The sequence below is a fragment of the Oreochromis aureus genome, linkage group 1 (assembly GCF_013358895.1).
Source record: "Oreochromis aureus strain Israel breed Guangdong linkage group 1, ZZ_aureus, whole genome shotgun sequence".
In the NCBI taxonomy this organism is placed as follows: domain Eukaryota; kingdom Metazoa; phylum Chordata; class Actinopteri; order Cichliformes; family Cichlidae; genus Oreochromis; species Oreochromis aureus.
Window position 1 is genome coordinate 413,641 of NC_052942.1, and position 116,097 is coordinate 529,737.

Sequence of the window (116,097 nt, forward strand, 5' to 3'; positions counted from 1 at the left end):
GTAATGTATGTATGGTCAGAAGGGTAAGATGGCGCTGGCCAAGGTCGGCAGCCTTAACCCAATTTCCTTCGGGGTCAACCTTCAGGATCAATAAAGTTTTATTGAATTGAAATGAATAGCACCACTGGAGGAACAACTGTTTATAAGGTTGGAAACCTGCAGTAAGCTGAGACTGAAGAAGTCACCTGGATGAGTGACGAAACGTTTCTCCCACTGAAAACGTCCAGAGGAAGAGAATCAACTTTTGGGGATTGTGATTGCATCCCTAACGTTTGATAGGTTTTCGTATTTCATACCGGAGCTAACGAGAGACATTTAAAAACAGAAGCCTGACAGGACACAGGATTTGTGCTCTCTATAACGCTGCTCTTCTATGTGCAGTATGCTCTGTCTCAGCTGTGAGGCTGTCGTGTCTTTTTAAAAACAAAAACATATTTTACTTGTTTTAAAGAAAACCGGTGTTTAGCTGGCTAGCCACGAAGCAATTAGCTACTGTGTTCATCACTCACGTTACATAATTGCGCAAACGTTAGCTCCTAGCATGAAAACATCAGGCAAAACTCGCGCAGATCAAGTGTGTATAAAACATAAGAGTCAGCTAAACACCAAACACGCTAGACTTGGTTCTGTGTCAGTGATGCTGTGCGGGAAGCGACGGCAGCACGGACCGCATGTTTCCGGTGCTAACGTTAGCCCCCTGCTCTCACCGTTTCTAAATCAGAGCTGGAGATTTCCTTCTCCTCCGCGTAGTCTGTCACTCTCTCCAAATCAGCGGCCCCGCTGTCATGTTTCCGAGGCTTCTCTGCCGGCTTCCCGGTGCAGTTTTCCTCGGCTTCCAAGTCCAAATCGACGTCTCCTTCCGCCGCCATGTTTGCTCGAGTAAGGCCGGAACAAAGAGGAAGGTTCCTAGAACTAACGGATGGAATACGGGGTAGTACCGGAAGACTTTAAAAAATAAAATTCCAGCTCATTTAAAATAAAAAGTCATTTTAAAAAAACGTTTAAAAACTATTGAAATCTCTTATTAGTCACTCCTCTTTCTAAAACGTAGATGCCAGTATTATATTTGCTTTGCATTTCTTGCATTTATTCTATCCCTGCAGTACACTGTGGTAACTGTCTTTTTTGTACCTGTTTTTCATTTACAGCACACAGGCAAATCTGACTGGAAGAACGCTGTGTACAGTGGTTGTGTGACTGGAGGAGCTGTAACGTACTTTATTAACTAATAGTTTGCATTACGGCAAATTTATGCATTTTGTCCACGTATTTATTTTTCTGTTTTGCAGCTGGTCTGAAGGCTGGTGTTCTGGGATGTGGAGGCTTTGCTGCATTCTCTGCTGCAATTAATATTATTTGCGATGAAGCTCTATGGAGTGGCTTGATGGACAAAAACATAAATATTACACGTGGACCAGAGAAAGAAGACTCGCGTTGTGAGCTTGCTAACCCTGATGTTTCCCTGCACATCAAGGATTGGTGTTAAAGCAGAATTGAAGTGTACTGTTCAAACACAGGGATTTTAAGTGGCACCACAGTGGGCTAAAACAAACAAACAAAAAAAGACATGTCTCTGTTTTTCCTGTGACTTTCATATTGTGGACAGTATTGGGCATTTACTGCACTACCATGTACTACACATACCTGTGCAGTAGCGGTTTTTAACATGGGCGGTTGCCCAGGGCGGCATCACGGGCATCGGCAAAAAAAGTTGCTCGTACTCATGCTGCCCCGACATCATGCCAGCGCATATTGGGGATGTCATAGGCACCGATTGGTGTTCTTACGCCCATTTGCTGGGAGTAAGGGCGCCCTCCTGCAGGTGCGCCTGCTGCTTGCGGCACAGGGAGGAGAGGGCGGGGCGGCGGGGGATTCTCTGGCTGGCTGGAGCAGCAAAAATGACCAACTCGCAAAATAAAACAAAATAAAAACAAACCAACAAACACGAAAACAGCAGACATTATGACACAGACTTATTATCTACGCCGATGTTTTTTCAAAATTCTATACGCGAAAAGTGAGCGCGAGAGCTCTCGGTGCGCCTGCGCGCTGCTGAAGTCAAAGTAAACTTTGTCATCTCCGCTACAGACAGTCCAGTATAGACGAGACGACGAGGCTCCAGTTACAGCAGTGCAAGTAAACAAACAATAAATATAAGAAGAGTAAGAAAATAAATATACACTTTAGGACTGGGGGTAAAGGGATCAATAACAATTTAAAATTTATATTTTATATTTTGATGATTTAAAGTCTCACACACAACCTGTCGAAAGGGGGCCGGCTGCTTCCAAATAGAGCACATTTCATTTATAATGTTGTAAATCCAAGCCCATTATGTATTCATGATTTGAATCCTGGGTTGTGCGAAATCCCAGAAATAAACCCTAGACAAAGCGAATCCGTGTGAACTAAGGTGTAGGTCTATTAGGTTATGTTGTGGTGATCCTCGGGTTGGGGGATGGGTGTTCATACTGGAGTGCAAAATTAAAACCAATCCGGTCTTTAAGTCTGACGTCACTTGCCTTGTCTGGGCTCAAATTCCGCTGCAGGTCCATAAATCAAACGAACACTGTGGCATCACTGAGAGTTGAAAAACTGTCTAAAGTCTTTCATCTTTAATAAAATGATCAGCGTTCTGCTCTACCAGGTGTAACAACTGAGTTTAACATCCAGGCATCCATGAAAATGGAATTTATGACATTTAACATTTAGAAGTTAGCAGGAAGTTAGCTCGCTAGCTTCCATCTAAATACAATATAGCATATCCCGACTGAGGGATTTTGGAAATAATTCAAACGTACAGCTCTGCTATCACTTCCGACATAAATGAAGCCAGAAAACTAAACAGCAGTGACGTTTGTAGGGTATATAACTGGTATATAGCTGGTATATGACGATGTGCTACGTGATCACTAGCGACACAGCTATGTGAGCATAATACAAACACACTAACTTTTTTTCACTCGATAAAAGTTAACGTGAGGATTCTCGGTGGTCAGGAACAAATGTAATCACATGGCAGGATGCTGTAAACGGACCAAACTTCAGCCAGGAGAACAACTGAGATAATCCATCCACAATACGAGGTTAGTCATCCCTATACTGCTGCATGGGCTGCGCTGTAGTTCAGGGGCGATTCTAGGATCAGAGCTTTGGGGGTGCTGAGCACCAGTGTTGCCAACGCCTCAGTAAGGAAAATCGCTATTGGCTGTCCTAAAAGTCGCCAGAAGTCGCTAAATGACATCATCGCCTAATTTGCATAATTGGTCATGCTAATATAATTGTAACCTACTGGAGAGAGAAATAACATTGTGGAAGAGACATAAAGTGAGTAAAAAACGTCCTAAATGCATTTAGAATTTATTTAGAACTACAAATTAAATTTATTTTAGCAATTATTGTTTTTTTTAAAGTCAGAATTCCAACCCTGCTCCTTTATCCGGGCTTGGACCGGCAAAAAAGACCCGAAATAGGCACTCTGGTGGAGTTACTTTGTGTGTGTGTGTGTTTATAAGTAGTTTTAAACCTCGTGATCCACAAAACAGCATAACAGTAAAAGAAGAACTGACTGCGTTACAGTCAGTGCGGGAGCAGCGGCTTCGCTCATGCGCGATTCATTTGCAGTTCAGACGCATAGGTGTGAACATCGTCTGCCCTGATAGCAGCTGGGGGAGGACTATCCTCCGCCTGTGAGCGCTTTGGTACGGGCGAGGTGCCCACGGCAGCACCCGCTGCTTGTTGAGAGTAAAAGCGATGCCCATTTTCACGTCAAAAAGTCGTCATAAATAAATCTCCAATAACACCAGAAAAAGTCGCCAGATTTGTCGCTAGTCGCTTTTTAGAAAAAAAGTCGCTAAGGGGGTCTGAAAACTCGCTAAATATAGCGACAAAGTCGCTAAGTTGGCAACACTGCTGAGCACCCAGAGAGCTGCCCAGCCAGCCAAGATACACTTTACTCATCACAATGAGACTTCTTCCCTGTCTCTGTTGGTCCCTGCATCCTCTCTGTCCTCATCGTCTGTTGTCTTCGTCTCTGTTATCAGTCATCATAATTTTACCATCTCTGTGCAAGTCTGCAAATTTCTTTATTAAATCATATGATTCTTAAATTCATCAAGTCTCTCTGTGCCTGGGTCCTCGTCACAAAACATGACATCACTGTTTTGTACATTTTAACACAATTTAATCCCCACATTTGTGAAAGAAAAGCAAAACACTTTTTTGAAAAGTCTGTAACAAAACCATCAAATCTGATAACAATTATTTAAATGCTGCAAAAGAAGAATGGATTGGAATAAAAAAAATACATATCCTAACCTTAATTACTGGGGAAGAATAATGAATGATGCTCATAGTGAGTAAAAAGTAAACTGAGTGCATTTTTGGACAGAGATTCACTTTTAATGTGTATTTATAATATAATACAGATACATAAAAAATACACTCCCAAAACAGAATAAGTTATTACAAATAAATTATTACAAAATATTAAAAAAAAACTATAAAAATGGAGGCAACTTTGCCTGTGGTAGAATGTATACAATGCATGAAAAAATCTTTACTGCAGATACTAATTTTGTGTTGTAAGATTTATGAGTTTCATGCTTTCATAGTGGTACTTGGGAGAGCTTGACATCTTCTCAGGTGGTACACACTGTAAAAAGTTTGAGAAACACTGATAAGTGTATGTGTGCTTTTGGAAAACATTTAAAGCTGTAGTACAGAATCTTTGAAACAAGCTTAAAACAGTTTTAGAATATAAACAGAGCATCTGCTTCTCTTTACAGCTCCTCACTCCACCAGGGCTGTTTGGCACTTTCTGATACTGTACTGCAGCAGTCATACAGACAACTGGAAGGTCCAAAAGTTGGCCTACCTATTACTGGCTGAGGTTTTAATAGAGTTGTGGCTGAACCACATAAAAATATATCATTAATTTTAATCTCCCCAATCAATGATAATGTTATGTTGGAATGTTGTTAAAGAGGGTCAAAATGTTTCAACCCAGCTTGTTTTGCAGATTCTGTATAGCAGCTTTAATATAGGGAGGACACAACTTCCAGACCGTATGAGTAAAATCAGGTTTTTTCTCTTTGTCAGTTTAACAGTTTCTGTTGTGCCTGTCACTGTTCCCTGTCTGTTTTCTTACCTGGTTCTTCCTGACCTTCTACTTTCTCCTCATGTTCCCTCTTTCCTCTCTCCCTCTTTGGACTGACAATCATACACAAATAGATTGGATTCAATTAGATGAAAAATTACATTAATATGAAAAAAAAAGTTTGAGGGGATAGGTTAATTGGATAATTCAAATTGTCACTAGGTGTGAATGTGAGCGTGAATGGTTGTCTGTCCCTGTGTGTTGGCCCTGCGACAGACTGGTGACCTGTCCAGGGTGTACCCCGCCTCTCGCCCTATGACAGCTGGGATAGGCTCCAGCGCCCCCCGCGACCCTGGAAAGGATAAGCGGAAGCGAATGGATGGATGGATGGATGGATGAAAAAAAAAATTATTAAGATCACTAACAAAAAGTCCTCTCTCAGTGTACTTTCAACCAAAAGGCAAATAACCAAACCACATGAACATCTAATAAAAGATATAAATATTGAAACACTGATCCAACATTATCCTTTATTGATGGATCATTTGATTTTACACTTTTACCTTTTTTTGAAAAAACTTCCTTATATCCATTATGAACCTGGCTGTCTCTTTGTACACAAACACACACACACACACACACACACACACACACACACAACAAGAGTTATAAGGTTAATGGGCATTCAGTCAGTTAGCTAGTTAGTATCCATTTCAAACAGGACAGTGGTAACAACAGCAGGCTACGGACAATTTTAAGTTTAAGATTTTAAATAGGCTGTATACATTTCAATGGGAGCAACAGGACGGTCAAATGTCGCTGAATTTACTACAGAGCAGGACGGATTGTAGGGTAGCAAACATCGTCGGAAAACACGTTTTCAACACTGCAGGTTACCTGGTGTAAGGTTTTTCAGCTAAAAGGAAACATGACTCCTATCTAATTACATAAAGAGTAACTGAAGGTTAAATGCTGCTAATATGTCCTGTTTTAATCCAGGCACTCCACCTCCGCTCCGCTGCGTCTCAGCTACCATCGCTCTGGCAGCAAGGGTGCTAGAGCCGGAGCAGGGGAGAGGCAAGCTGGAACAAACCATTTTGGTAGGGGGGGGGGTTATCTGTACTTTTGTTGTTAAAGTATTACGTCTCAACCAAGTACTGTATGCTTTTTATATTTTTAGTAATGTGGCACACAAACAGCAAATATTGTCAAAAAAGTAAGAGATCTTTGGGGGTGCTTTGATTCATTTTTGGGGGATTATAATTTTTGGGGGGTGCTTCAGCACCCCCCAAAAATGGGCTAAAATCGCCCCTGCTGTAGTTACATCGTAAGGTTTTAAAAATTGAGCTTTAAAATGATTAGCGGTAATAAAAGCCGAGAGAGGCCGACAGTGATCACTGACTCATTTTAGGGGCTTTTTGAAATTAAATAGAAGAAAATACAAAACATTAAACATGTTAACAACACAAAAGCCATATTAAACACAGACTACTTTGGGCCTGGAAGCAGGATTCGTCACGTCATCACTTAAAGACCGGATGGAAGATGAACAAGAAAAGTTCAAAGCCATCAGGTGCTCAGTTTAGAAAAAAGAGAAAAGAAGAGGAGAAACGAGCAAAAGATACAGGTAAGCAGATGTGTCATTGTGGCAGGTCATCCTGAAACAATCAGAATCAGAATACTTTATTAATCCCTAAGGAAATTATGTGGGTTACAGTTGCTCCAAGAAGAAATTGTAAAAATAGTAACAGTAGCAGACTAAACTCCAAACAATACATCATGTTACAGATTTTACACATTTAAGAAATAGCACTAATATATACAGATCACTCAATTATAAATATCAAGGATTAACAGAGGTGATTATAAATAAATATCAAGAAAATTGACAAGAATATTCCAGAGTAGAAAGGCGTGTGTGTAAAAAGATGTAACTATTGCAGTGTTTACAGTGTGTTAGATGGAGGAGTTGTACAGCAGATGGCCACGGGCAGGAATGACTTCCTGTGTCGTTCAGTGGTGCTTTTTGGTAATCTCAGCCTCTCACTGAGCGTGCTCCTGTGACTAGTCAGTATGTCATGGAGTGGGTGGGAGGTATTATCCAACATTGTCCTTATCTTGGACAACATCTGCCTCTCAGACACCACCCTAACGGAGTCCAGCTCCATCCCCAACACAGTGCTGGCCTTGTGGATCAGTTTATTTAGTCTCTTGGTGTCTGTGACCCTCAAACTGCTGCCCCAGCATGCAACAGCATAGATGATAGTACTGACCACAACAGAGATACAACAAGATAACATTAATTAGTAGGGATAGTGAAAACTTCTGTTTACGTTTGTTAGCCACTTGGCTATGATAGTGTAACGATGGTTAAATATTATTTTACAGTGACAGGTTGGCTATCTCTGCGCACTGTTGTTATTTCTTGAAGATACATGTTTGGTTGTGCTGCAGGAAAAAGGGAGTTAATGTGTGCAGGAAGGGGAGGGGGGTCCTTGTTGTTGTGTGACTGTGCGGGGCTGAAGTGAGGTGTTGTACGTGAGCGCTCTCCCCTGAGTTAACAGCCCATTTGCCTGCGTTACCGAATGAACAGACAAACTGAGATCAGAACGTCCGGTTCTTGAGAAAGTTACAATAGTAAACAGTAGACACTGATGTAGCTGACTGAATCTTTTGGACTGTGTTCAGCACAATATTAATTAGTCATTGTCAATTGTTGATTTGTCCTGTTCTCATTGTCTGACGAATTATGATGGCTGTTTGTTAGCTGTTTGCATACTATGCATACTCTCTCTCTCTTCACATACAGGGAGTGCAGAATTATTAGGCAAATGAGTATTTTGTCCACATCATCCTCTTCATGCATGTTGTCTTACTCCAAGCTGTATAGGCTCGAAAGCCTACTACCAATTAAGCATATTAGGTGATGTGCATCTCTGTAATGAGAAGGGTGTGGTCTAATGACATCAACACCCTATATCAGGTGTGCATAATTATTAGGCAACTTCCTTTCCTTTGGCAAAATGGGTCAAAAGAAGGACTTGACAGGCTCAGAAAAGTCAAAAATAGTGAGATATCTTGCAGAGGGATGCAGCAGTCTTAAAATTGCAAAGCTTCTGAAGCGTGATCATCGAACAATCAAGCGTTTCATTCAAAATAGTCAACAGGTCGCAAGAAGCGTGTGGAAAAACCAAGGCGCAAAATAACTGCCCATGAACTGAGAAAAGTCAAGCGTGCAGCTGCCAAGATGCCACTTGCCACCAGTTTGGCCATATTTCAGAGCTGCAACATCACTGGAGTGCCCAAAAGCACAAGGTGTGCAATACTCAGAGACATGGCCAAGGTAAGAAAGGCTGAAAGACGACCACCACTGAACAAGACACACAAGCTGAAACGTCAAGACTGGGCCAAGAAATATCTCAAGACTGATTTTTCTAAGGTTTTTTGGACTGATGAAATGAGAGTGAGTCTTGATGGGCCAGATGGATGGGCCCGTGGCTGGATTGGTAAAGGGCAGAGAGCTCCAGTCCCACTCAGGCGCCAGCAAGGTGGAGGTGGAGTACTGGTTTGGGCTGGTATCATCAAAGATGAGCTTGTGGGGCCTTTTCGGGTTGAGGATGGAGTCAAGCTCAACTCCCAGTCCTACTGCCAGTTTCTGGAAGACACCTTCTTCAAGCAGTGGTACAGGAAGAAGTCTGCATCCTTCAAGAAAAACATGATTTTCATGCAGGACAATGCTCCATCACACGCGTCCAAGTACTCCACAGCGTGGCTGGCAAGAAAGGGTATAAAAGAAGAAAAACTAATGACATGGCCTCCTTGTTCACCTGATCTGAACCCCATTGAGAACCTGTGGTCCATCATCAAATGTGAGATTTACAAGGAGGGAAAACAGTACACCTCTCTGAACAGTGTCTGGGAGGCTGTGGTTGCTGCTGCACGCAATGTTGATGGTGAACTGTGAAAAGATTTTGTTTATTATTCAAATATGCTTTGCTTGTGATTGTGTAAACTCTGAATGACGATTCACCCTGATAAACACGAAGCCTTGCCTATGCTTATCAAATGCCTGTGAAGACAAGCTCCTGTGTAAAGAGGAACGGAAAGTTCCACTTAAGCAGATGTTTAGTCTAAGTATGAACAGAACGTTTTAGCAAGATATGAATTTGTCTGTTAAGCAATCTATATTCTGAGAACAGGCGGAGACTGCCTCCGCCCTGTTGAGTAACCTACGTGCCTATATAACCTGCAATAAAGAAGAGTACTGTGTGACTCTCGAGAGAGACGTTCACCCATGTACATGTGATTGATTATATTGTCTCACTGTGTCTCTGTTTTACTTTGGCAGCCTTCTATTTGGGAGATTTCCCCCGACATTTCTTGGTCCTTCGAAGCCGGATGAGACAGCCTATTTAAAGCAGCTCTCACAGAAGGCGCCTCACCAGGTCCCGTCGGTGCGAGAAGCCCATGTTGAAGTCTGCCGGCAGCTCACGCACTAGGTGTGTGGTAAAACCCAAGAGCGTGAATTCGGGTCTTGGTCAACGTTTTACAAGTGGTCCGCACCGTTGGGGGCTGATCAGGTGCATCTGAAGAAACCAGCGCCAAGGTAAGACAGACTACTTTGAGATAATAAAGGTTTGCGTAAAAACGAAAACGAAACTTAAAAAGAAATAGCTCGCCCAAGAAGGGCTGGAAGCAGAAGGCTCGCCCGTAGAGGGTTGGAAGCAGTAAAATAAATATTGAGCTCGTCTAAGAATGATTGGTAGCTCCCCGAAAGGGTAAAAATAGGCCTATAAGCTCGCCCAAGAGAGGCTGGAAGCACTACGCTCACTTTAAGGAAGCTGGTGGCGTGAGCAGCGTTGAAACTGTCTGTCTTTTATTGTCTATTTTGTGGTGGAATAAGTTGATTTTACAGCACAACAAGGAGGCTGAACTATTCCACTGATTTGTTTACTGTTGGTCGCTGAAGTACTGGTGAACTGAGAGGAAGGTCGTGTTTTATCACGTAAAGTCGACACCGCTTTTGAGAATAGCTCAAAAGTAGAAGGCGTGTCAGCCACCTCTCTCTGTTCTCGTGCCAGTGAAAGCGCCCGCAGGTGTGTGTGTATTACTAAGCGCTAAATAAATAAAGAAATAAATAACATAAGTAGAAATAAACATATAAAACAAATAAGAAAATGGGAAATAAAGCAACAAAACTCACTGCTGACGAGCAGTGGCTAGAGAAGAAATGTCCAGGCGCCGGACAAATTAGTGCATATAGATGGAGAAATCCAAAGAAAACCTAAATGTCCCACGTGGGAGGGAAAATGCATTAACTAAATTATAAGAAACCCTCCAAGCAGAAATAAATACTGAAAAGGAAGCTAAAAGAAATCAAAGCATACACAAGAGTTGTAATATTTTAAAGCATGGAAAGAGGAATGAAGTAGAATAAACAAAAGGTTAAATTAAGGTTAACTTAAATTAAAGCAATGAAACAAAATTGGGAAGACAACCAAGCTGAATGAATAGAATGCGTGAAACCAGATAATTCACACAAAATATATTAAATAAAAAAGAGAGATGCATAAGGCATATTAAGGCTGTGTCATTGTTCAGCCAAGGAAAATGTCTCCAACTTGGGAAGGTGTGAAGCTGCAGAGTCACACAGACCCGTGATGGATACATAATAAAATATAAACTAATATACTATTGTATATTAGTAGTAAAAGTAGTGTATTGTAATATACTGTTGCTGTTATAAAAAGGAAAAACAATACAATGATAACATTAATAATGACATACTATTAATAGGAAGAGGCACCTCAGTCAGTTATGATGTGAGGTGGATGATTGTTAAAAGTAGTCTGATTCAAGCTTAAGGTTTGCTCAAACTCAGTACAATGATATAGGAGATGAAGAAAATAAGGAAATAACTACACTAATCAGGTGCATAGAGACACTTGACCTGCTTGTAAACCTGTCATCTTAGATGAGACTTTGTTAAGATGAAGAGCAAACCTATACTAACAACTAATAAGCCAAACCCTGTATACAACAGCTAAAGCTACAGGTTTGAGAAGCTGAATAAAATGAATTAAATATGTGGACACTACCAAGCTGATGAGCAAGTTACACATAATGATTAGGCATATGATTTACTAATGCAGATGTAATAACTTTATTCTAAAATTCAAGGAGAACAAACAAGAACAACATCTTCAGTTATGTCTTGTTGTTGTTCTCTGTGCAGTGTGCTGTGCTGAGTTTTGTTTTTGTTTCTTTTGTTTTTGAAATGTTGCTTGAGTGATGAGTACTGTAACTTCTGAAGTAGCTCTCACCATGTGTCCTTGATGATGATAAGTCCAGAGCCAGCTGAGAGCTGGGTTATCTGTTTTGTTTTATGTGACAAGGCTGAGAAATTAAAACTTAGTTTCTTGTTTTGAAAAAAAAAAAAGAAAAAAAAGAGAGGCCCCTACTCTCTGAATACAATATTCTCTTCATAACTCGGCAGTATGAAATGTCATGAAACAGTGTAACTCACTCACAGTAAATCAGCAGTATAGGATAATACAAACCTATCTAATAAATCTAATGATCTTCAAATTCTTTTAACTAAGAAGTGTGATGCAAACTAAAACTACATACTGATTACACAAGAAGTATGATGTGGCCTACAGCAGTATCATGATTCACTCATTTTGATTACAGGTATAATGTAATATATGACAGCATAATAATCTCACAACTGCTACAAGCACATTTGCCTTTCTTAACACACGCGAGTGAAAGGCAACTGTTAAGAAAATGCCCTTTTGGGTGAGACAGGCCCAGAGGCCCTGCATGCAAGCGTACTAACACACATACATGCAATGAAGAGCAGCTTACACTACAGCACACACTATATGTGCGCCTCTATATCTCACATTGGTGTTAAAACAGGAAAAACTTAATAGTTTTGTTATCAACTGCTGAATTTACCCACTACTGACATTTAACTCTCCAGCTTGCAGGACAATAGGTGAAACGTTTGTGAAAACAGAGAAGGAAAAATAAAGACACAGAGAGAGTCTGGTATGACCAAGCAGTGACCAGACAATAAATTTAGTTGGTAATACAATAAATTGTGAGATGCTTTCTCCTTGATTGATGCAACACAAGTAATTTACTGTATGGAGGAAATTCTCTTTTGTGATAATCTTTTGAACGTGCATTTCTGTTGACCTGTCAATTTAGCGCATTATAAGCTGATATGCAAATTAGTTGATTGATATTAGATTTGAAAAAATAACTGTATTATAAAATAAGTGAATAAGATGTAACAACGGTTGAAATTAGTTTTTTGTTTCTAGTGTGTGGAGAAGGTTTTATCATGGCACACATCTGTTTACATGGGAGGAAACTCCTCATGTGATGCGACATTTAGCAGTTTGCAAGTGTGCAGCACATCAGAAGAATGACTATGAAATTACAAAGGGAAACAATTTTACTGACAAAGGATGAACAAAAAGCAGCTCCCACAGCTGAGCAAAAGAAATGGCTGAAATGCGGAGCGCAACTAAGAGATGACTTGATGATTTGTGAAGGAAAACCAATACTTCCAAAACCTCTACACAAAACAGCAGCCTTAGTGACACATGGAGTTACTCTCCATGCGTCAACAGGAGGGATAGGAGATATAATCTCCAAAACACTTTTACACTCTAAATTTCGAAACTTCAGCAAAATGCTTATGTAACCATTTTATTCCAACATATGGCATCCCCACTCTGATAAGATCAGATAATGGGACACACTTTGTCAGTGAGGTAATCAGCAAAGTCTCTGAAGCACTAGGGTTCAACATCAAATATCACTGTGCTTATCATCCCCAAAGTGCCGGCCTAGTAGAAAGGACAAACGGCACAATAAAACAGAGGCTGAGAAAATGTATGGAAGAAACAGGGAGACCATGGCCAGAGTGCATAGGCCTGGTAAAAATGTGGATGAGATTAACACAGGGTTCACAAAAACTTACGCCTTTTGAAATCATTCATGGCAGACCATTTCCACTGCCAATCACAAGTGAACCTTTAGATAAATCAATCAGAGAGACCACACTAGCAGAATGGATGTCAAAACTGCTGGAAAACAAAGATATTGTTTTAAACAATAAACTGCCTTCTGAATCTTCTCCAGTATCTTGCAGGTTGAAGCCAGGTGATTGGGTCCTGATTCGAGTTCTCCAGAGAAAGAATTGGAGCTCGCCCCGCTGGGAAGGCCCATACCAAGTGCTTATCGCCACACCAACTGCCTGTAAGATAGCAGAGAGACCATCTTGGATTCACCAAAGCCACTGCAAGAAAGTGAGTGACGGCCTAGACTCAGACTCCAGCACCCCTACCTTCTGGTGATCTACCTGGTGAAGGGAGGGCTGATTGGGTATATCCCGCCCTCTACTTCTCGCCAGTAGTCTACTCACCCAAGGATCTAGGTGTGTTTGGCTGTCATGAAGACACTCGCCGTCCTAGCAGCTGTCCTCCTGCTCCTAGCAGGACTCCTCGCACTTTTCGAGGACAATAAAGAACAGAACACAAGCCAAACGTGCCGCCAGCTTCGCGGGCATTGGCTATCAACATAAGAAAATCATCATTGATGAGACAAGCTCTATCATCTATTCGCTTAACCTTCTTAGTATCTTTCAGGGACCACCCCGATACGAGGTAATCACCGTCGAAAACGCTGGACTTGACAACGGGCGTGTGACCGGCTCTTCTGGATCAACTTCAACGTGACGAATCGGAACACGTCCATTCACTTCCCAGTGTTCTTGGACCAAACCCCAGGGAAGAACCACTCCATGTGTTACCGACAAGACAACGGTAGCAGACCCCTAGACAACACCACCAACTGTAACCAAACCGCTGCCAGCGGAGAGGGCGCACCTGTAAACACGTCCGCGCCCAGCAACGGCACCTACTGAGTGCAGGGAATGGCCTGGCTGTGTGGACAACGTGCCTACTTCATACTGCCACCCGGATGGACGGGCACCTGTGCCCCAATCTTCATTTCAGACCACACCTTCAGGATATCAGCTGTAAATAGCTCTCAGACTACAAGACGACGACGAGACGTCTCCGCAGTGCAACCACATGACCCCATCTATGGCAGTGATGTGCCAGAGGAATTTAAGCTTTGGACCACCAGACAAAAGGTCCTCCACTCACTGTTTCCATGGGTGGGCACCGGAAAGAACATGTTAAGAATTGAAACTTTGGACTACCGCTTTGGACTGTTCCTGAATGCCTCGTGCAAACTCAACAATCAACAAAATGAAGAGATTGATGCCCTGCGCATAACTGTGATGCAACACCGAGTCGCACTGGACATGATTCTGGCTGAGAAAGGAGGACTCTGTATACTCTTTAACAACACATGCTGTACGTACATTCCAGATAATGTTCACTCTTCCAACATGACCGACGCCTTACGCATGCCGAAACAACTCAGGGACGCTCAGCAACAGGACTATGTCACGAACACTGAAGATTGGCTTACCTGGCTGTTGAGTGGTTCCTGGAAATCTCTTTTAATAAAAGGACTGGTTTTTGTAGGAGTTCTTCTACTCCTACTCTGTTGTTTTACTTCTTGTATTTTGCAATGTGTACAATCAATGATTAATAAAGTTGTTGCAGTTCATGTGCAGGCATACCTGACACTGCCCATGGACGAAGATGATGATGATCCCCCTGACACTGAAATGCTGTGATACACCAATGTATGACGTGCTGATTAAAAATGCGCTGCAAGAAATCATGCACAGATAATAAACTAATGGTGTTTTAACTAGTGTAAAAGTTAAACAACAGGAGGGAAATGTGAAAAGATTTTGTTTATTATTCAAATATGCTTTGCTTGTGATTGTGTAAACTCTGAATGACGATTCACTCTGATAAACACGAAGCCTTGCCTATGCTTATCATATGCCTGTGAAGACAAGTTCCTGTGTAAAGAGGAACGGAAAGTTCAACTTAAGCAGATGTTTAGTCTAAGTACGGACAGAATGTTTTAGCAAGATATGCATTTGTCTGTTAAGCAATCTATATTCTGAGAACAGGCGGAGACTGCCTCCGCCCTGTTGACTAACCTACATGCCTATATAATCTGCAATAAAGAAGTGTACTGGTGTGACTCTCTCTCGAGACGTTCACCCATGTACATGTGATTGATTATATTGTCTCACTGTGTCTCTGTTTTACTTTAGCAGCCTTCTATTTGGGAGATTTCCCCCGACATGAACAGATCAAAACACTGACAGAATCCATGGATGGCAGGCTTTTGAGTGTCCTTGCAAAGAAAGGTGGCTATATTGGTCGCTGATTTGTTTTTGTTTTGTTTTTGAATGTCAGAAATGTATATTTGTGAATGTGGAGATGTTATATTGGTTTCACTGGTAAAAATAAATAATTGAAATAGGTATATATTTGTTTTTTGTTAAGTTGCCTAATAATTATGCACAGTAATTGTCACGTCCGGTGTGGCAGACGTGTGGAGAAGTAGGGAGGACCCAAGATGCGGCAGCTCTGGTGCAGGTGAGTTTATTTAACAGAAGGAAATACAAACAGCAGTGGCGAGGGTGAACTAGAAACTAAGAAAACCTAAACTGGAAAAACTAACAGAAACTAACCGTAAACAGATATGCAGGGAGGCACAGGGAAATCCACAGGAAGCCGGAGAGACGTAGGGAGACCGAGGGAAACAACACAGACGAACCAGCAACGAGGACGAGGTAACACACACTATAAATACACACGCCAGGAATCAGGGAAGGGAAACAGGAGGGAACACACCTGGAAGACATCACAACTGACGAGGCAGGGGAAAACGTAAACAGAACACACTGACATAAGACACAGACCTTCACAATAAAACAGGAACTACACATACAAGGACACACACGGGCCGAACAGAGTAAACAGTAAACAGAGGAAGAACAGAACCAAAATCACACTAAATAGAAAAACACAAAACGCTGGGTCAAACAGACCCAGGATCATGACAGTAATAGTCACCTGCACACACAGATATCCCCCTAAAATAGCTCAAACTAAAAACAAACTAAAAACTACTTCCAAAAACATTCAGCTTTGATATTAATGAGTTTTTTGGGTTCATTGAGAACATGGTTGTTGTTCAATAATAAAATTATTCCTCAAAAATACAACTTGCCTAATAATTCTGCACTCCCTGTATATGTGTGTGTGTTTGTGTGTTTATGTTTATCTGGTTAAAGTCAGTATGGTTCCGACAACAGTTTTTACAACAAAATATATTAATGTATAATCCTTAATATGTTTTATGTGTCGGTGGGGAGTTGGGGTGGAGGGGTGGCAGAGGGGATGTTCGTCCAGGGCACCAAACAGGCTAGGACCGCCACTGCCCCGTGAGCACAGTTACAGTGACAACAGCAGAGAGCATACACAACAGTTTTTGGAAGGATTCCAGCTCCAGTAAACCAACAACAGTCAGTTGATCAGACAATCAGTCTGATGCATCAGAGATGCTCGGGAAGGAAATGTCTGTTTATTTTATTTTTTCAAATTCTGGATCTAAACTAATATTTAAACCTGTGATTTTATCAACAGGTTTGAGGAAGGATAGCATGACTTACTGTCTTGTTATTTTTGAGACAAAAACAAATAACAGGATTATGTGCCGTCTGTCTCCGGATCACTAAATCTCTCTGTACTCCTCTTCGTTCTATTCCTGTCTGTTCTAAGAGGTTTACCTGTTCTTCCACCACTGCAACAGATTTCCTGTGTGTCCAGACTTTTCCAGCCCTTCTGTGTACTTGAGCTTTTCCAATCCACCCACCACTGTAATCAGATTAAAAGAAACAAAAACCTGTTGGTGCCTTCAGCCTCAAGCGGGACTGAAAAACCACCTCAGTGCTCTGTGGTTTTATCCTTCAGGAGGTGCGTGGGGTCGCGAGCAGCTGGAGGGATGCCACCGGGGCCGGAGACACATTGTTCCCGTCATACCAACCCCTTCATCCTGCTTTATGACTGATGCCTGCTTGACAGTTTGGAGATCTCATCACCCGGGGCCTCAGGAACGTGATGACAGGACGCTGGCTTCGGCCACAGGTGAGACTCTGCTGAAGGCAAACAGCCTGAGAAACACACAAGAATAGAAAACATCTAATAAAATGAAATTCCTCTGATTCCCAAAATGATTAAAATGTTGCATATAGCCTCTGCTGCCCTTAACTGTCATTCAGTCAGCACTGAAAAAACTCTATGTATTTATATATTTAACAAGAAATACCCAGAGAGTGCACACAGCCACCGAGCCAGCTCACTCTCTGGGCAGAATTTACTTTTAAGGAAATATTATTGTATTTTTAAACGTTTAGTTTTCTTTGATCTTTTTAGGGCGACCGTGGTTCAGGGGGTTGGGAAGCTTGTCTGGTAACTGGAAGGTTGCCGGTTCAATCCCCAGCTCTGTCTGCCTTGGTCGTTGTGTCCTTGGGCAAGACACTTCACCTACTGGTGTTGGCCAGAGGGGCCGATGGCGCGATATGGCAGCCTCGCTTCTGTCAGTCTGCCCCAGGGTAGCTGTGGCTACAACTGTAGCTTGCTTCCACCAGTGTGTGAATGTGAGAGTGAATGAATAGTGGAATTGTAAGCACTTTGAGCGTCTTAAAAAGCGCTATATAAATGCAATCCATTTTTAAACGTACTTTAAGAAGTTTGTATTCCAGTGAAAACAAGTGCAAAGTGGAGGCTTTTATCATTTTCCTGCTGAAACCCATTTTATTTTTTTATATTTATGTGGGTATAGTACATTAGCAATGAAGTTAGTTATTGGTTAGTTTAGTTTGTTAATAACTGGACATGAATAACTCGAGTCTGTTATGTACTGCAGTACATTTCTAGCTAACTAAGCAGCTCATTCTCTTTCTCTTAACGAAACTTTCTTTAAAGATCAAATCATTTCTGTGTGAACTTGAAAGAAAAGCAGATGTGAAATGTAAAAGTGAGGTCAGAGTTAGGAATGTGTGACCTTATTTGACCTTGAAGAAGAGGTCAGAGGTCCAAAGTAATGACATATTTAGATCCTCATACATCTTTCCCTATATACGTTTATGTTGTCAGTGCAAGCGATGGCAGTAAGAAGTACTTCTATTTAGAATTACTGTCACTTTGACCTTCAGATCAATGGGTTAAACTTGAAGGAAAGGTCAGAGGTCAGATGTGACATAACCTTTACAGCAGAGGACAAAAGGTAGCGTACTCCTTTCTATCATCAGTCGATTCCTCCACACTCCAGACATGGACAACGATATTCCCAGTTTGAGGAGACCTATTACACTCCACATTTTTAATTTTGAACTGTTCTACAGGAGTTTTGCATGATTATATACTGGACCTCGGTGCAGCCCGTCAGTTCTTTCATTGTCTGCATTAAAGATGTTTTAGCTCCTCTCTTCTGTTTGTGCCTGAGATCTCCATATTAGGGCTGGAATAAAAAGGATGGCATCAGATTTTGATGTTAGACCAATGAAAGCAGCAAAGTTAAGCTGTCAGTAGAAAAAATGCAGCGTGTAATAATCTGTCGTCTGTGTAATCCCTCAGAGTACGAACACGCCGTTCTGTCAGAGTTATGAATGGGTACATTGTGTCTCTATGGGAAAAAGCATTCCTGTTGTTTGTAAAATCTGGTAAAAATTCACAGCTTTTATTTACCTACCAGGACCAGTGCTGCTTAGAGCACTCAGGTTTGTCTGTAAGATTCCTAAACAAAAACAACGGGATCATTTTTGTCCTTTTTGTCATATATGAAAACAAGGCTTGAATTTCAGCCAACAGTCATTGCACAAGCCTATTGAAACCATAGATCGAGCACATTCACTCAAGCACGGATTTGCATCCCCTAATTTGCTTTTGTTTGTTCTCGCTGGCACTTCCTCCTCTCCCACAAGGCAGCAGTAATTATCCAAGAGTGAAAGGGGCCCCAAGGAATGCCGGACGGTCCGCAGCCGACCGGAGCGCTGAGAGCAACACGTGTTTGTCACAGTGACTAACTGGTTTACACCCACACTTGTTGGAGGGGATAATCTAAAGTGAAATTAAGGAAATGACATCAAACAATGTTTGTTCTTAAAGTTAGTGTGGATGTTTGTGGCCTGGAAAAGCGTTCCTAAGTGGGTTACTGGTTCTCTGAATAATGCCCACTCAGCTCCAAGAGAGGGTTATCAAACACATGCAAAGTTACATCATCTGTTTCATTTCTGTCATTTTCATTGGATTTTTACTAAATATATTTGGATAAAAGCACTTTGAGTTGTAACATGCATGCAGGTGAAAGGTTATGAATCCTGGGCCTCTGGGCACAGAGTGCGACTCCCCCTCCAGCACAGAGGAGCGGGACACCCACACTCAGGGAGACGGCAAACCACACAGTCGTGTCCTGAGTCCTCTACAGTTTCCTCCCCTGGTCTTTGTGTACATTCGTAGCCAGCGTGCATCACCTTTCAGTCCTTTAGTGTTTTTTTGCACTCGCTCTGCGTCTCTTTTCACTCTTTTTTTGTCATTTTGCATATTTTTGCAGCTGGTTTACATCTTTACATCGTTTTTCTTCTCTTGGTCATCTTACATTTCTTTGATCATCTTGTGTATTGTGGTGTTTTTTTGTGTGAATTCTCAGCTAAAGTGTGTCTGTTTCTGCTCATTTTGGTCTTTTTATTGTTGCTTTTGCATCTGTTTGTGTTCTTTTTTGCATATTTTTCGTCTCTTTGTTCTTGTTTTTCCTTCCGCTCTTATTGTCAGCTTTCAGTTTAGTTTTAGTGTTCTTGCTCGTCTTTGTAGTAATTTGATGTGACTGACATGAGCTCTTCTTTTTTTTTGCTTTTTTTTGTCTGAGCTTTATCATCGTTCACTCCTCGTGGACATTATGTGTCTCAGTTTTGATCTCTGTGCCACATTTCAGCAGTTTTAATTCCCTATTTGTTAGTTATGACACACTTTAATGGACAACAAGGACTTGTCTTATTCAGTATGAGACGACAGCTTATTATATACAGGACCTAGATAGACATTATCAAAGCATCTTTGGTCAGCTAGTTTTTTCAAGTACATTGTTAAAAAGTACTTTTCTGTGAAATTGCTGTGAATGAATCTGTGGCAGTGTGCTTGTTCTTGTTAATGCTGGCTGTGGTGAGCATGTTCACCATGTTCACAGTACTCCGTGTCTCCATGTTTCACACTGATAATCCTACAACTGACTTGCTGGAAGATTCTGGAAGTGTGTTCATGGACTGTCTTTGTAAATCCAAGCCTGAACCAGGTTAACCTCTGATGTTCCCTCTTACTCAACCTCTTCTTTATTACTCAATCCCATGAAGGTAAATCTGGGAGGACTGTGTCTCCTCTCCAGAGGCTACACGATCCTGGCACAAGCGTACATGCACAGAGGTTCAGTACCAAGAACAACTCATTAAAGCAGCTAAACATGACAGCACTATCACTCTCTGATTTTGCTTTGCATCAGCGTAACAGTGAACAGACAGTTTAATATATCTGCAAACAGCATATTTACTCCAACCCAAACAAAGCAGTACAAATGCAGCACTGCAGCCATTAAATTGTGACTATTTAAAAGAAAATGAAGGTTAACAAAGTGATCTTTTACAGTTGGATGTTTTTGTAATGAGCTGTACGCAGATGGCTGTTTACTGAAGCAGAGGCTCTAAATCCCACGGGTCCTGAGGACTTGGCCTTCATCAGCAGGAATTAAACTTCCACCTTTGATATTGTGCCTTTTTTTCTGGCATCCTGTTTGTTTTTTGTTGGTTTTTTTGTCTCCATACGGGAGCACAGACTGCCGTGTATTATTTCCTAAACATGCTGCACATTGGAGAATCTCTGCAACTTCAGTAGAAAGCTTCCCTCAGAGTAACAGGCTGCAATAATGCTGTGCCTGCGCGGGTGAAGGTCATCCTGGCTGAGAGGAGGGCTGGAACAGCGACGGGATTATCCCAGTGCACCACCCTGCACACTAACCCAAATCTAATCTGGCTCTCTCCTCATGCACTCAGCGCTTTTCAGCCGCTGCCGTCGTCTCGTCTCACTGCCGCTGTGCAACACAGAAGAGTGGTTTAGCACAGATCCAGCTCCAAGTAGCTTTTACACCTCAGTCCTGACCAGCTTTGTCCCTTTGAGGAATTCATGAACTGTTTTCACACACAAATGTCAGATTATAGAACAGAGCTGGCAACGAGGAGTGTAGCAGCTTTTCAAGGGGAAAGCTGAACTTGCAGCGTATGGTTTCCCATAATCGGCTTTTATCATGCAATATTTGAATTTGATATCTTTTTACACAGAAACTCATCCAATAAAACCACAAAGAAAATTACTAACGGTTAATGGAGCTGCAGAGTGCAGCAGTTTGGATTGTGGAGCTGTAAGTCCTTTAAATGATTGCTGAGCAGTCCATCCCAACATCACACACACACTGTCTGGGTAACTTAATAATACATATATTGTCTTTTATTCATTTTTGCCTAATACCTTATTGCTCTCCCATTAGAGGCCCTCCAAATCCGTTGGCCTGTTTATCATTAAGCACATGTACCAATGCCGTTGTTGACCCGTCACAGGCAGAAAGCCGTCCAGTGCGTCCTGCTTCAACATTTCTGGGTCGTAGTGCAATCACGATAACTTGTTGGGATTACGGATGTGGGCCTCTCTCTCTCAGACTTGGCCCAGGTCTCAGGGAAGACTGCGAGTCAAGCTTCGGCATCCAGAAGTCACACAGGATAATTGTTTAATTTTGCAAATCTGGATTAAACATCCCCAATCCCATTGTGCTGTGGATTTTGTGCAATGCTGGGAATAGGGAATGGAAGGGGACAGATGGGACTGGCACATGGTCCCTGTTGACCTCCTCTTCCTCCTCCTTCCCTTCCTCCCCCTCTTCCTCTTCGTCATTTCTCTCCCCCTCCCTCCTCCCCTCACACACTCTCTGCCTAATCTGACTGGGAGAGGGAGGGAGGACACCGGGCATTCGCCACCACCTCTCCCTATTTTCTGGCAGCGTCCACCTCGGCAGCAGAGCCAAAGCACGCAGGATATGGGCGAAAAAACAACTGATTCCTCTGTGAGACTGGACTGAGAGCAACACAGCTCTCATGTCTCATCTGCAGAGAGCCCAGTGGGACTAGATTTACTGCTAATCCAGCATAAGAGAGTGCGCAGAAACAAGCTGACGGACTTTGCATCTTTCCTTTTTTCTCATTTTGCTGAAAAGCCCGTTAGACGTTGCCTTCTGGCCTCTTTGAGGATGTGAGGATGCCATCTTTGTAGGCACTTGGAAAAAGAAGCTGCTTGCTCCGGACGTTCATGGCCAAATGTAGGGTGGTGGTGGCCGAGGAAAAGCAGTTCACGATGTCGGCCACTCAGGGGATGAACCGCAGCGGGGTCTACAACTACTTCCTCAACATGGTGGCCTATCAGGTGAGAGCTGGTGAGCAGCAGCACAGCTGGAGTCTGTTTGCGCTTTTTTCAGTGTCAGTTTAGTTTTTAATGCATAAAACTAAAGGAATTTACTCATCGGATGATTGTGTATACTCACTGAAGCGCTTTTATTCAATCAGTTAGATTCACTGTAGCTATTTCCAGTTAAGAGTTTTCTGTAGCTGTATTTGTTTTTACTAAAAAGTAGAAATAATCAGTTACAGGAAGCAGAAACATATTAATGCGTAAGGAGCTTTTTAATGTTGTTGCTGGTCCCAGGTCAGCATTGGACATATATTGTACAGATGCCATAGAAATGTGTAAATATTACTCTGGACAATAACTATGAGCCAGTGCTGTTAAACAATAAATGTACATGAGTAAACTACAAGCTTTTTTTTTTCAATGCAAACTGACTTTTTGCAATGCTGGCATCCTACTGCAGCACCACAGTGCACTCTGTCACTGCAGACTACATGGCTAGATGCTTGATTTTACTCACCTGTGACGATGGGACTGAATGCCTCATCGCAGTGTTGAGATGTAGCCTGAGATTGTTGTTGGTTTAGATTTGTGCATCTACACGCACACAACAGACAAACAGCAGCTCTGAGCAAATCCACAAACTACTCAGCAGTATAGAATTAAAGAACAGCTTTTTTCTTCGGGAGCAGCGACGTTGTCTTCGGTTTAGTAATGTATAACATGATACTCTGAACATTCTGCATGGTTTGCCTTTAATTTGCTCTCCATCAGTAAAAAGTGATTTACTTTTCGGATTTTGGATTTGAAGCTGTAGCTTGGCCTGCTTATCACAGAAGCACAGACCTGTTGGAAGCTGTCCTGTTTCCATACTTCCATACTTTACTTAATGTAACGTCCACACGCTCCCAGTGGGGGGCAGATCTGAGGTGCAGCCAGACCAGGTTGGAGGATGCTGGTGGGATATGTGCAGAATGAGGTTTTGGCATTATCTTACTGAAATAAGCGAGGCCTTTGCTGAGAACACATCACATTAATAGCAGCTTATGTTAGCTTATGGGGCTTTCATGAATATGCATTTATCCGTGTTATGTGGACTTGTGCACCCACATCATCACGGATGCATCAGAGTTTAAACTGTGCACTGATAGAAACCTGGAAGGTCCCGCTCCTCTTTAGCTCAGAGAACACAGCCTACTTGATTTTCCGGTCACTTTCCTCCTTTTCTCAGCTTCATAAATTACCTTTAGCCCAGGATCCAGCTGTATTTCTAGATTGTTTTTATGTAGGTTGTTTTATTTCTTGGTTTGCAAGAAACAGTTTTAACCTGGATTTGTGCAACAATGAACTGTGTTCATGACAGCGCTCCTGAACCTGTGCAGCAAGAATACTGACAGGAAAAGAGTCCATATTACTCTTATATAAGACATATTTCAGGGAGTCCCAGTAAATTCCAGTTGTCCCAGTTTGTGTTCAGGAGACAGAGACCCTCTCTGCTTTTGATAAAGCATATAGTTAGGGATGGGTCAGGTGACCCTGAACCATTCGCTAGCTTTGCTGCTGTGTATGCAGGGTTTCAGTGAGTATTTGAAAGGGGAGTTCTTCCTCCCCACTGTCACCAAGAATTTGCCCATAGGGCATTGTCTTATCATTGGGGTTCTTTCGTTTCTGTAGAATATAACGTCCTGTCAAATCCATGTTGTACAGCTGGAGCTTTATAAACAAAAGTGCATGGAGGCTTCAAACTGTGCACACGGGTTTCTCTGGATTCTATAAAACTTGAATGTTCTGCATGAATACAGTTCTTTACTTTATCACACTGAGAAATGTTCTTCTGTTGTTGAACGATTTGCCTTTTCACAAAGCAGCGAAACCCTTCCCACCACCATGTTGCTCTTCCATTAAGGTGAAGCCCTCAAACTTAATGGATGAAAATAAAATACAAAGGACATATTATAAGAAATATACATACATTAAAATACATAAAGTTGACAGAGGTCCTTTTGTGATACAAAGTGAAAGGCAGATGTGGGTCAGGATTAGCACTTAGCTTTCTGAATACTGAAGGTGCAGATGAGATCATCATCATGTAGAAGTAACACGTAGAGTGACTCCTGTGTTTCTGAAATAATATTCTTACATTTGTGACTTGACAGGACAATCTGGCTCGTTTATGCAAACATCCATGAATACTTGAATGAAGGCTCTATCTCCCATCACAAACTCCTCCACGTTTAGTCTCCACTCTGTACCTAACAGTCTGTGGTCTGACCTGAATATGCTGTGTGACCCACTCTTTTATTTGGCTGTTTTTAAATGAAAGTGATTATTCATGTTTTTGCTGGGTTTAATCTCCATGGCCCAACTTTGCTCTGTGAGCAATAATCCTGCATTATGAACCTTAAACTAGGCCACAAGGCAGACACCTGGCTGTCTGTAAGGTGGCTCAACTTATAAACCTTTTTTATAAATTATATAAAGTTTCCCTTTTGCTTATGTGTAGTTTTCTTTATTCCATCACAAACATCTGCACTTCTTTATTATGAACAGTTCTGGTTTGTTCAGAATGCAAAAAAGGAGAATTTACATTTTTTCAGCTTCATCTGATGCATTCATGGTTTCTCATGCTCTGCATGCTGAGAGATGGCTTTTAGGTGTTCAATTCACAAAGTAGTTTATTTTGTGATGATCGAGTGACTTGGAGTTATTACAGTATCTCCATGCTTCTCTTTGGGCCGTCAGACCATCAGTCAGAGTGCAGATAAAAGCACTTTTATTAACAAATCTACAACTTGACTAACAGACAAATAAACAATAAGCATGTAAATGTGTAGAGTATGAAAGAAAGTAAACAGAGAGGTGGTAAACAAAGCTGGTTGTAGTGACTGTGAATGTGGTTGTTTAGAAGGGTTAAAGAAATCTGAGCTGGCAGCAATCACCTCAGAGTGTCGGGTCAGAACACCTGCAAATGTTCAGATGTGAGAGGAACAAACAGGCAGAGTCCAGGAATAAAGTTGTCATTCTTTGTGTGCCCGCAGAGTGTGTGCGTGTGTGTGTGGTTTCTGTAGACAAAGCATAATGATACAAATCAATTAGATACCAAATGACATAATAAACATAAATATACAGCTGAGGTGTACTCAAATACAGTATACAAGTAAATAAGCTGACCTATCCCTTCAGACTGGTTACATAAACTTAAAGTCAGACATTATGCATTAACACACCGCATACAACTATGCACCGAAGGCAACTTTACACTGTTTTATCATCTGGTACACAGAGCACAGAATCAACAACACGATAACAACGAATCTCTCTGCTAGAAGCTGATTAGCGAACAAATCTGTTATGCTAGCGAACTGCCACTAATGCATAACGTCATTTAAACAGAAGCAGAAACTGCTGCTAAGTCATCAAATACACTCATGTCTGAACACCAACATAACTGAGTGAAGTCTTATGAAGGCACACACTGTCCGTTGTTCGGCTGCCGTTTGTCTCTGAACTGAAGCTGCGGACATGCACACCTATGGTGCATTCAGGGGGCATAGGAAGTCCCATACACGAACCTAACCCTTTTGTACAGTGGTTGTTGGTGCCTGATGGGCGGGTCTGTTACAGATCTACTGTATTTTCCCACACAGTCATCTCTGGGAGGTTGGTCTGAAGAAGAAAACCTGAGTGATATTTCTCTGGGTGAAAGTGTGTTGCTGGTGTCAGAGGTCAGAGGGGAATGGTCAGACTGCTTTGAGCTGACATTGAGGCAGCAGTAACCACCCGTTACAACCACGGCATGTAGAAGAACATCCCTGAATATACGATGTTAAACCTTGAAGCAGCAGCAGAAGTCCACATTGGGTGGCTCTCCTGTCAGCTTTGAACAGAAAACTGCAGCTACAGTTCACACAGAGGACTGGAAGTATGCTGCCCGCTCTGATAACCTGAATTTCTGCTGTAACATTCAGATGTTCGGGTCAGAAACAACAGGACAGCATAGATCCATGCTGTGTTGCATCACTGGCTTCAGGCTGCTGGTGGCTTAATAGTGCAGGGGATATTGTCTCGTCACCCTTTGGGTCCATTAGCAGCAGCATTGTTAACCTGAGTAATGCTGCTGACCTTCATTACCACAGTGTACCCATCCGGTCATCTACTAATCAGAAGGTTGGTGGTTCAATCCCCGGCTGCTGGAGAAGATACTCACCTAGTTGCTCTCTGATTCATCCATCACAGTGTGAAGGTTAGAAAGGACAAAGGCAAGAGAGATAAAGGTGCTTGTGTATGGGTGAATGAGGCAAGTCGTATAAAGTGCTTTGAATGCTCATAGTAGAAGAGCTCTGTATACAAACCAGTCCATTTACCATTCTGTGATGGCTGCTCAGAGCAGGACAGCACACCGGTCACAATAGTCTCATCAATGAGCTCTCTGGGCTCCACAGTTAAAACCTTTATGATGTGGTGGAACAGGAGATTCAAGTCATGGGTGTGAATCCCAAAATCTGCAGCAAAGACATACATATAAGTGTTAATATATACATATATTGTAATATAGACCAAAATCTATCTTAGAATTATAGAATTCTAATAAAGCACTTATTTCTTCTTAAAAATTTAAAGTAATCTGCAAAAATAGAAAAGGTAGCACCAACAAACAGAAACTGTTCCCCACAAAATGACCAGAGCAACATCACTGACGGACTGATTTGCAGCCATGTGAGCAGTCAGTGCATAATGGAAACCCATTCTTCAGCTGGAAGGTATGTCAGGAGATAGACGCTCCATTTAATCGTGTTTCATCAAATCATTTTTCAGCCACTGAACACGATTAAAGATCTATTTTGATCCAGTCTTCCCCTCAATGAGAAGATGTTGGATAATCTTCTCTGCATTATCTATCAGATTAAGACGTGCACGTGATGAGTGATAATACATCTGGATTTACTCCTCCAGTATTTATTCCATAAATCATATAGTGTAGTTCCAGTCCCTGCAAATATGCACACAGTTCACAAAGCAAAGCATCTACAATATGAAACTACATGCTTACTACAGACAGACTGCAGAGGCTGCTGAAGCACATAAGCAGATGAGCAGATTTTGTTCAGGATCAGTGGACACGGGCTTACATCCAGTCATGCACAGCTCTGATTTATCAGAATCAGAACCAGCCAGATGCCAGTGGACTCATTAATCTGCCATCATTGGCAGTGTGAGACTGGGACTTTTAAATGTTTTCAGGCAGCCTTGCTTTTAATACTTGGACTGTGCAGATGCAGTGTTTATGATTTTCAAACCTCCGGTCCCTGTACCAGCAGGACACATTGTCCCGTAGAGGTCTGCTGTTCACCAAAAGGTCTGCAGAGATGTGGAACAGCACCTCTGGAGTTCAAACTGAAGTTCCAGAAAGTCCTTCTCATCCATGCATCGATAGTAAACTCTGCTTAACTTAACCATACAGCACGATTCAACACTGTGGTGCCCACTACAGAAAGTCTTCAACTTTCAATGAATACTAAAGCAGTTTGAAACTACTCCAAATACCCGAAACGTAATTTAGATCTTAAGGATCAAGAGTTCTCCTGCTGTTGAAAGGCAACAAATTCATGGTAGCTCATGATTTTCATTTTTCACCGCTCTGGACTGAATATATTTTCTACTCTGCTGTCTGACCTCATGCATCACCCACGACCGTCAGATGCTCTATTGACTCAAGAGATGCTGTGGGCAGAATGAGCACATGCCAAAGATTTTATTTTTCTAACTTTATCTCCACTTGTTGCAGCATGCAGTATAGTTTCTCCTAACATATTACATGTTTACAAATCAAGTGAGATTTTGGTGAAATACTGCACAGTTCACATCTTCTCAGCTGTCCCTATGTGTGACAGGTGTAACAGCACACAGACATATGTCCGTGGCCTGTATGCTGTTTGGATGCTGAGCTGCCTCGCTCTTCTCCTCCTCAGATATGCTGCTGCTGTGGGCCGGCTCCCTGCTCGCTCTGCTGTGCCTTCTGCCCTCCGGTCAAATCCTCCACCAGCACGCGGGTCATGTACACGCTCTTTCACATAATGAGTTGTGCGGTCTCCTGCCTCATGCTGTCCCGCACGGTCTCCGAGCTCGTCAGGGAAAATGTGAGTGTTTGCTCAGTTGTTCAGTATGTTACCAGTGCGCTTTATACAGTGCAGCTATTCTGACTTCATGCACAAACTCCACAGTCATGAGTGAATTCAAACCCCAATGAACAATGTGAGAAACATTAAATAACATCATACAGAATAATAACTACTAAAGGTTATTATTCTATAGGTAGTTCTGCAAATAACTGCTGCAGGTAACAGTTTCAAGAAGAAAAGAATAAACAAAGCAAATTATTTCTCTTATAATGAAGAGCTGTGTGAATTTGATGTGTAGATTAAAATACACTGAATGGTCAGTCAGTGTGGATAAGCACCATTCTGTTTCCATCTCAGATGTCATCATCAAACACAAAAAAGAAAACATCAAAATAATGAACGATGCACACAGAGTCCAGCAGGCTGTGCGTCACACTTCTGTGCTCACCCAGTGGTGCATTAATGTGACGTGTCCCTTCAGGTGCCTTTCTTCAACATGGTGTGTGACCAGGCGCACGGCGGGGGCCACTGTGAGATGTTGGTGGGCTACTCTGCGGTCTATCGAGTCTGCTTCGGCACTTCCTCTTTCTACCTGATGATGGCGATGTTCCTCATTGACGTGAAGTCCAGTCAGGACTTCAGAGCACTCATACACAACGGGTCAGTGTGAAGTGTTACACATGAGCCTTTTTCCACATTTCAGCACCAACATGTTACAATGAGTGACAAGAAGATACACGTACAGACTGTTAGAGGTTATTAATGTAATTCACAAATCATCAATCAATCAATCAATCAATCAATCAATCAATCAATCAATCAATCAATCAATCAGTGTAATGCAGGTGTGATAAAATGTTAACAGCAGTTCAAGGGCTGCTTCTAGCTATTTGTAGGAGTCTTCCCAATCAGGGCCTACAAGTAAAATACCGTAGGTGTGTCCAAACAACCCTACACTTTACAAAAGTGTAAAATATAAATAATTATTTTCAACAATAAAAATCTAGTCTGACCTTCAGCATTTGGGTTTTCAGGGCTCAATATGCATTTTAATGGAGAGTCCTTCAGCCTGATACCCAAATATTTGTAGACTGATCGATTAATTTTACTCTGGCAAACATTTATTATCAATCTCTTAGCTTAGATCTAGGTTGGACTTCTGGGAAACCAGATGAATTTGGCAGTGTGGAGCTCCACAATAAGCAGAGCCAAAGCATGGTGTCATCTGCATAAGGGTGCGTGTTAGCTGTAAACATATTCATCTCAACATAATTAGTAAAAACTGAAAATAAAACAGGGCCTAAAATTGAACCTGACTTATGCCTGTCTGTAAAACAATAACAACATTGTTTTGTCTGCCTAAGAGCAGATCACAGCCAACAAAGTCAGATGCTTAACCAGTCTGGACTGGATTTGAACAGAACAATTGTGTTTCCTGTCAAAGGGATCAAGAATGCTGGTTTTTACTGGCAAAGCTGCTGTGATTATACTATGAGGCAGTCCAAGGCCAAAATTAGTTTATCTCAGACTCATGAGAGAACGTTTGTTTAAATCTGAAAGGTCGCTGCCATTTAATAAGTGGAGAACGTGGTTTTGTTACCAGATTTCAGGATGATATTAATCTGGAGGAACCTGACCAGTTTTTACAAACCATAAAGTTATTTCACACCTTTTTGGTTTACTACATAAAACATGTTCATTCATAGTTTTGATGCCTTCAGTGAGAATCTATGATGTAAACAGTCGTGACAATAAAGAAAAAACAGTAAATGAGAAGGTGTGTCCAAACTTTTAAATGGTAGTGTATGTGTATTTTATACATATTATTCTATCTATTTACACTAAACATAATACATACATCTCTATATACATATTAATATAAATACACACTATAGGAATGCATCCTGACTACCTACAGACAGCAGGATGTAAATGAGAAATTAAGCATCGTGTGAAGGTTATGAGCAGGGACAGAAGATGATGTGTGACCTGTGCAGGTCTTGTAAAGAAGGCAGATTGGAATCAATCATGTTTCAGTTAAAAATACTCAAGAAAATTTACATTTTTTAATGTTTTCTTATTCACATTAACAATGAAAAGCATAACGCAGCATATTATTGTAACGCTGTTATGCAAGTGCAGCAGATCCTACCTAAATGTGCACCGCCTGCTTTTATGTGATTTCCTTGAATATTTAAATTAGACTTTAGGAGTGTTTCCTCACACACGCCTTTAAATACTCCAGTCTGTTTTCAGCGTAGCTGCTGAAAGCTGCTGCTCTAATTAAAGCTCTTTGTTGTTGCACTTTCCATTGCAGTGCAGTCGATTATAGCTGTGACGTAGCTCGGATTAGGATTTGACAGAGTGGATTGCTGCTTCTGTCTGGTATAAATAAACTCACAGGAGTCTTAGTAGTAGCACAGTGAAAGGAAACCTGCAGAGCACCGAGTACCCTCGTTCTTAAAGACCAGACGCAGACACACAAACAGAGTTTGGACGGAGGAAAAACTTACTGTGCTCATCAATGTGCGCCTCCCTCTTTGGGACTTTATTATTTATGTTTCAGTTGTTTTTAGAGTCTCGTTGAATAAAGTATTTATCTGAATGTATGAGGCCACTAAAGTCAGTACAATGAATTTCATTTCTAAGGAAACATGAGCAGCATACAAGCATTTTAAAATACTGCATAGAGACATTCAGTTTGTAGCTGGAAGAAAATCCAATAACATAAAACACGTAATGTTCATGTTGGTAGCAGATGTTGTAAATCTTTACAACATCAGCTTGAGTTTATGCTGATTCTGATTATTAGTACAAAAACACACCACAGTGAATATATTTTCATTCCACATCAGATGAATAAAGTAAGTTTGCCCAAACAAGCAGATTTGGAGCTCAGAAGTCTGCAAAAGGTACGTTTTTCAGATGCTGCTGTTTCTTTTCTTAGTATCAGAAATGAGTGGGTTTGTAGGTTCAATAGAGACGTAATACAGCACTTGTAAATGAGTCAAAATTACAAAATCGTTGGAAAAAAGCTTTTATATTGAAGGTTTTAAACCCCCCCAAAAACTAACAGTTCCTTTTTTCTTTCTTTTTTCAGCTTCTGGTTCCTTAAGTTCATCACACTGCTGGGAATGTGCACTGCTGCCTTCTTCATCCCAACAGAGTCCTTCCTACATGGTGAGAAACTTTTGAATCAGGCTTTTCATTGGAAGCAAACCCATCCTGAGAGCAGATATGACCTTCCTTCTAAACCCTTCTAGGGGGCAGCAGAGATCTGCTCCTGAACGCTATCGAAACCCTGCAAGGCATTCATCACTGGGCCATAAATCTCTGCAGCTCGGTTTCACTTTGTTTGGGGACAATAAATATGCTGAAACAAGTTTCAGATCACAGCCAGTTTATTATATACAGGTTGCTCTTGTTTTTCCTTTCCTGTTAACTGCTTCCTCTGTCATCTTGAAATAAATCACTGGATGATGGCGCTTTTCTCTCTCTTTTACCTGCCTCAGCTTGGCATTATGTTGGTGTGGTGGGAGGATTCGCCTTCATCTTGATTCAGCTCATCCTCATCACAGCGTTTGCACATACCTGGAACAAGAACTGGTAAGACTAAGACTGTCCTACAGAATCACCTAATGTGTGATTTTATGCTGTGAAATGAAGAAGACGAACTGGTAGCTGTGTGGAATCACTCTTTTTACAATCATACGTCCAAAACAAGGACACACTTACTCCGTCTGTGGGGATCTTGACGTTGATAAAAATTCTATCATTAACTTTGTGTTTGCTGTGTTGCTTGTGTTTTGCTGACATCATAATGTGTCTTTGCACGATGAAACTTTATGAAAAAATGATTCATGACCTTGAGCACATCCAGCACCTTTGGGAGGCCTCGGTGCAGTGCTGGATGAGAGCGAATCCCTGCAGTCAGATTAAACATCTGGTGGAAAGACTGAATCCAGAGGAGGAGCGCCACACGGTGTTGGAATGACATGTTTTCATTGTTTCGCAGTCAACACATATTTTTGGTTTTCAGCATAACACAAGTCCTTCACAAAATACCAATGAAACTGTACACACAATCACATCTATTTATTTCTGTAATCTGCATATTTACGTGAGAAATGGAAACATTTTGGATAAAGCTTATAAATTTGGTGATGTGCAGCATATACTGCTTTATCATCCTTCTGGACACTAATGTGCATCATTTCCAAAATGAACATAGTGTTGTGTTACTTAAGACAAACCACTGCGCTTATACATTTGTATACAGTTGGACTCTTCAGACCTGTAGCATCCATGTCTTGTTATGTACGGTTTCTGGGTCCTTTGCAGCTTCTTGCAGCCTCGTGTGAAGCCAGTGCTGATGATTCATTTCTGTCCTGCAGAATAACTGCAATCAGACTGATTCAGCGCCAGCTAAGTAAAACAGAGCGCTGCTTCTTTTTTATTTGCTTTTTCTGTGGGTGAAACATGCGACAAACAGCAACCACACGTCTGTCTTCAGACGTCTGGAGTAGTTGAAACCAAAGTTTGCTGTGGTCAAGGAAAATCATCCAGACCTCAAATATTCAGGAAAAGAAGGACATGTTCATGAATTTTGAACAGTTTCCGATTGACCGGAGAACTGACGGACTAAGAAATAATAATTCTGTTGGCACTTCTATCCTCTCTGCATCCTTTCTGTCATGTCCTCATTTATCCGTCCAGACGTATCCCAGATGTTATTTACTGTATCCAGCTGTTGCGGCTGCCTTTGTCGTCAGGCTCAGCCACCTCTGAACTCTGATGAGTTGTAGCCACGACAGCTAAGAGGATTTATTCATTCAGGCCTTTTCTGAGGCCACTGCAGCCATGCAGAAAAGCCTCTTTCTCTCTTTACAATGATGTGGAGTTTTCATTCACCACTGTCTCTCCAGTCTTGGTTTGCAGGTCAGAAATATTACCAAATATTCTTTGGTTCACAGCTGCAGCACCTGCCACATTTCTCTTTGCATTATCAAGCTGACTCCAGTGTTATTCTTACTGTGTTCTCACTCCTTGGCCTCACCACTGTGAGTCCTAAATACCCGACTGACTCAGTGACTGTGTGAGATATTGGACCAGTGCCCTCACTCATTTCAAATTCCATCTTAATAACAATAACAGTCACACGTTTGATTTATAGGTGCCTGTATAAAAACCCCAAGGTCACCTTGTGTTGGTACAGCAAATTAAAAACACGTACACAAACGAGAATCAAATAAACACATAAAACTATAAAAACTAATGAAGGTAACGTCAGACTGAGACCGTGTTATAATGAAGGCTCTGAAACCTTTTCCAAAGAAAATCACATTCACTTCTAAACATAACTTTAGGTTTACTTTCAGCTACATGCTAAACATGTTCATGTCAATGCATTCAAGTATTCAAAGTAGGCTGTATACATGCATTCTGTCTTCCAGTTGTTTTCCACTTGTGTGAGTTTAAATCTCCATAACAAGAGGTTTGAACCACTAACCGCCGGGTTCTACCAGAAGCCCATGAGCATGGCAAGGAGAGCAAATATTACTGTACATTTCATTTATCCACAGATCATGTATATGATGCAGATGTGCAGACTAAGAGATTCATCTTTAATGTTTATGGACCTTAGCAGAGAAAATGTTCTTACCTATGACAGTCCAAGCTGGTGTCAAGAAACACACCAGCCTCCTTATTACTGGTTCAAAGCCCAGCTCTGCTTTGGTAAGCTTACTGTTCAGGTGTTAGGGCCAGGGTGATGTGTTCAGTAAAAATGATACAGATCTGTTGTTTTTAGTGTTAACAGGTAAAACAACAGGGCTGGAATAAACTCTCAGTTAAAAATGAAGCCTGATGTAATAATTGGATGCCACTTTCACACCAGCTTCCTTGTCTCAGCCAATTCAAACTGGAATAATCACTCGTGTAGTGGAACACCATCACACTTGCATATGAAATCAGTCAAGCTCTGACAATCGTCTGTCCTCTCAGGTTGACTGGAGCAGCAGAAAACAAGCGCTGGTACCTGGCGGTGATGTGCGCCACCCTGTTCTTCTACACCATCGCCACTATGGCCTTCACCTTCATGTACAAGTACTACACCCACCCCATTGCCTGTCACTTCAACAAAGTCCTGCTGTGGATCAACCTGGGACTCTGTGGTCTCATGTCCTTCATTGCTGTCACACCGTGTGTGAAACAGAGTGAGTCGATGAAACACGCTCACTGCAACAAATCTCCAAATAACACTTAGTCCACATCCAGCTGTGCAAACATACACCTGTTGAACAGAGAGCTGCTGTAAGCTAACATTATCTGTTTCTCCCGTTAAAGCCAGACGTGCTTTGTCTACACATGTCTGGGCTTCAGGATTAAACACAGGCCTGTACTTTCAGACAAGTACAGGTAATGGTATTGGTACTTTACTTGAGTATTTACATTTTGTGAGAGTTTATGGACTCTAGGAATACACATCAAGACTTTTAACTCCACTGCATTTATGACACAGCATGAGGTACTGTAGTGTACATTTGTACTGTGCAAATCTGTAGTCTGGTAACAGACCTGTTCATCGTGCTGGGACAACAGTACCGTTGCCAGGTTTGATGGTTCTTTCTAGTAGTTTGAAGTGCTGAGCTGAAGGTTTCTTCCTCGAGATGAAAAATAATCGTGGCCAGACTTTTCAGGACTCGCCTTTGAGAACTTTTGTACCATCCTCTGTCTTTCTCTCTGTCTACAGAACAGCCTCGGTCTGGGCTCCTTCAGGCCTCCATCATCAGCTGTTATGTCATGTACCTCACGTTCTCTGCGCTGTCCAGCCGTCCACCAGAGAAAGGTAAATAATCAAATGCAGAGCAGAAACACAGAGATCGTTCGGCTGAGACACTGACACAGAAACGTGGCCTTTCCCCTTACATGCCGATTAAAAGAGAAACATGTGCAACAAGTTCCCACACATGCACCCGGATCTCTTCATGCTTTTTTCTTCAGAGCTGTGATCGATCAATGTTGTTGGATTAAATGACACCTGTGTAACGTGATCAGGGTTATAAGGGTTGTCTTCCTGCAGCGTTTCTCTGCATAACTGTGATGGAGGGATTGAAACAATAAACAAATTTAAAAGCTGAAAGTGTAACAATCACAGAGGAAGATAACCCTAATGCAGGACAAAGACGGGAAGTACAAGATTCAGTACAAATAATCCATCTTCAAAATAAAAAAAGGAAGTAACTAAGACAGAGTAATGCACAGAGACATGGAGGCAGACGAGGGCTGACAGCTTGCCCTATACCAGGATGTAACACTAACACATACACATACTCCTCTATAATTTGCCTTTCCTTTTCCCAGTGACTCACCTGTTGGCTCCAGGTAAAACAAAGACCCTTCACATAACGGAGACATTAGAGCAGCAGCTTATCACACGACCCAAGTCTTATCCAGGCTTTACATCTAAATGTGTCTAAATCATACATGGATGCTTTGACAATACTGGCTGGCTGGTAGAGTCGTTATACTTCCAAACACAGCTGTCCTGAGGAACAGCACAGTGCAGGGCGATGTAAAACAGGCGGCAGGAACCGAGGAACCAAAGTAACAATGCATCCCTCATTAAGTGTAGCAGTTCGATGTTTTTAGTCCATTTTTGCTACTTCTGGACTCGTTTGGTTAAATACAGTGGGTTTTTAGTCAAAGGTAAAACATCAATAAAGTCAACATGGGTTCATGATTTGAATCTAAATAGCTGTTATTTTACACAAACATTGGAGAAATCTACTTTGAAATTTGGTTGTGTTGCTATTTTATGCTCTTATTCTATAAAAGCCATAAATTGTATCATAACTTCGACAGACTGCATGATGTCACCCACGGTTTAAGAACTCCAGTCTTTGAAGTCTAAATTTTAGCGTTAATGTCATCGCCACCTTGTTTTTAGGTGCCAGAAATGAGAATTTATTCAACAAGAGGGTGTAGTTCAGTCCTGACAGGTAATGCTAGCAAGCCAGTGAGGGAAGTGTTTATTGATTGTATGACCGGAGAGCAAAGTTTGTGGACATGCTGTCCCAGAAAGCCTTCAGTTAGCAGTATGATTGTCTACAGTCCAAGCCATATCAGCTGCAGTGACGCCTTGCAAACACATAGGGGCTATAGCTGCCTAGGGCTGTGAAACCAGTGAGTTATTCAAAACTTCACTCTCTGTACAATTATCACAAAGTATAAAGGCAAAGGCATGTTTTCATGTTGAGGCTCTGTTGCAGCCACCTTTGAGTCATCGTCTGAAGAACTGCCATCGTTGGCATAATCTGGCATACACTTTCAGTCCTGGACAGACTCTCGCTACTTTCTGTTGCTGTTTAAACACATTATGGGTAAATGTCAGAACTCTAATAGAATAAAACATTTGAAATAGATCTGTAAAAAGCTTTAGTGGGGATCAAGAAATCTAGTATATAAATCAAATATATTAACTGCAGTATGACTAAATACTGTGGTAACCCTAACCCTCACTGAAGGCCCAGCAGAAAAGTTCCACATCTGTTTTCTAAATGTTGTTTCCTTCTTTAAGGCCACTCAGCAGACTGTGAGCTGTGTCATGTTTGAAAATGTTCTCTTTAATCGGCTGTTATCCACACGGACACACTATAGGTGTGTTTGTGTGTGTAGGAGAGGTGTGTGAGAGCTCTGAGGCACTCGGGCAGCTCGGGACGTTGTAGCAACATGTTGAGAAAATATGCACTCTGAGTTTGTTATAAAAACAGCTTTTCAACACAGACTGGGAACCACACACACACACACACACACATCTTTACACACTGTAATAGTTAATTCCCACTTACTGTGGCTGAGTTTCCTTTAATTCATGGATTCTTCACCTGTCATGGAAACATCTCCAGAAGGGAAGTGTTTATGGGTGGGGGTGGGTGGGGGGTGGGGGTGGGGGGGTGGGGGTTCTCGTTACTCTCTTCCTCGGTCTTTGTTTGAGTTATGTGTCCCCGGAAGGCTTATTCTGCTCTATGAGCTCACTGTGACACACACAGAGTAATCCGTATGTTTCTGAGAGAAAGAATTAGTGACTGAAAAGACACAACTCAAAGAGGGAGACATGCTCTTGCTGCTTTGGCAACTCCCGATCTGAGTGTACTTGTTTGTCTGTCCTTGTGGGGCCCAGGTCTGGAGTTCACATCTCCAGCGGTGTTAAAGAGACTTAACATCAGTAAGAGTAGAAACATCTATGCATTTGACATTTTGTACAATGCCAGTGATGAGAAGCAGCTTGAAGCTTCAGCAGAGATTATATGTGGCAGCTATGACACAGTGTTTGTCCTGCATGTGGCACCTTGTCCCTGTTCTATTGTTGCATTAATAAAAACCAAGACTGCAGCAGGAAGTATGAGACATTTATTTGTTTAATTTGCTCAGCTGACAATGTTGAACAGAAGAAAAGAGAATGAATTTAGCTACAAAGCTGTTACTCACACAGACTTTGTTACCATTGTCAGTATTTCTATCTGACGATACAATTCTCTGTATTTACTAATAACACTTTACACATATTACATTAATATCAGACTGTGCCATGATGGTTTATCTATAGAGATAGTTAAAGAGTCACTTAAATGAACCTGATAGGAAGATATAAAACTCAGCTGCCAGTCAAAGAGCCAGAGTAAGACCTTTGTAAGTAGCTTTCTATTAATATTCCAAAGTTCAGTGAACGAAAGAAAATAAAATATTATTATATTGCATGTGTGTAAAAACAGTGATTTATAAAAAACACACAAATGCAACAAGAGAATAAATCTTGATTTAAATGTATAAACAGAACGTTGACAAGACCCTTACTGACACTATCAATACACCAGTAAAAATGATAATAACCGCACAACAAAACCAATAAAAAAGAGTAGAAGTAAAACTGTTAAAAACTTTAAAAAATGTTACATTTAAAGTAAAATAGTAAAAACAAACATAACAACTGACTGGCACGGATAAGTAGGAATGTCTTTGGTTTTAAATTCTGATAATGTTGATAATGTTAAAGCACCATATAATGTGATTTATTACATTGTTTCAGCAGCTTGGAGGTAAAAGCAGGTTCACCAGTATTAGAACAGCGTATCGAGGACGTACTGAACAGAGCGTGCAGAGACTTTGAAACAAGCATTAAAGTTTTTTTTAAACTAAATGGAAACTAATGCAAGAACCAACAACAGTCTGTGTGAAGCTTATTTTGGTCACAGTAACATTGTTTTCAGCTCTGCCCCGCCTGAGTGTAATCGTTCAGGTAGAAATATGGTTCAGAAATTATATGCCAGGCAACCAAAATGTCACTTTCTGAATTTTGGTCAGCATTGCTGTTAGGATTAGCGGCATCACTCCTGGGAAAGAGGGTGTCGGTACTAACGGCGTCAATTTCACTGTTATTGGGATTAGGCTCGTCATTACTGTTAGAATGAGTGGAATTGTTGCTATGGTGATTTCCTGTTTGTGTCTGCAGCTCAGCTTTTTGAATGCGATTCAAGAATCCTTCACAGAGTTTCTTTGCTTTTTCTTCTGCTATATTTTTGAGCTCCTCTTTCAAGTGGTTGCTCACCTCCTCTGAAAGAAGTTCTTCGTACACCCATCTGTAGTATGAGGGGCACCCTGAGGACTTGAAGTTCTTGTTGAACCGTCTCATAATACAAATGGGTTTCCAAAATTCGTAGATATTCCAAATAATGAAAAGCACACTCAAAACACCAAAGCCAATGTCCTAAAAGGGAAAACAGGAAAATGTTAAAACTTATTTATCTGTATGTTACATGAAATGCACAACTGCCAAAAATATCTATGAATATATATCTAAATCTATATAAATACATCTGTATGGTAGAGCTGTTAGAGAAAGGCATTTTATTTTATTTTATTTACTTACCACTGACTCATTCTTATATTGAGCTTTGGTGTGCTTTTCCTCATTTGTCAGATTCTCCTTACAAGCGATTCTTGTGTGGTTTCTACCAATGTTTGTTATCAGACAGATGTACCAGTCACCCTCAAGCAGAACAGCGCCTGCCCAAATGCCAGTCAGAAAGAGATATTTGGCCAAAAAAAAGCCAAAAAGCTGCATGTAATTACCACAACTACAATAGCGCTGATAATAAATCGTCTTTTTGTAGAAAGACTCAATTAAGGTGACTAAACAACTGAGGATTAAAGGTGGGAGAGCCATGAAGACTGCACCAGTTATATGTGAATCTGGATCGCAGGAACAAACATAGTCCATGTCCAATAAGTACTGAAGGACGAAGAAAGTGACTATGAGCAGGATAATGCTCACAGCCTTAGTTAAGGATGAAAAAAGTTTTTGAAGAAGCTCGATATGGTGAGTCATGCTTGCTGAAAAATGTAAGTCAAAAACTCTTGATGTAGTAGAAGAACAGTTCAGCTTTTAGACTTCGTTTCATCCAGCTTTGTGTACTGCTAATGTGAGAGTGTTTTTCATACGATAACAGAGGGATTTTATTGTGTCTGCTGGGTTTTTAGGTGGGTGGGTTACAACCACCACTTTTATACTTTCACTTTTGATATCTGTAGTCTATGAAAACATAATATATTCTATGTCATACACAGAATGCAGATAGTTTCATGTCATTATTTAGTAATATAATTTAAACCCAAAAATACTTTTCATCACTGCCTCTGCAAATTTGAACCATTGGGTCTGGTATGAAAGCACATGGCAGCTAGTCTATGTGTCTCTGCTGAATCCAGAGAGAGGGATTTCTATTAACTGCCTACCCTTCCTATTCATTGTTTCTAAGTTTGATAAACTTAGAGAGAGGCTGAGGATAAAAGGAGGCACAGCCATGAAGACTGCATCATTTACATGTAAACCCGGACTGCATGAGCAAAAATAATCCATGTCAAATACGTATTGCACAACGAGGAAGAGGGTTATGAGCAGGATGATGCTCACGGCTAATAAGAGTGAACTAAAATTTTGCAGAATTTCCACGTGGTGTGCCATGACAGCTGAAAAATATTACAGCAAAACTCTCAAAGCAGTTTCATCAAATTCTTTCTTGCAGCTTTGCTTTCTGCTAAAACCACAGGAAATATTCTGCATTTAGCGGGCCTGTGAGAACACTGCTGAACAGTGTTCTCAGAGGCCCGCTACTACAACGTGCCAGCCCTCTACCCCAGCAGTGGGGGTCTAGTCCTTCTTTCGTTGGTGAGCTACTCCCCCCTCTTAGAACACACAGTGCAGATTGGCAGAAGTCAGTTTTTTACAGTTTTATTTAAACCGCAGTTTAAACATCAAAGTGTGTGCACACTATAGAGAGCGAGAGCGGTAACCACAGGTTATGAAAACAAGCTGGGACAGGTGCCAACAGTTTCTGCTTCATTTCTTAGATACTCTGATTTGGATACAACAACACCTTAGACTCAAACAAAGAGAACTGTAATAACTGCAAACCGTCCTTTTTACTGTTCAACAATAACAAAACAAAACATTTACTTTATATAAATAATTCTCCTAACAGATCGAATGTCTGTCCACATAATTTGTGGAACCATTTATAACAAAATAATTTTAAATACGCAAAAGAAGGCAACGAAATGCAGTTTTCATCCATCCACAAAGTGCTTTAGCAATAATATAGATATATTACAGAATATGGATCTATTAAAGGTATGGTACAATGTACACGGCATGAAGGTATGTTATAAATATACTATAACTATAAGTATGTACAGGCTACAGCTGTAGTGAGTGTACAGGCTATGTACAGGTTATACATATAGTTAAAAATATGGAAACTACAGATTGTAGATATAGAATTGCGAGTATTAATAAACAGTTATAAACAGTTGTAGAACTATAATTATTGTATTGTACAGAATGATTGTCTATACAGCATTTACAGTAGTGCAGTTAAGATAAGTGAGATATGTGGATAATTCCTACAGAGGCTATATAAAGTGCTAGTGGTTGTGAGTGGTGGTTCAGTCCATGTTATTATTGTGTGTTTGAGGGTACAGTTGTCCATTGTGTGTGTGTGTAGGTGGTTGTGGGTGTGTGTATGTTCAGTCCATGAGTTAACGTGGGTCAGATGTCAGGAGGCAGAGTTCAGGAGTCTGACAGCTGTGGGGAAGAAGCTCTTCTGGTACCTGGTGGTCTTAGTCCGGAGGCTCCTGTAGCGCCTCCCAGAGGGCAGGAGGGTGAATGTGATGTGTGACTGGGGTCTTTGGTGATTTTCCCAGCCCTTTTCAGACACCACTTCCTGTAGTTGTCCTTTATGGCAGGGAGTGGTGCTCCGGCGATGCGCTGGGCGGTTTTCACGACCCTCTGCAACGCCTTCCGGTCCGAGGCAGAGCAGTTCCCGTACCAGACTGTTATACAGTTGGTCAGGATGCTTTTGATGGTGCAGCGGTAGAAGTTCACCAGGATGTCTGAGGACAGGTGGTTCTTCCTCAGAGTCCTCAGGAAGAAGAGGCGCTGGTGAGCCTTCTAGACCAGCTTGGAGCAGTTGGTCGTCCAGATGAGATCCTCAGAGATGTGGACACCCAGGAACTTGAAGCTGCTCACACGCTCCACGGCCGTCCCTTTAATGTAGATGGGTGGATGTGGGTCAGCATTCGTCTTGTAGTCCACGATGAGCTCCTTGGTCTTCTCGGTGTTGAGCAGCAGGTTGTTGGTGTTGCACCACTCAGCCAGACGATCCACCTCCTCCCTGAAGGCGGCCTCACCGTGGTGTTGTCTGCAAACTTAATGATGGTGTTGGAACCATTGGCAGGTCTGCAGTCATGGGTGAAGAGGGAGGGGTAAGAAAACACAGAGCGATCTGCGGACGTCTAGCACTGACATTTTACTCACTGCACCTCTAAGTACCCACTCCAGAAACTCTGGTTTTTGGCCCTTCTGTACTAACGCCATTGTTCTGCCCCAGCAGTTGTTCCTTACGCCTGTCTTGTTCCCTCGCAGACAAAGGCGAGGGAATGTGCTACATGGTACTTTTCCAAAAATGCACAAACATTTCAGCAAAGTGTGGAAGAATAAGAATATTAACAGATGGTATGAACAAATGGTTACTTTGCCTTTATTTAAAATCAGTACACAATAGATCAAGAGTCCTTTGAAAAGATGTCATATTTTAATATATGGTCAGTTACTGTGCTCACTGTGTTGGAGCAACTGTGTCCGTATCATTTCCTCAGGGATTAATAAAGTATTCTGATAATAAAGATTTAACCACATTTTTTTTTGCTAAAACAGACTGTCTTATTTATTGTTTGCATATAAATATGATATTGCCACTATAAACTTATTTAAAGTGACAGTAACAATATAAAGACAACTAACACTGACACCTGAAAACAACAACAACAACACTTGGACATAACACAAAGCCCCAGTTTCATCTTCTGAAACTGTACTGTCAGTGTTCAGCTGTTCACACATTATATAAACCAGCGTTTGAGTTTCCTGGTGTGATGCGATGGAAAAACTTAGCATGCTGTGTTATTTTTGTGTCAGTGGTGTACCAGGGCATGAACATGACCGTCTGTTACCCCAGTGTGGGACAAGATGGCATCCAGAAAGAAGGCAACGCTGTGGCCATAATTGGAGCTGCCATCATGTACTGCTGTGTGCTCTTTGCATGGTGAGTAAACACTTCATCTTTAGACAGAATGTGTATCTGCATGATATAAAGAAGTGACTGAAAATGTCCTGTAAGGATGCATTGCATTATACGCCACAGCCACATATCTCTGCTGGGGCAACAAATGTGTTGATGTCTAATTTCCCTCCAGTAATGAAGCTTCCTACCTGGCAGAGGTGTTTGGGCCGTTTTGGATGATCAAAGTTTACCGCTATGAGTTCCAGAAAGCTACATGCTGTTTCTGCTGCCCTGAAGAAGAAGAAGGTGTGTACTAAAACACTTAACCTGGTTTCATTTGGTCCTTATGCTACATTTGACCATTTAAATACTCTTCTTGCAACTAAATGAACTCCCTTAAAACTGAGGATTTAAAGGTAAGTGGTTGGTAACAACTTGTGTCAGTCTTTAACAAGAAGTGTGCAAATTTTTGATGTTACAAATGGTACAGCTGAATAATGTTTCCCCTTGTTTACTAAATGCAGATTATGGTAGGCCAGGTGGTTCTTTGCCATGTTCGAACCATGCTAACTGTGACTCAGTGCTCTGTCTTATAAATGATTGTGTGTGCAGAAGAAAAACACACCTTTGCTGTTGTGTAATCCTAACTATGCCTCACAGTTAATGCTACAGTGGACTGATGGTTCTGCAGTAACACTGCAGTATATCACTTGTAATCTTCCAGCTGAAGAAGACTTTGCGATTGATGACGAGAACAAAGGTTGTCAGAAGGTTATTCACAACGAGACGCAGAGGGTGGCTTACAGCTACTTCTTCTTTCATTTTGTCTTCTTCCTGGCCTCGCTGTACGTCATGATGACCCTCACTAACTGGTTCAGGTTAGTAAGTGACAGTTCTAGACATTGTTCTCATACATATATATTTTACATTTCTCAGATGTTTCTTTTGTAATCCGTGCCATCTTCTCCCCAGTTACGAGTCAGCAGTGCTGGAGACCACCTTCACCCACGGCAGCTGGTCTACCTTCTGGGTGAAGATGTCATCCTGCTGGGCCTGTGTGATCCTCTATCTCTGGCTCCTGCTGGGCCCTTTGTGCAGCTGTCAGAACGAATCCAGACCTCGGCGCTCGCGCATCAAACGCCGCTCAACGTCGTCCCGCCACGTCACCGTCAGTGTCTGACACTCAGGAAGTGGCCTGTCAGAAGGGAAGTCGACATCTTGCAGAGTGGACAAGAGGTCAGATGTCAGAGGGTCTCCCCGTGTTGCCCAGCAGGAGGAAACTTTCAGGCATGGAGGTCACTGGGGTCAGGGGTCAAAGACTCACTGTGTTGTGAGAGAAACCCACGGGTGGTTCCCCTGCTGACATGTGAGGAACTGGACACAGGCCTGATGTCGCAGGCTTGACACCGTAAACCACTACCAAGGACGTAACTGTGGTTTAGAAGCACATTACAATATGAATTGCCAAAGGGATCAGAAGTGAACTCTCACTCAGTATACTGGGAATCGCAGTAAGAGGGTAGGTGTAAAGAGTTAGAATTTAGAATTTTAGTATTTTTATTATTTTTGCAGTATGTAGACACCTAATATTGTAACAGAGAACAGCGTTTATGTATTTGCTAGATTATTATTTCAGAGGGGCATGTCCCTAACATTTAAAACTTTTTCATGTATATCAAATAAGGAATTTGCCCTAACGCACAGAGCCTTTTTAGCCCTCTGACAAATAATTGAGGGTTATGGAGCATGAACAAATCTTTCAAATTCTGCAAAAACACAAACAGTTTAAAAACTACCTATGAAGCAACATATTTACAGTTCAGTCTGTGCAGTAACTTTGAATCTTTTTGTACATGTGTAATCTCTCTCCTCCGCATACAACTGCAAACCTGAAAAAAAGGTCACATTACACATAACTACACGTGACCTACTTATCTTTCATCAAAAATAACGTTATAATTTAGTTTTAATGTTTTCATGCATACATACAAACAAGCATAATTCAGTCATCTCGAAAGAAAGAAAAAATGCACATCAGATTGGCTCCATAAAAAACAAAGCATTCCATACAGACCCATGTGAAAATCTTCACATTTACACCATTACTAATTAACCTTTTATGTTTTATTAGTTAACTTTATCCATTTTTTAATTAAAATTCAATTTTATTAAACCTTGACCTCTCCTAATTCAGGTCAGTGAAGTAGACCTGGCACCTCGCTAACAAAGCTTGCTAGCATTAGCTGATAACTTAGGATGTAGATATTGATGGTGGAGACACCAAACGCAAGTTTCGATACACATCATTTACGCACATAGAAGTAGACGTCCATGTCTGAGAGTAAAGACAATGCAGACGCTCCTCAAACATGCCTCGATGTCTTTAGTGGTCGGTGCAGGGCGTAACTGCTATAGCAGTAGCATAGCAGTAACCAGCTCCTTCATTGTGAGCCCAGTTACCACTTCTTGATGCGTGTATGGACGTGGTTTCCAGTCCAACAGGGATTCTCCTGTGTCACGGTTAACCAGATGGTAGCTGCAAACACACCCTAAAAAAACCCGTTCTTTTTAGCTTAACATCTTGATTAGAAATTGCTAACACATTAGCCTAGCTTTTTCCCATGCTGCCAGTTGTAAAGGTAAGCTAAAGCCAGTTAACTTCTGGCTTTAGTTTGTTTATGCACAAACACAAAAGTGTTGGTGATCTTCTCAATAAACGTGTCAAAATGAATCCATCCAGCACAGAATGTGAGCTTTATTTCATGTAGCGCTAATGAAACCAGAAAATGTACAAACAACATCAGTTTATTCTTTTAATTCATTCATAGCTTCCCACTTCTGTTTGATGCAGCAGCTCTTGATTCTTGTTTCCCACACAAACCCAAAGAAAGATTTGTTCATGTGTTAAATTAAATTCTGAAAAAGATCATGTCTGTATTGTTTCATCAGATTTTGATAATACTTAAATACTCTGAGACAAAGTTTACTAGAACAATTGAGAGGCAGCTAAGTAGAATTACATGATGTTTTTTAAAAATTAAAATGACATAATTCACCTCTGTATTTCACTGTCATTATCCAGACACGTTTATTTTTTGTTTACATTTATTTTTGCAAATTGTGACGCAATTTTAAAAGCTTAAAAACTTAAATCCAGGAGTGCTTAAAAAGTATAAAAAATGCAGAAGCCCTGCTCCATCCCACAAAAGGTCTCGTTGATGTAAGTATATGAAGCCTAGGACTGGTCAAATGAAGGGAAACTGAGCCAAGTGTCTGTGATGACTATATATGTATATATATATATATATATATATATATATGTATATATATATATATATATATATATGTATGTATATATGTATATATATATACATAAAGTTAATGAGCAGGAACCAGGCTTAGAAAACAAACAAACAAATATATATATATATATACATATATATATATATATATATATATATATATATATATATATATACATATATATATATATATATATATGATGTGTGTGTGTGTGTGTGTGTGTATAAAGTTGTATTAGCCACTGTTTAGTGCTTCCTGTGGTGTAGATGTAAAGGGTTTTTGTAAATACAGTTTTCTTACAGATGTTAATGTTTTCTCGTTTGTTATTTTACATTGGTTGGTCTTTGAATACACATGCACATTATAAAGACAAAGAGAGTCTCTTTGGCACATGTACATACAGTATATTAGTTTTAAAAGCAAATATGATATTTTAAATCCACAACACAACAAGCAGAGTTCAACCATTTAACTTATTACAATTTTTCTTAAAACACCTCCAAAAGTTGATTCTGTTCATCTGGACGTAGCGTTTTCAGTGGGAGAAACGTTTCGTCACTCTTACACTTTATAAGATTGGGGAAACCTGCAGTCAAATGAGACTGAAGAAGTCACTTGGATGAGTGACGAAACGTTTCTCCCACTGAAAACATCCAGAGGAACAGAATCAACTTTTGGAGATTTACTTACCTGGATGATTGAGCATGCATCAAGACGTTTCTTAAAACAGTTATAATCAGTTATATTGTAGTACATTTGTAGCTAATCAGCACCAAACAATAAAATACTGTATATTTATTTTCTGTAAGTATCAAAGGCCAGACCTAATTTAACATACTCTAACAAATGAATACAGCAAATAAGCAACGTTATGAAAGACATTATGATTAAAGCTTATTTTTCATATATGAACACTGTGAAACAATCTGTTATTAGATATTACCAGTCAAAGATAAAGCATCTAATTCAGTCTGTCGTGACTGCTGTTTCAGGTTTTTCCCATTGTCTGATTCAGCTGTAGTGTAAGGACAGGTCACACCACAGTTTGAGTACTGAAGTTAGTGTCTGCATTATATTCTGTTCTATTGTCTGAGAAAGAACTATGCAGTGAGAAGAACTGGAAATACTTTTACTCTGGACAGGTAGCCAGTCGGTCGATATAAACACATCTTCTTAAAGACTTACAAACCTCCATGTTGGAAAAATCAGAAATTAATTACGCTGTGGACGTTCAACACTCTGATTAACTTGTGAATCACAAACTATAACATCAAATTAATGCTGCATGAACCACATGCTTTATTAGATTGACAGTGGTTTTTGAAAGAGAGTGGCAGATGGAATAAAGATAGCTCTAGACCTGAGTCTGTGAACTGGGGAAGGCCTCAGATCTAGACCTGAGTCTGTGGACCGGGGAAGGCCTCAGATCTAGACCTGAGTCTGTGGACCGGGGAAGGCCTCAGATCTAGACCTGAGCCTGTGGACCGGGGAAGGCCTCAGATCTAGACCTGAGCCTGTGACCCGGGGAAGGCCTCAGATCTAGACCTGAGCCTGTGAACCGGGGAAGGCCTCAGATCTAGACCTGAGCCTGTGGACCGGGGAAGGCCTCAGATCTAGACCGGAGTCTCTGTGCACCGGGGAAGGCCTCAGATCTAGACCGGAGTCTCTGTGCACCGGGGAAGGCCTCAGATCTAGACCTGAGTCTGTGGACCGTTGAAGGCCTCAGATCTAGACCGGAGTCTGTGGACCGTTGAAGGCCTCAGATCTAGACCTGAGCCTGTGAACGGGAAGGCCTCAGATCTAGACCTGAGCCTGTGAACCGGGGAAGGCCTCAGATCTAGACCTGAGCCTGTGAACCGGGGAAGGCCTCAGATCTAGACCGGAGTCTGTGGACCGGGGAAGGCCTCAGATCTAGACCGGAGTCTGTGGACCGTTGAAGGCCTCAGATCTAGACCTGAGCCTGTGAACCGGGGAAGGCCTCAGATCTAGACCTGAGCCTGTGAACCGGGGAAGGCCTCAGATCTAGACCTGAGCCTGTGAACCGGGGAAGGCCTCAGATCTAGACCGGAGTCTGTGGACCGTTGAAGGCCTCAGATCTAGACCGGAGTCTGTGGACCGTTGAAGGCCTCAGATCTAGACCGGAGTCTGTGGACCGTTGAAGGCCTCAGATCTAGACCGGAGTCTGTGAACCGGGGAAGGCCTCAGATCTAGACCTGAGTCTGTGGACCGTTGAAGGCCTCAGATCTAGACCAGAGTCTGTGAACCGGGGAAGGCCTCAGATCTAGACCTGAGTCTGTGGACCGGGGAAGGCCTCAGATCTAGACCGGAGTCTCTGTGCACCGGGGAAGGCCTCAGATCTAGACCTTAGTCTGTGGACCGTTGAAGGCCTCAGATCTAGACCGGAGTCTGTGAACCGGGGAAGGCCTCAGATCTAGACCGGAGTCTGTGGACCGGGGAAGGCCTCAGATCTAGACCTGAGTCTGTGGACCGTTGAAGGCCTCAGATCTAGACCTGAGCCTGTGAACCGGGGAAGGCCTCAGATCTAGACCGGAGTCTGTGGACCGGGGAAGGCCTCAGATCTAGACCTGAGTCTGTGGACCGTTGAAGGCCTCAGATCTAGACCGGAGTCTGTGGACCATTGAAGGCCTCAGATCTAGACCTGAGTCTGTCGACCGGGGAAGGCCTCAGATCTAGACCTGAGTCTGTGGACCGGGGAAGGCCTCAGGGAGAACAGGCAGCATGTTCTGGGCCAAGCAGATCCCCAGGTACTACTGAGAGGTGAGAACTGAGAATGGTTGTGTGGGCTGGCGAGCGTGAAAAAGGAAATGTGCAAGAAAACCGTACAACTGTGGAACCAGAGGGGAAGTGTATGAGGTGTAGTCCCACTCCTGAAATTCAGATAAATGATTTCAAAAAAGAAAAACAGACAATCAAACAGCCCCATTTACCTTCAGTTGTTCAGCTGATATCAGTCCACTCATGTTCACTAATTATGGCTTGTTATTATGGTACCCCGCCTCTCAGCCCTGCGACAGACTGGTGACCTGTCCGGGTGTGCCCCGCCTCTCGCACTATGACTAGTCTAAAGCAGGTAAGCAGCAGCTGCTCCACAGAGCTGAGTTTGGCACACAGTATACCTTATTCCAGGTGAGATCGTTCCCATTACCATCCCAGGATTAGCATCTGAAGATGTAATTGTTGTAAACCCAGCTTTGCATTCTGTCCCCTTTCTCATAATGAAGTGTCTTTATTTGATCATGTAGTTGAATATTTAATGACGGCTCTATTTTTTTAAACCTCGTCACCGCTAATATCCTCGACTATCTTTAATCTAAGGCTACGTTCACACTGCAGGCGAAAGCGCATCACATCCGACTTCTTTGACCCTATGCGACCCATATCTGATCATGGTATGACAGTGTGAACGGCACAAATCCGATATTTTCAAATCCGACCTGGGTCACTTTCGTATGTGGTACTGAATCCGATACATATCTGATGTTTTAGAAAGCGACTGCTGTTTGAACGGTCATGTCGCATTAAATCCGTCTTTTATGTCACTGACACAAGACAGATGCCAATTATCAGCGCCGGAGAAGCGATCGTGAACGCTTCCTGGCCATCCAGTGTAGATGTTAGTGAAACTGTTGGGAAGACAGCGTGAACATTTTATTTGTACTGTATAATCTGCAGATTCTGACAGAAATCTGACACTATCCTTTGAAGCACCGCTCCTCTAAAACAGCAATAAGGATCATTATTAGGCCATATTTAAATAACTTTATAACTTCAAGCAAAATTGAGAAACAAAGTCTGAAACAAGTCTTTTAATTAAGGGCCATCAGTCAAACAATACTGTTTGGTCTGAGTCTAAACAGAGCGCGTTGTGTGTGACGTCTTCTTTTGCGCATCCGGGCCGCTTTGAGGGCCGTGAATGGTTCACGCTGGAACGCGTTTGCTGTCATTTTTTATTTGTAGTGTGAACAACCAGACAAAAAAAATCGGATTTGATCAAAAAATCGGAATTGATTATTAAGACCTGCAGTGTGAACGTAGCCTAAGTTGCTGTCTCGATGCTGTAATGAACCTATAAGTTGAATTTGAGTTATTGTTTTGGTGCTGTCGATCAACCCTTATGTTATTTGGCTAGGAACTTGTGATTGACATCTCACTAGCCAATAAGCTGGAGGTTTCATATCACATATGCTATTTGAAAATAGTATGACCAAGATTTACAAAAGAGATCAAAACATATATTCAGAACAACCGAAAATAGGTGACTGAGCCATTCTCTCACAGACTTTGATAGGATCAGAAATTATTTTGAAACCACAGCTATTGCCATCTGCTGCCCATCAGACAAAATTATGGATTTTAGGCATTTTTTCAGAAATACTAAAGAGAAAATTATTCAAAGTGGATTCTTCTTTTATGCAAAACAAATATAATATAAAAATATATGATGGCTGTGGGAAACAACCACAATAAAAAGGCCATTTCAGTCAATGTTCTTCTCTTTGGTGTATTTAAAGGTGGCACAAGCATCACCTAAAGTGCTCTAAATTGTACAGTAAGCTGGTCAGGCTTTTAAATAATCGTGGAGTCTCAGTATTTCTGGAATACATGCATCACAAGGAATCTGATGGTGGTTTAAAGGTCCAGAAATGATATCAGTAAAGTAAAGTTTCAGTTTGAGCTTCTCTCTCTGTAACACACAGTCTCACTGCACAGCGTGCAACAACGCTCGTCCCCTCAGTTCTGTTTGGGTCCTCTGTTGTTGCAGAGCCTTTCAAGCGGCCATAGCAGTTCATCCTCTCTGGGTCTGTATGGCACCACAAAGCTCTCCTCTTCAAGCAGAATTCGGTTTAATGTGCGCTCATAATTAATGTGACGTCGCGCCATAAAGATATACTGTTTCCCCACTTCCAGGTTAGGGCAGTCGCAGACATTAGGGACCCACAGGAACTCCCGGTGCTCCAGGCGGAACCGGTTCCGGTAGGTGTGGATGATCTGGACGTCGTAACGAGTTTCCTCACCTCGTTGCAGCTTCGAAAGAACTCTTGCCCGGAAAACTAAAATAAAATAGCAATATTAATACATCTGTATGTGGTAACAAGCCACTAAAAACAGCAAAAATAGAATATGTAGTCTTACCAAAGTCCTTCTGGCAATACTGTCTCTGGCGTTCTCGTCGACCTTTAACCCGCTGGCATTTGCCACAATGCCCTGAAGGATACGGCAACCACAAATTAGTTCAGACAAGTGCAGACATAAATAAAAATGTCTCATAGAAATACACCTCCATAGAATTAGATGAAACACATTAATTAGTCTTTAATTTATGTTTCTGCCATTTAGAAGATAGTGATCTTTTTGTGACAGCCAAAAATGGCCGTTGTAATAAACTCATCCCGGACGAACCCCCACTTGTCAAAAACTGGGCCGCAAGACAAAAAGGGAGACGCACACAAATACTTATTAATAGACTGTTTAATTTAAATAAAAGACACAAGAAGAGAAGCTAAACTAACCATCGTGTGTGGTTAGAACAATCATTCACGTAAATGGGTGAAAAAGGTGTATGCAGTTTTCTCAGGGGTAAGAAACACAACTGAGCTCTGAGGACGTTGATAGTGCACAGGCACGGGAGCCCCATGCCAACAGATGTGACCTGCCACTCAAAGCCAAAAGAAGGGAAGGATGGAGTGGGTCATCACACACAGGCTTGGATGAGAGCCACACTGAAGGTACGTCAACACTACAGGTGGTACTAGGGATGGGTATTGATAAGATTTTAACGATTCCAATTCCATTTTCGATTCTGTTTAACGATTCGATTCTTTATCGATTCTCTTATCGATTCTTGTTTTTAAAAAGGAGAACACTAAGGTTGATTAGCTTAGAACTGTTTTATATCTTCTCTTTCAACAAGATAGAAATTTAGGAGTAACATGGCCTTACAAACTGTCGGGAGTGCTGGAATGTTATGCTGCTATTATTTGCTGCTATTTTTATAATCATCATTACCATTTCATTATTAATAGTGAGGTTGCATTCAGATGCATTCAGATGTTCAAATATATTGGTATTATATAAGTCTTTATTACAGGTCCAGGAAGAACCACTTTAAACTGTTGAGTTGAATCTATAATTTTAAAGGCTTTTGAATGTTTTTATATTCTTACACTGGAGTCTTCGGTGGGTGAGAAAACTGAGCTGCAGGGACAGGAAATACTCTGTGCCAAAATGAGACAGGAAACACTTCTGCAAGGCATCTTCTGCAGAAGCGAAACTGAAACCAGAGTCTAAGTGCAAGTTAAGAGTAGGGTGTCTTTTATGCATTTATCGCTGATTAAGCTTTAAGTAGTTGTATTAGATTGAAACATTTGTTTTATACATTTTATACATTTCACATATAAGTCAAGATCAGTACACACAGGATGGCTTTAGCCTGGTTGCCTAAGTTGAGGTCAACTAAGGTTCAGAGAGCACATGCAGTGTGCACGCACAGACAGACGAGACATACACACACAGAGTTTCAGTGTGCTGGCCTTCTGTCTAGTGGAAAGGTTACAAGGTGTAGCTGATGAAGTGAAGGGTGAAACAGAGGGCAGCAGAAGCTGACATATACACACACATATTAGATAGACTCCTTTGAGTAGGGAAGAGTTTAATCATGTTTTGCTATGGCTGCAAAGTCGGGGCGTACGTGGTAGTCTGTTCCAGGAAGTACACCAGATGTCCCAGAGATAAGCGACAGCGAAGACGAGCTGGGGAAGCACCTGGCTTCGACGCCGAAGATGATGTTCTGTTTTAAACTATGTCAAAGTTAACTGAACGTTTGTGGTTTTGCATTGACGTATGCTGTATTGTGTCTGAGAGGGGGGGGGGAGCAGTATCACTCCCAACCCTATAAAACCTTTGTCTGACTATTGTAAGATAGTTCAATACTGATTGGGCTGTTGAACTCACACATGTGTATTCATTAAAATGTCGTCTAATTGCACCAGCCTGGATCTGTGGTTATTTTTGGATTTCCCCTCAATATCTGAACCTTAACATTTGGGGGCATCGTCCGGTGAGAGGGGGAATTTTGGAATTTTGGAGGTGTAGCGGAGAGATCCGGGGTCCGTGGTGATTAGGCGGGCAGATACGAGTCAGTGGTTGAAAGTGAGTGACAAGCCGGCTTATCCAAAGGTAAGGCACATACCTGTTGAATTTTCCAAAGTGTGCCAAATTGAATATGACAAATTAAAGTCTACTCACTGAAATTACTGGTGAATGTCTGTTTTGATTTTGGTGATAATGAAAGTAATAAAGTACAGTACTGAGAAAGTTAAAAGCGGTTGGAGCCGTTGAGAGAATTAAAGCAGTTGGAGCTGCTAATTTAGTGTGGTAGGGAATTTGGTCATTTTGTGGGTTGGAGCCCCATTGGTTATGCAACCCTTAAGAAGTTTCTCGGAGGTGACGCTCCCTGCTGGATAGAGAAATTTATCCTTCACCTAGCGATGACTAGGGATAGTTTCGGGCAACATCCGAGGAGAATTGGGGAATCTCCAAAACTGTTGAGGGTTGTCCTTAATCTTAATCCTGGTTCGGATGTAGATTGTTGGTTCAAATTACTCTAAATCTTTGTAGAACGACAGCAGCGTCTGTTAAGAAGCGCATTTTTCTCCTTGGTAACGCTTGCGCCTGGGCTGACCCTTGACCTACCGGCGAGTAGGGATAGTACCGTCGACAGCGGGGGAGGACTTGGGAATCTCCAAAATTGCTAGGGGTTGGAGCCTCTATTTTGCGCTTTTTTGGCTACCTGTAAATTAAGTTAGGGCTAGAAATGTGGACGGAACGGTTGGAGCTGGTCCGGTGAATTGGTCGCAAAAAAGTCAGGGACTTTATCGGTTGGAGCCGTTATGGTAAATTTATCGAAATTTGTAGGAGCTAAGAGGCCTAAATCTGTGCAGTTGTAATTAATAAGACGTCTGTAATATAAAATATGAGATCTATGTGTGAGATCAGTCTCTGTGTAAGCAGTGCACAGCCGGATGTGCACTGATGGTGTGTGTGTGAAAATGTAAATGAGCAGCGGTGACGCGCAGAGAGGGTGGTTTCAGTTTCGAGAGTATTGAGCTTTATAACTATTGTTTGCCAATATTGCTAAATGCCTGTAATTAAGAGGCTGGTTTTGCTTATTACGAGAGTATAAATAGAGTTTGAATTCATTACTGTGGATGTATAGTCATTGACTGAGTTTTGACAGACATATATAGATTGAGTGTATTGTACAGTACCTAAGACCACTATATATTTTCCTGTAGTAACCTCTCTTGAGCCATAAATGGTGGTGTGGTTTATTTTAGTTATGTGTGTGTGGTGAGCAGCTGTGAGAATGATTAGAGGTTTCAGTTTTTCTTGACTTGCTCTTTCTGATGATGAAAAGCATGGCTAAAATACTTGTATGAAAGCGTATTTTAACCGTGTGAATGCGGTCAGTATTTGATTTGAGTGACTCTGCGTGATTTGTCTGAGTGAGTGGAAAGGTGGGAGTTTGAGAGAAAAGGCAGGGTGTGTGAGATGATTCATGTCTGAAAGAGGTTAGAACATTTAAAAAGGTGTGTATGAAATAAAGGAGTGTAAAATATATTTCTTTTGTGATGTAAAATAGGATGTTTTAAAGTTTGAAAGTGCTTTTAATTCAAGAAACGCATGAGTGATGGTATGAGAGGTTGAGTTTCTTTTTCGTTCAGTTCAAAAACACATAAGTATATACACTTGGTACACCCACTCAAGAAATTATTGTGTGACTGATGCTACAAAACTGACCTAAAGAATGGTGATGTGTGTGGAGAAGTGTTAGTTGTCCTGATGTTGGAAAGAGCTCTATTTAAATGTCTGTGAGTGAAATGAAGGCGTATTGTTTTTAAATCAAGATTTAGTAGAATTGCTGATTGTTTGTAGACTGTGAAATTCAAAGGGAGACAGAGTCTGCCTGTTACCTGCAGAAGGTCTCTGCAGAGTCTGCAGAAAACAGGAAGTGTGTGTGTGTGTCTGGGACAGGAAACGCATGCCCATAAAAGGTAGCTGAGAGTGTAAAGAAAGAACACAGAGAGACAGACGAGTTAACGCTAGGCAGACGAAGCAAATGGAGGTTTTAAGATAAAAAATGAATATGATATTGATTCTATGCTTTAGTGTGCCAATACAGGTGGACTTCTCTCAACATTGGAACCTTGAGTACAGCGGCAGAACAATAGATTAACAGAATTGGGAGAAAATAAGCCAGTCTTTGGCTCGAAATTGTGCAGCTTGATCTCTCACTTTGTCCCTGACCCTGAGAAGAAACGCAAAGGACAGTCAATCCTCCTGATGAAGACCGACAGAACATCGTGGACTTGAAGAATTAACTGAAGCTAAAAGACAGTGCAAGCGAAAGCAGTAACACTGATGACGACTGATGAGTCCAGCAGTATGAAAGAAAGCACGTGATGCAACATGCATGCTGGTGAAGAACAGTGTGATGTGTCTGCTTGAAGGCACTGACTCTCATATTTGCTATGCTTGGAGCAATCTTGGAAGAGAAGACTGAAAAGATGAATGGAGAAGAAAACAGAGCAAATGAAAATAAGACTGAAGGAAGAAGAATACTGAAAGATCAACACAGAGAAGAAACAGACTGTGTTTGTTGGAGCTTTGAAGCCCGAACAGGACACTGTGAATGAAAAAGGACCAGTGAGAGATGAAGCTGGACGAGTTTGATTGCGAGAATACAGGATATGATTGGAATGAAATTGAAGCCGGAACTCATGATTGTTTAGGGATGTCCACCACATCACAACAAAGAGGTAAACAATACAAAAGGTAAAAATAATCAAAGAAAATAACTGACAACTATATTAATGAATAGAAAACACACATACACAAATTGTTACATGTGAAATTATTTTTGAAATGAATCAGAAGTGAGATAGTTTGAAGCTAAAGCTCAGTGAAAAGATGCATAAATTAAATATGAATACATAAGGATGCAATGAAGATGCAGCTTACACTTAATTAAGATGAACACCTGGCATGCGACGAAGAAAGCAGCTTACACTCAATTAACATGAAATGTAACGAGGAAGAAAATGCTTACATTCATATTCATGACATAAACATGACATAACTGGTATTTGTGACAGGAAAGAGACAGAAATGGGTCGTTTAAACACTCGTGATAATAATGAAAATGTCTTAGTTTTGTTATTTTCAGGAGTAAAGCAGACCCGGACCAGTTCTCCACGGCCACAGTCGGAAGGAAAATTGTGGGTTAACATCAATGGATAAGTTAAGGCAAGTTTCTGGTTGAATTGTTCACAGCATGATGTGTCCATGAACCTGAAAAGCAAGCCCTAACACCTGGCTGAAGACCAGGAGGGTTATCATTTAAGGTGGGAAATTAAAATTTGGGCTAGTAATTCGGGGAAAGAGAAAACTGACTGCTTAACTGGAGAATTGGGAAGTGTCTGTGAGACTGCGAAGCCATAGATGCAAAAAATAACACACACAAACAGAGAATGCATTAACCTTACAAAGACAAGCATATGCAAGGAAGATCAGCTTGCTACTTGTATGAGTGATGAAATGGTGTGAATGTTTAATAAAATAGACTTAAAGCTTGAGGTTGAAGTTGACTCAAAGGGGTTATATGACAGGGGAGTGAGTTATGGAAATTAACAGAAGAAAAGTGATTAAAGCAGTTTTAAAAGAGTGAGTTAGGAGTGCTTTTGCACCGATTGATAAAAGTAAGTGATTAGTATAGAAAGAAAATGAAAATAATTCAATAATGTGTTAAGGTTTAAACATGTATTTCTTTTGTCAAGTTGACTTGTTGAGATGAGTCACTATGCAAATTAGCTGGAGCAAAGACACTTCCTGTGTGCGTGTGTGTCGGAGGCTTTCAGTTCAAGAGACAGCGGTGGCTGTGGAGGATTATTTGGCGAAATATATAAGGGTAAAGTAACACGATAATTGATTACGGTGGTCAGGTCTGTTCAGAGGGGCAGATTTGGACAGGAAATTTATAATTTAGTGATGATACGTTGTTGAAATCGGTTTATATCTTACGCTGAATGAAAACATGGCAGAGTGAGGAAGGGAGACATTGTGCAAACGGCGCAGCTGTTGACGAGGTTTTCAGTGCAGTGAACGGGTGAACTTTGAGATTGTTTCAGATTTTTGAGGCTGTTGTTTCTATTTCAAGAGAGGGAGTTTGATTAAATATGGATATGTCTGAGAGGGGCCCGAGAAATTTTGTAGTAGTGCACTCAGAAAAAACCTGTCAGGTGATTTTGTTTTGTACTTTGATGAGCTAATAATCAGCTCTCTTTTTTTTTCATTTTTGTTCTAAGCAGGCCTGGAAGAGAGTGAACTGACGGTGCTGACAAAATTACCAAGTACGAAAATCAGGTGGGCTTTACAGATTATAATTGGCTGAGGAGGAGACCTGATTGGCGGCGAGTCTCTGTTTAAAAAAGGATTGTAGCGATTCAATCCAGTCAAAAGTATGGAGAACTATTTTCCTAAAAAGGAAAACGAAATAAAACAAATGATTGAGCTCATTTTGCTGATGTGGAGCATCTGATGACGTGCGCAGAAGGCTGCAGTATCAGCAAAAATATCATGTGTGAATGCATGTGAGTGAATGTGAGTGACTGGACCAAGGGGGGAAATAAATAAAAGGTTGGCAAACAGGAGGAGTGGAAGACTTAAATCTGGGGATGCGGGTTTTGGGTTGCTGATGTTTGCTTGGAGAACATTTCTTTTTTACTGGGGTTAGATTATGGTATTACATTATATTGTTGGGAGAATGCTAAATGCTATAGGGGAAACATTGTTTGATGAAACTCATGTTACCATTAACTGAGGTAACACATGATTAATAACTGTTCTGTTTAAGTTTATTTTTGTCATGAAACAGACTGGATCATAAAGGGGGAGTTGAGTATGATATGTAAAGTACAGGTTTTGTTTCCAGGAAATTCCAAGGATCCAGACTTTGAAGGAGCAGGAGTTCAAGAAGATTTGACATGATGATTAAATTGATCTTATTTTTCAAACCGATCCGATAAACTTGGACAGGCCGATACCGAGTTTAGATACTTCTACCACACACACAAGTTAAACTTAAAAGTTAACAAGTTAAACAACCAGTAGTAAAGAGCGACCCCAACAACTCTTTAACACAACGGACTGAGGAGAGACAAATTGTACAACACATCCCTTTTTAAACTGTTCTTAACCAAATGAAAATGAAATGACATAATTCCCTTTCAAATTATATTAAACAACCCAACTTTTTATCACCTTATTCCAAAATTTGTCCACTAAACAGCAATATTCACACATGCCCCACACAATTCACACTTTTGAGTTTTTTGCTCACATGACGATGAAAATCCTCTTCTGTCAAAAGTCTGAAAGTTCAGCTGATCGGGGTTTACCAGATTTGCGGAATGCTGTTTGTTTAATTTGAAATGGGTTTAGTATGAGTCACTTTTATGTGAATATTGGTCAGCTTTCTAGTCACACACTCTTTTGTGCTGGTTAACCTGATAATTTCACTTTGGTTCAGCTAATATGGCATCTCCCCAAAGGTCCCGTTTATGCTACCTTCACAGGGGTAGAACTCTGAAAAATATTTTAACTCCTTCAGAGTTACATACCATAAAATAATACTTTTATGATTAACGAACAGTTTGATTGCTCTAATTACCTGTATTTATGCGACATATTACAGGGCAAATTATATTCAGGGTAGAGTTACATCACATAACATCAACTGTGAACACCTTATGTTACCGTAGTTTAAGTCCATGGGAATTATAGTATCGGTTCATGGTATCGGTTAACTTTTCACGAAATGCGCACGCACATTTTACAGTATCGGCACCGATACCCGATACCAGATCCATCGGTGCATCCCTAGATTAAATTGATCCGGAGCAAAATAACGGAGAGGAGGATTGCTGAGCTGTTCTGAGAAATGAAATGACTAACCTTTTTCCTTTTAATTTTTGTGGGTGAAGTATTTTGAGCTTGGGTCATTTTGAGATTTTTTTTGCCACATGAGATGTGTCAAAAGAGAGGGGTTTAAGATTTAATTTGTTTAATTTGAAATGGGTTTTTAGTATGATTTTATAAATATTGGGGTCGGTTTGATAATTTAGATATGGTAAAACTGGGGTAGAGAGTGTTAATTTTAAAGAAAGGATTAAAATGAACTGAATTCGGTTTAGAAGATAGTGAGATCTTAAAGAAAATAATAACGGCTCTTCAATGGGGTGTCACAGGGTCCCCGGGAAAATTGTAAACGCAATAATAAATAAATATTCTTCTGTAGCAATTAAAGTATAACATAAATTATTCTGTAGCAATTACAAGAATATCAGTAATGTCCCTGCCTACAATTAAACACATTCACTTACCATCTGCTGTGGCAAATGGCTGCAAGGTTTTGACCACAAACTAGTCACTGCTCGGTGACATTCGGGCCTGAAAAGAGACGCTACCGGTAGACTGCAGCGACAACTGCCAGCGAGCGCCAGCCAGACTCTGTCTGTCTGTCTCATCATGGTCACCTAAATGCACAATGGCAGGTTTTGTAATAAAGCAGATCGCGCTAACATAATATGCACTGTTAGTTGATTATTTACCTGCCGCATTAACGGGAGAGGACGTGCAAACGTTACCGCTGCTGCTGCTGGGTTGAGATTCACGAGTCCGGAGCAGAATTAAAGACATTCATTTAAGTTCATCGCGTGTTTTGTGAGCAAATGCTTTTGCATATTCGTAGTGTTTCCTCCCTTAATGAAACATCTACTTTGCAAGTATTGCAAGTTGCCCTGTTGTCATCCGTTCTCGTAAAGTATAAACAAACTTTTAAGCGTTTGAGCCGCTTAGGTGCCGTGTTTCCTGCCAGGTACGCTCCGACGCTCCGCAACGTGGTGACGTCATTCGGGGCGACTGGAATCGATCAGGGAATCGTTTGCAAAAATGGCAAACGATTCCAAGGAATTGAAACAGTGGGAACCGGTTCTCAACAAGAACCGGTTTTCGATACCCATCCCTAGGTGGTACTATCACGTTTCTTTTTAAAGGTACTTGGCAAGTAGGTTGTTCTCAGTAACTCAGAGAACTTGCCACAGTTCCTCTGTGAATGTGGTCCCAGTGCCAAAACTAGGACTGGTCCCAATGACTGATGCCAAAAACCTGTTACGGCACAACTTTGACCCCAAAGATGGAACCATAACCAAAGACAGCTGCAGTCTACAGATTCTCTCTGCAATGATATTCTTCTCAAGACATTAGCCACACTTCTGCTGTGCAGTTATCAAGTGTTACATATACTGAAATGTCAAAGGTATCGAGGCAGAATCAAGTTCTTTCTCTTAATGTCAGACTGATTGTTGAGATCAGCGCTCTGTGGGGTCTTAGCAAAATGCACAAGACCTCTTGTTATTCTTGTGCTTCAAGCTGTTTTTTTATTACATGAATTTTTAAAAATACCAGTTTTAGCTTGTTGGGTGATGTGATGGGTTGTTTGAACATACTTTCAGGTGAGGGCTGAGGAAGGAGATTTCTACGGTTCTCGTCCCGCTCCAGACGAGGCAGGATGGGCTGGTGGGGACGCTGGTGGGGACTGTGGGGGCGTGGTGGCTTCAGTGGCTGTAAAACTAGAAGAGACAAAATCAACACACTAATATCAGCATGATTTTTCAAAACCTTGGGCGTCTTACAATTGCTTGTTTCTTTATGTATTGCAACCACGGTCACTTTGGGCTCCAAAGCAAAAACATGGAAGAGACCAAAAACTGGTCTGAGTCTAAAACTGGTCAGTGATGTCACGGAGGCTATTTTCATCTTTTATATACAGTCTATAGTCAAGGTTGATCCATTTTTTTAACCTATTTTTGATTATTACTTATATTTTATTGCTTTCATTTTTTATTTTATTAAGTTTAGGCAACAAAACCTCTGGATTTAAGAGTGGGCAGTTGTGTCTTCTGTCCATTTTATCCAGCACTAATAAAAAACTTATAGCTGTGTACTAGAAATGCAAACTCTTTCTCTGGAACTCCATTTCCATTGGCTATAAAAACATATTTTATGTTGTGTTGTGGCTTAAATGTTTGCTGTTGTTCATTTCATTTTGGATAATGATCAACAGGCAGGCAGTATATACACATGCACTGATAATACAGCATATCAGTTAATAGTGTTTTTCATTATGTAACACAACAGGAAACATTATTTGAATATATTAAATGAAATGACAGAGCAGCTTAAAAATCCACGATGTGTCTCAGTTATTCAGCTGCACATTACATATCTACAACTAAACTTGGTATTATAAAAGATAAAATATTTAAAAACCTGCATCATACAGTTTGTTTTGCTTCGGGCAAACAACAAAATCATTCTGACCTTATTATGTATCATCACGACCTGAAGAGTCCCGTTTTTATCTAATAAACAATCAAAATACTATTTCTGCCAATGATACGAGTTCTGCTTTTGGCAGAAATTCACCTGCTGGAAAGTGTTTCCATAGAGGCTACTTAGATTTATTGCAGTGTTGGATGGAGTCTGACAAGAAGGCACGGCTCCTCGGGCTCAGTGCAGAGTCCCATGTGAATATTTAAGGAGAGATTGAGCACATGTGTACTGCAGGCTCATCATGAGAGATACACCAGCTGTTTCTCAGCAGCAACCAGGCCAGCCTGCAGATAAATTATTTTAAAATCAAATGGGACCTGAACATGGATTCTTTTCAGCCCTTCATCCACTGCAAGTGTTTTTACTTATTCATCTGGATAAGAACTTCTGTAAGGGTGCTGTGTGCACACCTTTAGGTTTGCTGCCACTCATCTGACAACTTCCTGTGTCAGACAATAAAATGTTATCATGAGCTAATCTTGGCTTTATATTTATCTCTGAAAGGAGTCACTCAGCCAATATTTCTGAGTTAGTTTCATCCCATGCTGCCGATTCAAGATGCATAAATATGTCCAAAGTAATTTATTAAATATTCATTAGGTTACTCAGAAACATGTACTTTCTGCATTTTCACGTGCTTTGCAGAGTGGTCAGCAGTCTGCTATTTTCAGCATTACCACAAGTTTGTTTGTTAATTTAGCATCATTAGTATTGCTATATCAATTTATAATGTCAGTGAAGACTATCTGTTGTTTCAGTTGTGTTTTTTTATGACTTGTGTGTCCACTGCAGAGGGCATGAATGAATGGGGTGTGTCTCAGAAGGATATAGAACATGAACAGCATGTTATAGTCTGACTTCAAACGAGCACCTGAGAGCATAAACACATCATAATTCCTGAGAAAACAGAGGAATGTAGCAAAAGAAGCATTTTCAGCCTCAGATTTGTGCAGAATCAAACTCGTTTTTCATCCCCTGCTGGTGATTAGAAGAAATTATAATTTTTTCTGTATTTTTACACACATTCTGTATCTGCAGTTCAAAGTGAGCACTTGCATTTGTAGAGATGAAGCTCTTAATTGGCTGTTAATGGCACACTTGTTAATCTCTGTCTCTCTTCCACAGCATGTCTTTATCCTGTCTTCCTTCTCTCACCCCAACCAGTCGCAGCAGATGGCCCCGCCCCTCCCTGAGCCTGGTTCTGCCGGAGGTTTCTTCCTGTTAAAAGGGAGTTTTTCCTTCCCACTGTCGTCAAAGTGCTTGCTCATAGGGGGTCATATGGTTGTTGGGTTTTTCTCTGTATGTATTATTGTAGGGTCTACCTTACAATGTAAAGTGTCTTGAGGTGACTGTTGTTGTGATTTGGCGCTGTATAAATACAATTGAATTGAATTGACTGGACATTTTTTTGTAGGTGAGCTTTACTAACCACTAAATAATTCTGCTGCATTTTTACTTTCAAAGCATAACCATGTGGCGTTATTTTTGTTTCTTAATGTGGCTGAAACAGCTGTTTCTGGAATGAATCCATCCATCAGACGGATCACAAAGAGTCTGATGGTGATCCATGTAAACTGAGTCTAAACTACTGTAAATGTTTAGTGCTATTACTGCAGACTGCACAGAACCAAAGCCTTAGTTTTCTTCTTTTTCTTTTTGTAACCTGGATTTCACTGATGACTGCTCGTTGCCCAGTAATGTAAAATGAACAGAGAACACTTGTAAGTGGGTGCCGTACATGTATGTACAATACTTGGTGATGAGAAAACGCTGCTTTGCATCATAGCTAGCATTCAGTTAAAGTGACAACCAAAGGCCAGCGGTCTACAACAGTGTGTTGTAGGTATTTGTGGAATGACACAATAAATCTGTCTGGTTCTGGCAACAGATCCACAGCACAACACCACAGAAGGCAGCATTTATAACTCTGGAAAGATAGCACAAAGTCCATTTTAGCTGTTATCATTACAGAAACAATAAAAACACTGTGTTCATGCAAGTATCTGCTCAGTATAGGGCAGATGGTCTTAATGTTGCTGACGGCATACTCTTTCATGAGTTTCTCCCCTTACAGAAATGACTGGCAGACATTTCTTTAATGCGGTTCTTGTGTGTTTTTAAAGGCAGCCTAAAATTTCTTCTCAACTTGAACTGAGCTTTAAGTAACATGAGGTTGTTTGAGAGGATGACTGACTTACTAAACTAATGGTTTAATATATGAATCTGTTTCATGGGGATTAAAGAGAGGAGATGGGCCTTACACCAGTGAGGTCGGGGGGTGTTTGGTGGAGCCCTGGTAGTGGTGGTTGTGGTTGAAGCAGTGGGCTGACTCCAGGGTAGGTAGCTGGCAGTATGGTGAGCCTGTCGCAGTGGGCTCCTCCTCCCGTGGTAGAGAGCATACTGGTCTGGTGGCAGCCAGTACTCATACTCAATCCCTGGGTGTCTGTCTGTTGCCAGAACCTGCACACAAGTGAACAGTTCAGAGTGGCATGGAGAAAAAGAAAAATAGCGCACGATGAGTCAGGACCATTAGAGCCAAAGGAAGATTTTTATTTCCATCTGCAGTAATGTGATTCTTTCACCAAGCTGACATATACTCTTTCCAAAATGTTTGGGCTAACTCCAAGAAAAAGCCTTTGACTAGCTTCCTCGTTCTCATTTCTATTTTGTTGTTATTCATCTTGTTATCAGTAAATGTGCCCAGATACTTGAAGCTACTAATGACTCCCACAGACTGACCAGAAATTGAAGGACCGGTCATCGGGCCTGTGTATTTCATATTTTGTGAACATTAAACATCAACTAATAATGGATTATCAGTTAGAATTCCAATCTCCTTCCTCAGCCCTCACCTGGAAATATGTTCAAATTCCAATTCATCGAATCCGTCTTGCAGTTGTTTGTTGTTGTTGTTGTATTAAAGTCAGATTGACAAATAGCATCTTTTTACTGTAAGTGACATGCAGCTGTATTAAACAGAATCATTGTTGCATCTTCTGTGCCCCTTTGTGGTTTATATACAAACTGCAAGGATCCAACTGATCCAATACAGCTGAGGTAAGATGTTCACTAATCACTTGTGCCACGTATTTAGCGAGGACAAGTCAAAAGTTAAAGCACCTAGAATTGACAGGTGTCGAACTCCAGGCCTCGAGGGCCGGTGTCCTGCAGGTTTTAAATGTGTCCTTGATCCAACACAGCTGATTTAAATGGCTAAACTACCGCCCCAACATGTCTTGAAGTTCTCCAGAAGCCTGGTAATGAACTTATCATTTGAATCAGGTGAGTTGAACCAGGGTGATATCTAAAACCTGCAGGACACCGGCCCTCGAGGCCTGGAGTTCGACACCCTTGACCTAGATGAAAGTCACTAAGGGCTTTTGGGAAGTGCTTTAATTATAGAAGTCTTCCATATATTTGGAAATGCACATGCATTTAATAAAAATTGAAACAGTCTGGTCAAACTGCTGCCCAGATGCTTTATGTGGTTTCATCCTCAACAGTTACCAACTGGGACAGATGACCGGTTGGCTCTGAGCTACAGTATGGTACTGGTACCTTTACCTTTAAAGTCTTCAGTGTCAAAACAGGCATGTAATTGATTTATAAAATATATATAAATATCTGGACAGAGGCAACGTTTTTCTAATTTTGGTTCTGTACATTACCACAATGAATGACAGTAAGACAAATATATATCTATATACAGTGGCTTGCAAAAGTATTCGGCCCCCTTGAACTTTTCCACATTTTGTCACATTACAGCCACAAACATGAATCAATGTTATTGGAATTCCAGGTGAAAGCCCAATACAAAGTGGTGTACACGTGAGAAGTGGAACGAAAATCATACATGATTCCAAACATTTGTTACAAATAAATAACTGCAAAGTGGGGTGTGCGTAATTATTCAGCCCCCTGAGTCAATACTTTGTAGAACCACCTTTTGCTGCAATTACAGCTGCCAGTCTTTTAGGGTATGTCTCTACCAGCTTTGCACATCTACAGACTGAAATCCTTGCCCATTCTTCTTTGCCAAACAGCTCCAGCTCAGTCAGATTAGATGGACAGCGTTTGTGAATAGCAGTTTTCAGATCTTGCCACAGATTCTCAATTGGATTTAAACACCAGACAGGTCAGGGATAAAGTTATTGAGAAATTTAAAGCAGGCTTAGGCTACAAAAAGATTTCCCAAGCCTTGAACATCCCACGGAGCACTGTTCAAGCCATCATTCAGAAATGGAAGGAGTATGGCACAACTGTAAACCTACCAAGACAAGGCCGCCCACCTAAACTCACAGGCCGAACAAGGAGAGCGCTGATCAGAAATGCAGCCAAGAGGCCCATGGTGACTCTGGACGAGCTGCAGAGATCTACAGCTCAGGTGGGGGAATCTGTCCATAGGACAACTATTAGTCGTGCACTGCACAAAGTTGGCCTTTATGGAAGAGTGGCAAGAAGAAAGCCATTGTTAACAGAAAACCATAAGAAGTCCCGTTTGCAGTTTGCCACAAGCCATGTGGGGACACAGCAAACATGTGGAAGAAGGTGCTCTGGTCAGATGAGACCAAAATGGAACTTTTTGGCCTAAATGCAAAACGCTATGTGTGGCAGAAAACTACCACTGCACATCACTCTGAACACACCATCCCCACTGTCACATATGGTGGTGGCAGCATCATGCTCTGGGGTGCTTCTCTCTTCAGCAGGGACAGGGAAGCTGGTCAGAGTTGATGGGAAGATGGATGGAGCCAAATACAGGGCAATCTTGGAAGAAAACCTCTTGGAGTCTGCAAAAGACTTGAGACTGGGGCGGAGGTTCACCTTCCAGCAGGACAACCACCCTAAACATAAAGCCAGGGCAACAATGGAACGGTTTAAAACAAAACATATCCATGTGTTAGAATGGCCCAGTCAAAGTCCAGATCTGAATCCAATCCAGAATCTGTGGCAAGATCTGAAAACTGCTGTTCACAAACGCTGTCCATCTAATCTGACTGAGCTGGAGCTGTTTTGCAAAGAAGAATGGGCAAGGATTTCAGTCTGTAGATGTGCAAAGCTGGTAGAGACAGACCCTAAAAGACTGGCAGCTGTAACTGCAGCAAAAGGTGGTTCTACAAAGTATTGACTCAGGGGGCTGAATAATTACGCACACCCCACTTTGCAGTTATTTATTTGTAAAAAATGTTTGGAATCATGTATGATTTTCGTTCCACTTCTCACGTGTGCACCACTTTGTATTGGTCTTTCACCTGGAATTCCAATAACATTGATTCATGTTTGTGGCTGTAATGTGACAAAATGTGGGAAAGTTCAAGGGGGCCGAATACTTTTGCAAGCCACTGTACATTTGTCCTGTTCCAGCGTCTTCAGATATTCTTACCATTAGATGAAGGTCTTCCTGGGTGGGTCCTGCCACCTCAAAGCTCTCCCAGGTGTCTGCTGAGCGCCGATAAACCAGCTTAGTCCCTGCTACACTGTACTCGCCTGGAACGCTGATCTTCCAGTTTCCATTAATCAAAAACTGGGAGCGTCCATTCTGCAGGGCTGTGCAAAGGAAGAACAGGTGATGAGAATGAAGGAAAGAGTGGCATGTCTCTCGACATCAAAGGAAACAGTTGTTTCCTTATCATTGGGTAAAGTTGAGGTAAAGGCCGGATGTCAGAAGCAGAAATATGGCGCCTGACTATATATGGCAGCAGTGACTCTTGGAAGGGAGACATTTTCCATGACATGGATGGAAACAAGTACCTTCACCTGTCTTAACCAAGTGGTCAAATAAAGCCTTTACGAGGGTCTCTTTCAAGACAACAGCGTGCTCTGTTTCAGGGCGTGTTTTATTTTGGTCTCATAAACTGTGATGAGAATAGATGCCCTTGGTTATTATGCTGCCTGGGAAACGTTCAGAGGATCCAGAAACCAAATGAGACCGTCGAGCCCACTGTCTCCAGGGAGAGGAAACAACGGCATGTGTAGACTTGAATTATAAAACTGATTTACACTGTAGCTATGAAACAGTGATGCAAAGAGACTGCCATGGAATTAAGCTGAAAGTCAAACACACAGCAGGCCTGGTGTGTGTAAAAGAGAGAGACAGGGAGAAAAAGCGATCTGTAGACGGAATCTTACCAAGATAATTCCTGCTGTTATCAGTGACTCGGATGTGAGTTGCTCCAGCAGGGATCATGGCCACTTCATTGTATCCAAAAGGCCCGCCTGACAGAGACAGTAGAAGCTTGGTTTTAATTTGATTTCTTCCACCACATTCAGAAAAGGCCAATTTTTTTCCAATCAACTACACAAATACAACGCCAACAGCAAGCTTGGATACAAAGTAACAGGAAGCCAGGAAACAAGAAAATCCTAGAAGTCATCTAAAAGAAGCTTAGCGTTTGTTGGTTAAACAGTAATCCCATAGCTGCCTCTGGGATTGCAGAGAGAAATATGGTTCAGTCTGCAGGCTGAAGTGTTTACTTATATATACGGTCCAAAGAAAGACCAGACCAGCCTCCTGACAGAAATCAACCCTTCAGTTACTTGTTTCAACTCTTTTATTAAAATCTAAATCACCAACACCAGATTACTAGACTGCCACTTTATTAGAACCACTCCATCTACCATTTTAGTGCCATCCTAAACAAGCAGTCACAAACGTTAAACATTTTTTAAACATCTTAATGTTTTTCTATCATTTAGAACTTTTTTCTCATTTATGTGCGTGAAAATTCCACAAAATGCCGTGGATCCTATCCTAACCCCACCCTTAACTCTAAATGGTTGCATGGTGGATACTAAAAACATGCTATGTATTACTGAATGTTATTTGAAAGGATATAAACTTGCACATCTCTAGATAGTTGACTGTACTATTATCCTAGTTTGATACATTCAGTCATTTTTCAAACATAATAGATATTTAGAAGCATTCAGACTGTACTGTGCACCTGACACTCAGGGTCTACCTTTGTGTAACTGAGCAGTCAGTAAAGGCTCTGTAATCAATGACTCACAAAAAACCTAGATTATTAATCACATGATTGTAGCTTTTAAAAGAGCTTGCTGTACACTTGTAGGCTGTGGTTTGTAACGTGTCATTATAAGACAAACGGGATCTTTAATGTCAGTAATATTAAACCTAATTAAGCACAAAGAAAAAGAAATATGGATGAGGTAAAATCCCAACCATTCCTTACAGATTGATATTTCAGGAAATAGAAAAGGTCTCAGGGGTGTCCCCGAGCGTAAAGCATCAACAGCATGAAGCTCATTTATCATGACGTATAAAGAGTGTCTCACTCTGGTTTTTCTTTTCACCAGTTTCAGAGAAAAACTATTCTCGAGGTGAATCTGCAGGGCTTTATGATGATATAGTGTTTTGAAATGTCAAAGTGGCAGGCATGTGATCAGCGATGAGCTCGGGGCCATGTACATTTAGAGCTTGGAAAGAACCGTTTCGTGCTGCCCCTCTTGATCGGCCTTCCCTCCACTGGTGAAGGAAAGGAAAAAGAGCCCTTCGAGGCTGCTGAGTCACCCAGACAAAGCAGCCTTTATCAGCCGTGTTCTTCGCCTCTGTCAGTGCGCCCCAGGGTGGCTGTGGCTACAACGTAGCTTGCCATCACCAGTGTGTGAATGTGTGTGTGAATGGGTGGATGACTGGATGTGTAAAGCGCTTTGGGGTCCTTAGGGACTAGTAAAGCACTATACAAATACAGGCCATTTACCATTCTTGCTCAATCTGAGCCATTATGGGCCAGGACTTCATCTATCACCTCTGATCTGCCTACACAATAAGCTGTGAGAGGGAACCACTGTTACAGAGCCAAAGTGACACGCCTGAGGTGTTAGGCGTTATAATTAGGTTTAATTGCCCAGAATCTGATGTTTATTTTTTGTTTATTTCCATCTGTTATTCTCAGACCATTAACATTTGAGAATAACATGAAACCTCTGCATTATGTTGAGGTTTCCATTCATTAGATGAATGCTCCCAGCCGAATAGGAATGCCCCCTAAACAAACCTCCAAACTCACATCAGTAACTATTCTGAAGATAAAGCAGCCAACAAATTCCAAAAGCTGCCGTGTTCAAAAATCACATCAAAATGTAGCCAAAGTGCCTTAAACGTGCAAGGCCACTAGATGGCAACTGGTGTTTTTGCAAAAAGAATTTTGGTTGAATACCAATACTGTGAAGTCTATGAAGTCTTGACCTCTGTATACAGACACTTATCCATGGTTTGCTCACCAGCTGATGACTTATGTTAACATTTGAATTCTTAATTCAATTAAACAGGGCAAACAATGCAGTATAATACTACTACACAGGGTGTGGTGTTTGTCTGCAGTATACGGGGGAACATGCGTAGCACATAGATGGAGGGTGAAGTCAAGAGGCTGGAGATGAACTTGAAGAACATGTATCCAAGTGAGAAGCTCTGCCTGCTGCTTTGTTTTTGCTTTGTTTAATAATTGAAATACATTTTCATGTGATTAAATTGTGTATTTCAAAGTAAACTGAGTTAGAAACAGTTTGTTTGCTGGCCTGGTTTAAGTAGTGAATACTTGTGTTTTCTAACCTGTTATTTCTCTTTTCAGATAGGGCATACAGGCAGACAAGCTTCTGAAAACCTCTTCCCAGCATGCAGTCAGACCCCACATTATCCTCTTGAGTACAAGTGCTGATGAAGGTAGAAAATGCACCGAGCCAGAATGGCCCGAAGAACTTTGTGTTCTTCCTCCTCTTTCCTGAATCAACTGTAATTTTGTAGCTGTTGTTAGCCCAATTCCTCCTGGAAGGCAGCCAACTGCTTTTATTTGGTAAAAGTGTTGCCATGGTTAATGTTCACTTCATCAGGGAACAGTTCCCTGAGCTTGAATGACTAATAGCATTTGGGTAGGAAAACACAAAGGAGGGACTGGAAATATCCCCATGCTGTGTTGGCATTTCATTCCTTGTGTGTGTGTGTGTGTGTGTGTGTGTGTGTGTGTGTGTGTGTGTGTGTGTGTGTTTTTCCTACCTGCCTCCAGACTGTTGCTCTGGTACACACTCTTGTGGTGCAGGCAGGTGGCGTTGTGTCCGCCACACACCATGCAGGCATCCACCTGCTGCTTTGAGCCTAAGATGAAGTCACAGCCAGGCGTCTGTGATAAACACAGACAAACGCTTTGAGAAGGACAGTTTGCTTTGATTAATGTCGCTCCTGTTTTTCCTAACAGTGTGCATTTTCTGCTGAGAAGCTTGTAACCTTTCTTTTGGCCTTTTCTTTGCCATGTAGTCACCCCCAGCTACTGCCGGGCCTTAGCTCTCTTCACTCTTTCTTTCTTTCTCGTATTTGCTTCTCTCTGTCATTTGCTTGCTCTTACAAACATTTGCTTTGTGGAAAAACTGTACCCCAGGGCCTCAAGAGGGCAGAGCGGGTTGGAGTCGTCTCTGTAAATGCCAGAGTGAAGAGCAGCAAAGACGAGCAGGATGTTTTATGGTGTGTGGAGAATCTGTTGCTAGAAAGACGACAGTGGCCGTGTTCTTCTGTGGTCTCCATTTCTGCTTTGCAACCCAATCAAAGAGGTTCCCACACTAGAGATCAATAATCTTGGGAACCTATTTAATCAAAAACACATGATCTGTGTGCACACAAGAAGACATGGATGCTGTGGCATTTAGACATGCAAGCAGATGTATACATGTAAACTGAATGGTTGAAGTTGTTGCTGAGCAGCTCTTCTACAGTCTAGAACTGAAACGGTTAGTTCACTGATTAGTCGTTCAATAGAAAATGAACAATTAGGATCAGTAATTTAATCAGTTATGTCATCCAAAGGACGAGAGCTTTCCCACTGGTAACTTCCACAGCTGAAGAGAAAACTATCCTTTTTCTTAAAGTCAAAACTAATCAAGTATCAAAATCTGCAGTTTCTTAAGTGGCCACTTGAGGCAGGCTAAAACAAACCAGCCAATCCTGATGGACTCTCCATTTCAGCCAGAGACAATAAATCCACTTTGGGGTTGGATCAGGAGGGCATCCAGGGTAAAAAACATACCAAATCAAACGTGGTGCTGCCTGCTGTGGCTAGGGAGCAGCTAAAACATAGCTAGTAATTGCAGAATTAAATCATTTCTTAAACTGAAAAGAGTTTAGATAATTTTGTGTGGTGTACATAAAAATAAAAAAACACTGCAGTTTTAGCTGTGAAGGATTATCTACACATACACTGCACACACACGGCCCTGTGTTCATGTGTTCACCTGCCTGAACTCAGTTTGTTACCTGCAGGACTCCACAAGCTGCAGGCTGCATCTGATTCTTGTTTCAGGCCCAGGGCTGCTCTGACCTAGGCCAGCACAAGTCTGTGGCCCATAAATCCTCTTATATGTGCCACACGCAACATGTGAGCATGCACACACACAAACACACACGTATGCACATGCAGCATATGTAAACACAGACACAAATTAATCCTTTGTGGGCTGTGTAAAAATAGCTTCAGCAGTGAGCGTCCTCCCTTGCAGCAGATGTGTCTGCTGAGTGTTATGCATGCATTTCCCAACAGCGCACGAGCTCCAGGACCCACGAGACGCGTTCATTTCCTACCCCGTCCCCATCCGTGTGAGGGTAGGAGAGGTGAGAAGGGGACAGGCTAGATGTGGGATTGTGGAGAGCTCAGCAGAGCCATAATGCTAACTGAAGGCTGCAGTCTACACTGATGAGAGAACTGTGGTCCAAACGCACAGCATGGAGTTCACTTCTCCAGAGAGCTCCAGTCAGACTGGTCAACATCACTTATACCTCAACAGAGTGGAGCTGAAGGAACAAGAGAGTCGGGCCAGTTTTCTTTTGACATCGCCGTCATTTGAAAGCTTGGATGAGTTTTTAAGGCTGTCTCTGTTTCCAGAAGTACAGCTCCTGTTCATTTTTTCCATAGACATGAGTGACTGAGTGCCGGAGCACCTCAGATGACTGAATGGACACATAACTCTCTTGATGTAATATTTATTTGACAGAAAGTGAAATTATTTGTTTTTTAGTAGGAAAGGAACAAAAATCCATTGTTTATGAATGACAGAAAACAAGGAAATCCATAATAGGTCTGCTTTAAAATAAGCAAACATAGGAAACACTGACACACACACAGACCGGGTACCACTCACCAGGCAGCGTCCGTTCACACACACTGCTCCTGAGTCCTTGTCGCAGGCTGTGCCGTCGAGCACTCGGCCAAAGTTGTAGTAGAAGTTGTGACCCAAGGCCAAGCAGCTGAGTTCACAGGGGTTAGAGCCTGGCAGGGAAGATATTCAGTCAGTGGCTCATTAGTATATTATGGGAAAATAGGTGAAGCAAAGAGACAGCGGGGAGGTGACTGAAGAGCAAAAACAACCAGAACATGGAGAAAGAGAGCAAACTGAACGAGCAGAGAGGAGCAACAAAGTCCTGGGATTAAACTTCTAGTAGGCCACAGCAGGACGTGAGAGCTACACGGCTGCCACAAACACACGAACTACAGCTGCGTACAGCTGCCGAGCTTTTTTAATGTTTAGCTACAGTCTGTGTGGGCCTTAAAAAACACGGTCTCTGCACATCCACGAGCTATACATCTGAGTCACTGGAAAATAGATAAAAGTGCTGTTTTATATGGACACATCAGCATGCTCATCGAGGGTCTGAATGTTATTGGGAAAAACCTTTTAAATTCATTTCCAGACATTTTGCTGTAGTTTGTTATATTCTACACAGATTAAGCCCAAAAGACACATTAGGATAGACTTTACAGCTTACTGTGGGTTTTTGATACGCACTAACTTGTTTGATGGGTTTTATTGAAGATTTGTGGTTTGTTATGTATGATTAACGAAGAAGGGAACATAAATCTATTGACACAGTCAAACTGTGGGAAACTGATTTCCTTTTGCGCCCAAATGATGAGTCCCCTTACAGTAAACCATTTCATTTTACAGTCGTGGTTTAAATTCAGTGTTAGGACCGAGCAGGCGGCTGATGGTAAGTGTTAGTGTGGTGCCATCTGTCCCGTCACGATGCCGACAAGTAGCAGAAAAACTACATATATATATCTGGTCTAAAAGCCACGAGTGCCCAGGAATTGCTTTATTGGTGTGCAGGTTTTTTTGTGTTTTCTAGTATTAAAAATGTGTTTCTGAAGACAACATGGAAAACGTCTCTCTTTCAATTATAATCGATCTCCATGTTAGATATCACTCTTCTCCTCAGAGGCCTGCAGATCAAATAGGAACGTTTGCTTTCAAGGAAGCATCTTTTGAAAGAAAACCATTTTTCCTTTGATCTGGTGATAAAATGATGCCTGTAGAGAGTAAACTGTGGGCGTAGAAAATGTTCATATACATACATATATATACATATACATACAGGGAGTGCAGAATTATTAGGCAAGTTGTATTTTTGAGGAATAATGTTATTATTGAACAACAACCATGTTCTCAATGAACCCAAAAAACTCATTAATATCAAAGCTGAATGTTTTTGGAAGTAGTTTTTAGTTTGTTTTAGTTTTAGCTATTTTAGGGGATATCTGTGTGTGCAGGTGACTATTACTGTGCATAATTATTAGGCAACTTAACAAAAACAAATATATACCCATTTCAATTATTTATTTTTACCAGTGAAACCAATATAACATCTCCACATTCACAAATATACATTTCTGACATTCAAAAACAAAACAAAAACAAATCAGCGACCAATATAGCCACCTTTCTTTGCAAGGACACTCAAAAGCCTGCCATCCATGGATTCTGTCAGTGTTTTGATCTGTTCACCATCAACATTGTGTGCAGCAGCAACCACAGCCTCCCAGACACTGTTCAGAGAGGTGTACTGTTTTCCTCCTTGTAAATCTCACATTTGATGATGGACCACAGGTTCTCAATGGGGTTCAGATCAGGTGAACAAGGAGGCCATGTCATTAGTTTTCTTCTTTTTATACCCTTTCTTGCCAGCCACGCTGTGGAGTACTTGGACGCGTGTGATGGAGCATTGTCCTGCATGAAAATCATGTTTTTCTTGAAGGATGCCGGGGACTGGTGAGTGTCAGCACCACAGTCCAGGATGAGACAACGAACATCCACGAATACATCACGAAGATGGCCCCAACTGACCGAGTGCTCAGTGAATACCTCAGGCAGCAGAAACCCAAGAAAGAGGAGGAGACGAGGAACCATCATGGAAGGACAGGCCCCTGCACAGTATGTACCACCGGCAGATAGAGGAGGTGGCTGATATCCAGAAATCCTACCAGTGGCTGGACAAAGCTGGACTGAAAGACAGCACAGAGGCACTAATCATGGCAGCACAAGAACAAGCTCTGAGTACAAGATCCATAGAGGCTGGGGTCTACCACACCAGGCAAGACCCCAGGTGCAGGCTGTGTAAAGATGCCCCAGAGACAATCCAGCACATAACAGCAGGGTGCAAGATGCTAGCAGGCAAGGCATACATGGAACGCCATAACCAAGTGGCCGGCATAGTGTACAGGAACATCTGTGCCGAGTATAACCTGGAAGTCCCGAGGTCAAAATGGGAGATGCCCCCAAGGGTGGTGGAAAATGACCGAGCTAAGATCCTGTGGGACTTCCAGATACAGACGGACAAAATGGTGGTGGCTAACCAACCGGACATAGTGGTGGTAGACAAACAGAAGAAGACGGCTGTAGTGATAGATGTAGCGGTTCCGAATGACAGCAATATCAGGAAGAAGGAACACGAGAAGCTGGAGAAATACCAAGGGCTCAGAGAAGAGCTCGAGAGGATGTGGAGGGTGAAGGTAACGGTGGTCCCCGTGGTAATCGGAGCACTAGGTGCGGTGACTCCCAAGCTAGGCGAGTGGTCCAGCAGATTCCAACATCTCTGTTCAGAAGAGCGCAGTCCTGGGAACAGCTAAGATACTGCGCACGACCCTCAAGCTCCCAGGCCTCTGGTAGAGGACCCGAACTTGGAGGATAAACTGCCCGCAGGGGGGAGCTGGGTGTTGTGTTATATATATATATATATATATAAAACCACACATTGCATAAATGAGCCATCTGTCTCAACATACATATGGTCAATCTATAACAAGCCGTTTGGGACTAGTTACATCCAAAACTGATCTCTTCACTGCACAACAACAACAACAACAACATATACTGAAGAAGTAGCAAGAGGGTGAATCATCTCACTGACCTCCATGAAAGGTGGTCCATCTGAAGGAGTTGCCAGCCACTAGAGGCCTGTCATTAAAGGCAGCACACTGCATCTCTCGGAAATCCTCCGAGCCAGGGGGACAGTCCTGCACACACAGACACACAGCATCAACACACTGACGTCCTTGAGGATTAACCTTTGTTACGTCCATGCCATACGATATGGCTTTAACTAAGTGCACATTAACAAATGGGGAAAAAACGGCTTCACATCGAAGGAAACCTTCTACCTGATTTTGAACTTTCTCAGTGTAACCGTTTCTATTGCCACATTGTAACAATTACTCTGCATACAGAGACACATTATTGCTTTATCATGAAGCGCAAACAGTGGCAGGACTGCCGCCACGGTGCAGACACAGGTTAATCTGTCAGTGAAATTCCAGATCACACCCTGAAAGACGCTGATCGTTACGCCCTGGACATTCTTTCATGAGCAAACATCAGCCATTGCTCTACAGTGTTTGCATTAAATGTGTTTTTAATAAAGACCAAAAGCCTTTTTGTTGAAAGGACCTTGGTGTTGCAGATCTTGTACTGTCTGGGATCTCCTGCACATGGTCCACCCACTGGGTTCCTGGGACACAGAAATAAAAGAGGTGTATAGGATTAGTTAAGGGAATAGCAGGAAACACACAAACGATGCAGTGTGCAGACTGCTGCAAACTCGAGAAATGAATTAAATATTTGGATCAAACTGTAATGAAGTAAAATTGAGTTATGAATATGCTTGATATGTCTGTGGACTTGAACTTTACGCTGCAGTCACTAAAAGCTTGACTGACAGTACCTAGATCAACATCAGTGAGTTAAGTTAGAAACACATTATCTGTTTTGAAGCATCAGAGGCTTAAACATGTTTAAATATAATTTTTATATCCCTTCAAAAATCTCTATGAAGGTTTTTCCAAAACAAAGGCTTCAGCTGATTTTTTACTCAAATTCTGAAGTCCGACTGAAACGTCGTCGTCGCATGAAATTTGAAAAACTGTCCATATTTTCTCCCGTGCTAACCTTGTGATGCAGGTGCGTGACCGCACAGATGCTCCGCCCCCACAGGTGCGTGAGCACACAGACCAGCCGCTCCATGTTGCCCACTCATTTCTGAAGTGCAGCTGCCTCCGTGTGCGAGCTGGATGCACCGATGAATCGTCGCTGTTAGGACCCCATGCCGAAATCCAGGAGGGCTGGAAAAAAAGCATAAAACAAAGAGAGACAATTACAAAGACAGCTTTAAGAACAGGTAACACGAACATGAGAGCAGGACACCGAGAGAAGACCAGGTAGACGCCAAATGAGTGTACGCGCTGAAACCTTTTATAAAATGTAGATGGAGTGTTTGTATTGGAAGCATCAGGTTTCTATCATATCTCTCTGTTATTTAGGTCACAAGAGTCACAGTAACAGACGCCAGTTTTGCAGTAACACATGTTGCACCTATGTATTTTTAAATCTGTGGTTATAACCAGAGGTTTTTCTTTAATTCACAGTATCTGCACAGAAGTTTAACTATAGTTGTGGCACTAATCTACAGGCACAGGCATTCTTTATCTATGCACTGGCCGCTTAGAGCTTTGTGTGCTATTGTCTTCCATGACATGTTTCTTTCAGTCTAAAAATGTTCCATTTACACATGTAGTCTTAGTCTCAGCATTTATGCAAACGATTAATATGTCAATGAATATTGTAGACAATGTGTTATGTTACATTACACACATACTAATGACAGGCTTATAGTCACAGTCCACAGCATTAAAGGTAATAAAATAAAGAAGACGTTGTGGGTTATACATGAAATCATGATACACCTGAGGAACACTGCTGGGGTTGGTATGAAAAGGTAACACGCTTTGACTCAGACTGATGTCAACTTGCTGTCTGCATTTAGAAATCTGAGTGAGTGCACCGCAGCACCAAGCCACGACGCAACTGTTTGGAGACATGTTGCCTTCTACCAGGGAAACTGTGCAACTACCTTGTGACTAAAAGTGGTTGCCTAGAGGTTGAACACTGACTTTCTGACTGGTTTCCATCCTATTTTTACTCCTCTGTGACGGGCTCATAATAATCTTGATCCATGTGCTACTGTGTTATTTTTTAAAATATTATATTTCTTTGAAAAACTGCCACTCTACAGTCACGAATGTTTAAGTTCTTGCTGAGAGATTGAAAGTGCAGAAACAACTTGACTCCCTGCTCTGTTGTTACTGTGCTCTACTCTGCAGCATCACTCTGCACTCATGTCCTGCATGTTCAGAGCTGTTAGGTGGCAACTGGCCACTGTCAGCAACTCCCAGTCGTTTGTGTCGTGCGTAAGGGAGAAAGCAGAGAACGATGAAATATCATTTGTGGGAGGGAAAATCCTGGAGCCAGATAAATCTATTTAAAGAGCAGATGTACGAAGAACAACAGTCGACCTTGTGAGCCTGGTGGATCAGGATCAGCGGAACAATAAAAGTGATTAGAGAAACCTCAGTGGTGCTCCTCAAACACATTCCACAGTTTCTGCCCTGGAGGAGGACTGAAACTGGCAGTGTTCCCACTGGTTTCTCATACTGCACACACACGTTTAACTCTTTGCACACATGCAACAGCTGCAGCAGACTCGCTGTCATGGATGGCTGGAGTCAAAGAAAGCAAGTACACAAGTACACAAAACATGTCAGGCGGAAAGTTGGTTACATGTATTTAAACTGATTCATATCTACAATATTTAAACAATACTGAAGATTATGTTTGAAATAAATCCAAAAGAGGCAGCATGTGCACTGACAGAGACAAGCTGAAGAAAAATGATTTCAAACAGTTATCTAATAAAGACTTTATGCCAGCATGCCAACGATTTGTCACGTCCCGAGGCGTTCCATGGGAAAGCTAAAGGTAACCTTCCGCGTCCCCATGATACGCGCCCGATTGTGGATGGAATCCAACAGAAGGACGCTGCCGGCGGTAACACACGTTCCAGCCGTGTATTCCAGCCCTAACCTTATGCCTAACCTTGTGTGTTTTCCAAAGCGATTCATGATGAAAAAGTAAAATAAATGCACATGTGTAGATTCAATCCAAATGGTTCTCATGTTTCAAACGCATAACATAGGAACGTGTTTGGGGACTGAAAGTGTAACACTGACGATTTGTCACATGGAATCATATGGTACGCTTTTGGAGTGAGAACGTGTTGCCTATGCATGAGTATGTTTCTTAGTAAAAGCATCATATAGATTTAAATCAAATATTATTTATTTAATGATCTGGCTCTAATTTAACAGTTGGACCAGACTAAAAAAAAGCAGGTTATGTGAGGAACAAGATGATTATTACAACCTCAGCGTCCTGCTCTTCACTGTCATAACATTGTAAATGGTGTCAGTATTGCAACAAAACAACACGTTTACTGAGTTTTACTGCAACAACAACAAAAATGGATGTTCACAAATCAAATGGAAGACTCTGTATGCAGCTGATGTTGCACCATGTCTGTGTTGGTTCATCCAGGTCCTGGTAGTCTAAGGAGCAAGAAATCCAACAGACTTCTTTAAGTTTCGTGAAGACGTTTCACCTCTCATCCAAAAGGGAGTCTTCTTCAGTTCTAACACCAAAGAGTGGCTCATGTGATGAGGCTCATGATTAATCGAAACTAGGTTTTAAATACCTCCGACATTTGGTTTACATCACAAAAGAAAACAATAATGGAACTCATGGACTGACCTCCCCAGAGCTTGAACCTCAATCAAAGAAGATCTTTCGACTGTCCTTCAAGAAGCCTGGTGAAGAAACAAGAAGAAAGCCGGCCTACACGAGTGCAGGCTGTGTTGAAGAACAAAGATTTCCAGCTCATGAGAAAATGTCAAACTCTGGTTTGGCTGTTATTAAGATAAACTGAATTGGAAAAAGGAGCCAGGCTACTAAACATAGGCTGATACGTGTGTAAACCAAGATCACTAATGTTAATTAAATCATAGTCTATAATGTTTGGTTAAAATAATACTGACATTGTTTCCTAGCTGTTTTAGTTGCGTAACTAAATGAAAGAATAAATCATCTACTGTCACGGCTAGCAGGGCAAGCCGTGTGAGTTTTAATAGAGGACCCAAGATGCAGGCAGCTTCAGATGCAAGTGAGCTTTATTAATAAGGATGGACACACAGACCAGAACATAGCAGGCACAAAACAAAACCTAAGAGAAACCTAAACTGGGAAAACTAACACAACTAACCTGAAACCAGACCAGAGCCGCAGGGAGACTCAGGGAAGCAACACAGACAAACCAGCAACAAGCAGGAGAACACACAGGGCTTAAATACTCACAGGAGTAATCATGGGATGGGAGACAGGAGGGGAACACACCTGAGAGAAATCAGGGCTGACGAGACACAGACGTAAAGCTGAGAACACTCACATGAGACAGAGACCTTCAGAATAAAACAGGAAACTCACAGACACAGAACCAGACAAGACACTGAACGTAACAGACAGATTCACGAGCAGACACTGTGACACCATAGACAGACAGAGGGGACACAGAAGTGGGAGCAGGCAGGCACAGAACAGAAACCTAACAAATGGCAAACCTTACCGAAAGACATAATCAGAATAAACAAGAACATAGAACAACATGAGGAAACACAAAACACTGAGTCGTCAGACTCAGGACCATGAAATCTACAAGCTGAGTTGTAATCAATATTAGCAAGAAACATTCAATTCAATCCAGTTTTATTTATACAGCACCAAATCACAACAACAGTCGCCTCAAGGTGCTTTATACTGTAAGGTAGACCCTACAATAATACATACAGAGAAAAACCCAACATGACCCCCTATGAGCAAGCACTTTGGCGACAGTGGGAAGGAAAAACTCCCTTTTAACAGGAAGAAACCTCCGACAGAACCAGGCTCAGGGAGGGGCGGGGCCATCTGCTGAACACATGAGTGAAAAAGGTGAGTGAAGAAGAAACAGTCAGTGCATCATGGAATAGCCTAAGCCTATTTCAGCATGTCTAAAGGTGGATTAAGGGTCACCTGATCCACCTCTATCAAAAAGGTTTATCAGGACTCCCATTCTACCTTTACATGACGTAGGATTATGCATTATGAGAGCAAAGTGCTCTGTTGGGGTGATATGGTACTGTGAGGTCTTTAAGACTCGATGGTGACGGATTATTCAGGAACTTGTTTGAGAGGATTTTAAACTTAATTCTGGGTTTAACAGGGAGCCAGTAACAGGTTAGTCTGCACTGTAAACATGTTGACAGAACTATAAAAACAAAAGTTAGAGGATATGATGAGCTGAAAACAATGCAACCCTTCAAAAACAGATCAGCAGTGACTGTGAAAACTGCTTCATGTAGCTGCACAGTCAGGAGATAAACTGTGATTTAGCCATTTCATGTTTCCTGACTGCAATACATGACGAACAGTTTCACCTCAGGGTTACATCAATCCTGTTTTTCAAAGTGTGACAGCCACTTTACAAAAGATAAAATTCATCATGTAAGAACTGTTATTAAAAGCCCTCTGAATCCCCCGAGCTCAACATTAAATGGCTTTTGGTATCCATAAATCAACATGCTAAAACTCCAACATCCAAAACTTCAAAACAAATCCTCTGTACTTTGAACTTCTGGCATTTACATGTGTGGAGAAAAAACCCGACAAAGTGACTCATAATAAAAAAATTACAACATTACACACAAAGCTGAGAGCGACCTTTGCTATAACTCTCCACTGTTTAATGGCAGGGTCACCTGAGGTCACTCTCATTTGCGTCAGCGCAAACCAAATTAGCCTTGATAACAGCTGTCAATGGGATGGACTAGCTTTCTAATGAACTAAGTTGACCTATGACCTTTACGATGCCCCCATCTCTCCTCCCCCAATCACACCAAAAAGAGAAAAAAGTATCTTCTTTGCACAAAGCAAACTGCATAAAGAAAGAGAGACAGAGTAAAGAGTCTACATCTCTGTAGTCAGCGGTCCAGCGTGCAGGTACACAGACTGCCACCGTGTAACGTTGTTCGACTGCTCGCCTGTCCGACCTAACATAACTGTTTCCATTCTGTAAGCTGGCTGGACAAAGCCTGAAACCTCCGACCCACACTTTTTTCTCTGGGGTCTATACACACTGATATAGAGGGCTGTCTGATGTGTCCTTTGACTCTACCTCACAAAAATCAACTGAATGTGGCCCTCTGCAATCAGGCTCATTATGAGACGAACAGGCGATAAAGATCTATAAAGCGTATAAAATATAACTGCAAAAAATGACACTTGTGCTCCATATAAAGCAAGAAAGCATCAATGTAATTAAGATCATTACTGTAGTTTGTGGTCATATTGAAGTGAAAATGGTTTTCTTGTTTCAAACTTTTAATCTGTGTAGTTGTGTAAAAGTTGAAGCTCTCTAGTTAAAAATGTGAGTTTTGTGCCACAGAAACAAATCCTAATCTGCAAATTTAACATGCAGTTTTTGGAGTCGGGGTTAAAGATTTGAACTATTCTGTTGTTCAAGTCTCAGGTAAATATTTCAAGCATTTGACCTGTGCAACTTTGTTGTTATGTTATTATAGTATGAGTGTTACTCTAAATTTGGATTTTACATCCATATTTGTCCACGTTTTTGCCTCTTTTATTTCATTTGCTCCTTGTAATTTTTTTATCAGTCATGAATTCATTTAACAGTTTCGGTGTTAAGAGACGAATGATTGTTTTTTGTGGTGATGAATGCAGTTTTTCTTATTAATCACTAAATATCAGTAGCAGTTGTAAGCATATGATTTCACATAGTATAGACGTTTTTGATAATTATGGGGGCTGCAGTATCTATAAACACTTAAAGACACGTAAACAACCTGCAGATACTGGTGCCCACACAACAGGGGGCGCTGCAGTAAGGCTTACACAGTAACTGAAATGGCTGTTTCTTTGCAGCCATAAACCAAAGTTCCCAGAGAGAACAAAGCAATGCAGCAGCATCACTGCCCTGTAAAAGTGAAGCAATAACATCTGTACATGCTGTTCTCTGAATCCAAGGGGAAATACACCAAGCGAGTGGCAGGGTTACACCATCTCCAAGTCTGGTGTATTTCGTGTTCTGTTTTTGCCGTGGCCACCCGAGACGCTGCCAGCACAGCTGCAACAACGACAGAGCGCAAAAGATGTTTCAGCAGTGTAAACAACTCTAAAACAAGGATTGAAAATAATGTGTTATTAGTCTTTTTGAAATGACACAACTGTAACACGAAAATGAAGAATGGATCCTTTGCATTGGTCTGTTTGAGGTGTGAGAGCAGCTGGGAGGGGGGGGCAGTGTCTGAGTGTGGTTATTCCAGCCAGCCCTGGGGGAAGGTTGAATGGTTGTCTGCTTGACATCAAGACAAATAGCGATGAAAGATGCGGTAAGATGGGAAAAGGTGGCGTAGCAGCGACAAACACAACAGAATAAGAGACAATGAGGATGCTGGCTCGGAGGAGCGCTCCTCTGTCCAAGACAAAATACCATCAGAGGACAAACACCCTGCAAAAAAAGCCAATCAGCACAATCGCTGTGACTAGTCTATTGGCTGTGATTGGCTTATTATTATCTAAATGAGCTGGATTTTCCTCTTTGGGACCTGAGAGTTGGGATTTTTCTTCCTCACAAATGGCCTTAATCACAATATTTAACTCTGTCAACTGTAAGAAAAAGAAGGCATAAAGGCAGGATAACGTGGGGGCGGCTTTGGGATATGGCTTTGGGCGCTGGCAGGTTTCATGTGCAAATAAAGCATGATGCCATTTGTTAAAACACTCTTCCATTCTTGCACAACTCAACACATACGTCATCCAACTTTCAGTGAATTCCTCAAAATCTGTGGGAATACAATTTATGGAGCGCCATAAGAGGAAAATTGTAACATTTACAACTATTAAGATCAAAGATATTTAAAATACACCAAAAAAGATAAATATTATAATGATTTTTCATTAAAAAGGAGAAATACCAACAGTATACATCAGTGGATGAATCAATAACAACTAACAGAAAAAATAAATCACCAGTAGTGCTATTTTGTTTACCTTTCAACCTCTCTTAGGTCACTCTTTCATTTTTGACAGCACACTTACTGACCATTGATTTACTGATCAGTGTCTCCATTCTTGATTCATGTGTCTCATTACCATCAAGCTGTCTCCTCTGGGACTGAAAAATTAGCTCAATGTAGAATTGGTACAAAGAATCCTGTTTCTACTAGGGCATGAGCGAGTTTTTATTTTTTAACAGTCATCTTGACACTGAAGTCAGGGTCATAGCTGCTTTTAATGACAGGTGTCTCAAACTACGCAGCTACAGCTGATTGGTGTTGGTGCTTTCTGGAAAATTTTATTACAAATAATCCATCCTGCTGCAAGGTAGAGTTGTTGGTTAGCATACTAACCAAGCTTGCTAGCTAGAGCTGAGCTAATACGTTAGCCCTCCAACCTCTGGTCATTCCAAAACACAATCTGTCCAAAGCTATTAAGAGTTTAAAACTAATGTGTGACCTTTTCATCAAGGTGGCTATGTTTATCTTTTATATACAGTCTATAATTAACACCAGAACATTTGTTGGCTTGAGCGTGAGCGATTTTTGTTAGCTTAAAAAAAGTGAATTCTTAGCTAAACTATGGGGGTGTCTAAATTCAGAGGCTGCATCCTCCTGAGGCCACATTTGTAGGTGTATCTTTCGTGGCTCACCATATCCCTGAATTCATAGCGCGGCCCAGCCAATTCCAGTTTCCAACAATGGCGGCAGCTACTTAGTTTTAATATTACTCTTATTCCTCTTTCTGGGTCACAAAATAAAATTTTAAGACATTTTCAGGCGAGAATGTAGCTGTGTAAACTTCAAATATCTGCTCGGTTTATCAAGACATCATATGTTTGCAAAAGTGCTCCGACGTTTTCGGAGACGTCTGTTACCCACCAGCTCGACAGCTAACCGGGAGGTCAAGGGTCACTGGAGCCAGCAAGAACAGCGACCCCCCCCAGTCTTTTGCTACTCAGGTTAAACATGATATATAAGTCACTTAGATAAAAGTTAAATAAAAGTTTGAAAATGAAAATGATGGTTTATCCCAGCCTCAGTTTGGTTAAGCTTAAGAACCAAACTCATGACAACTCAGCTTAGGAAGCTTCCACAGAGTCACGTCATTTAAAAAGGAGCCTTAGCTGATGAGCTATTCAGGCCATGCAGTGACTTGTGCTGATGTGGGTGGGTTGGGCTTACACTCTGTGGGGAGGACAGGCACACGGGAAGGACCAGCAGCAGGACAAAGGTCAGGGCCTGGCAGAGAGTCAGCTTCCTAGAGACAAAGAGAGAAACAAACCCCGTCAGTCTCTTGGTGATGTCGCCCTTTGCTGTTTCACACAGCACATACACATGAATGCAGAGCCGCAGAAGTAAAGATGTACATGTTGTTGCAAACATGTTTGAGCAGGAGGACGAGAGGACAAAAGAGGATAGTGGAAGAAAAACCACTGCTGACACTTCAAACAGAAGAGGTCTTTAGGTCAGTGATAATATACACAAATAAGCTGCCACGCTACCCTGAACCCCTGTGGACAGCAGCCAAGGTCAGGAATGTCCCCCGATTCAGTAAGTATCATTAGTTCCCCCCACCCTACTCCCCCAGCTCACCCCCACAGTGTCATATTAACTCCCACAGATTCTGAGAGGGGGTGACTGCCCGCCTTGCTGTCCCACCACTCCCCTTGCCTTACCTCCCACTCAGCTGCTGACCTTTAGCATCAAATAATCCACATGAAACCTTTTCTTTTCTCTGCTGGCATCAACTCACTGTACATTCAATTTTAGCAAATAATTTTGTTGATGATGGATTTCTTGAATATATCAAGTACTAATAAGGCTCAACTAGATATGTTCAGATGACCTGTTTGCTTGAAAAGATCTCAAGTCTTTCTGAAGGCAGCAAGTCAAAGTTACTGTAATTCAAGAATTAGAGCTAACCAAGTTAGAATTCAAAGATAGTGACAAAGCTGACATTGATGCTTCGTTTTCATGCAAGTCTACAAACTTATAATGTGACGGCGGCTCCAACTATCTTTTATGGGTACCCTTGATGGCTGTAGCTGGGTTACAGAGCTCTGCCTGCAGTTGTACAATACCAATACATATTAATGAACAAACCTAGCAAGCGAATCCATTTACAAATCAGCACATGCTTTCCAATAAGATTCCTGTGTAATCTTAAATGAAACGGTTCATAACTTGTATGAAGTGTTACAATAAAGGTTTATTATGCAGGCAACACTTCTGATTCGATTATCCTTAGATTTTGGTTGTTTCTTTTTTTGCAGTCTGATCAATTTATTTGGCACAGATACAAACATTTTGTGTTTTTTTAAACCCTTTTATCTCACACTGTCTGACTTTACCTGCTCAGTCGTCTGTACAGCAACCTGCTCAAGCACGAAGGTACACTGTTTGACAAAACTGTACCAACTCAAAGTCGACTTATGTACTTTTCTGGATTATTCAACCATATCCCCCAGCGTTGAACGGCAGATGGCTCTGATACAGTACGTCTTAATCCACTTTATGCACTTTTAGGACTTCTAAGAATTACATCTTGAACTTTATTCAACATGAACAAGAGCAACAGTGACATACTTTTAAGGTGAAAAATAAGTAAATTGAAATTTTGGAGTGAGAACGTGTTGCCTATGCATGAGTATGTTTCTTAGTAAAAGCATCATATAGATTTAAATCAAATATTATTTATTTAATGATCTGGCTCTAATTTAACAGTTGGACCAGACTAAAAAAAAAGCAGGTTATGTGAGGAACAAGATGATTATTACAACCTCAGCGTCCTGCTCTTCACTGTCATAACATTGTAAATGGTGTCAGTATTGCAACAAAACAACACGTTTACTGAGTTTTACTGCAACAACAACAAAAATGGATGTTCACAAATCAAATGGAAGACTCTTTGTATGCAGCTGATGTTGCACCATGTCTGTGTTGGTTCATCCAGGTCCTGGTAGTCTAAGGAGCAAGAAATCCAACAGACTTCTTTAAGTTTCGTGAAGACGTTTCACCTCTCATCCAAAAGGGAGTCTTCTTCAGTTCTAACACCAAAGAGTGGCTCATGTGATGAGGCTCATGATTAATCGAAACTAGGTTTTAAATACCTCCGACATTTGGTTTACATCACAAAAGAAAACAATAATGGAACTCATGGACTGACCTCCCCAGAGCTTGAACCTCAATCAAAGAAGATCTTTCGACTGTCCTTCAAGAAGCCTGGTGAAGAAACAAGAAGAAAGCCGGCCTCACACGAGTGCAGGCTGTGTTGAAGAACAAAGATTTCCAGCTCATGAGAAAATGTCAAACTCTGGTTTGGCTGTTATTAAGATAAACTGAATTGGAAAAAGGAGCCAGGCTACTAAACATAGGCTGATACGTGTGTAAACCAAGATCACTAATGTTAATTAAATCATAGTCTATAATGTTTGGTTAAAATAATACTGACATTGTTTCCTAGCTGTTTTAGTTTGCGTAACTAAATGAAAGAATAAATCATCTACTGTCACGGCTAGCAGGGCAAGCCGTGTGAGTTTTAATAGAGGACCCAAGATGCAGGCAGCTTCAGATGCAAGTGAGCTTTATTAATAAGGATGGACACACAGACCAGAACATAGCAGGCACAAAACAAAACCTAAGAGAAACCTAAACTGGGAAAACTAACACAACTAACCTGAAACCAGACCAGAGCCGCAGGGAGACTCAGGGAAGCAACACAGACAAACCAGCAACAAGCAGGAGAACACACAGGGCTTAAATACTCACAGGAGTAATCATGGGATGGGAGACAGGAGGGGAACACACCTGAGAGAAATCAGGGCTGACGAGACACAGACGTAAAGCTGAGAACACTCACATGAGACAGAGACCTTCAGAATAAAACAGGAAACTCACAGACACAGAACCAGACAAGACACTGAACGTAACAGACAGATTCACGAGCAGACACTGTGACACCATAGACAGACAGAGGGGACACAGAAGTGGGAGCAGGCAGGCACAGAACAGAAACCTAACAAATGGCAAACCTTACCGAAAGACATAATCAGAATAAACAAGAACATAGAACAACATGAGGAAACACAAAACACTGAGTCGTCAGACTCAGGACCATGAAATCTACAAGCTGAGTTATAATCAATATTAGCAAGAAACATTCAATTCAATCCAGTTTTATTTATACAGCACCAAATCACAACAACAGTCGCCTCAAGGTGCTTTATACTGTAAGGTAGACCCTACAATAATACATACAGAGAAAAACCCAACATGACCCCCTATGAGCAAGCACTTTGGCGACAGTGGGAAGGAAAAACTCCCTTTTAACAGGAAGAAACCTCCGGCAGAACCAGGCTCAGGGAGGGGCGGGGCCATCTGCTGCGATCAGTGGGGTGAATGAACAACCCACAGATGTGAAATGTAGTGACCAGATGTGCAAAGCTTGATCAGACTAGAGCAGGGCGATATGACCAAAAATATTTATCACGATATACATTTGAAAATTTGCGATAACGATATAACTGACGATATAATTGACACTAGACAAAATACTTTACAACTCCACAACTTTATTAGTGCAAAAAACCCATCAATGTATTTTCACTTAAACAAGCAGCTGTTTTTTTATGTGCATTAACGTTATATAAAAATATAACAGTGCAAATTCCTGTCTGACAGTTTAACCAAAAGGCATTTCCAGTGGAAACTGGCCGACATATCCTCAGCATAACCATGTATAATATCCACAAAACTTAAAAAGAGCTTATACACACAGTACGGTGATATTATGTTGAAGCACAGTACGTATCACTCCGCGAGGCTCCTGCCTACGGTAGCCGTAATGCTCCCACAATCCATCAAGCGGTGCGGCTTCGTAGCTTAGCAAAGTCGTACTGAAACATTTGACAGATTTGAGCGCCGTGTACATAAAATCATTTCGAGGTCAGTAAACACAACCAGAATTCATACATAAGGCACGCGGGTTTATAAGGGGCGCTGTAGATTTTCAGAAAAATCAAAGGATTGATTTTAAGTGTGCCGTATTTTCCAAACAACACGGTAATAACGACGGCCCGCTAGCATGCGCTACCAACAATAGTGCTTTGTTGTGTATCTGACGGACGAAAGCCAAACCAGTTCCACACCACTGAAGTTGCAGCATTTTTACAAACCAGTTCTGGTTCATCCGTTTCATTTAACGATCCGCTTTCGCTCTTCTCATTCTGCGTCGCCGCCATGTGCGTATGTAAACATAGGCACTGCGCATGCGCGTTTTACCCATATTCTATCGCGATATTTCATTTTCCTATCGTTGCCCAAAATTACACCAGTATTACCGTGAACGGTATGATATAGCCCAGCCCTAAATCAGACTTACGTTTAGTAAATGATACTGACCTTACAAATCTGAAAATGACAGGTTTAACCACTCCCTCATCTCCTTCCTTACCTCCAGGCAAAAATCAACAGTGACACATCCATCCTCCATCCTCTGATTCACCAAAGGATGACTGCTTTCTTCTGGGAAGTCTCAGTGATTCTGGGAAAAGCTCTTTGATTGCTTCCTTGTGCTGCTTTACAGACAGTCACAGTGTGTCATACTTTGAAGTGTTTTGTGATGGGACATTTTTATTTTCATTAAGACAAGTCAACAAAATAAAAATGCCAGGCAGATTTCATTTGTGAACAGCAACTCAATATCCTCCATTTCTTTACTTGTGCCCTCTCCCCCCACGTCTCAGCTCCACCCCATCTGTCATCTAGCGTCTCTTTTATCTCTCCCCTGATCATAAACACTGAGCTGCTCTAAAGCTTTTGGAGTTGGCTGTTGGCTCAGTCCCAGGTCAGTAGGTTGCCCTGTCCAATTAAACGATACACATCTCACTACATCTCCCTCACACTTGGCTGGGCAGCCCTTCCCTTCGGAGACTCGGCTCCTGTCCTTGCCTTACATGGGAGAATTCTTATCAGAGGAAAAGAGAAGGTCGCAGTGACCGAAAGAAGAGAACATTAATCACGATTAATGGAAGAGGCCTTCACAATTTTATACACATTTACACTGTGTGCACAGCTTAAGAGCCACTAGATTTACAAGTTTGGTGTTTTTAACATCAAATCATACACTTGTACTAAACAATATTAAATCCATATTATTTATAGTTTGTATGTGACACGCCACATTGTTACAAAAAGGATGTGTCACATGGAGGGCAAAACAAGGTTTTCTTTTGTTTTTTTAACTGCTCTGTTAAGCCAAATTGTTCTCCTGACTGAAGTTTGGTCCGTTTACAGCATCCTGCCATGCGATTGCATTTGTCCCTAACCATCAGGAACCCTCACGGCAACTTTTATCGAGTGGAAAAAGTTAGCGTTCATCCTCCAGCTTCACTGTGTTTATGTTATGCTAACATAGCTGTGTCACGTAGCACATCATTATACAGGGAGTGCAGAATTATTAGGCAAGTTGTATTTTTGAGGAATAATTTTATTATTGAACAACAACCATGTTCTCAATGAACCCAAAGAACTCATTAATATCAAAGCTGAATGTTTTTGGAAGTAGTTTTTAGTTTTAGCTATTTTAGGGGATATCTGTGTGTGCAGGTGACTATTACTGTGCATAATTATTAGGCAACTTAACAAAAACAAATATATACCCATTTCAATGATTTATTTTACCAGTGAAACCAATATAACATCTCCACATTCACAAATATACATTTCTGACATTCAAAAACAAAACCAAAACAAATCAGCGACCAATATAGCCACCTTTCTTTGCAAGGACACTCAAAAGCCTGCCATCCATGGATTCTGTCAGTGTTTTGATCTGTTCACCATCAACATTGTGTGCAGCAGCAACCACAGCCTCCCAGACACTGTTCAGAGAGGTGTACTGTTTTCCTCCTTGTAAATCTCACATTTGATGATGGACCACAGGTTCTCAATGGGGTTCAGATCAGGTGAACAAGGAGGCCATGTCATTAGTTTTTCTTCTTTTATACCCTTTCTTGCCAGCCACGCTGTGGAGTACTTGGACGCGTGTGATGGAGCATTGTCCTGCATGAAAATCCTGTTTTTCTTGAAGGATGCAGACTTCTTCCTGTACCACTGCTTGAAGAAGGTGTCTTCCAGAAACTGGCAGTAGGACTGGGAGTTGAGCTTGACTCCATCCTCAACCCGAAAAGGCCCCACAAGCTCATCTTTGATGATACCAGCCCAAACCAGTACTCCACCTCCACCTTGCTGGCGTCTGAGTGGGACTGGAGCTCTCTGCCCTTTACCAATCCAGCCACGGGCCCATCCATCTGGCCCATCAAGACTCACTCTCATTTCATCAGTCCATAAAACCTTAGAAAAATCAGTCTTGAGATATTTCTTGGCCCAGTCTTGACGTTTCAGCTTGTGTGTCTTGTTCAGTGTTCATTATATACCAGCTAGCCCAACTTCAGTAACCCTACAAACGTCACTGCTGTTTAGTTTCCTGTCTTCATTTATGTTGGAAGTGATAGCAGAGCTGTACGTTTGACTTTTTCAGAAATCTCTGAAAATGTGTTCCAGTGTCCTCTCTTCAGTGAGGACACTGGAAATAAATTTTGATTAGTTTTGTCACTACTACCCTTGCATGCTTATGCCAGTGACATGTAATGAGCATGTATTGATTAACTGATAAGCTTTTTCCAGTGCTTAGTACTTTAGTTAGTACTTTTTCACCAGCACGGTAAGTCCCAAAGAGCTATTAGCCAGAAACTTGGCGTATCTCAACATGAGTCGTGTCCAAGTTCATGGGCTGCATCCTCCTGAGGACCCGGCCTTCGCGGTCTACGTGGGCCGGGTCCTCAGAAGGTCGGGTAGGCCGGAAGTAAACGGCTGTGAAATTGGACGGTCTAGCCATCTGATTAACGTCACCACTGTCTCGGTGGAGTTTAATAAACTCGGCCGTCTGCTCCTTGCTATCTAAAATATAACAGGACACTGGCGTAAACTCTCGACCGTCTCATACTTCTGTTTAATCAGTTTTCTGTTTGACGTTTATTCAGTGGTGTAAAAACCAAGGAGGAACCCACCCGATGGATTAATAAAGTTTTATTTTATCTAATCTAATCTAATAACTTTAATCTCAGCCAAACCGATTTACTCACGAACAAATAAAACACTGAAAAAAGACAAACAATATCATTTTTAGGTTGTCTAAGTGACTTATATATTACATTTAACCTGAGTAGCGAAAGTCCGCGGTGATCTGAAAATGATGTGCCGGGAGTTGTGCCGTTCTCGGCGGCTTCAGTGACCCTCGAGCTCTCGGCTAGCTATCAAGCTGGTGGGTAACAGACGTCTCCGAAAACGTCGAAGCACTTTTGCAAATATGCGATATCTTGATAAACCAAGCAGATATTCGAAGTTTACACAGCTACATTCTCGCCTGAAAAATGTTAAAAGTTTATTTTGTGACCCAGAAAGATTAATAAGAGTAATTTTAAAACTTAGTAGCGGCCGCCATTGTTGGAAACTGGAGTTTGGCTGGGCCGTGCTATGAATTCTGGGATATGGTGGGCCACGAAGGACACACCCGACCCATCCTTCAAATTCGGGGAAAAGGAGGACGCATTTGTCGGCTGCATTCGGAGGAGTCTACGAATTTGGACAGCCTTCGGCGCGTCGCTGTGACGTAATCGGTCTACAAATGCGTCCTCAGGAGGATGCAGCCCATGAATTTGGACACCCCCATGGTTTGAGTGTGTCTTTCAGGGACAAAAGAAGATGTGCAAGAAAACAATATCAATCGTGGATTGGCCTCCCCAGAGCCTGGAACTCAACATTATTGTAAAGTGGGATCACCACAAGAACAACAAAAAAAAAAAAATGCAAAAAAACACAACAACAAAAAACAAAGAGAAAATGCAGCCAACATCCAAAGATAAATTTTGGGTGTCCTTCGGGGAGCTTGAAGAACTATTCCTGAAGACCACTTTTAAAGAAATTACAAGTAGATTTGCCTACAAGAGTTCAAGCTGTGTTGAATAAAGATGGTCATACCAAATATTGACTTTCAGGCTTGTTAGAATTGTACAAACTCTGTTTTTGCCTAATTTTGTATTTATGTAAATATTTCTCTTTTTCCTAACTAAATATAAAATAATGAGGGTTGGCAAGTTACTACGGGCCATCTGATCCTTATACACCCGCTGCAAGAGGTTGATCTCAAAAAGCGTTGGACTCGTAAGTTTTATGGAGAGAATTTCTAGGCATAACAACTTGGTGTCAGGTGGTGTCAGAATCTCGTTTCTGCTTTTCGTAGAGGATGTGTTTCTGTTGGCCTCATCAGGTGGTGGCCACCAGGTCACACTGGAGCGGTTCACAGCCGAGTGGGAAGTGGCAGGAATAAGAATCAGCGCCTCCAAGTCTGAGGCTATGGTGCTCAGCCGGAAAAAGGCAAAGTGCCCAGTCTGGGTCAGGGACAAGTGAGGAGTTTAAGCATCTCTGAGTCTTGTTCACAACTGAGGGGAGCAGAAGATTGACAGAGATGTGCAGTGATGTGGACGCTGTACCGTTGTGGTGAAGAGAGAGCTGAGCGTGAAAGTACCAGTTGATTTATGTCCCTACCCTCACCTATGGTCACAAGCTGTGGGTAGTGACAGAAAGAACGAGATCGCGGATAAAAGCGGCAGAAATGGCTGGCCTCTCCCTTAGAGATAGGGTGAGGAGTTCAGCCATTGTGAGGGGCTCAGAGTAGAGCTGCTGCTCCTCCACATCGAAAGGAGCCAGTTGAGGTGGTTCGGGCATCTGACAAGGATGCCTCCTGGGTGAGGTGTTCCGGGCATGTCCCACTGGGAGGAGGCTCCGGGGAAGAGCCAGGACACGCTGGCTGGCCTGGGAACACCTTGGTGTTCCCCCGGACAAGCTGGAGGAGGTGGCTGGGGAGAGGGAGGTCTCCCTCTACCCTGCCTCAGCTGCTGTCCCCATGACCTGGCCCTGGCTAAGCGGAAGAAGATGGATGGATGGATGGATGGATGGGTTGGCTCAAGAATTTTGCACAGCATATATAATTGATTTCTTTCCAAAATGGCAGCGTTATTGATCCATACATGAAAATGCATACATGTCTTTGTACTGTAGGTTTTATTCTGGTAGAACAGGACAGATTCTCCACCAGATGCATGTAATCATCATCAAAGTGGAGCTTTAAATGCGACTACACTGTTTTTAAGATTTGAATCTCTGTACAAGAATCACGAGAGCCCGATACGTGTTTGTAATTCATTCCCATATCTTTGAGCATTTGAGAGTGAAAACAAACAGGCCTGTGCTGCAGTTCTGTGCCGTGTCCTGGGCGGGACAGATGTTTTTATGGGTGTGTTTTTCCTATAATAAATCAATTAGCAGGCTTGTTTTAGACATGTAATCCACTTTGAGCCTGCATTAATCTTCTTCTTTTTCACTTGCACGGTAACTCAGTTAGTTCCAGTTTGAACAGAGCTGCATGAGAAATGAGGGATTGCACAACCAAAAGAGAATAAAAATGTAATGATTCATATCATGCACTATATGTAAACCGTTTGTTGGTGAATGAAGTATAATATACAAGAATGTTGTTTGCTAAATGGTTTGTTGTGATCCAACCCTCCCGTTTCTTCACTGCCTTTCAAATCCAGGGTCACAAGGAGGCTGAAGCTTCTCCCAGCTGTCAAAGGGCGAGAGGAAAGGTATACACTGAATATGCTGCCCTCTATCAGAAGGCTGACACACAGACTCAACCATTCACACGTACAGCCAATTTTGAGTGATAAACACATTTTTTAATATTTATTTAAAAAATTATTATTTATTTAATATTTGTTTAGAGAACTGCTTTTTTATTATGTTCATTAAAAAAAACATCAGTTTTCCAGAGATAAGCAACACTTACTCATTTATGCATGAGCATGGTTTCACAAAAACAACATTATGTGAATGTAGATCGATAAAGTAGCCCACAAAACGGAGTCATTTCTCAAGTTTCTCTTGATCTTTGGCTGCTGTTGTTGAACATGTAAAGACAGCAGCGACTGGCTGGTTGGCCCCATCACTGCAGGGGCCCGCACAGAGGCGAGCAGGAGTCAGCCCGCCTCCTCCTGCTCTCATTAAGACTATAGCAGCACATTAGCAAATAGCTGCAGGGCAGGGGGAGGGAAATGGCTCTAATCAACGTGAGACTAGTTGTTTATTTGGACTGACATTAGTGGCGCTCATGACTTTAGAAAAAGACCAAAAAGCACAAACAATTATCAAACAAATAACGAACAGAATATGGCTAAAATCATCAAGCAGCTGCGCTTTTATTCAAAAAGAGTAAGCTAATAAACCAGGCTAGAGATAAACACAATATATAATTTATTACGTTGAATTATTCTGCAGGAGGAGTATTTGCTGATTAGCCGTTTCCCTGAGGGAGATGAAACGGACGACACACCGATCCACAACATATTTACTTAATGAGTAATCTTTGCGTTATTCTCTGGATGGTTCTCAGATGGGATCATTGTCTGTTTTACATCATTTTAGTGGAAATGGCATTTGAAGGTCTGGCAAATGTCAGAGGAATTTACATTAGAAGTTACGACTCATTTCATCTAAAAAAGAGTGCATAAATTAGATCAGCTGCTGCTTGAATATATGAATTGCTTGAATATAAGCATCATATTTTCCAACATTACAACAATATAATACATGGTGTAGTTTACTTTATAACTTGTTTACTTGTTAGATTACTATCTATGCTTTGGTGAACTTGAACCCAACTTTCACTATTAACTAAAAAGAAAAACATTTCAAGAATCACTTAAATGTCCAATCATTTATTTACCAAAAAAAAGAAAAACATCAGTGTTTCAAATGTGGACATTTGCTACAGTTATTAGCTGATCAATTACAACCATGAACCATATATAAAAGATGCTGGTCACCATGACGTTACCCACTGGTTTTTAAGTCCTCTTGTGAAGCTTCATCCGGAGCGTTTGGCTGTTGCCATACTGGTGTTTTAAACAAGACGTGATGAGTGAAGAGCAGCTCAAACTGAGAAACTGAGGAACACTGCATGCTTATATGGTACTGACTTATTAATTGGTAGGTAGCCACATCCAAAAGAATACAGTTTATCATCTATCTTACTCTTGGACATGAAACTAACAAACCACAAATCCAATAAAAAAGCAATGAGGTTGTACATGAAGTGAATATTAGGGGGGTTTCCTCATACACTTCACCCTCTACTTCCCATTAGAAAGAATACAGGGTTAAAGTGCTTCTGCATTGGCTTCAGTTTTATTTAGCAGTACATGCTGTAGTATTATTTGTTCTGTGAGTTTAGTCTGCTGTTGCCTGGAGAACATGATGTCGTCAAATATATCCTGCACAACTCAAGCTTTGTGGATGTAAATGAGAGGTTACAATACTGAGGTGTTATAGGTGCATAAAAGGTGTAGATGGCCTAATTTAACCTGTTAGTAAACTAAAAGGGCGGTTGAAGGTGGTTGCTAGGTAGCATCATCTGTTGCCTAGCAACCACATGCCAACAGGTAAGACCCTTGATATAGTTAAGTAAGCGAGGGTGTACATGTGAGCCAGTTTTGGTTGTTCAGCACCTGATCCTCATGCAGGCCTTCTGACAGGCAGAGATGTTGTGTATTGTAGCACAGTCGCTGTCTGTGGAGCAACATCACCTACAACCACGATCACATGCATGAATCACATGCACCAGCTTCATTGGGTTGTAGATCTGGAATATTCTACATATGCCATCGATAGGCTACAGATCTTTCATTTTTACTTGAAACACTGATCTGCATCAGATCCATTCGTTATGATGACTCAGAAAGTGGGTTGCCATGAACAGTGACTGTGACTTGGCAACAAACCCATATACAGACAGGTAACTCACCTGTGGCTAACGTCAGCAGGTCTTAAGAGAGGTAAAGTTCTCTGCACTCTCCCCACCCTTGCATTGTAATGTGACTGAACTCACGAACCTTGCCTTAAACACGCCCTAACAGACAGGTAGCTCTCACATTCCCACCCTGCACAAATAAGCAACACACCGCACAGCTATCATGTAATTACACGGATTCTGTTATAGCGCTTTGGCTTGATTACGCTGCAGGTGAGAATGTGACCTCTGACCTCCTGGAAGCCGAGAGTCACGTCAACGCCGGAGACACTTCAATTCGACATCTCTGCTCATTTAAATTCTTTGTGTGGGATCTCGGTCTAAGTGTTTCTGTATGGCGCCCTACAAATATCTGCACACCCACCAAGTTTGGAAAAGCAACATGTCTTCCAGCCAGAGGCAAGACTTGACCTTTCACCCACCCTGAGATTTAGTGACCCAAGATTGACTGGTGGAGGGTCAGATGCTTAAGCGGAGCACGCGTTTGAATAAAATGAAAGAACCAGATGTTCAGTCTGAAGCGCCCGATCCCGGCTCTGATCCCTGGATCTGTGCTTACTAAGTTGTCAGTGGCCTCGGTCTGGGTTAGGGCCTATGAGCCTCTCTGAAGACGAGGCAAAAGTCTCTGTGGCTCAGCAGCTGCTTCACGTGAAAAAGTAGTAAAAAAGAAAAAAAGACATCCAGTGTCATTGTTTGTTAAATGCTCAGAGAGGATTGTGGTTAATTGTAAAATAATTATAGATGGCCGCTGCCAAAATGTCTAGACTCAACTATGGTGCCTTCCCTTTGTTTGGCTTGCTTTGCTTCACTTGATTTCACTTTGCTCCTTCCACAACAGGGAAACAACCTTGGTACACCACCATACCTCGGGGATTATGAGATTATCTTTTCACAGCCACTTTGACTGAAGCAGAGCCTCTCAGGTCGCCGACAGTCACGGTCTCACAAGATGAGAATGTGGAGAGATGCACGCAACTGATGCTGTGATGACATGTGGGCTAAACCCACCATGTTTTAATGGGCTTTTCAAAATGTCTTCTATCCACATAAAGAGTGAAGCCTGTCTTAGATTAAAAAAACATAAACACTAAGTAGACATAAATGTATCCTGAGGGTTGGGAGTCAAGTTTCAAGTCTCTGTCAGATTTTCTACATTATGGATTAAAAACATTAATGATTTAGATCACATCCAGTTCAGTTATTCCTTGTCACAAAACCAATGCACCTATCAGTTTTCACATTGTGCCACAAAGGTTCATCCTGCTAACAGAGAAAAGCGTCACGTCCTCCTTGGACACAAAGCTTGAGTTCAGAAAGGCACAAAGAGCAGTAGAGCCTTATCTGCCTGATCCTTGAAACTAGAAAGCGTCCGTCTGTGGAATGACTGCATGGCTTCATCTTTGTCTCCGACAGAGCCCATGGGCCGCTGCAGATAAGCCGGTCAGTACCTGCTTCAAAGTAACATGGAAAGTGTATAAATGTGAATATCCACGACAGGAAATTGTTCAAAGTGGATTCCACCCTCTACCATTTGTTAACCTTCTGTTACTCTCACCTGTGGAAGGACTAGTTTTACATTATAGGAGTTTCTGAGGTTTTCTTTAAAAAGAAATCGGCACAACGAGACAGCAAGAGTTTACTTTGCTGCTGGGTCAGTAACAGCATTCCAGTTGTTTGCCGGAAGTCAGTGATTGTTGTCAGCTACTGTTTGTACTGACAGAGGGACACAAAGTGACAAAAGTGAAAAAGATGAAATAACCAATGTAAGACCAAAGTGTTTCATTTTAGTTTGCTCTGTTCTGGACATTGACCAACAAAGTATGTGAGAATGCAATGACTGGACATCCTGCCAGCTTCCTACTGCAACGTTGATGTCCTGTGTCCTCCAGCTACTGTTCCTTACCTAAACCAAAAATATTATTTCCACTGACGAGGACACATCTGAACCATCTCCCATGCTGATTATCACACTCATGCCTTGATTTCATTCGAGAAAACATCTTTAATGTGGGTATTTTTGTAGCTGTGGCTGTGATCTGACCTATTTGAGCAAATAATCTGTTTTGAGAATTGAAGTACTATTTTTTGCCCCGTCCTTTATTCTTGTCTTCGGTCATTGTGGCGTATCTAAAAACAAAGGTTTTTTGCAAATAGTTTTAAACTGGGAGAAGCTGTGACTGGCAAGTGACTGAGATCTGAAGTACTTCATGGCTTGGACGGACATCAAACTCTCCACGTTGAATCATCACAAGAGTTTCTGGTATGATGGCGCCTGTGTTCGCTTGTCTTAACAAATGCTCCCTGGAGCGTGTGCAGGTTGTTCAGAATGCCGCTGCGAGGCTTCTAAGTACTCTCCTCAAACCAGTGCAAATTCAGCAGTACTGGCTCCCCATCAACGTCACAGTCCACTTTAAGATTCTGGTTTTAAAATGTTAGAGCTCTGCATGGGCAAGCAGCAGCGCACATCAGAGAGCTTTTAGCTCCATACATCCACAGCAGGTCCCTGCCATCATGTGATAAGGACCTGCTGGCTTTGCAGCATACAAACATAAAGGAGCTTTAGCAACAGTGGCCCCCAGACTCTTGATCTCTTTTCTTCTGAGCCTGAGATCTGTGGACTTGCTGGTCTCTTTCACTAAACCTATTTAAACTTTAACTCTAAGCACTTTATGATGTTTGACTTGAAGAGTGATATATAAATACAATTTTACTTACTTTACAAATGTGGTTCTTCGATTAATAGATAATTAAAATGTTATAACGAATTCAGCATCAGTATCTGTATAATAAGATAAATGTAACACAGTTATAATATTGGTACAGTTGCCTTGCTTCCACGTTTGCTCTATGGGTCTTTTTACCCTTAAAAATGTATCAGGACCTCAGTTGAAGAATCTGTATCTGACGGTTTGACTGATGTGTTCCTAATTACAGCTCCCAGGGCGCACTGAGATTTAAAGCAGCCAGTCCCAGAGTTTAAAATGAAGACTGGATAATTCACAGATGTAACTGGCAAATTGTGATGCAGTACTTTTTTCCTTGCGGCAACATTACTCCAATCAGCTCCGACATTAAAACCATCTGCTCGCTCATGTAGGTCTCCCACCAAACAGCTCTGACCCATTAAGGCGTGGACTCCACAACAACCCAGAAGATGTCCTGTGGCATCCACAACAAAGAAGTTTGTAACAGGTCCAAATAATCCTGTCTTTGCAACGTGAACCACCTTCTTCCATTGCTCCATGGTTCACATCCACCCTTTTCACACAGGAAGCAGCGAGCACTGCGCTGGGCTCTGGCTGTACTACATCACTTATTTGCTTCAACTCATGATCTTCATTCGTACTACAGGCTCTGAATTTCTATTGGTCACACAGCTATACGTCGCAGCTAGCATGTTGCACTTTGTATGTGAAAGGGCCCTAACTCTCACATGCGTGTTGTAGGCACAATGGATCATGGACGGCATAAACAAAGGTCCAAACCAAAGACAGATAAGACAAAGGTGACGCAACATCAGCCTGGACTATGCATTTCGAAGCCTCGCCATTGGTGATTTGGATGTATCTTTGGAGCCAGAAGTAAGTAAGTAAAGTTTATTTATTAAGCGCTTTTCATAGACAGGTAGTCACAAAGCGCTGCACACAGAGATTAAAATAAACAGTACGATAAATAGCAAAATGCACAATATACACAATATAGAGTTTAAATGTAAATTTTTTTTAAAAAAGTGAAGTTATCAGTTATCAGCTAATGCTAGTGAGCTGCATTCACAGGCAAAAGTGTAGGTGCACAGATCTGCTAATTAGTATCAAGCTAAAAAGATACTCGAATTTCACTCACCAAATTGAAGGCACAGATTTCATGGATGGTCAGTACTACACAACAGGTCACTTCATTTGTGAGATGTTTCCATTAAAAATGGAGTGGAGATGACCGGTTCAGGAACTAGAGTTAGTAGAGGTGAGGCCTAGCAAACCCAGGCCTCATTGGGCACTCCGCTCAGCCTGGACTACATCATTTATTTGCGTCCATTAATGGTGACCAACTTTCAGCATTTTAAATATCCGAACAGGTGAGTTTTAAAAAAATCCAGCTCCTGTACAGTTATTATGGAGGGAGACTTTATCAATAGAAAGAGGCTGAAACGGTTTTTGCTCCAGGCTGTAAACATGCTTTTTAAACCTAAAACATCTGGCATTTGAACATGGCAGCCTTTGGGGACTGACTCACTTTTGGAGCCAGCCTCATGTGGCCATTAGAGAAACTGCTTGTTGTTGGTACTTCCACATTTTCCTGGAGGTCTGCACTTGCTCCATAAACTTTTTAGCAGCCTTTACATTTTTAGCAAGTCTTTTAGAAGAGCAAAAATCTCCCCATGGCCATTACTGATCACGGCTCTCTGAAGCTAGTAACCGTGGGATACAGGGTACCCTCCACAAGACCTGCCCTCTTGGCGCTACTATGATTTTCTAATATAGCCTTTATTAAAGTCTCTATGATCATTATCCCCATTTTTTCCTGTTTCCATCATTTCAAGCACTGCCGTTCACTTGTTGCCCGTATCACCATCAGTGATTATCCCTGATAATCACTGATGGTTCTTGGTTCCAGTGGTTTTAATGTTGGGTCTACTATCACCTGCTTCTAGCAGTTACAGCCAAAAACATTACAAAACTTGGAGAGATTTTCATAATTTCAAAAACTACCTTCAATCTTCATCATGGACCAGATGCGTTATATGCACGTAGAGGCCATTGCAGAACATGTCTGCAAAAATGAACACTGGAGTGCAAAATCGTGTACCTCAGCTTTGCCTCTGTTATATTAAGAACATTGTGTTTATTAGAAGAAAACTGATGTTTGGATAACTTTTTGTCTTTCATTACACATCAAGGACAATCCATCAATTACAAAGAGCCACTTAAAAAAAAACACTAATGTCTTTCTCTAGTGCTTAAAGCGCAAATCCCAGGCGAGAGAAAGGGATTGAAATTCCTTGCCGGAGGAGAGAGTGACATCGTTGCATGTTACACCAAATTAGTGTCCTCGTTTTGAAGCTATATGCTCAGTGTTCCATGGTAAGAAGATTAAACCTGTTCATGAGTCTGACAGCTCCTTCCCAAACAAACATTCCTCTGAAGAGTTACCCGACATAGAAAATGTGCCCTGAGCCAATTCTTTCTCTCCTCTTTCTCCTGCTGCACACCAGCCTGGCTGACAGCGGTCCTACAAATGTGTCCTGATGCACGGCATCAAGTGCACACCAGGTCCATTTGAAAGGCAGATATGAAAAAAGCTTTGCAAAGTTTGAGTCTCTCTGCAGTCCTCTGTGTTTGTGTTCTCTGTTGCAGGGTAAGGATTAGATAAAATATTACCAGGGTATTTATAGGCAGTGACATTTAGGAGATAAAGGTAGAGTATCAGGGCGTGTGGAATGTGGAGTCGGGACTTGTAATATCAGGGGGATTACCTCACCCTCTGGTAGGAAGTAGCCTACAGCAGACTGGATATGACTTCTGCCCCTGGCTTCACAGGCGACTGCAGGATCAACTAAGCTGCTCCAAGTCAAACCAAATGCACAAACCAAATAAAGCGAAACACAGAAGCACCTGAGCAACGAAGCTTTTTCAAATATGCACCAAAACAACTGAGAAAAGATGTCCCACAGCACAAGTTTTCCTTGAACTTCTTGGAATGGAGCAAACCACAAAACAAACAAACCAACCCACTGGGGAAGAAAAAAACTCAACTGTCCCTGGAATTTATCACCTCCCATCCTTCAATGCAGTGCAAGAAATGTTCAAGGCTTTGCAGCTCCTTGCAAGAAAAAAACAACTCAAGGTAAATATTTAAAGCCACCACATATTTCCTCCTTCAAATGCAGCTCAATCAGAGGACAGACAGGCTCCACGTTGCTTCTCTGAAATTTGTCACCTCTCATCAAAGCTGGAGTCTTATTAGAAATCACAGTAACTTAATCCCACCTGCGGGTGGAAGCTAAACTTGATCAGCGAGATCATTTACAGCCCCTCGTTCTTACCTCGTCTGGACTGAGGACATCGCGGATCCTGTAGTGGAGTGGGCTCCGGTAACGTTACATTCGATGTCAGGTGCAGTTTGGATTCTCTGTCATGATGAACTGTCACGGCTCAGACGCCCTGTGCACCCAATCTGCAGACTGCGCCGACACACGGATTTCAGAGCCAGCGATACCATCCATGTCCCTGCGTCTGCTGGAGGCTTCTTCCTTCTTGCCTTCGCTGTTTTTTAGCAGACACTCTGAAGGAAGTCTCGTCTTTCTCACTCTCTCTCAGCTGCAGTGCCTGTCCATCCAAACAGCTGCGTCCCACTTCCCCAAACACATGACATCAGTTACAAGTAAAGCCTGAAAATAATAAATACATTAATTTTTGTAAGACCTCCTTTGCTGGACGCTCAAGTGCAAAAAGTGACACGAAGGGCCCTTCGTCCTTTAAAAAAAGAGTTTCTTATAAACCATCAGCCACGTGGAACATCTTCCACGACTCCAATGTAGTCCTACAACTATGTTTAAAATGCACTTTTGCCTCCCGGCAGGTGACTCCTGGTTGGCTGTGGCCGCAGCAGCAGCAGGTAGCGCCGGTGGCACTTTCCTCTCTGTTATTCGTGACCTTCCTCTCCGGCTGGCCAAAGTGCGCACAGAGGAGCGGAGACGACTTCTCAGGAGTACGGGGGGCCACGAGCCGTGTCCCACTTGTCCACAGCTCGGCTGCTGCTGTTGTGTCGGTGTGTCCGTGTCTCTCTCTCTCTTTGCTTCTCTCTCTCTTTCTCCACCTGAGCACGGCATTCCTGCCGTGAACACGCCTCTCTCCCCGTCACAGCACAGCAGCCCGTCAGAGGCGGTAAAACCTACCGTCCCTTCACCTCAGTAAGATCAGTTCAACTTTGGAAATGGAGCAGCTTCACAACAGACATCTTTGAAGGAACATATATGTCTGCACTATAACAGTACCATTTAATATCTTCAGTAAAAACACAATTTTATGATATAAATCAAGAAGAAAGTAGAGCTTGGGGGCAAATGTAACACTGAAAGCATTTATTATTGTAGTTCAAAAGCACTTTTGTTACATTTTTACATAGTTAAAATATTTTTAACTGTATTTGAAGAAAATATCTTCTTCCTTCAAATGTACAAGTCATCCTCCTCATCCTCGGGTTTCGTCCAGTATTAAAATGAGGTAAATAAAACCTCAGCTGTATTACAACACTTGACCTATTACAGTATTGCTACAGTACTATTGATTAAAGCCAAAATTCAGCAGTGTCTAAAAACGGAGTTTACTCTTCCTGCTTCCACAGGAATAGGAAAGCAGTAAGGTGAAGAGGGTAAGCAGCAGCCAGCACTGGGAGGTGTGAGCACTTCTATTAAAGCAGAAGTTTTGGCACTTTGCTGAGCGATCAGGTGTGTGTTACCACAATGCCAGGGAGGAAAGACATCAGCGGCGATCTTAAAGAAGTAATTGTTGCTGCTCATCAATCTGTGAAAAGCTAAAAGGTCATTTCCAAACAGTCTGAAGTTCATCATTGTACAGTGAGAGGGATTATTCACTGGTGGAAAGCAAGACAGCTGCCACTCCTTTCTTGGTGTGGATGTCCCAGAAAATTCACCCCAGGGCCAGCTTGTGTAATGTTTAAAAAAAAGGGAAAAAGCAAGCGATCTCATTCTTGGCAGGCCTTAGTTAGCATGTTAAATTTGAAAACCTCGGACATTACAACAAAAGACTGAACAGCTTTGTAAAGGTTGTGAAGAGAAAGCTCAAGCACCTCATATGAACTGGGCACCTTTCAGTCACTGCGCTGACCGTGAGCTCTTCTGTGTACCAAAGTATTCTAGAGTCAAACCCAAGTCCATCTAATGTTAGACGATACTTCAAGTTATTGCTCTAATAAAAAAAATATTTTTCACAAGATTGTGTGCACCTCAGAGGGCTGATACATGAAACATGGGGACCACAGTTAGGTCTGGGAATCTTCTTTTGCCTTACATTTCCCTACAAAAACAGCAAGGACCACAAAGGCAAAGATTTCTTTAAAACAACAAAGAAGAATCAACACACTGTGAGTCTGCAGACTGTCTGTTTCTGTTTAGTTACCTTGGTAATCCAGGATTACCTGCTCCAGGTCAGAAGGGAAAGACTCTTAAGTAACAAACATACATTTGCTGAAGAAACGTGACTTTATTTCGACGTCTCATTAGTCGTGGATCCTCCATCTTTATGCAATTTTAGGAATAATAAAAAGGGTGTAAATCTTTATTTAACTTCTTGTCCAAAATAATCAGACACTCCTATTTTACAGCATTCCTACATGTTAGATGTAAACGTGTTATATGCTATTGATATATCCTCTTACAGTGAGCCAGGTAACAACAAGCAGTCTGTGTGACTTTTTATGAGTTTATGAGTTTAGCATGTTATATTGATGTAACATTTATACAGTTTATTTGGTATTAACAAACAAAAAGAGGCAAAGAACTGGATTGAACCTGTATGTTTCATAAACCAGTTCATCGATCGGTGTTTGTTTCAGTTCAATAAAACGGCATTAAAACAACTTGAAAAATGAAACTGTGTCTAAGAGCCCGCACAGCCATAAAAATAACAAATCAGTATCTGCGACATCCTCCTCCTCTCAGGCCTTTTATCATCACTGCCTCTTTCATCTCGCCCCGTTCTCATTGCCTTCATCTTCCATTAATTCCTCCACATCACGTCACCCTCTGTGACTCCTTGTTTCAGAGGGTGACTCCTTCAGAAAGGTAGACCTCTGCATCGACATGTCAGGACACCTTTAATCATTTCAAAACAGTCTTAGTTTCTTCTTTTTATTTTACAGGCACATTTAAAACCCCTCTTCCTCTGGACCTGTGTGTAACTGTATCCCTCAGGCTTCTCCTTTTGTCTCCCACTGTGCTTTATGTCTGACGTGCCAAAGCTCCTATTTAGCAGGTTTGATGTTACAGTTGGAGTGTTTTCTGCAATGAGACAGTAACATCCAGGTCATCTCCAGTTTCCTGCACCGCTTGTGCAGTGGTACAACTGGCATAACTTAGGGATAGTGGAGCAACCACACGGCCTTTCTGTGAACTCGGAGCACACTCCCTTTATGCTCAGCCGAGACAGCTACAGTTAATCGGAGCTGTGCTTCAGTTTCCACACGCGACCTTGAGCTATCATCTGGAGCCATGCAGACATACCAGAGGAAACAGGACAGCGCTCTCACCTCTCAGCTCTGGTACTGAGCGTATTTTTGACCATACAGGGTCATACATGGTGCCTGTAAACATTACAGATGCCAAAAAACATGAGAAACCTACAAATGTTGACTTGTAGACAAAATGAGTCATAAATCTGAAGCATCAGAGAGGCGGAAGCCATCGGCAGCCAAACAGAGTGTACGTTAAAGTGTGAGGGTAGACTAAATAAGGCATGTTTGGTTTAACCATCACAGACTCCAGTGGACCACAGCATCGCACTTAAGAAGATAAAAGGCGGCTGATGTGTACACAGCAGGATGGGACAAAGTGGCAACAGCCCAAAGCCACAACACACCACCAAGTTTTTGTGTGGGTCTGAATCTTTTAAACGTCAAGCTAACAGAAAACGGACTCACGGTCGAAACCATGCCGACATCATCAATCTTCTCAGTCCACACTTTGTTTGCCTGAAGCGAAGCATTAAGGCAAGTTTTTGCTGTTGACCAGTTTTCATGTGTGCCAAACAGATGGTGGAATCTGGACTGCCTAAACACAATGCTGTAACTACATACAAGCACTGCTCAGAGCTGCTTTTTTCCAATAGGGCTGTGCTGGTGCCAGTCCCTGAAAACTCAGATCACAAGTTCAAGAACAAATTATTACAGAAGCTCGGAGAAGGTCATGGTTCTTCCCTCCCCTCACATAAAAAAGCTAGTACTGGTATGAAGTGCTTTGGAACTGGTCCTTTTCTGGGTTTCATTTACAGTGAAACTCTCTGTTTTCTTCAAATTTCTCTACAAAGAGTAATCAGTCAAAGGGCTCCATGCAGTTAGACAAAAAGCATAAATGTTTAACGTCTTCATCTTGGTTCAGAAAGTATTTAAGCAGCTCTAAACAGCTTCAAGTTGCCTATCAGTCATATGTGATAGAAATGTTTCCGTGGGCAGTAAGCAGCTCCTCAGCACTCGTGTATATAATGATTAGTTAAGCGCTCCGAGGTCTGGATGCTTGTCCCGGCTTGTAGAGAGATTTTCCTACGCCCTCCCTATAGTTCCCCCATCATTACAGAGCACACTTTAGTACTCCGTGTGTTTACCGAGAGACCGATAGCCGAGTGTTTACAGTGATCATCACATTCACGCACACGTGCACGCTCTCTCTCTCTCTGCCTGCTTTTGGCAGCTTACTATGTTCTCCCCTCTAATAAGAGCTTTCTGAGGTGAGGAGGCACTTTCCCGCTCCTCAGAGATATTAGTGAGGAGGAGGGTTGGGGGTTAGGAGGGGGATATGGAGGGCTGCACTTCCACCCTCCACCCCTCCCCTCCACCCCCGCTCCTCGCCTCTCTTTCAGGTTTTTACTGAGCTTGGCAGGCGGCCAGGACGAATGGAGAAGCTGATGGGAGGACTGGCTTTCACGCAGCAGCGCTGATGAAAGATTGTGGAAGGTGCTGTGAGAAATCATACACATTATATGCAGCCTTGGCACAGCTGCTGCTAGGAAGCTCTTCAGGTGTGTCGGCCTTCTTTAACAGTTTTATTGCTGTCTAGAGAAAATCCATATTGTAAATCTGACAGATACAGCACCTTTAACAAATACTGGTGAATACCTGCACATCAAGAGCTGAACTGGGGCAGGGAGCAGGCCAAACAAATTATATCCCCGTTCCACCAGCGCGGTGCCGGCGTCTAATCTAGAACCGCTTCTAAGCATGTTCCTCAACATAGAAAGAAAAAGTAAACAGCAGCTCCCAGCACAGAGGACCACTGGCTGTACGAGGGTCACACCGATGATTGGCACTTTCTTTCAATGCAAACTGTTGAAATGTTGGCTGGTTCTCAAAGGATGCCAAAGCAGAACTCAGATTTCACAGCCCAGCACAGACAGCAGCTCTCAAGGTGAATAGCATCATTTTAGTGTCTTATTTTGGATTTTCATGAATCTTGTCATGTGATTAATGTCATTGTGCACGTATGTAGCATCGATCTTTTAAGGCAAACACAAAGAGAGACAAAAAGGAGTGCTGCTTCCAGAGAGAAGCCTTTAAATGCAAATATCAGAAGCCAGCACACCACAGGGTTAGAGCTTTGGAAAATCTTCATTGACTATATCTTATTTTATTACTTATGTTTCATGTATACAGCATGACAACCAACAGTTGCCTCAAGGTAATAACAAAAGACTTCTGGCTGTGCAGAAGAGCGCAGTCCTGGGAACAGCTAAGATATTGTGCAGGACCCTCAAGCTCCCAGGCCTCTGGTAGAGGACCCGAGCTTGGAGGATAGACCGCCCGCAGGGGGGAGCTGGGGGAATAAAAAAAATATAATCTATTATTCGTATGGAGCAATCAGAAACTGCTACTGAGCTTTTTCACACTGCAATTCTGCTTTATAGCATGTCCTTTATAAATGCACTGATGACCTCATTACAGTGCAATAGTTTGCTGTGACACATGAAACTTGTGTCACCCTCATTCATTCACCTAAGCAGTCAAAGCACACTCACACATGGCAACAACACCCACTCCCAGCCCGTAGCACCCAAAGGATGTGCTGCCAGCATCCCTGTGGTGTCTCAGAGGTCCCCTTGTCCACGCCTCAGTGGGTTACAGCCGTTCTGGCAGGTGGTTTTAATGTAGGCTGGGTTTTGTGATCTGGCTGAAAAGTTCTGTTTACAAGCATCTTTTAAAATCTGCTCATGATTGGACCATTCTAGTGCTTGTCTTGATTTAAAGGCAATAATAACAGTAATAATATGATGTGTTTTCAAGGTGGATATCAGCACAGGTCACTTCTAAGCTTAGCATGAATCCTCCAGGATCTTCAGAGCAGGACTGGATGGATGGAGTGTGATTCTTCCAAATGAAATTCCTGCCTGTGGAGTTTCCATGATCGCGGTGCAGAGTTTGTCCTAGTGTACCATCCCAGAATCTCCTGTAGGCAATCATTTGGCTGAAATCTGGTAACAGTGAAGCTCATACTGTTTAGCTGACACTGTGCTCAACTCAGAGTAATATGTGCTAACACATTTTGGAAAAAGCTGAGGGTCACCCCTTATCTTTATTAATGAATCCCATTAATGAAGAGCCCGTGCATGACAGCCAGAGCAGTAGGTGGGTTTTAATTTAACTGCAGGTCTGTTTTTATAAATGTTTTGCTTTGCTGTGTTTAGACTCAAACTATGGCAGCAAAATACCCCAAACACCATAACAGAAGTGATGCACCCCTCACTGCTGACTTTAGTGGTTGGAATGAGTGTTTTAACTCGCTGGGACCACGTCCTCATTTAGGCTTGACAGCGTTTCTAGCAGATAATAGATGGTTGAGCATGAATTGAGGCTGTGCTTTGGAGAAGGCCTCAGAGGGCAGTGGCAGGTTCACCATAAACAGTGTCCCCAACATGTATGACGATGACCACAGACAGGTGAAACAAGCTTTATTGGTCACATACAGAGTGAAATGTAGTGAAATGTGTCATAGCCGTGCCATTCCAGGGCTTGTTGCTTTTTTGGCATAGGGGGCCCAGCTCTTACTGGATACTGGGAGGGAATCGAACTTGCGACTTCCGCTCCAAAGGTTTGTGGTCTTACCACTACACTATCCAGCTGCGTGTTTGGGGAAAGAAACTGAAAGCATCATATTTGTGACAACATGAGATAATAAAGATAATGATAAAGAGACTGTTTCAGGGAGAATGACTGAATTCACTTTATTCATAAAAGAGTTCATAGGCATGAAATGGACGACGAGAAGCCTCAGGCTGTCAGCATGGGTGGGATTTGAATTCAAGTGGAGGTAGAACAACACTTAAAGAGCGTGCAGGAACGTCCTGCTTTCATCTCGATCTGTCATCGGTCACCTGGGTAACACACCGGCACATACATGTGATGTGGTGTTGTGACATGTTTTATATGTGGCCCTGGCTTAATGGCTGTGGCAGGATTATGTGGTGAGCAGACACTCACTGAGGCGGTGAGGTTTTGATGCATGGGGCTAGTAAAGTTCATAAACAGAGCAGAGGGATCAGCCACTTTGATTTAGTGCTGGCAGGAAAAGAGAGTGTGTAGCAGTGCAGACACCGAGCGCACAGTCGAGCTTGTTCATCAACCAGCTCATTAGAATACGAGCTGTTACATGCAGCCGTCGTGTAATTTACAATACCGCATTCCCATAGGGGAAAATAACATGCACAGAAAGCCACTCGAAGCCATGGATAAATATCATCCACTCAGTTTACTGGGCCACTCAAATCCTGTAAGAACAGGCTGAACATCTGCATGAGGAGTTTATGTACAGAAACCAAACAAGCCACATGCTGCTCTTAATAGCTCATGTGGAAAAACAGCAACACGAGCATATGCCTTGAAAAACAAAAACTTAGAATACACCGATCAGCCAGAACATCACCACCTGCTGCCTAATGTTGTGTTGCTCCCCCTTTTGCTGCCCTGACCCTTCCAGCCATGGATGCCACTAGAGCATGAAGCTGTGCAGTGGTATCTGCCACCAAGACGTCAGCAACAGATCCTTTCGGTCCTGTAAGGTGCGAGGTGGTGCCTGCATGGATCGCACTTGTTTATCCAGCACGTCCCACAGATGCTCGACTGGATTAAGATCTGGGATTTTGGAGGTTGATACAATTGAGTCATTGTTGTGTTCCTCAAACCATTCCTAAACCATCGGGGAGGACCGTTCCCATGAAAGGCTCTACTTGATCTGCAGCTCATGCATGCAAGTAGCATCCTTATGGATGGCAGGACCCAAGGGTTCCCAACAGAACATTGTCCAAACCTTCATACTGGTTGCCTTCCTCCATACTGCATACTGGAGCCAAGTGTTGCCCAGGTAAGCGACACACACGCACAGTTGATTCTTGCACAACTCCAACTGGCCCAAATCCTTACCCTGCACATTTTTCCTTTTTTTTTTTTAACCTGTTCGGCAGTTTTAGCAAGCAGAATCATGGTCTGAATGCTTTGTTGTGCCAAACACATTTCAATTCAATTCAATTCAATTCAATTTTATTTATATAGCGCCAAATCACAACAGCAGTCGCCTCAAGGCGCTTTATATTGTACAGTAGATACAGAGAAAAACCCAACAATCATATGACCCCCTATGAGCAAGCACTTTGGCGACAGTGGGAAGGAAAAACTCCCTCTTAACAGGAAGAAACCTCCGGCAGAACCAGGCTCAGGGAGGGGCGGGGCCATCTGCTGTGATTGGTTGGGGTGAGAGAAGGAAAACAGGATAAAGACATGCTGTGGAAGAGAGACAGAGATTAATAACAGATATGATTCAATGCAGAGAGGTCTGTTAACACATAGTGAGTGAATAAGAAACCCTCAATGCATCATGGGAATCCCCGGCAGCCTACGTCTATTGCAGCATAACTAAGGGAGGATTCAGGGTCACCTGGTCCAGCCCTAACTATATGCTTTAGCAAAAAGGAAAGTTTGAAGCCTAATCTTGAAAGTAGAGATAGTGTCTGTCTCCTGAATCCAAACTGGAAGCTGGTTCCACAGAAGAGGGGCCTGAAAACTGAAGGCTCTGCCTCCCTAACCCTCGCCTCTGTCAGTGCGCCCCAGGGCAGCTGTGGCTACAATGTAGCTGCCATCACCAGTGTGTGAACGGGTGTGTGAATGGGTGAATGACTGAATGTAGTGTAAAGCGCTTTGGGGTCCTTAGGGACTGAGTAAAGCGCTATACAAATGCAGGCCATTTTTTTTTATTTTTTTTTTATCCCATTCTACTTTTAAATACTCTAGGAACAACAAGTAGGCCTGCAGTGTGAGAGCGAAGTGCTCTAATGGGGTGATATGGTACTACAAGGTCATTAAGATAAGATGGGGCCTGATTATTTAAGACCTTGTATGTGAGGAGCAGGATTTTGAATTCAATTCTGGATTTAACAGGAAGCCAATGAAGGGAAGCCAAAACAGGAGAAATATGCTCTCTCTTTCTAGTCCCTGTCAGGACTCTTGCTGCAGCATTTTGGATCAGCTGAAGGCTTTTCAGCGAGTTTTTAGGACATCCTGATAATAAAGAATTACAGTAGTCCAGCCTGGAAGTAATAAATGCATGAACTAGTTTTTCAGCGTCACTCTGAGACAGGATATTTCTAACTTTAGAGATGTTGCGCAAATGGAAGAAAGCAGTCTTACATATTTGTTTAATATGTGCGTTGAAGGACATGTCCTGGTCAAAAATGACTCCAAGGTTCCTCACAGCATTACTGGAGGCCAAGGTAATGCCATCCAGAGTAAGAATCTGCTTAGATACCATATTTCTAAGATTTTCAGGGCCGAGTACAATAACCTCAGTTTGATCTGAATTAAGAAGCAGAAAGTTAGCGGCCATCCAGGTCTTTATGTCTTTAAGACAGCAACAAAGAGGAGTGCTCCATGCAGGCTCCTCTTATTAGTGGTTTTCTTTTGTTTATTTTATTATTCTGATTATTACCTGCTACTATGAGGTACTATGCTGGAGTGGACAGGAGGTGGAGGCCAGGGTGGCAAAAGACAGGCGGAGGAATAGAAAAAGAAAAAGAGACACACTGGGACTCCAACTGCTGCATCTGCAGCAAAACACACAGCACAGGGAGGTACAACAGCACCCCCCCAGGAGCCAGAGAGTCCAAAGCCCCCCAAGAGTGCCGAAGACCTGAGGCTCAGCAACAGGGAAGGGGAGCCCCCCCCAAGAATAAGGTCCTACAGGGGCCAAGGCTCAGTGAGCCACAGACCCAGGTTTAGCTGTACACACACACACACACACAGACACACACAAAACATATTAAAGATTGTACATTAACATAAAACTGTTGTCGAAACCATTCTGAATTTCACCAGAGAAACAAACACACACACACACACATATATATATGAAGAGAGAGAGAGTATGCATAGTATGCAAACGGCTACACAACAGCCATCATAATTCGTCAGACAATGAGAACAGGACAAATCAACAGCTGACAATGACTAATTAATATTGTGCTGAAAACAGTCCAAAAGATTCAGTCAGCTACATCAGTGTCTACTGTTTACTATCATAGCCAAGTGACTAACAAACGTAAACAGTCGTTTTCACTATCCCTACTAATTGATGTTCTCTTGTTGTATCTCTGTTTTGGTCAGTGCTATCCCACCCACTAACAGGTGCCATGATGAGGAGACAATCAGTGTTATTCACTGTCAGTGGTAATATTGTCATGTATGATCGGTGTATTTGTCTACTTATATGATTATTTTGAGAAGCTAGTCATGAACACATTAAGCTGGAACTGGATGCAGGCTAGAAAACCAACCAGTGGCCTGTGGGATGGTTGGAAATCTCCGTGACAAGAAGATCTGCAGGCAGTATGAGCTCGCTGAGTGAAAGCATAACTGTTGATATACTGTTTGTAAGGAATGCTGGTCACCAATCCACACGGTCCACATGTCCGACAGCGCGCCCAATGCTCAGCAGAAAGCTTGACCAGCATTCGACCAGGATTTTTCATGCTTCGCTCGCCTTATGATTTCATTTTCACTCACTGTTTGGTTACAACACACGTCTCAAAACTCTGTGCACATTTCTCTCAACTTATTCACACGATCATAAACTCTCCCTTGACTTTAAAAACACGAGTGTAAATCATAACGGGAACTTGCACAAATGACCTACAGCGTTGCGTCCTGGGGTCTCAGGCGCTTGTAAGGACACGCAGTCAGTGCTAACAATAATGTTTTCACAGGATGTATGCAGTCCACCCTCACTGCCTCCATGGGAACTAAGACTGTCATTAGCAGCCAGGTGCTGCTAATCAAATGCATCTGATTAACTGACCATTGCTGAGGTTGAGCATCTCTATAAAAGTGGCAGTTTGGGCATCCAGATGTGTACTAACACATCTGGATGCCACTACGTTCCCAGGAATGGGCGTCTCAGCAAATCCAGCCCAAAGTCAGACCATGCATCTCTCTGAGAAACTGGAAAAAACCCAGGAGCTATATCTCAGAAGAAATGGACCCACCTGAGGCATGATGGATATTTGGGGATGCACGCTAAGTGAGATAGTAAACACTGTATTTCCGCTGTAAAGTCACACGGGTCAGTAACCTGTCAGTATAAACAAGGTGTCTAGATGGGAAACATCTGCCGTCTCATTGACGTTCTCATGGAGTCTCTCCTTTGCTCAGTCATAAACACGTAGATAAACACAGCTCGTCTTAGCTGAGGTTGCACAGATGCAGCGGAGAAGCTGTGTTTATGCCAGCGACACGGTAGTCTAAGAAACACGTCTCAGTGTCTCAAAACAAACATCCACGGGCCCTCAAACACAGGTGCAGGGGGAATCCACTCGTACACGCACGTAGAATAACTTCACAAACACACAGTCAACAAAGTCATCCTCGATTGGCTTGCTGCTAGCAAATGTTCCCACAGAGCCCGAATGTGCTTTGTACTTGTTGGCTGAGAATAACATACAAAAGCATGTAAACAAAAGCCACATCCAAAGCTCCGTTCACAAAGGCAGGTCGTGGATCGGGATGATGTTGCTGCTCCTCATCCTCTTCTGGGAACCAGGTTTATTTGAGCCCGTTCAGCCAGGATCCTGCTGCTGTTGTGTGGATTAGTCTATTTCAGTCACCCGCAACATGCAATGCCAGAGGTGTGCCTGCCCTGCCACCCCGGCCACAAGAAACCTAAAAATACAGATCACAAGCATTCAGGCCAGATGGGAACTAAAGAGTTTGTTAGTGGGTGCAATGAGCAAGCCTTTAGAAAGGAGAAGACCAACACTGGTGGCAGAACACTGCTATACAGGCATCTAACAACAGCTGCATCATCAAACCAATTAAATATGAAAAGAACCCAAATCACACCAACTGTAGTACACGTCCATTTAAAAAAGAAGCTTTACATTCTAAGAATACGTAGAAATCTCCTGGTCTTTGTTAGGTCCTAAAATAAGGTAAAAACAGTCTCGAATAAACTACAACTCATGACAAATTGTGCCATTATTTTTTCAAAACACAGAAGAAGTGTCTGAAGAACGAAGTTCACCCTTACTGTCTCCACAGGAATTAGGATGGAGAGAATCAGCCACGAGCTGCTGGAGAAAACCAAATACACAGAACGGCAGAAGCTGCGATGGGCCGGGCTTCTTTGCATCGTGCAGTTGGTGAACCATGAACCAAAATAGTGGTCAAATGTGAGGACGTCTGCCTGACAGCTAAAGCTTGGCCTACATTGAATGGTGGAACAGAGCCATGGTGCCAAACATAGAAGCAAATATACTGAAGCTACACTGTGATGAGGGACTGATAATAAACACTGCTGCTGCATGTTGGCTGAGTTTTGTTAAACAGAGAGTGGAGTGTGTCACATGCAGGTAATCTCCGGTTATATTTGCCTGATTTTCATTTACTGTGGCTTTGACCACGTCTCTAACAGACAGCAGCAGATGGCTGCTGTTTGCTGAAGGCCTCAGAGGAGAGGTCACATATATGGACAAGACATAGACAATAACATGTATGGAGGTGTCCCAATCCTGAAATTCACAGGTAATCTCCAGTCTTATATATTATCTCCAATTAAGACCTGC

The 116,097-nt window shown here is 41.9% G+C and overlaps 4 protein-coding genes and 2 long non-coding RNA genes across 7 annotated transcripts in view; 1 reads left to right on the plus strand and 5 right to left on the minus strand.

The window, feature by feature from the left end:
* The window catches only part of hypk (huntingtin interacting protein K), a 3,908-nt gene extending 2,999 nt beyond the window's left edge, over positions 1-909 (minus strand). Inside the window, exon 1 of the mRNA XM_031744972.2 lies at positions 708-909. Coding sequence (XP_031600832.1) covers positions 708-869 — 162 coding nt within the window. The 5' untranslated portion in view covers positions 870-909. The remainder of the gene's footprint in view (positions 1-707) is intronic.
* A 21,238-nt stretch (positions 910-22,147) lies between these two features.
* Positions 22,148-46,572, plus strand: serinc4 (serine incorporator 4). The gene is made up of 11 exons (XM_039616517.1): positions 22,148-22,575; positions 28,527-28,694; positions 29,158-29,336; positions 31,777-31,856; positions 32,189-32,282; positions 34,680-34,891; positions 35,428-35,523; positions 43,210-43,336; positions 43,488-43,600; positions 44,019-44,172; positions 44,267-46,572. The coding sequence occupies exons 1-11, from the start codon at positions 22,462-22,464 to the stop codon at positions 44,472-44,474; spliced, it is 1,545 nt and encodes a 514-aa protein (XP_039472451.1). The 5' UTR covers positions 22,148-22,461; the 3' UTR covers positions 44,475-46,572.
* Positions 38,112-40,138, minus strand: LOC120441445. The gene is made up of 2 exons (XM_039616567.1): positions 39,604-40,138; positions 38,112-39,441 (listed from the first exon to the last, which is right to left on the minus strand). The coding sequence occupies exons 1-2, from the start codon at positions 40,060-40,062 to the stop codon at positions 38,941-38,943; spliced, it is 960 nt and encodes a 319-aa protein (XP_039472501.1). The 5' UTR covers positions 40,063-40,138; the 3' UTR covers positions 38,112-38,940.
* A 3,691-nt stretch (positions 46,573-50,263) lies between the features above and the next one.
* On the minus strand, positions 50,264-104,145 carry adamtsl5 (ADAMTS like 5). Of its 2 annotated transcripts, none has more exons than XM_031756140.2 (13): positions 103,314-104,145; positions 85,525-85,600; positions 77,291-77,463; positions 76,793-76,853; positions 76,257-76,362; positions 73,214-73,341; positions 71,085-71,208; positions 68,198-68,284; positions 67,452-67,615; positions 64,330-64,528; positions 61,183-61,305; positions 51,752-51,823; positions 50,264-51,669 (listed from the first exon to the last, which is right to left on the minus strand). In XM_031756140.2, exons 1-13 carry the CDS (start codon positions 103,331-103,333, stop codon positions 51,350-51,352), a joined length of 1,653 nt encoding a protein of 550 aa, XP_031612000.1. In that variant the 5' UTR covers positions 103,334-104,145; the 3' UTR covers positions 50,264-51,349. The 2 variants fall into 2 exon arrangements, with proteins under 2 accessions (XP_031612000.1, XP_039472565.1); XM_039616631.1 differs by lacking the exon at positions 103,314-104,145 and adding an exon at positions 89,517-89,570.
* LOC120441483 lies at positions 79,621-80,877 on the minus strand. The gene is made up of 3 exons (XR_005614141.1): positions 80,493-80,877; positions 79,985-80,068; positions 79,621-79,782 (listed from the first exon to the last, which is right to left on the minus strand). It is a non-coding gene; the product is annotated as an uncharacterized LOC120441483 (long non-coding RNA).
* Positions 87,059-88,479, minus strand: LOC120441474. The gene is made up of 3 exons (XR_005614134.1): positions 88,019-88,479; positions 87,509-87,592; positions 87,059-87,306 (listed from the first exon to the last, which is right to left on the minus strand). It is a non-coding gene; the product is annotated as an uncharacterized LOC120441474 (long non-coding RNA).
* Positions 104,146-116,097: the final 11,952 nt, after the last annotated feature.

Excerpts from the sequence above, each read along its gene's own strand:
- serinc4 (XM_039616517.1), top strand. The coding sequence starts at position 22,462 with ATGGCCAAATGTAGGGTGGTGGTGGCCGAGGAAAAGCAGTTCACGATG. Across the intron at positions 29,337-31,776 it reads AGAGCACTCATACACAACGG|CTTCTGGTTCCTTAAGTTCA; the intron begins GTCAGTGTGAAG and ends TTCTTTTTTCAG. Across the intron at positions 43,601-44,018 it reads CTGCCCTGAAGAAGAAGAAG|CTGAAGAAGACTTTGCGATT; the intron begins GTGTGTACTAAA and ends GTAATCTTCCAG.
- LOC120441445 (XM_039616567.1), bottom strand. The coding sequence starts at position 40,062 with ATGACTCACCATATCGAGCTTCTTCAAAAACTTTTTTCATCCTTAACT. Across the intron at positions 39,442-39,603 it reads AATATAAGAATGAGTCAGTG|GACATTGGCTTTGGTGTTTT; the intron begins GTAAGTAAATAA and ends TTTCCCTTTTAG.
- adamtsl5 (XM_039616631.1), bottom strand. The coding sequence starts at position 89,539 with ATGAAACGGATGAACCAGAACTG. Across the intron at positions 51,824-61,182 it reads TCCTCAGCCCTCACCTGAAA|GGCATTGTGGCAAATGCCAG; the intron begins GTATGTTCAAAC and ends CGTATCCTTCAG. Across the intron at positions 51,670-51,751 it reads GTATTGCCAGAAGGACTTTG|TTTTCCGGGCAAGAGTTCTT; the intron begins GTAAGACTACAT and ends ATTTTATTTTAG.